Raw genomic sequence first — 119,249 nt, forward strand, 5'->3', positions numbered from 1 at the left:
CAAAATCAGGTCAATTTCTGGTGCAAGAACAATTATATTATTGCTAAAGTAAAGAATGTAAGTGCTTTATCAGAAATAGAAGTATCATTGAAGCTATGTTTCAGATACCTTTCTGAAGAGTAGCTTTTCTACAGTCTTGGTATCTGCTTATTACTCCATTGCAGCTACTCCATTGAGTACACAGAGAAAATGACTATTCATATTGCTGGTCTCCTTTGTAAAGTGTACATTTTGATGGAAGCATATGTAAGTCAAACAATTTTTTTTGTCTGATTGCAGCATTTCCCAGTTCTTTGTGATTTTCAGCCAGACACACCCTCAGCCCTATCAACTTTAAGAGCCAAGTGCACCAACAGCAGTTTGGGGTGTTATCAAGCAAAATGGAAGTCAAGAGCAGAACACCACTGTGGCATACTGATTAGTTTCAGCCCAAGGCAATGAAGAAGAAAGAGACAAAAGAAAAGCTCTCTGTCTTTCTTCTATTTCATTACAAGTAGGACATAAATTGGGAAAGGTGTCCTATTATCCTCTCCACTAGAAGAAATAGTGTTAATTGCTGGTTACGATGAATCTTTATTAGTTTGACATAGCACCAGAGGGATCTACACAGCTTTACTAACTTCGCTCTTACCTTCATCTTCACTTTAGCCTTCAGCATCTTCACCTTCCTACAATTTGCTGCCCTTGACAGGTGTAGTTTCCCTTTGTTTCCTCATGTCTCAAAAATTTACTGCCTTAAACTTTATTATTATTCCAGTGCTATATAAGCTCACCTGACAACCAGCCTTTGAACCAACCAGTCTGAGTGCTCCTTTCTGTAGCTCTGCTACTTATGTAATCAATTCTGTTTTTTTCCTTATTAATCTGTATTTAGTGAGTGTAATTAATGAGGTCCTATCCAATGAACCCAATGGTGTTGGGGGTAGGGGTCTCCTCTCAAACACTGCCCTATTATAACCTAGAACATCTACCTCACCATCATTTTAAATCTTTTTAGCATCCTGAGCCCCAGTACGTCCTGCTCAGCAGTGAGTATTTTCCAGATAAATCCAGATTGACACCAAACATTACTTTCTGATATCTTCCTTTACCAGTAGTGTGTATTGGTTAAATAAATTCCCAAATTACACAAAGCCTTCATGTAAATTAGGAAGTAAAAACTCTAAGAAAATTCTGAGAGCATATTAACACGTTATGCTGAATGACAGACGGCTCAGCTAAATTCTGGGGAAATACAGTTGAAGAAATATGAAACAAACCCCAATTTAATCAGGGGGCATGAAGTTTCTTTTACAAAGGTAATTAAAGACTTCAATAGTCTTATCTGTTTGAAACATGATTAAGAAAAGTACTAAAGAAGAACATAGATACAGTTAACTAACATTGAGTCAAAGCAATGAGTTTTTGACTTTTTTCCCCTTTATATTTGGCGCCTGTCTCTCAAATTTTGTAAAATGAGTTAAATGTTTAATTAAAAATAAGAGGAACCCAGAAAGATTACAAAGTCTTTAAGATCTTCAAACAGTAGTGTTAGGTTTTTAAAAAGAGGTTGCCGAGTAAGAACTGCACCAGCATGCACATGATATTCAGGTAAGGGATAGGTTTATTCAGTAGACCTGCTGAGACCAGGCAAGGTTGGCACTCCACGCGGCTGGGAAAGGCCTGGGAATGAGAGAGAGCTGGGAAGAGAGGAAAGAGAGAGAAAAGAGCCAGAAAAGAGCAGAGAGAGGGGTAAGAACAATAGCACTCACGTGGTATTCAGGTAAGGGGTAGACCTGCTGGGACCAGGCAAGGTTGGCACTCCACGTGGCTGGGAAAGAGAGAGAGCAAGAAAAGAACAGAGAGAGAGCAAGAAAAGAACAGAGAGAGAGCAAGAAAAGAGCAGCAAGAGCAAGAGCAAGAGAGAGAGAGCAGAAAAGAAGAGCAAGAGAGCAGAGAGAGAGAGCAGAAAAGAAGAGCAAGAGCAAGAGAGAGAGTGAGAGCAGAAAAGAAGAGCAAGAGAGAGAGTGAGAGCAGAAAAGAAGAGCAAGAGCAAGAGAGCGTCTGGGCCTGGGCTAGGCCTTATGTAGGGTATGGGCGGGGAAAGGTGTGGCCACATCAAATTCAGATGTGACCTCAGCGGATGCAGATGTGACCTCTTCCAGGTGTCCCAGTTGCCTAGGTAATGCAGGTACTGAGTGGAGACTGCTTGCCATCCAGGGGCAGACCTTACAAGTAGAGAAGGAAAAGATGCTGACATATAAAGTAAAATAAATTATACTTTAGTTTAAGTTTTTCACTAGCTATGGCAAATAACAAACATGTTCCCATACCATTAATTTAAAAAAATATTGCTCCCATATTGGGAATATATGCGAAGGGTTATGGAGAACCTGGTAAGCAAAAATACCCAATTTTACAAGAGAAGGCCTATATTCCTCTGAGGAAAAACGAATACTGTTATTCTAGCTTTGGCAATAGTGAGTAAGCCCTTCTGTTAGAATCACCAAGCAACTTACTCCCAAGTTTCCATGGTAGCCACTTATTTTTTTTTGGGGGGGGTTATCTGTATAAAGGAATCATAAAGTTAAGAATGGGGTTTCTTCCAGAAATAAGTTTCATAGCCCAAGGATGAAAGGTGAATAGTGGTCTATGTTTGAACCAATCTTAAAATGGATTTATGCTTGTAGTCTCTTTGCAATAATCATAATGAACTATTTCTCCACTGAACTAATGGAAGATGTAGAAGTGAGAAGAAAGTCAATAAAGGGTTTAACTCCACAAAAGGGAGGGAACTGAGCATGTTAATGGACTGAAGTTAAAGAGCTGTGAAAGTAATTCACTCACAATGTCTCTTTTGTCCCTACCCTAGAAAGGAATGCATAGGTTACACATATAGACTTTTCTATGGTAACAGCTACTTTCCCTAGGGCACAACAAGAAATAGGGAGAGAAAATATTTTTGCAGGCCTGATGTGGAGTTAAATACATGAAATTTGGGGTAGGTAACTAGGCTTCACAGCTCTGGGTCTTCTTTTTTTATTGTAAAAATACTGTACATAAGGATTATAGTTACATGAGCAAGGTAATAAGTACATTTCCTATCAAGCATTGTTGCCTCCTTTGTTTTTCCCCTACCATGGCTTCTCTCCCACCTCCACAACTACCCTCCCCACACTTAAATTGTAAAGTTAGTTTTTCAACATAGCGTCTTGTACATCTCATTGTTACAATGGGTCAACCCTATTTAAGCATTTTGTTTTTTCCCTTTCCCTCCCCAAAGTAGAGAAGTATATTTATAAGATGCAGGGCACCAACATCAAATACAGTAAAAACAGGGGTTATACTGTGGGGGAGTAACATACAAAGAAACAAAAAAATCATATGGTACATTATAAATATGTTAGGAACAATAGCAAGCAAGAAAAAACCATTTGTGTCCCTATCTTGGGGTTCATTTCACTTAATATCATATACATGTGTGTGTGTGTGTGTGTGTGTGTGTGAAGTATCGGTGGGCCGGGGCTCCTCGGGGCATACCTGGTTGGAAGCGTGGCCAGTCATCTGGCCCATAGCCTTGCCAGGCCTGGGAGGCCCAGGACATGAGAAGGCTGGGACAGGGGAGAGAGAACTATAAAGTTCCCTGTGTTCAGCAGTAGCATCCAATAAACAAAGTAGCAAAGCTGGTATAAGGGAAAGTGGTCCAGAAGCAGTTGACTAAATCACTACAGGAGACTTCACCTAATTTACTTTTATTTGTGAAGTGCTAGGGATCTGAAACTTCAGTTTCAGAAGCATGTGAGCAAATGCTTGGCTACTGAGCCATAGTCCTAGTTTATTGGTAAGAAATAACACTTCAAATCACTACAAATGACATGGCCTCAGATGGCAATGCAGAAATAAAAGAAATATGAAAAACAGAACAACATGATTCCACCAAACTTCAAATTCTCTAGATCAAAGGACACTAATGTTGAGGAATTGTTTGAAAACCCAGATAAGCTCTGAAAAGAATAAAGTGAGCATGAATAAATGCCTGAAAGAATTCTAGGAAAATACAAATGAACAGCTAAATGGACTAAAAAAGACAACAGAATATGTTATATAGAAATCCAATAAAGCTATAGAAAATCTGAAAAAGTCAAATTAAAATTCAGAAAATGAAAGTCTAAAAAATGTCTAATGAAAAATGAAAAAAAAATCTCAGTTGAAAGTAGATTGGATCAAACTGAAAACAGAAAATCAGTACCCGAAGACAAGTCAAATGTATGAGAATATTCAAATGAAGATAAAGGAAAAAAGTAAAGAACAAACAGAAGACATGGGAAAGACCAAACATATGATGGGAGAAAAAGACCAAACTTACGAATCATGTTCATAGAAGAGAGAGAAGTGCAAGATAACACCATGGAAAACATAATAAAATAATTGCAGAAAATCCCCTAATGTTGAGAAAGAGATGACTATTTAGGTACAAGAGACTTTTAAGACTCCAAAAGAAAAAAAAGTACAAAAAAGGAAATGGTCCAAGGCATAGCATAATTAAAACATTAAATACACAGAAGCAAAGAAAGAATAAGGAAAGATGCAAAAGAGAAGCTTTTCTATTGTTGGGTTCCTCCTTATTTTGCACATTTGATATAACTTGCTCAAAAAGCAACTTAGAGCTCCAATCAATAAGGGACCTTTAACAAGATTAACTAGTGAATGCACATTTGTGGGTTTTAGAGTAGGTGGTTCTTTTTTTAAAAATCATTTTGATTATTGATTATTGGTAGCCATTAAATTCTATGAGCGATTTCTTTCATTGAATGATTTCTAAAAGTAGTACCATTGCTGTGTAAAATTTTAATGTTTGGAATTTTAATCTTCTGGATTTTAATGTTTTAGAATTTTATGTTTTAATGTTCTGAAGTAGCGTTGTGATTCAGTTGCAAACCATTCATTTAATTCAATCTTGAGACTCAGAAGCTCAATTTTGTTTAATCTTTTGGTTTATGAAGAGTAATCGTATTCTGGATAGGAAGCAATCTAGGTATAACAAAACATCCTTTTCAAGTGATTTGTTAATCACCTTGATACCATATAATTTAACACATAATTGAACTAAGCAATACCTCCTATTCCACTACTTTTCTGAATACTGTGAAGGTCTGATGCTGGGCTAGATAGGTAAGCAACTATCCATGGTAGCCTGTTTCTTAGGGGAGATAGCTTTTAGTTGTATGTTTTGCCATTAATCTCAGAGTTTTACATTTAATTGTCATCTTCCTGATAAAACTCCATGTTCATGGGATTACCACATCATATGAGTCCAGCAAGTCTTTGAAATTGGCAAACTAAGAGTCCCTCTTTAGATTTTCCACATGAAATATCACTCAACAGCTCTGACTGATGTCACTATTTTAAAATATGGTATAGGTCTCATAACCCCATTTGTCCCTTTTCAATGAATATCACTGTCCCAATGATAGTATTTTAGTGTGAATTGGCACTAAAAATAAACCTCGGTGTTAATTTTCTGTATGCCTCATTTATTGCATTTGGTATGTCTTCCTTGATGTCTTCACTATTGTTTTATAACTATATTGTTAACTCAATTGTTAACTCAATATTGAAAAATCAAGTTTATTACACCTCTGCAGTCATTAGTTATTGGTGGTTATTCTATATGTTAACTTTTGGCCAGCTGTAATGACTAGTTGATATTCTGGTATATTCAAGGTATGTTATTGATACTGTATTGTGTGCCTTACCTTCCCCAAACCTGTCCAGAGTCATCCTACACACAACTTATAATATCTCCCATGTCTCCCACTCTCTCCCTCATCTGCCCCTACTGCAATGTCCCACTCTCCTTATTCTTATTAATAAATCTCAAGTATTCTAAATGTTCTATTTACTGAAACTATTAATTGGTGGTTTACTTTAAATGATAAAGTTTTGCACCTGGAATAAATGAGATCTCCTCTGGGACATACTGGGTATACACTGACAACGGATTGTGATTGATGTGTCCTTTATGTGCCACCCACGTCCTGGCCTTTCATCTTCTCTGTTCATGTTCTCATCTTCCTCAGAGTCCCCTGCTTCTTACCCCTATTGTCACTGTCCCCACTGTTTCAATCTCAATTTTTTAAATACATCTCAAATATTTCAAGCAGATTTGGTAACATCAATGTAATTTGTTTTTAGTATGTCACTAGTGTCACTATTGACAAGTAGCTTTTTTGCCTTATATGTTCATGTTTTACACCTGAGATCAACTGAAGTTGATTACTTAGAGTTCTGGAAATGTAATTGACACGTAGCTATGTGGTTGATATGTGCTATATGCACCACCCCCATCCCAAACTCACCCCACTCACACTCTTCCCATCTTCCATCCCCCATTCCCTCCTGATTCTCATTTCCTCTCACTCTTCCCCCCAACTCATCCTTCCCCACCAACTCATCTTCCCCTTACTCTAGTGTATAAATATCCACAATTGCAAGTAGTATTGATATTAAATATGCATTTCCTTGACATTGGATGATGCCAGGCAGCTGGAATATATGAACTGATTTCCTGGGGTAAACTGAGTTTATAATTGACAGTGGATTATGTGATATGTTCTTTATGCATTACTCTTTATTTCAAACCTACTTCTACCTTCTACTCTTCCCTTCGACTCCCTAATTTCTCTTTCCCACTGCAACTTTTCAGTTTTTCAAGTAATATTGTTATTAAAGATAAAGCTGGTTATGCCCCATTACAGTTACTCTTAGTTGATGGCTTTTATATATTAGTGTTTTGCATTCGAAATATTTGAGCTGATTTCCTGGAGTGTCTTCAGCCTTGCACTGATTAATATTAGCCATGTAACTGTTGCCTTCTTTAAATATCATCCCCATCTTAAACTCACCCTATCCTTCCCACTAACTACTCCCATAATTTCCCTCAGTATTGTGACACCTCGCTCTTACATCTTCCCCACTCCAATAAAAAGAGCCTTTTAAGAACTCTTCAGCAATATTTATATTAAAACTAAAGTTTATTTTACTGGAGTTACTAGTGATTGATGGTTTTATTATTAATTGGTGGTTTATATATTCATATTATTAATATTTTCATTTTTTTACCAGTCCTGGGGCTTGAACTCAGAGGCCTGGGCACTGTCCCTGAGCTTCTTTTGCTCAAGGCTAACACTCTATCACTTGAACCACAGTACCACTTCTGGCTTTTTCTGTTTATGTGGTACTGAGGAATCGAACCCAGGGCTTCATGCATATTAGGTAAGCACTCTACCACTAAGCTACATTCCCAGTCCATACATTATATATTAATATATATTAAATATTAACATTTTACCAGCTGGAATGAATTGATTTATTGAAGTATTCTGGGTATATAATTGGCACTGGATTGTATGACTGATGTGTTTGTTATATACTACCCCTTTCTATCTCAAACCCCCATTCCTATTTCTCTCACTCTCCTTTTTCCTAACTGCTCACCTTCCTCCTCATTTTTCCCACTGTATTACTCTCCCTACTCCTGTTAATAAATCTCAAGTTGCAAAGTTGATATGAAAAATAAACTGCAGTATATCAGTGGAGTTGTTCATTAATAGGTACTTTTATTATTATATGTTAAGATGTTGCACATAGAACTGATTTCTAGGGATATTCTGGCTCTAGCATTATAAGGTTGTGTAACTTATGTATTTTTGGAGGGGGGGTCCGGTCATGGGGCTTGAACTCTGGGCCTTGGCGCTGTCCCTCAGCTCTTCAGCTCAAGGCAAGCACTCTACCACTAAGCCACCTTCCCAGCCCCTTATGTATTCTTTATGTTCCACTCCCATCTACCTTCTCACCACCCCCACCCTCCATGCTCCTCTCATTTTTTCAACAACAACCTAGTATTGGTGGTTTGTGTGTCACTAGAGTCACTATTGATTTATTATTTATTATTGTTAAATGTAACTGGAACGTATGAGTTGAGTCACTAGAGTATTCTGTGTACACAATAATCACATTTACTACCTCCCCTGACCCTCCCACTCCATTCCAATTAATATGTCTCAACTATTCCAAGTAATATTGATATTAAAGTTTATGTCACTGAAGTCATTATTAATAGGTCTATTATTATTCATGTTAATATTTTACAGATAGAATGAATTCATTGACTTTCTAAGGTATTCTGGGTTGTCCAGTTGATGTGTTCTTTATATATTACCCTTTTATCTCAAACTATCCCCCATTCCTATTCTTCTCACCCCCTTCTCACTCTTTCTTTCCTTCTACCCTCCACTCACTTTGTATACTCTTCTTCATCCTTCTCCATCCGATTAGTAAATGTTAAGTGTTTCAAGTAATATTAGAAGTACACTAAAGATTGTTGTTACTGGAGCCATTGTTAATTAATGGTTTTATGTTATGTTTGCAGTTGGAATATGTTAGTTGATCTTCTGGAGTGTTCTTAGTAATCACTGATACTAGGTTTGATGATTAATGTGTTCTAAACATCACCTTCATCCTAAACTTACCCCACTTACACCCTTCTCTTCACTCTCTACCAATTCCCTATCTTTTCCCCCACTCTGCCCATCTTTCCATTGTCCCATCCTCCCCATTCCAACAAATAAATTTCAATTATTCCCAAAATATTGACATTAAAGATGTTTGTGATGTCATGAGTTGTTATTGATTTTATGTTAATATTTTGCAAAAAAAAGTTGATTCCCTGGGTACTCTGGGCATATAATTGATAGAGTTGAGTGATTGAAGCATTCTTTTTAATGCCATCCTTATCTTCCCTTCTTCACCTCCCTGTCTTCTCTTCTTTATTCCTCTCTACATTGTCCACCCTTTTATTAATAAATCTCAAGTATTACAAGTCCTGCTGAGCTTAAAAAAACTATGTCCCTAGAGTCACTTTTAACTGGTCACTTTATGGTATCCTTTTGTAGCTGGAAGATATTATTTCCTGGATATGATTTCCTGGAGTGTTCTCAATATAATTAATCATGGACACTGGGCTTATGATTAGTGTGTTCTTTAAACACAACCCTCATCCCAAACTCACCCTATTCCCATCTTCATACCCTTTCTTCTCATCACTCTTCCTTCCCTACCATCCTATACCTACCTTTTATTACTATTCTCACCCATTCTTCATTCTTCTCTCTCTCCCCTATCCCTTTCCAGCTTTCTACCCTTTCTTCATAGTCTCCCACCAACTCTTCTTCCCACACTCTCCCCTCTTACCTCCGTTCCCTACTACCCCTACCTCACTCCTTCCTAGTCACCAACCAAGTCTTCATCCACTACTCTCCTCATCCTCCTCCCTTCCCTATTACTCCTTTACCTTTTCTTCCTAGTCCCCATCCCAGTCCCCATCTCTGTTCTCATCCCCTTTCTGTTCTTTCTCTCCTCACTCCCCCTTCCTATTCCCCAATCCCCTACATTCTACCTTCTCATTCCCCTCCTTTCTCTACTGCTTTCTCCTCACCCTTTCTTCCTAGAGCCCCTCAAGGACACTTCGCTCCCCCCCTCTCTTCTCTTGCCCCACCCTTCTCTACTACCCCCTCTTCACCTTCTTCCAAGTCCCCCACTGGGACTTGGAAGAACTCTCATGCCTCTCCTTTCCCTACGGCCCCTCCTTTCTAGTCTCCTACCCTCTCCTCTCAGCCCCCTCCTTTCTCTTCACCCTTTCTTCCTAACCCCCCAGCACTCTTTATCCCCTCACCCTCTCTTCTCTTGCCCCACCCTTCACTACTGACCCCTCTTCATGTGTGCCCTCCATCCACTCTTCATGCCCCCTCTCTTCTCATGCCTCTCCCTTCCCTGCTGCCCCTCCTTTCTAGTCTCTCACCCTCTCCTCTCTCCTCTTTCCTTTCACTGCCCCTCATCTTCCATGTCCCCCACCCACTCTCCATCACTCACCCCTTGTTCCCCTTCCTTCTCTACTACCCCTTCCCACCCCTTCTTCCTAGTCTTCCATCCACACTTCACCCCTCATCCTCTCTTCTCACCCCCTCCTTCCTACTACCCTTCCTCACCTATCCTTCCTAGTCCCCTACCCAGTCACCCCCCCTCTATTCTCATCCTTCTTCTTTATTCTCCCTCCTCATCCCTGCTTAGTCCCCAATCCACTCATCCCCCCTCTCCACTCTTCTTCCTTTCCCTACTACCCCTTCCTCACTTTCTTCCTATTCCTTTCCTTCTTAGCTCCCCACCTCCTTCATCCTTACCCTCTCTTATCATCCCCCTCCCTTCCTACTACTTTTCTTTATACCATCTTCTAGTCTCCCACCCTCTCTTCATCCCCCACCATCTTATTCCCCTTCCTTCCCTAATACCCTCTCTTCCCCCTTTTCACTCCTTCCTAGTCCAGTATCCACTTATCCCTCACATTCTTCCTCTTCATCCCCCTCTCCTCACCCCTTCTTCCTAGTGCCCCAGGGACTCTTCATTCCCTGCCCTTTCTTCTCACTCCCTCCTTTCCCTACTACCCTTGCTCACCTATTTTTCCTAGTTCCCTACGCAGTCAACCCCACCCTCTATTCTCCTCCTCCTTCTGTACTCCTCCTACTCACCCCTGCTTAGTCACCAATCCACTCATCCTTTCCCATCCCTACTACCCCCTCCTCATTTCTTCATAGCCCCCATCCACGCTTCATCCTCCACTCTTTTCATCCCTCTCTACTACCCCCACCTCATTCTCTTAGTTCCCCCATTACTCTTCATCCCTCATCCTCCTCTCATCTCCTTCCCTTCCTTACTACCCTGTTTATCCCTTCTGCCTAGTCTCCACCCACTCCTCCTAGTTTACCACCATTCCTCCCTACTACCTCTCCCTTCCTCTTCTTTCTAGTTCCCTACTTATTCGTCACCCCTATACTCTCATCTCTCCTTCCTCTATTATTCCCTCTTCACCTCTTCTTAGCGCCCCTCCTTCATCCCTACCCTCTGTTATGATCCCTCTCCCTTCCTATTACTTTTCCAAATACCATCTTCCTAGTCCCTCACCCACTCTTCACGTCTCCTCATCTCCCTGCCTTCCCTACTACCCTATATTCCTAATGCCCCAGCAAGGACACTTCATTCCCCACCCTCTCTTCTCTTGCTCTACCCTTCTCTACTATCCCCTCTCCACCTTCTTCCAAGTTCCCCACTCACTCTTTATCTCTTTTCATCCCTACCACCCTTCCTTTCCAGCCTCCCCCTCTTCTCGTAGCCCCCTCCTTTCTCTACTTTCTCTTCACCCTTTCTTCCTGGCTCCCCTCCTCACTCTCTCTTTTCTTGCCCCACCCTTCACTACTGACCCCTCTTCACCTTCTTCTGTGTCCCCACCCATTCATCAAGCCCCACACCTCTCCCTTCCCTACTGCCCCTCCTTTCTAGTCTCCCACTCTCTACTCTCCTTTCCTTCCCTTTGCTATTACCCCTCACCTTCCAAGTTCCCCACCCCCTCTCTATCCCTCACCCTTCTCTCTTCCCCCTCCCTTCTCTACTACCCCTCCTTTACTCCTCCTCCTTTCTTCCTAGTCACTTCTTCACTGATCCCTACATTCTCCCCTCTCATCCCCCTCTCCTCACTCAGGGACTCTTCATCCCCTCACCCTCTCTTCTCGCCCCACCCTTCACTACTGACCCCTCTTCACCTTCTTCTGAGTCTTCCACCTACTCTTCATGCCCCACTCTCTGTTCTTGCCTCTCCCTGCCCTACTGCCCGTCCTTTCTAGCCTCCCAGCCTCGCCTCTCCTTCCCTTCACTACTACCCATCTTCCAAGTTCCCCATCCATTCTCCTCTTAAACTCCTCCTTTTCTACTACCCCTTCCCCACATCTTCTTCCTAGTCCTCCATCCACTCTTTATCCACACCCTCTCTTCTCACACCCTCCCTTCCCTACAACCCCTCCTCACCTATTCTCCCTAGTCCCCTACCCAGTCATCCCCACCCTCTATTCTCTTTCTTCTCCTCTACTCCTCCTCCTCCTTAGTCCCCAATTTGCTCATACCCCCACACTCTCTTCCCTCATCCCTCTCCCTTCCTTAGTCCTCCTCCTCCTGAGAGGATTGGGGATTTAGCAGGGGTGAGGAGGTCATCCCCCAAGCTCTCCCATTCTCCACTCATCCCTTCCCTACTACCCCCTTCTCGCTTTCTTTGTAGCCCCTACTTGTTCTTCATCCCTCCCCCTCCTTTCAATCCTCTCCTTTCCCTACTGCCCTATCCCCACCCCCTCTTCTTACTCCCCCCTCACTCATCCCCCACCCTTTTCATCCATCTCCTCTCCTGCTACTCTCCTCTTACTTCCCTAACTACTCTTCATCCCTCGTCTTTCTCATCCCCCTCCCTTACTAACCCCTCCTTACCTCTTCTTCCTAGTCCTCCATTCACTCCTTACTCCTAATCCTCCCTACTACCTCTCCCCTCCCCTTCTACAAGTCTTCTACTTAACTCTTCAGCCCCTCACTCTCATCTCTCATCCCTTCTTACTCCTCACCCCTTTCATCCCTACCCTCTGATCATCTCCCTCCTCTCCTATTAGCCGGCTCACACTATCATCCCCCTCCCTTCCTTAATACCCTATTCATCCCTTCTTCCTAGTCTCCACCCACTCTTCACCCCCACTCTCCCCTCCTCTTCTTTCTAGTCCCCTATTTATTTTTCACCTCCATTCTCCCTACTTCACTAACTCATCCCTTTTCCCTAGTCTCCCACCCCTTTCATCCTTAATCTCCTCTAATCCCATCCCCTGCCCTCCTCTCACCCCCCTCCCTTCCTACCCCTCCTCCTCCCACCTTTTTACTAGTCCCCCATCCATTTTTCATCTCCCACCCTTCTATTCTCATCCTTCTCCCGAACATACTACCCCTCTCCACTACTTCCTAGCCCCCTACCCATTCATCACGCATCTTCTTATCCCTCTCCTTTCCCAACTCTCTTAGCCTCTGCTTTTCTCCTTCCTTACTACCCACTCTCTTTATTCCTTCCAAATCCCCAAGCCCTTCCATGCTCCACCCTCTGCCCCTGATCCTGAGGACGCTGAAATGATAGGGACACAGTATGCACTTAACCACTAAATCTTTATTGAATTTTTTGTAATACATCAATGCAGTATTAGTAGATACAGAGAAATATAGTAAAGAGTAATACAATTTGCAGGAGGGGGAGGGGAGGGAGGTAGGGATAGGGAGGAGGGAGGGGGTGAGGTAGGGTTAGAGATGGGTTCTGACAGGGCTTTTATTCATCACTTTCTTTTAATGACCACAATTTTTTTTCACAATCTAATCCTAGGAGTTAATACCTAGGGCCTTTATTAAATTCTCAATCCAATCACCTTTGAACTTTCACTAGAGTTTTAGATCTCCCTGCAGTTCCCTCTGCGTTTGAGGTGTGTAAAGGGAAGGGAAGGGAAGGGGTAGAGGATACAGTAAGTAAACGCGTCCACTTATAGAGATATCTAATACATAATATTGTCCTAACTTCCTAAGTAATCCCACCCACTTAAGATTGATTAATAGTCCCTCCCAGCCTAAATGCTTATGATTACATATATCCCCAATTACTTAAAACTTAAGAGAGAAAGAAAGAAAAACAATGCAATGTTCCACAGACCAATTCAATACTGTTCTGCAATCTCAAACAACAAAGAACTTTCAGTCCCATTAGGTGTGTGTTCTCACTCTAGATGAAAACACGGAATGGTTCGAGTCTCTTCTTCCACAGGTGGTCCTTCATTACCGCTCAGGCCTTTCCAGTAGGGTCTTCTCTGTTGCCAATCCTCGAACTGTACTGAAGTAAGATGTCTGTGGTGGATGACAGCCAGGTCAACTCAGGAGTCCAAGCGATACCTGCAAAACTTAAAACAAACTTCCAGACTGCACTAGAAAGAGGAGCCCCTCTTATTTTTGTGCACTTCCAAGTTCACTGTACTGCTTTACAAGATTTCATCAAATTAGTAAGACAGATACCTCTGTGCTCAAACTAAACTGACCCTTCATAAATGTATGTCAACTTTCTTCATTTCAATGTCCTAGCATGATGACCTCCACTAATTTCTTTTCAGGCTTGACTAGCAATGGGAGCTCTTAGACAATTTTCCTGATTGATTTAATTATTTTTTTCCAACAGTCAATTAATTAATTTTGTCATTTTGTGTTTTGCTCCACTTCTAACTTCTTCCTTTATTATGAAGGCATTTTTGTTAGAAATGCCAAAAAAGATTTAATAGAAACAAATCAGATGAGAGAAAGGAAACTTAATCAAATTTCAGTACTATAGAGTAAGTTTACTTATCTTAACAGCTAACTTATCTTACCTAATAGCTAACAACTAAAGATAGAATACAGAGTAATAGAACATGGTACACACTGCCGAAAAGTTAAATGACAAGCTTTAATAAACAGTCCAAAGAGTGTCAGGGATGTTGTCCTGACTTCCATCGATGGCCAAATTCTCCAGACTTTTGCTTGTAGTGGTGGCAAATGTCCGTGTGTACATGCCAGGGCTGCAGATAATGTCCCATTTCTGAGCATTCTGCAGCTTGAAGATCAATTAAAATTTGAGTTCAAATGTATGAAGAATGGAATTGAGGTTGAGGTAAACTGGAGTGACACTTCACAATAGTCCAGAAGCACAAATGCACCATTTAAAAAGTAACTAACACACACGAGTGATTGACAAGCTTTCTGATTCCATTGAGGAAAACAAGATAAAGTTGTTCTCAACTGAACAGCCAATTAGGTTTGTTCTCTTCGTGTGAGTTTTAAAGGCCCAATTGATAGAACTGAGAGTAATATTAAAGTTGAAGTCTGTACTTCAGAGACTTTCATTCACAGTATAGTAAGTTCACAGAAATATGCTATGTTACTTAATTTTACTAGAAGAATTAGATAGTTCTTTATTCATCAGTGGAAACTTGAAAGCATAGTCATCACTTAAAAATACCTAAAAGATACTACTATAGCTAAAACTTAAGTAAACATGCAAGGGTAAAGGGGTTGGGGGGCTGATAATGAAGGTATTAAAGGTGATGTTGATGGAAAAGGAAACTTCACCATTAAGACTCCATGACATGTATTCTGAAATATAAACCATGTTGCTTCCTACTGCTCAAACTGTATGTTGGCAACTGGAGACCATGTGGGCTGAAACACATGCTCCTTCAAGCCTGCTCTTCCAATCTCCATGCATGGCAGCAAAATGGAGTCTCAGCAACCAGGCAGGAAGGTGGCAAATCCTGCAGCAGGGTTAAGTGGCAGTAGTAAAACAGAAAGAGAGAGGTTAGACAAATGGTTCAAGGTAGTAGCAAGGGACCAGGCTAAAAGAAGTCAGGCAGCCCCAGGTTAGCACAAAGGTGAGGCCTGTCATCCATTGGCAGCTTCAGGTCGGACTCTGATCTTTTACAAGTCCATAGCCTCAAGACAGTGTCCAGTACTACTCTAATTCCTCCTCTTCTGAGAGTGTGGTCTGGGTGCTAAATCATTTCCCCTCTCAAGCATCCTCCTGGTACAGACCAATGAGGGGATGATGGGATGCCCAGGTGCATATGGAGGCAGACACATGGCCGCTCATGAAAACACCCTCTGAAGTACCAGCAGGAGTTGGTACCAGTGACCTCAGAGCCTCTCAAGTGTTGGGTACACAATTCGGGTGTCCTTTTGCTACTCTTTAGCCCTCACAGATGATGAGAGGTGTTGCCATTACTGGCATGGTGATGGTAAGATGTTGTCAAAGCCAGAGTTCTTGGGTACATGTGATTTGCACCGGGATGTGAAGGCACACTCTTAACATGCAAGAGTCAGTCTGAGAGAGCACTTCCTTTGTCAGGCTTGAGGTGTTACAATTGGCAGGGGGTTTTGCCTGCTCCTGGGAGAACCGGTCGAGTTGCTGCTCCTTGTATATTAACGGAACCATGAAAGTGGAGTTTGACGATGGTGAAGTTTCCAAGGGGTGCAGCAAGAGGATCACGGAAGCCGTCCCACACTGCACCAATAACTGTGGCTTCCTCATAAGGCGTCGGTCCTCCCCTGATGTAAAGAGAGTGCCCGAAACTCCAAGAAAGATCATGTCCTCCCCATTTTACTTCCCCCTCCATAAAGAAATCAACATTTCCTGCCTTAGCATCAGCTCCTTCCACAGGCTGAGGTGACAGTCCAGCGGTGTGATTGAGAAGCTGCACAGGAATAAACTTCTGAGGGCGGAGTTCCTGGAGGACATGACAGATGTTTACATGGTGTAGGACGATGAAGGTGGTGGCGGGGGTGGCGGCGGCGGCGGCGGCGGCGGCTGCGGCGGCGGATACTGGGGTACCGGAGGCTGGCGGTACCAGTGTGGATTCCAGGTGACCATCACAGGTACGTAGAGAGATCTTCCATGCCCATCTCGCCCCACGGGGTACCACGCGAATCCTACGGGGTAGGTCGGGTACGCGTAGGTGGGGTACGAGTGGTATCCATGTACTTGAGGAACGTATTCAGTGTAAGTGGCCAGGTGCGCTTGGTCTTCTAGGTTTGGAATAGACAGGCGAGGGTACTGATGTTGGATGGTGACGTGGTTCGGAGCCCGGCAATTGTAAGTGACTTGCAGCTTCCAGCCCCTCTTCACCTGGAGAACTTGTGCGCCGTTGGGTGCGATGGTGGGGGTGATTAGCCCATCCTTCACATTTCTCGCCACGAAATCTCGGAGAGCAGCCATTTCCGGTTCAGACAGGGAGTACACATGTCCACTGGGGATGCTGTGTGCTCCAGGGATCATTTCTATGTGAGGATCGACCAGCCGGTGATCCGGGTAGTGGTGGTGATCCACTGGGGTGTACACATTCTGGACATAGTAATACCTCACTGGGTGGTAAACTCTGTACCCGCCTTCTACTGGGAAGTAAAGGGTCGGGTGCGGCCCCGGTGGTGGTGGGAGCGGTGGAGGTATGGCCGAGTACATCCGGCAGTGGTAGCGGCAGTAATCGGAGTCGAAGACGATTGATCGGGTGCTCCAGGTGATGTTGGGGTCATGGATGGTCAGCCAGCGAACCCCCAGGACGACGGGAAAGAACGGAGACTGAGTCACATCGAATGACAGCACCTCTCGGTGATCACCCAGGTCGACGAACAGGTGGTGGGTTTCGTGGACAATGGGGCCGGATGCCACGGGGCGCCCGTCGATTGCTTCCACGAGAATTGGCCAGTCCTTGACTCTTACAGGAATTGCATTCTGTATGACGTATTCTTGATCAATGAAGTTGCCAGAGGCACCAGAATCGATCATGGCTCGGACGAACAGGGCGTGTCTGCCCGGGAGATGGATCTGGAGCATCACTTGCAGGTGTGGCGCAGAGACAGCATCATCTTGTGGGGACCTTATTAATTCTGGCCCGGTCGCTGAAGGTCCCTCTACAGCGGGGCCGGGGAGTTTCCCGCCGGCGAATTCTTGGAGGCCTTGGCAGGACAGTTGTCGGCGTAGTGCCCTCCGTTGCCGCAGTAGAGGCAGAGGTTCAGCTTTCGGCGTCTCTCCTTCTCTTCCTGGGTCAGGCGCATGCGGGCACCTCCCACCGGCTCGGTCGGATCCACCTGGTGACCTGCGTTGGGCAACACCAGCGCCCGGGGTGGGGAGCGCGGCTTGCGAGCAGCAGCAGCACGGGCCAGCCTTCTCTCGATGTGGATGCACTGGCCGATCAGCGCAGACAGGGTCTTGGGGGCTTCGATGTGGGACAGCTCCTCCTGAATCTGGTCACTGAGGCCTTCGTGGTACTGGTCAATCAGGGCAGGCTCGTTCCAATCCAGGTCCTGGGCGATCATCTGGAAGGCGTTGGAATAATCGACGACGGACCCCAGGCCCTGGCGCAGGCGTCTGATCTTGCGTTTGGCAGCCTCTCGCCTCTGAGGGTCTTCGAAGACGTGCTTCATTTCCATCATGAAGGCCGGGTAGTTGTGCATCAGGTAATTGGATCGCTCCAGCTTGGCAGAGGCCCAGCGGGCAGCACGGCCGGTCATCATGCTTGTCACGAAGCAGACACGGACGCGGTCAAGTGAGAAGTCGCGGGTGCTCTTCTCCATGAAGACCTGGCACTGGGACATGAAGGGAGCCAGCATGTCAGGGTTGCCATCGAACTTCTCTGGCAGGTCTTCGGGGCACTCTTCCTCGATGGGGGTGGTGGGCACGGCAGCCGCCGCGGCACCCTGCAGCTCAATGTCGTCTTCATCATCCTCGGGGACAGGCTCCACCTCCACCTGCTCACGGAGGGTGCTGTTCTCCTCGGTCAGCTTCTGCACCTGGCTCTGCAGGTTGTTGTTCTCCTCAGACTGCCTGATGACCTTCTCTCTCAGGTTGTTGATCTCTTCAGACAGCTCGTCCCGCCTGCGCTCCGTCATGTTGGGGACGCAGGGGCTCTGGTTGCCTTTGTTGTTGTTGTTGTTGTTGGGGGGAGGGGGCGGGGGAGGGGGAGGGCAGTCGGCTGACCCTCCAGCAGCTCCAGCAGCTCCTCCGGGACCCATGGCAACTATGGGGGTGGGAGGGGACCTCCCGGGTGTGGCTTCACACCTGTGGGGATGGAGGCCTGGATCCTGGCCTCTTGCTCCCCTTCTTCGAGGCTGCTTTGTTTTCAAAACCCGCTTGTTTCTGTAAATGAAGATAAAATTATATATTCAACATACACATTCATAGCAGCACCACATACACAAAGATTTAGCAATTTAAAACTACCCTCTTACTCGAGAGGCTCATATTAATTAGTGGCCAAACAAAACACACCCTCAAAACTGAAAAAGAACCGAGCTGTCAATCAATTCCAACAGCAGTGAAAAGCATATCACTCTGATTGTCCAAACGACCCTGCCCCCCTCAAAAGCCACCTGCTCATTATGATTCAACAATACAGAAACTTTATCATCAGCGTCCTTACATTTTTAAACAATAACTTTGTATGGCAGGAAGAGAGCAAGAAACTTTCAAAGCAAAGATGAATACCAAATAATTATGCAAAACAATAACCTTAATTATAAGAGAAGCTAGGCAAAAAAAAAACAACCAACAACAACAACAACCCAGCTAATATTCTAACCAATGAGAAAACCACAAAAAAAGGAGGGGGCATTAAAATCACTTGTATTGAAGTCTGAAAAAGTGGGGTTAACTGTCCCACACTCAAGTCCATCTCTACGGAGAAAGTCACTAATTATCTAACCAAACACAACTACCACCATCACAAAAACCACAAGACTGTCTAATTACATTTCTGATCATAATTCAACTTCCACAAGAGAATTCTCTGTGCAACAGAAATGACACTGAACAACGGCAGGTGTCTATTTCTCTCTTCATTATATAATCATTCAACGAATGCTAATTAATGCCTCCTTGGAAGAAATGAACTATTAAATGGGGCATTCAAGATGCCCAGTAATAGTATACCCTCAAACACATTGTGATTTAATTAATGTAGACAAAGCAGGGAATATCCAATGGTTGTTAACTGATACTAATAAAAGCTATTAATTAGATAAGAGAAATGTAACTTTTTATATAAATGGGAGGGTGCAACTATAGCAACCTGGGCATCTAAATATATTCAATGTTTTTGTTTTTTAATATTGTATTAGTTAAAAAAAGTCCAGGGCTTTATTTGTTCTGCAGGTAAGCAGTCTGTAATAAACTCTGTCAACAGAGCCCCACCCAAAGGTGTATAATGCTAAAATGGGATAGGATGCATTCCTGAGGGGGGGGCATAGTGAGTGGACGTGTGTGCATGTGAAGGTGGAGTGAGGGGAGGGATTAAATGTGTATGATGACAACACATCATACACACAAATGATAACACAGGATCTGTGTCATTTCTGAAAGTAGCATTAAATGAATTTATTTAATTTAATTTAATTATTTTATATTTTCAGTTATCTCAAATCTCAAATCTGGAAAACATAAACACATAAAGTGTTTACATGTTTAATATATTAAGTTAAATGAGTTTTGAAAACTTTTTATTAAAAGTCTATCTTTGTAAAAGTTTGACAAATGTGTTTCAGAAGTTTTAAACTTAAGTTTTAAAAGTTCTAAGTATATTAAAGTTCTAAAACTCTGGAAAGTTTTGAACTCAATCTAAACAAAAGTTTTGTTAAACCATGTTGTATAAACTTTAAAAAGTTTAAAACTTTGTAGTTTGTAAATCTGAAAACTTTTAAAGTTTTAAAACAACTTTCTTCTCTGTGATCTATCAAGGCAAAATGCGCCATAATTACATTATGTAATGTTCAAATGGTAAACATTTGTTAATTAGAGAAGCTAGGTGGAAAATAACTAATATTTAGGACCCCCCCCCCCGGCCCAACTCTCCACCAGTAGCCATATTCCCTTTGTCCAGTGTAGTTGGTGAGGCCTCTCAAAGGAGTGGCTATTTGTCCTTAAAGGACAGGAATTAGTGTGCTACTTTAATAGTTTTAACCATGCTTCTTAATTACCTATATTCCAGGCTATATTAAAAAAAAAGAAACATCAATTTATTGACATTCCGGCTTAGAAAAAAAACAAACAAGACACAACAAACAAATCCTAACCCATCACATTTATCTTCCTTTATAAAGTCATTAGCATAATGTGATTATTGCATATTAAATTAAGAGATTCAAATGTCCCATTTAAAAAGTCTAGTAACCACAGGTAACTAAGGTACCACTGTGTCTTCTACAAAGTAGCCCTGGGAAAAAGACTTGAGACTTCCCAAAGAGCATTGCCAGTAAGGCCTAGTGTGCAGTGTGACCCAGGTCAGGGAGGTCAACAACCTATGTGCCAATCACAGACACAGGATGGACATTATTGAAGCTTAGATAAGGTGGTTTTCACACCTATAAGAAACAATAGAGAGATAGAAATTACATTAGCAAACCAGTAAGCAATCAAATGTTATTTAGGAAAACAAAACTAAAAAGTGAAAAGGGCCTAGATTAAGTTAGTAAGGAGGGGCTATAACTTGTGTAACTTGAGGATACATGCCCCTCCCCTCACTTTTAAAAAAAAAAACTTTTTAATACAGTGCTAATTAAACAAATTCAAAGACCTCAGTTTAAGGGCTCAATCTCCCACGTGGAGGTTTGCAATTTATGGGTGGGACTGTACCTCAAAGCAAAGTTAATTTGAGGTAAGGAGCATTTTGACTTTATTTGACTTATAAAACATTGGCTCCTTAAATTCACCCTTAGTGGGGACTAGATAGGAGAGGTGAGAGGTGGAGGGGGTCAAGGTCCCATTCCTGAAACTGAGAGGTCACACTGCATAAAGCCTAACTGCCTGGGACAAATGTCATTATGACATCTAAAAAGTTTTAAAATTTCAAACATAGAAAAAAAAAAAAAGAGGCCCAAAACACCATGTATAAATGTCCCAAAAGGAAATGGGACATAAATGCTAGTGTTGTAAACTTTCAAATATTGTCCAAAGATTTTGAGAACTGCATTATTTGTGAAATGCAAATTAGTATGTGCATGCTTTATCAATGTTTTAGGCCTCTTAAATATGCATATATAAAATTCCCAAAATAGGAAACAGACTTAAAGCTGTAATTACAATCACAGAATTTCCAAAGGAAAAATAATTTGAGGGAGGGGAATTAGTAGAGTGACTGATTTGTGGGAGGCAAAACCTCCTCCCCCCCCACCCCCTTAATAAAATCCTGGCTCATAGTTTGTAAATATGGAACCAGGTTTTTAAATTTCTTCAGTTAGAAGCCTTTTTACATAGTTCATCTGTATATTATACAGATGTTTAATTATGACAGCTGAAAATTCAATCTTTATTTTGTAATGTAACTCGTTTATGTTACATCACACAAATTTTAAATGCCAATATGTAGCATTAATAACCCATTTGCCTAAAACTTAAATAATTAGCTTTTTATGAAAAAAGCTAATTACATGGGATAACAAATAATTAGCTTTTTATGAAAAAAGCTAATTACTTGGGATAGCAAATAATTAGCTTTTTATGAAAAAAGCTAATTACTTGGGATAGCAAATAATTAGCTTTTTATGAAAAAAGCTAATTACTTGGGATAATTTAATTTAATTTAATTTTATATTATAATTACAGCTCACATAATTGCAGTTCAAAAACATATACATTTTTTTTTCTTTTTTAGAACAAGCCAAAAACTTTAGAAGACACTGTTGGGTGTGAGAAAGTTAAGACAACAGTACAACCTAGGACAGCAAAGTGCCAAAGGACCCAGGACTCAGAAATCAGAAACTTCAGACCTGGGCAACACAATAATAAACCAATTTATTCTGGTCACTTAACAAGTAATTAATGAATGCCTACATGTGCCAAGTGCACATTATTATATGTAGGCGGGACTAATCCTCTAGAGTCCAATAGAAAAACAACACCCTGATTCCTATACACAGAAACGCCTCAATCTCCTTCGAGTCCAAGCCAGCAGTACCAACCAGTCACTTAAACTCTCTCAAAGTTCAACTTGCTCTTGTTTTGTATTCACCAAAGCATCCAATTCCAATAGGTCCACGAGTGTCTCCAAGGAAAAAAAGTGTAAATGTGAAAATATTCCTTTAATTCTGTTTTGTTATTTGAAATAAAAGCGCTGGCTGAATTGCCTTGAGGCACCAGCCAGGTAAACTTAGATGTTCCCATCATAATCCACCATCAGTAGTATTAAATTGTAGGATTATGTTGTATAATATTAAAGGCACTTGTTGAAAGTGATTATGAATGCAAGATATAATTGTTGTTAATTGATCTCACTCTTAGATTTATTAGACACCAGTGGACAAAAACCAAAAACCGCGCAGCACAGAAACCGCAGGGGGGCGGGGCTGTACAGCCAGGCTCAGACAAGTAAGGTACGCAGGCGCAAAGGCAAGAGACCAGGAGGGAGGGATGGGGGGGGGCTGGAGTAATGGGAGCTCACACTGCGCAGGCGCAGGAGCTTTGAGGAGGGCGGGGCTGTAGGCCGCCTCAAAGGAGGCTGGCTGAGGGAGGCGGGGTACGAGGGGAGGGCCACTTCAGAGGAAGCAGGCCGAGGGGGGCGGGATCTGGACAGGCTACGTCACAGAAGGCGGGCTGAGGGAGGCGGGGTGCAGGCCGGCCACCTCAAGAAGAGGGGGGCCAGGGGAGGCGGGACCTGGGGGAGCTACGTCAGAGAAGGCGGGCTCGGGGAGGCAGGGTCTGGGCAGGACACCCCAAAGGGGGCAGGCGTGGAGGCGGGGCTCGGCTAAGCGGGCTCTGAGAGCCAGCCTGGGGAGGCGGGGCTGCGGGAGGCGCGCTCTGGGAAGGCGCGCGGCAACGGAGGCGCGCTCCGGGGGAGGCGCGCTGCGAGGAGGCGCGGAGGGGAGGGGGCGACTGCAGAGAAGGCGCGCTAGGATGGGCGGGGCAGGTCTGAGACTGGCTGTGACGCGGCCGCGGCCGCAGAGGGTCTGCCCGCCTTTCCCGAGATCCTCCCCCCTCCCAGACCCCCCTCTTCGTCCCCCTCCCGCCTCCCACCCCGCTTCATTTCCAGCGGCTAGAGCGAACGCCCCCCGCCCCAGCGCGCCCGCCCCCCTCCCCGCAACTCAGCAGACCGACCGATTTCCACAAACTGTTGCTGAACGCCAAGTCGCGCCACCGCGGCAACTCTACGGCCGCGGGCATCAATCACGGCTCAGGCAGCCCGCGCTGCCAAAAGTCCGCGCCCTCCACCCCACCGCCCAGCGCGGCCGATGCGGGCAGAATGCGAAAACGCTTCCTTGCTGCCCCGGGGCTCCATTTTGTCTACCAGCACAGGGCATGCAAGAGAAATCCCAAGAAACCTTAAGTGGGAACCATCCCAAAAGGTGAGGGAGTGGGTCCCCCCCGCCCCGCTCTCAGAGACCAAGCGCTGGGGACTCCGCGGCCCGGTGGGGCGCACCGGGCTGTGGCTTCCGCGCCTCTGCGGTAGGGATGAGTTAGAAGCGCATTTTAGGTGTAAATTGCTCTGCAGCTCGCACCTCTGCAGTCCGTCTGCCTCTCCCAGCGCCATGAAGCGCCCTGGGCAGGTCTTCTCCTTTTCTCCTAGCGCTCTCCCAGTGCGACTCTTGGGCAGTTCAGACTTCATAGCGCATCTAAAGCGCAAATGAGTCGGAGAGCTCCTGTCGCGCAGTGTTGGTAGCGCCTGAAGCGCCCATCAGTTGGCAGCGCACGAAGCGCCTCCGCTCGCAGCGCTTGAAGCGCCCATGCGTTGGTTGGCGCATGAAGCGCCTCCGTTTGTAAGCGCACTGAAGCTTCAGTGAGTTGTAGCGCATCCGAAGAGCACCCTCGGGAGCGGGGTCTGTAGCTCATGTGCGTCTGCAGCTCATGACTGTCCGCAGCTCATGTCCGTCCACAGACCATCTCTGGACTTGGTCTTGAAGACCAGAAGCCGCGAAGGCTTAGTTTCCCCCCTCTGTCCTGGGGGTCGTCCGGCCAGTGAAGGCGTGACAGGGTGTGCGTGGAGACCCCCGGGAGGGCACGTTACTCCAGCTCCCGCAGCTCCCCCGGAAAAACGGGATCTTAATGAATGTGATCTTATAAAGAAAAAATCCTCACCGCATACTCACCACACGAGGACCCCTCTGCGAGGACGGGAAGGATGGGTCCCACACCTGGCCGGGCGTGGGCTCCACTGGGCGGCCGAAGCCCGGAGTGGCTCCGGACTCAAGCCCGCTCAGCGGACCTTTCGCGGGGCTCGGTGGACCCTCTCGGCTCTGCTCTCGGGTGGCAGTCAGGTTCCTTCGACACACACCAACCGAAGTTGAAGCGCGTGTACCCCGAGCCCGGACCGCTAGCCTTATATAGCCTGAACACGGAGGGGGGGCGCCAAATCCCAGCGTGCTCCGCGGGCGGGGGGGTGGAGGGGAGTGCGGGGGCGGGCCAGGAGGGGGGGGAAGGGGGGAAGGGGGGGATGGGAGAGTGGGGGGGGCCGGCCACGCTTCCGCAGCCCGCCGCTAGGGGGAGCACGGGGTTCGGGAGGGGGGTGCAGGATGCTGAAGCTGAACTGGCCAAGCTGGGAGGAAAGAAAGGGAGGGGAGGGGAGAATCGAGGACGGCCGGCCTAACCAGGCCAAGAATGCAATTGCCCCGGTGGTGGGAGCTGGGAGACCCCTGTGCGTGGACAGGACAGGGTCGGGGGACACGCAAGATGAGCCCCGCGACCACGGGCACATTCTTACTGACAGGTTAGTGGCCTGCGCGCGATTTGGAAGTCCTGGGGCCAACAGGCCGCCGCCTCCCCTCCCCCACTCGGGTTCCGGGTACCCGGGCGCGCCCTTCGGGCGCTGGCCTCTTTGATGCCCCGAGGCCCCACTGAACCCCTTCCTCCAGGATACCCCGCACCCCACCTCCCGAGTCCAGTGGGTCCCTTCCCAGGCTTGACCCCTGGCCTTCTTTTTTCACCCCCCCGTTGGGCCCCTCCCTGTCTAGCGGGCACAGATTTTCTACCCCCAGTTTCCTTTACCCCCACCCCCACCCCGAGTACTGGACCGCTCCCGATCCCCGCAGCAAAGATTTGGGGGTCATTGCTCCATTTGGGGGGGGTGGGGGTTGCCCCGCGATTTTGATTCCTTGGCCAAAGGAAATGGGTGTCAAGCGTCATCCCGATCTACACAATGCGTCTTTTTTCTCCTTTTCTTGCATTTGGTGGAAGGGAAACCTTAAAATGTCACATTTAAAAGACCAGTTCCCCCCTAACCCCGCCCTCACTTCTTTCTAAGCGCATTTTCTCGGGTGTCCGAAATCCCGTTTTTCTTAGGTTTTACCGAGCAGGAAAACGGGGTCTTGAAATGCCAAGAGCCAACACGGGGCGCTCAGGTCAGGGTCAGCGCGGGTTGGGGGCCAGAGATGCTGTAAAGGCCTGGCTGGCTCCCACCAGGGCACTACGTGGAGAACGCTAAAACAATTGGAAACAGCTGTGGGTGCTTCCCGGGTTCTTTGGCGGGCTTTAGAGGCTCCCTTCGCCGGTGGTTGCCGGATTTAAGCAGAGACCTGGGCTCGCTCCGGTCCACAATACGTTCTCCTAAATGTTGTGGGGTCAGAGAATGCGTTTAGTCACGGCAGCCGCAAATGCATCCTTTGAAGCGGTGGCCGAAATACGACCCCAGACATTTGCGTGAATGCCAAAGAATAGTTTTGTTATCTGTGTATATGTGATTTACGGTAGGGAAAATTACACGACGCTAAGGTATTGATGAGGAAGAATGCCAAATAAAACCTTCATGAGTATTTCCATATAATCTTTTCAGAGTCTTAGGCGCTAAGACAACGGAGACAATCTGTTGCAAATCTTAGTGAAAAGAAATGGAAGTTACAATGGGAAATCAAATTGTCTACAACTGAATTTGATTTCCAAAGCACAGATGAAACACATTTCTCTCTGAAGACTAAATCTGAGCATTAGTTTTAGTAGCGTTGCTGTAGATTATCTTACCCTTGAGAGTAGATGAGAATTTTACTTTTTGTGCATGACAAGTTGGGGAGATTCAAGTTTAACAATCCACCACCTAAGACTTTCAAACTTTGAACCGATTTAATAATTTCAACAATTTTTTTGTAAAAACAAAAATACAATAAGCAAGACTTCATTACTATTTTAACACAATAAAAGCCATTGTCTAAAACTCCAGAGAACCGCAGCAAACTGTAAAGAAAATCAAGATCACCTGTAATCTTTTCACGCTGCAAAGATGCCGGTCAAATTATAGTCTGGTATGTCAGACTGGGTCTATGTTTATGTAGATAGCTAAAAAATATATTTTATTGGGATATACCTTTAAAAACTAAAAATGTAGCCCACTTGTTTTCTTTCCAATTAGACTTTACATTTCAAAATTTCAGTTTTCTTTGGAAATAAATTAATTTTTTGCTTAAAAATTTAAATGAACAACCTCAGCACATAAATATTTAGAAGAAAACTGTAGAATTTCCTCTCACAATTATAACATATATACTTAGTTATCACTTTGGTGTATAGTTCCTTGGTATTTTAAGATTATTCCTCTACATATTAAAAAAAACTTTACTTAGAAAATGATGTTTAAAGGGGAAAAAACAATATCAATAGAGAACTAGTGTAGATAACCCTTTTTGCTCTCTGAAACAACAAAAAATATAAAAAATTAACAGATATTAAGAGACACTTCAGATTTTTTTGTGTGTTCATTAAAACAACAAAACAACTTGAAAACCAAACAACTATTAGTAGATAGGAACCCTAACTACTGATTTGACATATAGTGTCTAAGTGAATTCTAGGTTTTTCTCAAATGTTTGTTCCTGATGTTGGCTGTTTTCTTCCCCGTTTATAGAAGGTTAAATATAAAGCAAAATAAGTGCTAGTATGCGTTATTTAATTTACCAAATGATAGCCGGGCTTTGTGCTCAGACAATGTATTCTGGCTCTAACAAGCTCTTGCTTTATCACCTGTGTTTAACTTCCAATATAGTGGGAAAATTGTATTTGAATACAAAGTGGAATTTTCATTTTCAAATATTAATAGTCCATCTGTTTGGACATTTAACCTTTTGCTATGACAATTTGCCATATATTTATGAAGATATTGATTTATTTCATGCATTTAGTTTATATTTTAGAGAGGTAGGAAAATTGTATTTCCAAACAGAATAGGATTTTCTCATGTCAAATCACAACTGGACATTTTATTCATTTTTAAAGGATAGTTTGCTGTAGTGCTGATATACCACCTGTATTTGACTTAATTTCTAATGTGGCAGGGGAAAATAATTTCTAAACAAAGTAGAGTTTTCAATTGTCAGATAGTAACTGGAATTTTTATTGTTCATTTTATCCATATTTATAACTCTGCCATAAATCTAACAGTTGTTGATTTACCTTACTTATTGAACATGACTTTTGGCATGGTGAGGAAATTGTGTATCTAAGCCAAGTGGAATTTTCACTTGTCTCACAGACTTTGAAAATCATCGGGAAAACACCATAAAAAATAGTTAGAGATAACCTCAAAGAGATAACTGTGCCCTGTTTCTAACGTCGGTTTTCCATTGATGACAATCATCCTGTAAACAAAATACTGAAGTGGTGAAGAAATACTATCTTTTTAAAAAAAAAATCTCAAGTTAAATATTCTGGCTGTGACCTTGATGGATTCAGCATTTCAGATTGCATTTTCTCCAAAAATAATTGAACACTTTGTTTCTTTTAAAAAAAAATTAGTTGTCCACACTTACTCTATGTGATCCTTTTTCTTAAAATTCACCCTGCCTTATTCTCTATTCTAAATGTCCACGTGCACACTTTTATCATTTGTCTTGTTGCCTTCTCGCAGTGTAAAAATGATTCTAGGTAAATAGATGATATGGTTTATGTGTCCTTTTGCGATTTCTAGACTAAGAAGGAACCTTTACACTTTACTGTCTTTAGGTCCACAGCTTGACAGAAAGATTTTTTTTTCCTTCCATGCTTTCCTGACCTTTCCAACAGAGACAGACAGGCAGACAGATAGACACAAGTACCGGCTAGACTTTTGCTAAACTTTAGAATCCAGTTCTCTAGTTTGCTAGCTACCTAATGTCAAGAAATATTAAATCTAAAATAGCAATGCAAACTTACAAAAGGGAGCGAGAGAGGTAGAGAAGGAAGAAGCAGCCAGTGCTTCTGGAGATCAACAAGTCATTTCGACAGACTTTTTCTGCTTAGAGTTTTCAGGTTGGTGGAGCAGATGGGCTTTCAGTCCTCTTGAAGCTATTTCATAAGGATTTCTTCCAAACCCAAAACTCTCTTCATAATTTCTCATTAAAAAAATTTTTAAACAAGGTAAACTATATTAAAGACCATATTGAATTTAGACAACAAACACCTGTAGTCTGTACAACTGGACATTAGAACACATATTTTCAGGGATGCACCTTCCCTTCCATATTTCACCCTGCCCTGTGCGTGTGCATCTTTGGATAGAATCATAATTTTAATAGTGTAGGTCTTTTGCACTTCGTTTTGAAGGATAAGCCAATGTTGCTTTTAAGGGAGACATTATCTGGGCTTCAAGCTGCTCTTACATGAGAAATGGTATATGAACTAGCAGAATGGTTAGGAGGAAGGCAGGCTGGAACCAGCACTGGCCAGGTGTGTAAGCTACTGGGTTTGAGTCAGGGGGTAACTCTGGTAGGGTCACAAACCTTTGCCAAGGATCTTTTCTCGTTTAACATTTGTGGGGATGATTTGGACAAAGATCTTAAAAGCTTGCTTTTAAAAATTCATGGATGACTGAGAAAAGGATAGCTGTTATAAACAGATAACAGAATTTACAGTTAAACACCATTTTAAGTAGAGTGCAATGCTATGATGAGAGTGAAAAGCAAATGCATAATAATACAGGTGGTGCAGGAAAAGAGATGCCTTTGTATACTGACAGTTCTTTAGGAAAAAGATAGTTAATAATGAACCCACAGCATGATGTGCCTGGAAAAAAATTCAAATCAGAGTTAGACTCAGATAATAGTATAATGTCTTTATGTCACAACAATTAATTGTCCCTTGCTCTAATCAACCACATCTGTAGAATTGTGTGTCCATTTCTGGCTGTCACATTTAAAGAAAGACATTGACAAATTAGACAACTTCCAGAACAGTCTGTGGGGACAGTGAGGGGTCTGGCAATTCTGTCATAGGAGGAATCCTCCAAGGGTCTGGATGTGTTCAACTTGAGCAGAGAAGGAGACATAAACTCCCTTCTTTTGCTTTGAAAAGCAGAACCTGCATCAGTGGGTAGAAGGTACTGAGAGACTGCCACTTGAGACCTTCCTAACAGTTAGTGCAAGTCAACAAGAAAATCTACTTGTTCTGTTGTTTTAAAATTATAGAATTATTCATGATTTTAATTTGAACTCCACAAACAACATTTCATGTGGCCAACATAGATATTTATGGTAGAAACATTTCTCTTCTTTTCCTGATAAACTGAAAACGCCGATCCTATGTGTTGTAAGTTGATCTCTTACAAATAGAAAATAGCCATAATAGGATAAATTAACACATGCTCTTTTTTCCCCTATTCCATTTCAAATACGGAAATCTGAGAAGAAAATGATACATTCTGAGACCCCAGACCATCCTCCTTCTCCCTGTAAAGCGTCCTGATCTTAACTTGCTTCCCAGGGTCACTATTTCTGGTGTTTCTTGCTCTCTGTGGGATCTGGCTTCTTAGACAAAGTGGCTGGCGGGATTCTGGGGTGCATAGAATTACTGGGCAGGCTAGATGCTTGCCGCTGGACAGGGACAGCTCAGTATGCTTGACTGCCTCTTCCCAAGAGGAAAATGATTGAAGGGGGAGTGGGGGGTATTAGTTCTCCTTTCATTAATCTGCTTCTCTGTGATTGATAGAAGGTCTCCTTGTAATAGAATTACAATTTCTTTTTAATAGCAAAAAACAACCTTCTTATTAAAAGTAGCTTCTACCCCAGTGCTCCCTTAACTTACAGAGGAGCCTGGTTTCTGACTGCCTCAGGGACATTTTCTTAATGTCTCAAACATGACTTAAAGCAGCATTTTTTCTTCTTGTCTCTCCATCTGACTCCTGATTGTTATTTTGATTGTCATAGCTAACTTTGAAAACATGTTTGCGCAAAGGGGTGACATAGATCAAATGCACTGCATTCATAAACTGATTTGTTGAATGATAACTCCTTTGCACATCTACTTAAAGATATTTTTTTAAAGTAATTAAAAATGAATCTGCAGAGGATGGACCCCCTTTCTGTGCAGCACATCTGACTGCGTTTTATGCCCCAGAGCCTTGCACACTAGGGAGACTTAGATGAGAAGTATAAGGAAGGGAGAAACAATTCACAATTCTGTCATCTTTTCAAACCAACTATTTTCCTGCTGCGTTTACTCCTGCCGTACATCCAGAACTTTCTCATTCATTCCAATTGTTGAGTCAGAATTTGAGTTATTCTGTCTCTGACTCTGTGAAGTGACCTTCTCATTCATTCCAGTTGTGGGGTCAGAATTTGAGTTATTCTTCCTCTGACTCTGTGAAGTGAATTTTTAATTAGAAGAACTTTCTCATGTTTTTATTTGACCTTTCTGTAAAAGTGCCAGGCACTTATGTGAGGTTGTAATAAATACACACGGCAACTAGCATGGCTGGCTTCCCAGTTGTTCAGTTGTTGGAGATGCCACAGGCATTCTTGGGCTGAGTTCATATTTCCCAGGGAGAAATACTCAAAAGTGAGGTTCTGGCTTGTCAACACGTACCTGATGGGCATGTGGCTACTTATCATTGCTTGAATGTTCTCCTGTGTAATAATCCCCTATCTTTTAAGTTTTAAAATATAAGGAAGTTATTGAGAGATATATAGTCGCTTCAAAATATTTGTTGCTGGCATGATTATTGTTATAGTCACAAATACATTAATGCGTTAGTAAAAGCCGAAGTGTGTGTGTGTTTTCTCCCTCTTGGGTCATTCTGATAACATTCTAATTTTTTTTGTATCCTCCTTTAAGAATTGTAACATTGTTTATGCAATAGTGATTCACATGCATTTTATTATTTAAAAATCACTCGTCTTTAGCACATCTCACTTTCTATCTAATTACCTTAGACTAATCAGATCTTTAGAACAGATCCTTGGCCAGCCTGTGCCACGGGAATCGCCACAGCATCTGCTATGACATAGAGAGACAGAAAGACAGACTTTCTTTTCTGACAAATGGAACCCGCTCATTAAAAAAAAAAATGTTTAGGAGTTAGGCAGCAACGTTGGTGTAAATTCCTGCCCATTCTTTAGCTTTTCACTCATTCATTTGGTCACCACTTTGATTATTATAGAGACTTGGGGATTCACTGGCACACTGAAAGAAGAGATCTTAGTCACTTTTCCTATAGTAGTGAAAATTAAAATTTTCAGTTCTCTATTTCTTTAGGATAAGTCAAAGAAACATATAGTTGATCCTTTAGCTCTGGATGTAAAAGAAAAGAAAAAAATATCCCCAAAGATGTATGTTTTTCCTCCTTAACAAATTAGTGAATGTTTCTCACTATGTGGTAAAATGATACCAGATTTTCTTCCCTATGCAACAGTTAATCAACATAGTACCTTTGACATCTTTTATTTTCTGTAGCTGCAGAGCTGATTCTAATCAGAGACGGGGACTGCAGAGAAAAGGTTGCTACGTGTCTTATCAAATTTGAAAAGCATATTATTTTGTGCCTAGTCATTTTCCTTCTGGAAATTTAGTTTATAGATAAACTAATGACAGTGTTCAAAGATATAGTTAAGGATGTTTATTGTAGTATTGATAGCAATAATGAAAAACTGGAAAAATATCAGTCATCTTTATGAATCATTTCATTTTATTTATGTCTTTTTGGAGATATTGTTTTTGAGATCCTGTGTTAGATGCTAGGGAATATATGGTTCCCGTCTTCACAGAACTTTTTACAGGAGTGATATTGACAATATCAAATAATATTTTCCAGACTAATCTTTGTGAAGATTAATCAAACTATTACAGATGTAAATGTACTCTTAGAACTATTCTGAGTGCTACAAACATAATTAGAACTTGTGGTTTGATTTTACCAGAGTGGAATTGGGAGTTTAGGAAGGATTTTCTGTGGAAGCACTCAGATGTGAAGGATGTGTAAATATTAGTGAGGTAAAGGGGGAAGATATATTGGGGCAAAAAGAACTGCTCTGCAGGGGCTTTGGGGGCAGGTAGAGCATGTCAAATAAAAAGTGCTGGAAGAAATCCAGTGAGGATGAAATCCAGTGAGGAGAAAAAGAAAGAGGAAGACAATGTGAAATGGGGTTAGAGAGGTCAAGGAGCAAATCGTGCAGTACCTCGTAGACCACCTTACCAGTTCCATCTTTATGCTAAGACCACTGGGAAGTCTTCAAGATTGGATTTGCATTTCAAAAAGAGTACTTTTGCTGCTTTGAGTAGAAAAGGTTGGAGTCTGAAGAGATTGCAGCTGACCAGTTTGAAGGCTACTCTGAGCTAAGATAGAGTTGGTGACATTGTGGGTTATGAGGGTAACAGAGAAATAAAGTCAGGAGGAACATTTTAAGGAGTAAAATTAACAGAAGAAATTGGATTTTATTTGTCACTGAGTTTACTAGGGGGAGATGTCAAGGGTGATTTTTAGATATCTCTAATCTACATGAAAATAAGTTTAATGCTATTCACAGGCTGAAAAAGGATCCAATTTTATAAGAAAACAATCTCCAATCTTAATCTGGTCAGGCTGAGTTGAAGGTGATAGTAAATAAATTATGATTGAGATGGACAACAGAAAGCGATACAATCTTAAAATCTAATAATCTCTTAAACGGGTTTAAGATATATTTTAAGTGCAAACAGTGTGAATCATGTTATGTAAAGTAAAGCATGGTGTGTGTATGCCTGTGAACAAATATGTGTTGCATATGCCTAGAATACTAACCACGGGCAGTGGTTTTGGTGTCATGACAATGCAGATGTGAGAGAGCACTTTCATAGTTTATACCTCCCAGATTATATTGTGGAAATTACAACTAGAATGCATGGTTTCTATGGTAAAGAAAGTTAATGATAGCTTAAACATCTAATAAGAGAATATTTCATTTTTAGCTCTTTTTTACAATTGGAAAGGTCATATAGGTATTATTTTATATTTTAGTTTGAACAGAAATGTTTCCTTTACCAACAGTTCTACTTCCTTAATTCAGTAGCTCATCTGAACACTGCTTTTTATTTTTTTTCCACTAGATTGCACTATTACGCTAGGTTTCAAAGAATACATACTGTTTTCTATTCTGCTTTTCACTAATTTTATTAACAGTAAAACGACCCCACATTTTGTGAGTATGCAATCACATTTTAATGATATAGGTGGTTGCCGCATATATTATATGTCCTTTTTATTAAAGATCCCACTGGTACTTCTTTTTTATTTCTGTGATAGACAGTTACGTTTCTGGGAGGAAAAAAATCTCAAACTTCTTCCCCAGCTATGTGAGCAAAGGACTGAAGACTAACTAGAGAAATAAGTTCCCATCCCTTCTCCATTAACTGTTCTGTTAAATAAATATGTCCTATATGGGACATATACTTTTTCATTCAGTTTTTTTATTATAATGTAGTGCAAAATTGAGTGTTGTGCACATTGCATTTTTATTACATTGGTGGCATTATTTCTTTTTCAGAATGAATACCTAAGAGTGTAAGAACAGTTAACAGAGTGGGAATATCAAAGTTCTAGTAGTAACTGGCTTTCTTCAAAAAGGTTGAATTGTAGCTCCTAACTAGTGTGTGTTGTCTCAGTGCAGGAAGATGTGGTCTTCTCAGTCCTTCTGCAGGCTGTGGATATGATCGAGTTTGGTATGGTTGGAACCTCGTGCTGCTACCAGGGAGCTTCCAATGTTTGTTTCATTTTGCCATAGAAATATTACCATTTTTCATGTGTAATGATTACAAAGAGTGACACGTAATGCCAGCTTCAAATTTTTATTTGAAGATTTATTCTTTTAAGTCATATTTAAAGAAATTCCAATTTTTCCTCAAATTAGTAATTCTTCAAATTGTTAAATATAATAGATCCATCCTTTAGGGATGTCACTATATCTTAAGCAGTTTTCTAGAAGTTTTCAAGATATTATCTCATTTAATGCCTCTCGGATGTAAATACTACTGTCTCCCTACAGATGAGAAAATCGAGGCAGAAGTGTATACTAACTTGCCCAAAGGATAAAAATTGGAATTTAAACTCAGACACTTTGCCTTCAGATAGTAATCTCTGCTTTCTCTACAATTTTACTTTACTTGGAAGTCTTATGCACCTTAACTCTATTTTGCTAGAAAAATTGTAAAGTCCTCAGAATTTTTATTGTATTGAATAAACTTATATTCTTCCCTGCTAGACTTTCCTGTTTTAACTCTTTGGAAGCTGTTTCTTCTTACATTCTTGAAGTCTTCTTGTTACTTCTTTTTGAAATACATTTTTCATGGTATCTGTCAGTAGTTGTAGTCGACAGTACTCAGGAAAGTTTTATTTCCCCATAGATTTTACTAATGTTTTACCGTTTTTTTCTCTGTGAATTGTCTTGTGTTTTGTTTTTGCATGCATTTGGTTAATTTCTACTGCACTGCAGTAGGATGCTGTGTTGGTTGCTTTTTCTAAGTCAGCTGTTGGACAGTATATTTTTACCACAGACTGAAATAGATGAAGATGACACTCTAATAATAATAGTAATAATAATAATAGTAATAATAATAATATAATAATGGTATCTCAAATTACAAAAAAAATACATGGTTTACAAGTTGCATTTTTTATTTAACTATTTACCAGTAGAGATAGAGAAGATGATATAGTCAGCCACAAAATGGCTTCAGAATCCACCTCTGCTACTAACTAAACACATTGTCCATGGCATGGTATATAATTTCCTAAGACTTCTTTTACTCATTGCAAAATGGAACTAACAATATCTACTTCAGATGGTTAATAAAAGGATGAAATTTGTTAATACGTATAAAACCAATAATATGCAACACTTAGGACTCAAAACATGGTGACTAATGATAAGAAGTAATGGTCAATTACTTTTGTAACAATATGAATACATTGTTAACATGAGAATTTTTTTTAAATAAGGAAAGTTGCATAAAGGAAGGGAAGGAAAGAATCTAGAAGGCATGGAACAATCCAGCCATTTGTAGGGGATGACAGAAAATGGAAGAGAATTTGGGAAATGCTAACTGCGCAGCCAACTTCTAAAAACAAAGTCAGTTGTTGGTTTCTCTTAAAGTAGAATATAAACAGAAATAAATGAAGGCAGTGGACAGAGAAAGATGTGACAGTCTGGTTCTCAGGTGAGTGTGTTAATCAGATTAAATTCCATTCGGCATACCCTGCTGTTTACTTGGACAGTGATGTCTGAGCAAGTTATTTATTATTTCTATCCCTTGACATTCTGATTAGCTCATCAGCAATCAGTCACTATTCATAGCTCTTCAATTGCTTTTATTAAAAAGCACCCTTCTCCTCCCCCGGTCTGCAAATTATTCAGGTTTATGAAAGAGTAATATCTCTTCCAAGAGTGCTTGCCCCAAGCCACATGAAATGTAGTCATGCTGCCACAAGACTTGAAATGAATCACAGAAGCTTAAGACAAATTTTAGCTATGGTATGGTTTCTAGGGAACTTGAGGCCATGCCAGCCACCTCAGCATTCTTTTGTAAGCTTTGCTTATTTTGGAGAGGAAGCATTGAAAAGTTGGTTAAATTGTGTACTGTGATACCCCAGTAAATCATGTGAATGTTTTCTTAGTAAGACCAGTGTAAATGCAGGACACATGGTGGTTTGTTTATTTGTTTTTGCTTTTGCATTTATGAATTAGAGCAAAACTCACTCAGGTATAAATGCAGCATGCATAATTACAAACTGGTGAATTCAGTAAGGTTCTTTCTCTTCCTTTTAAGATTCTGAAGATGCTCCATTTTCTTTGGATTTAATCCAAGAACCAGGTCAGGTTGACATTTCCTTATGCATAAGGTGTAATCTGATAAGATATACACAGGACAAATATTTTAAAAATTGAGTCATATTCTTTCACTGTAAGGAAATTTGTTCTTATAGGAAAAAGTGCATTAGTCCTTCCCTAATTGAAAAAAAGACAACTACTATTTTTTCTTAGTAACGTCTATTTGTCACTGTACCAATTACAATAATTTCTATACAGAAAGTTAGTGAAGAATATCCATGATCCTAGGCACAATTAAAAACAAATAATTATTTTCATATTATTGAAATTTTTCTCACACAGTATAAGATTTGAATGGTTAAGTTGACACATTATCCATTACACTGTGCCGTGCCTTTAGTAACATTGCCTGGTGAGTAGAGCCATAAAAACTTACCCTTTTATTTAGATTTATTGGATTTCAGTCTTCCTGTGGGCAGTCAGGCTTTATATGAATCAATGTGAACTTCAAAAAAAATGAATGTGCTTGAAGCAAGTTATTTATTATTACTTGAGATGTTTTAAAACTATTTTACCCTGCCTTATTTTCTAAAAAAATATTGAGACATCTGTCAGATGTGTGTTTTAAATCCTGCACAAGCCAACTAGACTGTCCTTATACAGAACTAGGATAGTACAACAATGATGTATTCAACCTTTATGATGATTTTCTATCGAGTCCACAGAACTGGAGAGCCCAGGATGGATGTCTGCTTGCCTGCAGGACTTCCTTCTTTTAACTTTAGGATTAGGCTTCTATAATCATCGATTATGTCAATAGATTTGTTTGGTCTTGTAAGGATTGAATTAGACAATAGCATAAAAGCACCTTGCTCAGGATGTGATGATATGAAACTATTAAATCTAAATGTAACTTGTGTGATCCCTGTAAATCTTGATTTTTGGAAAATTGTCAGGAAGAATTTGGCCACTCCCTCCTGGCTCTCCTAGGTTGGGCTTTCCTGCTGTCTGGTAGCAATTTGCTCATCGTCACATGTTGGCTGTTTGTGCAGAGCAGTTGAAGGTGGGAGGATAGGAATGTCAGTCCTAAGGTCAGCCTTACCTTTGCTACATGTAAGTGAACCAGAAAAATATTTGGTGGCTTTGTGTTGTGTAGATATTTTAGAATTCATAGTTGTGAGTGAGAATCACCTGATGAAATTGTGTAACTCACCTATCTAGACTCCATGAATATGTGTCAACATTTATCATCTACCTTTGGAGGGTACATGTGAAAATGTGTCATTATGAAGTACACAGGTGATTTTTATATCACCAACTTGTTACTTTTGGATTCCAAAACTCAAGAGAAGCCTAGAAGATAACATTTCTGATCTTGTGTTAGCTGAAAGTACTAGCAAATGGCTACTCCAATTTTTCATTAGATTTCAGTCATTGAATACTTTCAGCTATTAAATGAGTCAACCATTTATTAATCAACTTATTCATATGATTGGTCATTTAATAGATAAAGCTACTATACTTAAGGTTACACAGTTTAAAAACTGAGTATCAATTAAACAGGTCTTTTGTTGGGGTGCTAGGACCATTGATTTCTACATCTCATTATCAGTGAAATAAATCACCTGATGCTTTGTTTGTGTTTGTTTTTAATAACCTGGGATTTGATTTTTTTCACTTTAGAAGAGAACTTGACATTTCTCATTTAGTATAAGTTCATAGTTCTACTGAAAATTCAATTTGAAAATAAATCTGATTTATTAAAGTAGGCAGCGCTTTTAACATTAACTTTGCTGTGTTCCACTAAATAATGTTTCCACCTTCACTTGTCTCTACTTTCTAATACATGAAACCTTTTTTGTCGTGTTTATGTTTGGTATGACCCATTTTCTTTTTGCGGGGAGTGGTGTTCCATTAGTTAGGCTCCTTTTCTTTATCTTTTATCTTTTTCTCTCTATACACAGCTTTTCTAGAATTTATGTACAAAAATCTAAGTTTTCCTATGATGTACAAACTCTTATTTCTGCCTTGCTCCTCCTCAGTCTATCATTTGATCCCTGTGCTCCGAGTATTAGCATCCACATAGTGACTTTTTATAATTTGCTTCTGTCAGCACTTCATTGAAACTCCATATTCAACAAGCTACCAGTACCTTTTTTTCCTTCCCAAATCCAGCACGTTTTTCCCCCAAGCTCCCTTCACCTTTTATCATTTTGCAGTAAGTGAAGAGGTTGATTTCATTCTCTTTGCCATCTCTCTTCCACTGGCATTTGTGACTATAGAGTCGGTGGTCCTCTTCTCTGACCACCTCTTGCTTCTTTGCTGAATAATTTTTGGCTTTTTCTGTGCAAGTACGTTTATTAATGCATTTCTGCATTTACTTGTCCCTTCTGCTGTTTATGCACTCTTTATTACTACATTTTAGGTCTAGAAATTAGAACAAATCTATGAGATAAGACCTAGGAGATTTTGAGGCTATACTGAGCCAGGAGAAATTTAACTGGGACAGTTGGAGGGATGAAGAATAGGATGGAAAGCCAATGTTGTAAGAAAAATGTTACACAGAAATATGCAATCTGAAAGGTAAGGAAAGAAACTCAGAGAGTAAGAAGTATGATTAACAGTTTGGATAAAGAGGAGCAGATGAATGGATCTGCAAGATAAATGTGTATATGCTTGAGATTACTTTGTACATGAAGGGCACAACTGTACTAGCTGGGTACGTAGTGTCTCTAGGGAATTGCACTGAGAGTTCAGCTTTTGAAGTCATTTCTTTGGCACAACAATTTCAATGAGGGCTCTGTTGTATTCTCTTTTGAAGCATAGCTCTATTCCCATCTTCTTAGATGGTTTCACCTGGATGCCTAGCTAGTGTCCTAAATTTAACATAACCCTAATTAAATTCATATCTTTCTCTTGAAGCTGACCCCTCTTCTGGGATAATATATTGTATTTTGTTTGTTCTATGTCAAAAATTCAAAGCCATCTTTGATTCTCCTTTAACCTGTCAGTGTATATTGTGAAAAAAGTATTGTCAGTGTATTTCCTTGATGCTTTGTAACTGGTGCCACCTTTTTTCCTCTTTAGTCCCCACAAATTTTCTGCTTCTCTACACAAATGGCCCAATGTAGTATTTCTGAAACCTAGTCGTTGCTTCTAGTGTAATGCTTCCAAAGTCAACTGTGAATTTACTTAACGTAACATTCTTAGCTAGAGACTTCTCCTCCTTCTTGTCTTCCTCCAAGATCTGTTCTTGTTGCACTTAGACAATTCACCACTGTGTGTATTCACAGTATTTGGTAATATGAATCTCTGTACCTAAATTACTAGTTCTTCTAGATTGTAAGCTCCTTGGGGCCAGGAACAATGTCTTGTCTATGTGACATGCAACAAACATTTGTTGACTAGAATTAAACAGTTTGGCTGGAAGTGATCTGATCCCAGTTAATAGTACATGATCTATGATAGTCATTTGAATTTGACATTAATTTTATTTTTTGTGCATTTGTTTTATTCTAAAAAGCATTTTTCTTAAGCTGTGCTGAAGGCATAAATGGAACAGTTAACTGGAAGACCAAACAGGCCAACAGTTTTATTATCAGCAGAAAAATGGCTGCTGGGAAGAAAGATGGTGAGTTTAGGTTGTATATGTAAATCCCCTTTGGGGAGTCAAATGTCTGCTTCAAATACTCCGTTCATTCTTTAGGCATGTGTTGTGTATGTGTGTGTGTTTAATAAATCTGAAAAACAAAATTTTGGTTTTCTAATCTTCTAAAACTTATGATCCTGTGTTTTAAATCTATTATTTTCTTTTGATACTGTTTTGTACTTTTTTAAAAACTAAAAATCATTCCTGATTTAACCAATGTTGCCCCTTATCCAATTACCTACTTACCACTTATCAAAATTGTCCCATATGGCCATTACAGTTTATGTACAGTATTAAAAACATTAAGAAGTGCAACTAACAATATTGTAAAGTAGAATTTATGTAAACTTAGAAGAAAAATCATACAATATTTTATGTGATTTGAGATGACTTTTTTTGATTGATGTTTTGCTAGTAAGAAATTACTTGAAAAATGACTTGATACTGACTTTCTAAAATTTTATTTCCTATCTATAATTTGCCCTTGACCCTTGAAATAATTCATTTTATTAAGGTAAGAAAGCCTTACTTTATAATCAATTATTAGTTATTTTCAAAATGTCAGTTATCATTATGAACTATTTCTTGATTAGTCAGTTTCATTCTTCCTCCTTTCCCCCTAAAATTTTGGCTACATGTGGTCATGAATATCAGCCAAATAGTATCCTGGTTTCATTAACAGTGGGGCAACCAAAGTGTCTTTCAAAAGTAATAATGTTAAAATAATTTTATAAGAAGAACATTAATGAAAAAATGGCCTTACTCTCTGATAAAATCTACTGAGTACTTGTAGGAGTGATTCCTGGCTTACTTAATTTTCTCCATACATCCCTTAAGTTGAGGTCACTAACTTTTTATAGCTGGTACCAAATTACCCTTCAGCTGAAATCTTTTACCTCCAGATCAGTATTACAGTGCAACAAAGTTTCCCAGTATATCTCCTTCCCTGATGTCTTGAAACAAACTCAATCATTGTTAATATCTTCAGTAAGAAATAGTTTCATAACAGCAGTTTCCCATGAAAAGATCACAAACATTTGTTTTAAAATCCCTAGATGAACTTGTCCCAAAACCTAAACCTATAGCCTCATAGTTCTCTACACTTTGCTTAGATATTTCCAGTGGATTCTCCTTAGTCCCTTCAAAGGAATCACATCTATTTCATTTTTTGACTGGTGGTTTGATCAAGCTAAAAGCCTTCAGCAACCTTGGCACATCCATTCTTACTGTTTTGCTATAGTTCGCTTTTCAAGTTATGGGACTCACGTGTTCTTCAGTATTATGATCTGCATACTTATACTCTGTCATCTCCACAGAAATTGACCTTACAGAGAGAGTCCTCAGAAACTTCCTCCCAGCTTTACACATTTTACACTAAATTCTTACCCTTTGAAAAATGTATAAATCTTGTCTTTACCTTTATACTTGGAACTGTTTTCCCCTATGAAAATACTCCTCCTGTTCCTGTTCATTTTGTTAAGAGTATTGTCATAATTAGCTGAATTGTCCTCATTTGGTGCTATTCTTAGTGGTCATCCTTTAGAATCTCTGAGTCCCCATCTCTTCCTATGTCCCCAAATTTATGGTTTTCACACTGATTTTTTTCCTTGAGATCTGAGAAATGATTGCATTTCTTAGAGTAGAGATGAACAATCGTCCTCAAATCAATTGGAATAACCAGTTTAAATTGTCATGCTTTAAAACAAATTTCCTGTTTCTCTTCATTTGGTCTTTTAAATTCTTCACTTTTCCTGGTCTCTTCATCCTATATAAATTCCACATTTATATTTCTGAATTATCAAGATGACTTGTACAGAAGGCACTAAGCTTACCAATTATGTAAAGAAAATTGTCTGATAGCTTTAAAAATGGTAACAAGCACTAGTGTCTTTGTATTGCAAGGCTATATAGCACATGATAGCTCAGGCATCAAATGTTCTTTGCTCTGTTCTTGACTATGAATTTCAGTCATCATTTTGTAGCAATTTCAAGGGAACATTAGAGATTACAAGAACATTTATATAGTAAAAGAAATTTAGCAGTTATATTTTTAACGTAATTTTTCTTTTACAATAATATTCTCAGTCTCAACTAAAAGAGTAAGATAGTATCTCTTCTGTAAATAAGATTCTGAAGAGTTTGATAGCTTTGGACCAACATTTTGACATCATTCTACTTTGACATACATTCAGTGTTATAAAAATCATTAGGGGCTGGGAAGGTGGCTCAGTGATAGAGCGCTTGCCTTGCATGCATGAGGCCCTGGGTTCAATTCCTCAGCACCACATAAGCAAAAAAGAAAAAAGCTGGAAGTGGCGCTGTGGCTCAAGTGGTAGAGTGCTAGCCTTGAGCTGAAGAGCTGAGGGACAGCGCCCAGGCCCAGAGTTCAGGCCCCACGACCGGAACCCCCCCAAAAAAATCATTAATAGCACTCTATGAATTTCCTGCTTTTTTCTGGGATAGAAAGTTTCTGGGAAGAAATTTTCAATTTGCCCTTGAAATAAGTACGTGTGTATTCACATACAGAGAGTTCATTTAAATATCTTTGAATTCTCCTTTCCTAAACATCTTTATATTCTCCTTTCTTACTTGGAAAAACCCTCTTTCTAAAATTGCTCAGCCTTAGATTAATCAACTTTCATTAGTTTAAAAATTTTTTTTAGAAACTAAAGCAAAGTCAATGATTGTGTTAAATATTTTAAATAATGTTCAATATAAATGTTAAACCTTAACTGAATATTTGTGAGGATAAAGTAGCATGTAGTTTAGATAGGTTGATCTGCCTCTTTGAAGGAGCTTCTTCTTGGCTTACTGACAATCAAAGGAATGTGTTAGGAACATAGGAATATCTAACTTGATAATTTCTTCCCACCCCCTACCCACTATTCCCTGAGTTAGAGAGAACAGAACATGTCCCCAGGGTTGAAAGTACTTCTTTGCTTCTGAAGGGTGATGAAGTCAGGAGAAGGATCACAGAGTTCTAGGACTTCAGTGGACTATGTACAAGTAAAACTGCCTGTGTGGGCCGAAATGTTTCTTTTAAACTTCAGATGTACTTATTCCTGTAGACATGTTTCTTTGCAATTGTGATTGCCAGTTCACATGCTTTTTAGGTATACTGTGTATAGTTAAACAGTGCAAAGTTATACTATGATAACTATATGCAGTAATACAATTGGATTATCTGCTGAAATTCTAGCTTTTCATGTAAAAAAAGGAGAGATAATTGAAAAAGAGTTATGTAACATGAGATTACTGTACTGGTATGCAATAGTGGAATGTATAACCATCAAATATACTTTCTTTTATTTTCAAATCAATGAATGACTTGACTAACTGGTTCAAGAACTGGTTTTTGCTAGGCTTGAGGTATTGCTTAGGACTGAATTGGGTTGAATTGTCAACTTCAATAAAATGGAGGAATGAATTCTCTGGAGAGAAAACACATGCCAAGTCTGTCTGGTAGTGATGATTAGGAATTCTAGGTTGATCAAGAGACTTGGACCTTTTCTGGGTAGGAAGTAATAATCTTTTTTTTGGGGGGGGGTCCGGTCGTGGGGCCTGAACTCTGGGCCTGGGCGCTGTCCCTCAGCTCTTCAGCTCAAGGCTAGCGCTCTACCACTTGAGCCACAGCGTCACTTCTAGCTTTTTTCTTTTTGCTTATGTGGTGCTGAGGAATCGAACCCATGGCCTCGAGCATGCAAGGCAAGCGCTGTATCACTGAGCCACCTTCCCAACCCGGAAGTAATAATCTTATCTGCATATTTGCATGTCCAGTCAGGATGACCTCAGAAACGCTTTTCAACTTTTCAGCATTCAGTGAGACCAGTGTTTTATTGATCATTTATTGAATGGTATACAACTTTTTTTCCGTTGACATTTATGAAAGGAAGAGAAAAGTACATTCAATAATAGAAAAGATATTCAATTCCTGTTTAAAAAAATTAAGTGTCTTTGGTTGGGGAAAAATAATGAAGAAGCTCTTCTTTTTTTTTTTTTGAGGAAAAAAGATCCAAACAATAGTTCTCCTATAAAGAGATAGAAATAACCATATCTCTTAGAGATAAAAAACCAATCTGATGCTGTCCTTGGGCTCCAATGCACAGCCTTGGCATGGACTGTCTGTGACTAAAACAAAAACAATAGCTGCCCACCTCCAAATGGATGGCCTGGCAGTACTTTGATGTTGTGTAAACCCAAAGGTGAAGGGCGGACTGCTGAGAAAAGCTGTTGATTTAAAGCCAATATTTATAAAATTTGGTTGATAAAACTCAAAATAAAAATAGGTTGCATGTCTGGCTGGATATGAAGATATCTTAACATATTTCTACATAATCATCTGTTGTAGTAATTTAATTTTAATTTGATAGTATGTTCAAAAAATAAGGAAGGAAGGAAGGAAACCATAAGTATATAAGGCTCTGCAAACCCAAAATTATTTCTCTTGAGGCAGAGACAGCAAAAGGGATTCATCTCTTGTAATCAGTTTGTATGAACTTGACACTGTTTCTCGGAGTGCTTATGTATTTCTGGGCGCTGAGTCTCAGAAAGAGATTTTTTAAGACAGTAAAATAAAGACACAAATTCTTATTTTTCCTGTCAGTACTTCAAAGGTTTAATTATAAGAATGATCATGCTTATTTTCTTAGGCCAGAAAAATATTTTAAAAGCTATGCTAGATAGATGACTGTTTAATACTCTTTATAATCGAAGCACAATTAAAAATGTCTTCATTCATTTCCAAATTTTGTCCAGGTAATTCTTGCCTTTAAAGCAATGCTTATGGACAGTTGGGATATTTAAATTAAGTAATTTTGTCTTACAGCACCTTTGTGATGTTTCCTAATTGATCCTTTAATGTCTTAAGACTCTTAACTATGGGAAGCAAATTGATAAAAGTGACATGCTTTCAGAAATAGACTAATATTTCCTTAGAAAATTACTGGTGGTAGTGTGTTACAATACTCTTAAACTGATTTAATTAGTGCTAAGTGTAATATATTGTTTAGTCCATACATTTCTTTGTTTAAGTAAGGCAGCCTATTTTCCACATATCCATGTAATAAATTATTTTATGCAACACATCACGTCCATTTTATTTTGACAACTCATTTTTATATAACATGCAAGTTGAATTAATACTTTTAATTGTACACATATTTATTTCTGAATGTATTTAATACACAGAGTCTGTACAGCTCTTGCTTCAAGTAATAGCTTTATCCAAGTTGCAGTTAAATCATATATTCAAAAGTATACTACCTCAACCAAGAATCAGAAAATACACCACAAATTCTTTTTGGTCTGCCAAAATAGATGCAGCAAAGGCAGACTGTTTTGTGCATCTAGCAGAGCACTGTGTGTGTCAAAACAGCACGTATTTGCTCTTAACATGCAATCTCACCTCATTTAGTAGTCTGGTTTCTAAACCTACAGCCGATTAATAACAGCAAATTAGAGGAGATAGAGAAAGTGCTATAGGAAACTACTGATAGCAATGAGAAATGACAGCTGACAACTTGTCTACAGAGGAGAAAACAGAAAATCTATAAAACATACAACCTTAAAAAGCATTAGCAGCCTGGGACCTGCTAGTGTGATCGGTAAATGACAAGGCAACCAAACAGCCCATAAGGGCGTCGCTGTATAATGGAGCAGAGAGCAGTAATTGATGTGCAGAATGATGATCTTATACTATCATGAAAAAGGATCGACCACTGAGTGCTTTAGAAAATCAGCTCTTTGGAATAATTCATTCCATGGGGTTCCTGATAAACTGAGATTTTTGTCCTAGCCTTGGAAACCTTAAAAATTAGACAATGATGATATAAATGGGCTTGTTAAAGTGACTAACTTGTTAATAAAGTGTCTATAAGACGCACCTACAGAGTATTGATATCTTTTAAAGGCCACCAGCGTTGCATATTGATAACAATTTATGACTTTCTTCTCAAAGATTTCAAAAGAGAGACAAGTAAGATTTAAGTCTAATGGGAAACTTCCAAGCCTCCACACTTAAAAAGAGTGTTTTGTTTTTCTAGCCATGTATTTGTTCTTGGTGATGCAGAAAAGGATCTGGTAAGTAGGTCTGGACATTTTGTAAAGAAGGAACTGAATTGTGGCTATACACATACACATGCCATTAAAAATAATCATTGCAGTTATTGTGAAGTTCTGTGTCATAGATTCAGTAACAACCCACCACTACTTATCACTTATCAATGTTTACTAAATACACTCAAATTTGCTTTTGTTTTTAAGGTAATTGTAAGTAAGCACACAGATGCACACCATTATATTTCATCATGAAGAAAGAAATTTTCCAATGGATTCTTAGTAAAGGAAGATAGGATGCAATTTTCCTAGCACGAGGTCCTACTTTGTTGCCACTACTCTCACCATCTGTTATTTGATTTGGGGTTCTGTGCTGTCACATAATATGCAGTTGTTGAAATGGTCTGTAGTTTTTCTACCCCATGACTAAAACATACAGAGAATAGATCTGTGAACAAGAGTTTGGGAGCATAAGAATAAGAGACATCAGAATGAAAGGAGGGTGAGTTCATGAATCTGGCTACTTGCTGAAATAACCTTTTAACTCTCTTCTCTACTCAAATATGTGATTTTTTTCTTTAGAAATTCTATTGCTTATGATAGCATGTTTTCAGAAGTTTTAATGTTTGCACATCTAGCTATTGTTGCTGTTTGAAGATGATATTTTTGATCCTGTGGGCTCAAATTTGCTTTAATTGTTTTGCCCATTAATGTTGATAGATTTGCACGGGATTTAGCCACACACTGGTTTCCAGTTTCAATTGTATCCAGTGGCACGTGTTTACAGAGGTAATGGATTTACAGCCATAGAAGATTGAAAAACCATGCAGTACACAGAGAGGCTAGACCCTGTGACCTTGGCTTGATTAGCAAGACACTGTATACTTGTATATTTCAGAGATTATTAGCTCTTTGTATTGTAGCTTCTTACAGTGTTTAAATTTGATTTTTAAGAATTACTCCTAGGGAAAACAATATGTATTGAGCTTATGGTTTGTGAGTACTACCTAGGCATGTGTGACTGCAACTTGTGTTAACTCTTACACTAGCCTCCTTGGGTATTGGCACAGACCCTGTCAGCATTATTGAAATAGTTCATGTTTAGGACAAGAGCCTAGAGCTTCAGATTCTCTGTCATTGTTGGTTTTGCAAGGAAGCATAGGTGTAAATACTGCCCAAATAGCTTCCGTTGAAGAGCTGTTTGTTTTGCAAGTAACAAATAGGAAAGTGAAATAGAAAAGCTCTTCTCTAAAATGTTGTGTGGGTGCCCATAATTTAAACTGATGCCACAGAAAGGAAGTATTATTTTCACAAACAAAACAGTGGCTTAGTCATTTTCCATTTCTGGATGATGAATATGTCATACATCTGTATCATGTTTTTCTCAATGTGAATGGCATACTATACTTAAAGTGAAGCAGGCTTTACTGTGGAGTTGCCAAGGTAACTGACCAGCAAATATGCAGTTCAGCAAGCAGATTTCAGAAAGGCAATTGAGTACACATGAATAAAGATATATTCATGTCATCTTAAAACCCAGGAGGGCTATGGTGGATTGTAGCTTGATCATAGATTGTGGTATATTTTATCATGAAGGCAGAATCCAAGATGTTCTATGATAGTCCTTGAAAGAAAGTGATATGGAGTGCCAGATATCCTGTAATGATAGAGAAAGTAGAATCATCTCAATATTATTTAATGTGAACAACCTGTTTTTATTTTTGCTTTATAAGCTAACTTTTACTACTTCATAGTAACAAAAACTAGTTTAGTTTATGATGTAAATGGAGAATAGTAATCTATAAATTATTATGCCTTAGTTAAGTATATTTAGTTCACTGGCCTGAGACTTGTGTCTGACTTTACAGTGCTTTGTATTAGAATGTATGCATCCATTCTATGACCACTGATGAATTTTCTCAAAAATGCCTGACACTCTTTTAGATGCTGAAAAAAATGACAACATCAACAGAACTCAATATTCCACTTTAAGATGTTTTTAACTTTTAGAATAAATTCAGAAGCAATTCAATAACAGTATTCAAAATATTCTTATGGTTTATATGTATGGTTTGTGTTCTGGAATTTGAATGCCTTTAATATAGAGTAAAATAACTTCTCCGCAGGAGTTTAATTAGATTCTTGTTCCTAGTTTTGTTTTCCCTAAAAACAAAAACAAAAACAAAACCACCATAAGAACCTCAAAACACCCAGGATCCAGTACAACTGGCCTTCCTTGAAGGTTTGCACAGCACCTCTCTATTGTATCTTGTACCTGTTCATTGCTGAATGCCTGAATTCCCCGAGTTCTAGAAATATACTGATACTTTAATAACTATATTGAGTTTTCCTTCTGTAAATGTTTTCCAGATTTTTTCAACCACATTTGCTTCTCTTCCCCTTCCACACATTGCTAGAGCATTTCATGCCTCCAGGATAACCTTTACTTAGGATGGTGTTGGTCTCCCAAACTGGATAATGAACTCATGAAAGGCACAAATGGGATCTCCATAGCACCTAACATTTAGGACACAAATTCTAAGCCTATTTCTATTTTTTCTATTATTCAGTCATTTGTCTTGTTTGAAAGCTGATCATTTTCACAGGTGAGTAAATAGTCCTTAGGTGGAAGTTGAGCACTATAAAGACTATTCCTGAATTCTAGTTTCAGACAAGTGAACAAAGGGTCTCCTTCTGTACCTAAGTTTAAACTAGTTTGCAGCTTCCTTTTTTCCAATTGCATAGCCTTTGAAGTTGTGTTTTTAGTAGTCAAATTATAGATATGTGAAGCTACAGGCCAAATATTTTCATTCTGTTTGCCTTTTTTGGCAGCCATCCATAGAACTGCAGGGACAAGTTTTTACAGAAAAGAAACATTTCTGTAGTTTTTATTTTTATACTAAAAATTTTACTGTCAGTGATCTTGCTGTGCAGGGTTTTTAGTAAGTTATAAGCTTGGTATGAGCAGCATTGGGGTTTAAGGTTAATTACCACATTTACCAATCCATCAGTGACTTAAGAGAAAGATCTGGCCAGATGGGGATTCTCAGTCTAAAACATGCAGTTTCCGACCAATCAGGAAACCAGAAAAGACTGTAGAGGTGACAAATGTGATAGCAATAATGTGCTAGTGGAGACAATGGTATCAGAAGAAAACCAATAGGTGTAAAATAATCAAACCAATTTGGCCATTTTAACATACTCACATCTTACATCTTAAGCAACAGTTAATCATGAAATTGGCCCCATTTCACTTAAATTATTTGCAGTTAATTGTGTAATATAATATGCTGTTGATTGCCCAGGATATAATACAATATAATGGAATATACTCTTTGAATTATTAAATGCCAAGATTTGGGGAAGAGTAATATTAGTTATTTTTAAGAGAGAGATAACTGAGTACTCAGAAACAGTACCCAGTACATTTTTCTATGTATATATTATTAGTTTTAATTAGTATTAATATTAGTAAATTATATAATATTCTGACTTGCTTTTTCTGGAAAATAGTATACTGTAGATTGTTACTACTTAAAAATTATTTTTAAAAAGAATGAGAAACTGGGTGCCAGTGGCTCAAGCTACTCAGGAGGCTGAGATCTGAGGATCATAGTTCAAAGCCAGCCCAGGCAGGAAAATCTGTGAAACTCATCTCCAAAAAACCGCCAACAAAACTGAAATGGAGTTGTGGCTCAAGGGGTAGAATGCTAGCCTTGAGAGAAAAAAAAAAGCTCAGGGACATCTCCCAGGTGCTGAGTTCAAACCCCAGGAAGGTCATTAAAAAAGGAAGGAAGGAAGGGAGGAAGAGAGGAAGGGAGGAAGGGAGGGAGGGAAGACAACAAAACCAAGTTGTAATAATTGTTGGCCAACTCTCATGATGTATTTTATTAGTAATAATTTCCAGTAAAATTATACGGATATTCCATTGCTCAATAATTTTATGTGTGTGTGCTGCTGGTCTTGGGGCTTGAACTCAGGGTTTGGGAGCTGTCTTTGAGCATTAAAAAATTATTTCATTATAAAAATGCTGTACAGAGGGGTTACAGTTACCTGAGTAAGGTATTGAGTATATTTCTTGTTGAACATTGTTACCCTGTCCTTTATTTTCCTCCTGCTATCCCTTCTCCTCCATTTCTTCCCCCCACAAGGATAGCGCTCTACCCATTGAACCACAGCTCCACTTCTGGCTTTTTGGTGGTTAATTGAAGATAGGCATCTCACAGATTTTTCTGCCCAGGCTGGTTTCAAACCACAATCTCAGAAGTCAGCCTCCTCATTAGCTAGGATTATATGCATGAGCTACTGTTGCCTGGATACTGAATAACTTCTAAGAATGTTCCGTGTGTATAATTTTATTTACATAGTCTTTGAAATTGTTCTAAACACATCAATAGCATTTTCTATGTTTTGTCCTAAAAATCGTTTTTACACAAATTGTTATTAACAGTTCTCTTGAGTGTTGCTTTACTTTGATCAGAGATTTCTATATTGTAAATCCTTTGTTTACAATTGAAGTTGAATTATCCAGGAGACATCTGTCATTATTTATCTATGCCCTGTCTTTCCCTTTTTTTCAGTGTATACTATTTTCTCGAAGGTGCACTCTGATCGGAATGTATACCCATCTGCAGGTGTCCTCTTTGTTCACGTTCTGGAAAGAGAATATTTTAAGGGAGAGTTTCCCCCGTACCCCAAACCTGGTAGGGTTTTTTGTTTTCTTTTTTATTTTTTGCAGGGAGGGGAAAAGTGGTTAGTTTGCTAAATGTTTATATACAACATTTCTTCAGTGTGTACAATCTGGGTGGTACATGACAGTTAAAAATCATTAATGTCATTTAAAATGGTCTGGATATATAACAAATGGGTTGTACAATATTTCTCACTTGAAGATTTGAAATTTAATTGCAGAAAATAATTCATATTTGAATTTTAAAGAAAAGTATTTCTGGATTCTGAGTCATTTTATGCTTCTGACAGATGATCTATCTTTATTCCCATTGATGTAATTAAGACATATAATTAAGGTTTTATACTAAAGCTTGTACATCGTAAAAAATTATACATGCATTGTAGAAGACAATATTAAGTAAGTTCTTAAAAAAGCTTTTCCAAAATAATAAAATTTGATAAAACTTCTTAATAAAATAATGGAGATTAATTTTTCTTCATAGTAGTATCAGTTGTAGATTCTTATTTAATTCACTATTGGTTTGAATATGTTATTTTGAGTGATCACAAATGCCATCACATTAATGAAGATTCAGAAAGAATAGCAAGAGAAAACATATTAAATTGTAAATGTCTCAAGCAGGAAATAAAAATGACTTTTCTAAACAATAACATCATTTATAAGAACACATTTTTAATATTGGGATGAATGTAGATTTTTTGTAGATTATATGATAAATAACAATCTGAATTCTAGAATTGAATAAAGGTAGACATGTCCTTACTAGTTTTTAGGCAAAAAAGTCCTCTTTTCCTCAGTGATTTCTTAAAATGTTTTCTTATGAGCTATATACCATGTTTGCAGAATTATATAGCTCCACACAGTGAGCAGCAGCTCTGTGAAGAAGAACATGGAGGTGAGAGTGTACTTTCTAGCCAAACCATGGAAAATTACATATTCCATCAATAAAATTAGGGCTAAGAATAGCAATACTTATATACATAATATAAAATACATGTATGAAGTGTGTTTGAGCACAGTAATCCAAGGCCAAGCATAAGCTAAAAGCCATGTTATTCATTCTTGTTATCCATACATAATGTCATCACAGTTGTCTTGGATTTGACATAATCGTTTTTATTCTATACTCCAAAGTTTTAAAATTATATTATTTTGATTTTGGTGATACTGTTGTAGTTATTTTTTTATCTCCCTCAATATTAGTTTGATAGTATCTGGAGTGTCATGAAAGGAATAATCTCCAAAGCATGAAATCATTAGTGAAAATGAGAAGATTTTTACTGAAATCTGTTTATTTGAGTCATTGGTAGAACTGACCTGCTCTAACGTGCTCCCACCAAAAAGATTCCAAGAAAATTGAATGAATCTGCTTTATTTGTGGCATCGCTAAATTCTTTTATTCCATGAAGCCTTAATCTAAGTTCCCAAAGGGATTTTTTGTTTGTATATTTAGTTTGCTTGAATTTTTTAAAAAGAATGTTTTGATTGAAAGTACCAAAGCAAATTGTATGAAAATAACTTTTTTGTGTCTTAATTCTATGTCTTATCTAGGCGAGATTAGTAATGATCCCATAACATTTAACACAAACTTAATGGGTTACCCAGACCGACCTGGATGGCTTCGATATATCCAAAGAACACCATATAGTGATGGAGTCCTGTATGGGTCTCCAACAGCTGAAAATGTGGGGAAGCCAACTGTCATTGAGGTAATTTCCTTTTTCGTAAATTGTCAAGGTGATGTACAGAGGGGTTACAGTTAAATAAGTAAGGTAATAAGTACATTTCTTGTTGAATGTGTTGCCCCCTCCCTTGTTCTGCTACTTCCCTTTCCCTTCTAATCCCCCTCCCCCAAGTTGTACAGATAAATTAAACAGAGCTCCCCTATGACCCAGCAATCCCACTTCTGGGCATGTACCCAAACAATCACAAATAAGGCTATACTAAAGCTACCAGTACAACTATATTAATCTCAGCATTATTCACCATAACCAAGATATGGAGCCAACCCCAATCCCCCTCAGTAGATGAATGGATGGAGAAAATGTGATGGAATTCTATACTTCCATCAGAAAGAATGGCATCACCCTATTTATAAGGAAATGAAAAGAATTGGAAAAAATCATATTAAGTGATGTAAGCCAGACCCAAAGAAACATAGGTCCCATGGTTTCCCTTATTTGCAATAATTGGTCTGTATCTAGGATAATCTTAGGAGATAAGCAGAATAGCTCAATACTATGTACATATGACCATATAAGTCGGTGCTAAGTGAAATGAACCCCAACACATGGACACAAGAGGTTTTTCTTTTTTCTTTTTTTTTTGTTGGTCATGGGGGCTGAACTCTGGGCCTGGCACTGTCCCTCAGCTCTTCAGCTCGAGGCTAGCACCCTACCACTTGAGCTACAGCGCCACTTCCCAACTTTTTTCTGCTTATGTGGTGCCAAGGAATCGAACCTAGGGCCTCATGCATGTGAGTCAAGCACTCTACCACTGAGCCAACTTCCCAGCTCCCTGTTGTTGTTATTTTTAATGTACTATGTGATTTCTTTTTCTTTTTATATGTTCTTCCCCCTATGGTTTATCCCCTGTTGTCACTAGTCGATTTTGTTACCCTTTCATTGTACATATGTTTATCTGATTTAGGGAAGAGAACGGGAACAACAGAATGGTGAGACAAAGGACAAGGGGGAACCAATGCAACAGCAATATACACAAGACAATATGTTGGAAATGATCAGTTATTTCCTTTTAAAAGATTAAAGTGTGTGTGTGTGTGTGTGTGTGTGTGTAATCATTTGAATTTTAAATTTTGAAATTAAAGTCATAGGCCATTGTTTTAACATTTTGTGAACAGAAACACACTAAACATCTAGAAATGTGACATTCCTTTCTGTTCCATGAAGTTTGTTGTTTCAGCTTTTGAAGATGATGGTCTGAATTTGAAAAAAAGAAATAAATGATATTTGAAAGAGAGATTTTGGTAATATGAGTTATCTTTCGGAAAATGGTTATAAGAAGAAGCATTTGCTTGTTTTACATTTTGAATTCAAATTATTCATTGCAATACAGTCATTTTGAGTTATTAGAATATTAATTTTAAAAATAGTAAAAATTGTGGAAGAGACTTGAAAATCTAATCTACTACATAGAGTAAAGGAACTGGGTACTGGTAGTTCATACCTATAATCCTAACTTCTAAGGAGGCTGAAAGCTGAGGATCTCTGTTCAAAGCCAGCCTGGGCAGGAAATCCTGTGAGACTCTTACCCACAATTAACCATCAAAAAAATTGGAAGTGGAGCTGTGGCTCAAGCAGTAGAGAACTAGCGTTGAGCAAAAACACTCAGAGACAGTGCCCAGGCCTTGAGCTCAAGCCCACAACCTAGCACACAAACAAAGAAAAAAATTAAAGGAGAAAAACTTCAATTGTTTTGATGGTTGCAGTGACATAGTATCATATAGATTATTAAAAATTTTAGGAATGAAAGCCAGGTGCCGGTGGCTCATGCCTGTAATCCTAGCTACTCAGGAGGCTGAGATCTGAGGATCGCAGTTCAAAGCCAGTCTGGGCAGGAAAGTCTGTGAGACTCTTAGCTCCAATAAACCACTAGAAAACTGGAAGTGGTGCTGTGGTTCAAGCCGTAGAGCGCTCACCTTGAGCTGAAGAGCTGAGGAACAGTGCCCAGGCCCAGAGTTCAAGCCCCACGACTGACCAAAAAAAAAAAAAATTAGGAATAAAGCCAGACACTGGTGGCTCATGCCTATAATCCTAGCTATTCAAATAGGAGGCAGAGTTGTGAGAATCACAGTTTGAAGTCAGCCTGAACAGCTAAGTCTGTGAGACTCTTATTTCCAATTAACCACCAAAAGGCCAGAAGTAGTACTGTGGTTCAAGTGGTACAGCACTATCCTTTAGCAGAAAAGCTCAGGGACAAACTTACCCTGACTTCAAGCCCCAGGACCAACACACACGTTCTCTCCCCTCTCCCGTCGCAAATCTCAGGAAAGGCTAGCAATGAGTTATAGGATTGATATAAAAACTTGTTACAGCTCTATACATGAATAACAAAACTGAGAAAAATATATCCCAAAAGAGCATGTGTTACAGTAGCAACAAAGATTATAAAGTACTAGGAGAAAATATAACAAAGATATAGGTCTTTATGGGAAAATAGTCAAACTGTGATATTAAAGAAATATCTCCAAGAATAGGAAGAAAAAAAGCATCACCTTCTTTGATTAATCTAAAGACTCAAGACAATTCCAATAAAAATTGTAATGGACTATTATTTTCTTTTAATGAAACTTGGCAAGCTGGTTCTAAAATTTGTAGGGAAGAAAACAGGCCAAGAATAACCAAGACAATCTTAAGGAAGAAAAATGGGAAATTAGTTTATTCCCCTTGAACATTTATATGAGTGCATGTTAATTATCATGACATTGCCTTAATGAAAGAATGAACATATTAACTGAAGAATTGAGAAGAGCCCAGAGTCAGATATATATATGTATATATATATACTTATATATATACATATATATATGAATATAGATCAATAATACATGTCCAAAGAGTTAGCACCACTGATCATTGGGGAAAACAATGTAGGTGTATTAAGTGGTGTTTAGGCAATTGACTAGCCATATGTGAAACATAAAACTAAGTTCTTTATACCAAAGAACTTGAACCTGGGTAGACTAAGGATTAGTTGTGAAAGGCAAAAATGTCAACAGTTACATTAAAATGTAGAAGCCCTTTCTGACTTTGGGGTCAGAATGTTCTTTATTTGTTTTGTTTTGGGGGGTGGGGATATTAGGGTTTGAACTCAGCATCTTCCACTTGGTAAGCAGGCACTCTACCACTAGATCCATGCTCCCAATCCTGTTTTATGTTAGTTATTTTGAGTGGTGTCTCACATTTTTGCCCATAGCGGCCTCAGACTGATATTTCTAGCTATGGCCTCTAGGTTTTCTCCCAAAGGACACATTTATAGCTGGTGACCTGGGAATATGGACAGTCAAGCTTTATAACAATGTTTGTTTCAGCTGTTAAATTTAAGCATTCGCTATTAAAATTTGTAGCTGTCTAAACATCAAATATAAATTCAGATAATAAAATTCTTCCCCTTCATTTGAAATATTCTTTATTCCTTTCAGTAACCTGTTATTTTTTTAAAAGAAGCTTATTAGAGTTTATGAAACTGTCAGTAATGGAATCAGTGATGGATAAGGAAAAGTTAGCGTTAAACTAGTGTTATTAATTCAAAAATACCAAATATCTTTTCTGAACAAAAGTTTCAATATCTAACATATAGGAGAAAACTGATATTTCTTTTCCATTGAAAATACTTTTTCAGGATAAATTCTTTTTGTTATTTTATATTCATTGTACAGAATAATGAGCATGCAGTAAATGTGTGAAATCTTGAAGTTTCATAAGTAAAACTTCATATTTTTATTCTTTCTTCATTAGAAAATGTTTCTGCTTTGTTTTAATGTTTAATTTTTAATGTAGCTTGACTGACCACATGTCTAGCAGCAAGGAAGTGATATAAATCCAATGGGAGTTGACAAATTGTGAAGAGTTCTTGTCCCTTAGTGAAATAATGTGCCTTTTAGAGTATATACCTTATCAATGTTGTTAAAGGCTTTGCTTAGCCCAAAATTCTGATTCTTATTGTTGTAATGCTCAGTATTTTTAAAGAGTGCAGTTGACTTTTTTTGGATCTTCTGTGTGAACTATAAAAGTACTTAGGATTATTTTTAAATGCAGAAGACATTTCTTGCTAGTTGGAAGCAGTTTTACTCTGCTCTTTTGTCTTAGTGTCACCTACAGCTCAATCGCTACTAGAAGGCTAGTACTGGATTCTAGGACTTGGACACATTTGGGGTTTTTTGAGGTACTACAGATGTGTCTTAATGATTTAACATCTGTTATAAAATTAATTATTCCTTGAGTTTTGAAGCCATATCCTGCTATTGGCCTTTGCTTTGTTTGTGGTTTGCATTGACTTTTTCTGAGTTGACTTTGATGTTCATTGGTCCTGCAAGTGCTTACTAACATATGACTATAGGAAGGTTTGCATCTGTGTTTTTGAGCATGTGCCATGGCGTTTTAGACTGATCCTTACTGCTCTCTCCTGCTGTACGATGTGCTCTCCACAGGATTAGTTATAACAGTTTTTGGACTAATTGGTGTGCAGTTTCATGCTAAATGCAAACAACACAGAGATGTGCTTGTTTTAAAGTGTGGTTTCCATTACAATTCTTAAACCCCATCTAAAAGCTCAATATATTGTTTAGGCTTTGTTGTTTTTTTTAGAATGTCACGGTAAGTAATTCATAATAGGGCCTTCATTTACTAATGATGCACCTGCACTGCTACCTGTATACTTAATGGCCTTCTATGAAAAGGTCTTTCTCCATTTAACTTTTTATTTTAGCATGTTAAATAGACATAATTGTTTGTTTTCCTATAATATTGCTAAAAGCCCTGATTTCTTATTTGCTAGAGAAGGAATATTGGGTTACGTATATCAACAAATAGTGAAAGTGGAAAGAACAAGCATTTGTTTTCATTTTTTTTCTTAATGCATTTTTTTTACAAATAACATTTCACTTCTTTAATATGATTTTCCTTTTCTAATAGATAACTGCCTACAATAGGCGCACCTTTGAGACTGCAAGGCATAATTTGATAATTAATATTATGTCCGCAGAAGGTGAGCATAGAAAATATATCAATCATTTATTTATTTATAAGAAATATTTCATTATGTTTTATAACTGTACAAAATATAATTGTGAATTATAAATGTTTCATACCTAATATAACTGGTAAAAATAGTAAAATGTGAAAACGAAACAATATCTAATTTGCTATAAAATCTTGTATTGTGTTCTGTGAAGAACTAAGGATGAAGGGCTAACTTAACAGATGGGCCATATATTCTCGAAGCTTTGGTATTATGATCTGTGAAACGGTCCTAAGAATAATATTTTTGTCATAAGTCTAGAGGAAAGACTCGTAAGTCTCAAAATGTGCTTAGCATACATCATAGGGTGTACAATCCATAGTTACGAACTAGTTTTGTTATTTTGCTTTGACGTTTACAATGGGAGGTGGTTCAACTGTAATTTGGGGGACAGTTTTCTTCCTAAGTTAGTTATATATCAGTAATTACTGATATATAGTTACTGATATATAGTTACTGATATTACTGATATAGTCCATCAACAATTGAGAGTAATACATGCTTCAATTATACATGATTGCCTAAGGATTTTGAAGGTTAGGGTCAAACTGTTATAAGAATTATACTACTAGAGAGATCCATGTTATTTTGTAACTGACTAGGAAAAATGTATGCTCCTAAAAACTTTGTCATTAAGATTAATAAATCATATGTTCTAGATGCCATTTATGAAAGTGCCAGGAGAGAAACAGACAGATGATTTTTCCCCTGAAAACAGTAATACACATTTGTATTCTTTTTTTTTTTTTTTTTGGTCAGTGGTGGGGCTTGAACTCTGGGCCTGAGTGCTGTCCCTCAGCTCTTCAGCTCAAGGCTAGTGCTCTACCACTTGAGCTACAGCACCACTTCCGGTTTTCTGGTGGTTTATTGGAGATAAGAGTTTCAACGGACTTTCTTGCCTGGGCTGGGTTTGAACCCGAGATCCTCAGATCTCAGCCTCCTGAGTAGCTAGGATTATAAACGTGAGCCACCGGTGCCGGGCTACACGTTAGTATTCTTAATGCAGGAATTCTTGCTTTGGTTCACTAGTACAACTAAAACCAACCAAACAAATATTTTACCACAACCTACTATTTTTCAATTCATGATAACTCAATAAAGGCTGACTTTAAAAAATTGTCTTTTGAACATTCAAAAGAAAACAGTTTCTCTAAAATGCTAATACATATGTGGAAAGATTCTTGAAGACTTGAACCTTTTTAAGTGATTTTTTTCCTCGTAGATATTTTAAGCAATATTAATTGAAGATAATAAATGTACAAATTTACAATTTAAAAATATCTTCCAATATGAAAAGCAGCTCCAAGGGCAGTTCTTTGGGCCCAGACAGAACATTGTCTGCTCTCATACTCACCAGAGCTTTTAGCAGATATTCATGTTTGTATCAGGGAGACTTTTAGTCTGGACTACAAGTGAGACTGGATGCCTGATTCCAGTCTACGCTGCCCCTGTAGAATTGGAATGCCCTTGATGAGCACAGTAATCACAACGTTTCCTTTTTCCTTGGCAGTTCATCACTGGAGTTATACAGATATATTCCACTGGCCTTGGGTCATTGGATCTTACTGTTTTTCTTTCAGAGGGATTCAAGGCTCTTTCAGATGTGGGAGTTCCTAAAAGCTGGGGGCAAAAAGCCTGATCTATAGCCTGACCTCTTCTTTCTCCAGCCTTGTCTTAAAGCTGAGTCTGCTAGAGAGGCAGCTCACATAGGGCCTTTGAATAGGTTTTGTTATTGATGTAGGGAGCACATGATCAAGCAGATACTAATGGAAGATTGCTAAACAACTGAACGGTCAAAAGTTGGCTTTAAAGGCTATTTATCTAAATCAGGAGTTTTGAGGTTGTGTTGGTGAGGGAGGAAGTGAGGATAGATTTTGAATGCCTGTAACTTTGACTTCAGGCAGAGCTGCTCCATGCCTTTTATGTAGGGTTCAGTGACCTAAGCTATTTGAAAACCAGTGAAATAAAAAGGTCACACATTTGTCCTTCTAGTCTAGACAGAATACACACACACACACACACACACACACACACACACATACACACACACACACACACTAGAATGAACATCTCTGAGTATGGCCTTTACTCATGCTGTTTGTCCCAGATAGGGAAAGAAATAACAGAGTTGTAAATCAGGGTAATCATGGTCAGACCAACTCCCTGCCCAGCTGTCTCCTTCTCTGAGCAACCTAATGGGAAATTAGTCATGTAGACTCACACAGCATGGTGCTCAAGGAGAGCACATAAAGTGACTCTCTAAATTGAGTTTAACGCCTCTGAGGCCTGCTACCAATCTGTTGGCCTACTGTTCTCTTGGCCTCTGTGATTTCCAAATATAGCAGGCATGGGATTTCCCCAGAGTTAGAAAGCTGCTGTGATTCATTCCAGGGAGACCTGGCAGCAGCTCTTGGCCCAGTAGACAGCAGGCAGCTGCACTACCCAGCGCCTCCAAGGGGTGTGGTGGCAGGCAGCTCCCTGCTTGCCTTCATCAGTCCCAGAATGGAAGCCACAAAGCAAAGCCACATAGAGCAGAAAGTGCTGCCTAACCATTGCCCAAAAAGTGGTACTCATGATAAGAGGGACAAGCTTTACAGGTTTTGGAAAATTGGATGTGAAAACATAGAAGAAAATGAATGATTATAGACTTCTGACACATGCAAAATTATATTCAATGTTATTTATAAATATATTAGCATCAAAAAACTCTTCTTCATAATTTGCTTCTGCATGACTATTTCAAGGTCTAGGGGAAATGTCACATAATTAAGCTACTATTTATCTGTATAAGACAGGAAATGTATTTGTATAAACAGGAAATTTATCTTCATGAACAAGAATAAATACATCATATTTTGGAAGATTCCAGACGGGCTATATATTAAATAAGTCCACAATATCATAAGCAAAATGCATGACAGTATAGGAGATAAGTAAAGAACTGGATTGTTAAGAATAGATAACCACACTCTAAACAACACATTGAAAACTTAGTCTAAAACCAGAATTTCTTCTTAGATTTCACCTCTTGCATCTGGTTTCAGTTACTATCAAAGAGGCTTCACAAAAAATGAGGCCTTTTTTTTTTGATGACAGCTATCAGGTGCTCATTGTATAATTTTTACTTTTGCTTTAGCAAATAGGAGTGGAAGACTTTACGGATTCATGAATTCTATTGAAATACATTGGAGGCTATGCATAGTGTAATTACCACTCAAGATTTTGAATCTATACTATTCAGATTTTCTTGTCCTTTTAAAGTAATGATTCAGAAAACCAAACTTTTCATATTATTATAACCACTAAAGTTGTAATATTTTTCAAATTTTTACTATATATTTGGAATCTGCTGAGGACTTTCTAGCCACATCCTGTGGCTTAGAGAAAAGTTATGTGAGGTAAATTCAAATTTTTGTACATTCCTTAACCTCTATAAAGATAAGCTTTCCTAAGCCCAGTACCAAGGCTCATACCTATAATACCAGCTTCTCAGGAGGCTAAGATCCAGAGCATGGGCAGAAAAGTTATAAGACTCCATCTCCAGTTAGACAGCAAAAAGCTAGGCTCGAGGCCCAAATGGTACATCAACGATGGAGAAAGCAAACCAAGCAAGCATTAGGCCCTGAGTTCAAATCACAGTACAACTCCCTTAACCCCCCAAAAATTAAGCTTCACATCTGAAAGTGTAAAGCAAAACACAAGAAGAGACTACCCACTTCCTTGTGAGAATTCACTGTTATAATTTAGCCAATTCTCTTTGCTTGGACTGCTTTGTAGTAATTTTTAAATTAATATTTGTTATAAAAATTGTATTACATAAAAATAAAGCTAACTCTTAATCATAATGGAAAAATCAGAATATAAGAAATATGAGTCAGACATTGGTGGCTCACACCTGTAATCCTAACTACTCAGGAGGCTGAGATCTGAGGATTGTGGTTCAAAGCCAGCCTGGGCAGGAATGTCCTTGAGACTTTTATGTCCAATAAACCACCAGCAAACTGGAAGTGGACTGTGGTTCAAGTGGTAGAGTACTCGCCTTGAGCTGAAGCACTGAGGGACAGTGCCCAGGCGCAAAGTTCAAGCCCCATGATGGACCAAAAAAAAAAGATAAAAAAGATTTAAAAAAGAAATATGATTGTTGACTCAAGACCAATTGAAATATTTTTATATTTATTTGGAGCATTTTTTGTTGAGTGAATATGACACTAAATTGATTTTAAATACTAATTTTAAAATGTTTGCAGAATTTTAGTGAAATTTCAGGAGGAAAAAATTCTAAGTAAGCCTTTCTATTTTTTTTTTTTTGGTCATGAGGCTTGAATTCCCGGCCTGGGTGCTGTCCCTGTGCTCTTCAGCTCAAGGCAAGCACTCTACCACTTGAGCCACAGCGCCACTTCCAGTTTTCTAGTGGTTTATTGGAGATAAGAGTCTTATGGACTTTTCTGCCTGGGCTGGCTTTGAACCGTGATCCTCAGATCTCAGCCTCCTGAGTAGGTAGGATTACAGGCGTGAGTCACTGGTGCCCAGCTGTAAGTAAGTCTTTAACAAGCTAAGATGTAGAATTTCATGAGACTTCATAATTTTTCCTAGAGTATTTGATAATAGAAAAGTGAAAATAATAGAATTGCTCTGATTTTTAGAATTCGTTTAAGATATATAATTAGTATAATTGTAGAAAAATAAATTTTTTGTCATGTTATAAATGATATCAGTAATTATAAATTTAAAATATTTCATTTTTTTCTTTTATGGACCAAATCCCACAATGATCAATTACCCTGGTGAGCTTTGCATTTTATTTATATTATAGGTAAAGTTCTGTGTCTATATTATGTTTTTGGATACAGCCTCTTTTTACAGAGAAAGTCTCTGAAGCTAGTACAATGATCCCTTGGTATCTTCCAGGGATTATTCCTAGACCCCTGTGAATAATGAACTCTGAGGTTGCTCAAGTCCCTTAGACAAAATGATACAGTATTTGCATAGAACCTACACATCCTTTCATTCTTTATATCTCTCTACACTTATAATACCTAGTTCAATGTGAATACTATATAAATAGTTCTTAGGTCAAATTGTTTAGTGAATGATGACAAGAAAAATGCTGTACAGTTTTTCTAAATATATTTCAACCTCTCTCTCTCTCTCTCTCTCTCTCTCTCTCTCTCTCTACCTACCTACCTACCTACCTACCTACCTAACTATCCATCTACAGTTTTTTTGTATCCAAGGACATAGAACCATGGATATGAGGACTGACAGTTTTAATATTACTTCCAATTATTAGAACAAAACTCATAAATCTCAAATTGTTCTTTCGTTTCCCTTTTAAAAGACTACTAAAGATATGTACCCTTTTCTCCAAAATTAGACTTCCCATTGCCATATCAAGCAGAATTTTTTATTAAAAATATGAATGTTGAAGAAATGCTGGCCAGTGAGGTTCTGGGAGACTTTCTAGGGGCCGTGAAAAATGTGTGGCAGCCAGAACGCCTGAACGCTATAAACATCACGTCAGCCTTGGACAGGGGTGGCAGGGTGCCGCTTCCTATAAATGACATGAAGGAGGGGTAAGTACACTTTTTATTTCTTTGGCATAAATAGGGATTCTTAAGTATAGTGATCTTATCAAACTTATTACAGATAGCTTGACCTTCTGCATTTTTCTTTTATTAAGAAATAGATATTGTAACAATAGGAACATTAGCAATTCTCCATATTGATAAAAAGATAGTGTTAATGGATCTCTAAGTTCTGAGTCCCAGCACTTGGGAAAATCTAACTGCGGGTCAGGATCCGTATTATGTATTATAGTAGTAAGCCTTTTGTGTCTTCTGTAGAGAAGCTGATTATTTAGAACCATGAATTTCAAAGGAAATTGATGCCTTGTTATCAGCTGTAGAAGGATGTACCGACTGCTGTAACTTTATTCTAGGAAACTATTTCTTTGCCTTTGACATTCTTTCCACCATGTGTTAGTGACTGATGGCTGAAGTGCTTCTGAAACCCATTCCTGTGACATGAGAGCCTAAAGCCTGGCCTTGTCACTCACAAGTTGGGCGGCACTTAGAAAACACCAACCCTCTCTGTGTCTCAACTTCCTTTTCTGCTCCAGTGAGGATGATACACTTTCAGGGTTGTTATAATGATTAATGAGACGTGTATTGGAGAGGGATTTGTCAGGTTTCAAATCATACAGAGTATGAGCTGTATCCTCATAGAAGTCAAGAAACACTCCTAACCTGAGCAAATTGAAAACAGCAATGCCAATGTCAAGCCAGACTTTCATCTTTAATTTCTAATCTGTAGGCTGATGCAGAATTGCTTTGCCTTCAATCCTATAAAAGGACAATATGTGGAGTAAATCACATTTTTCACAGCATGTATCCTCTCTAACTTTTCCTTCATCCTTAATCCTGGTATCACTTTCATACAGGTGATGCCTAGAATTAACTAGGATACCTGGATTAGTAAGAATTAGATTTCAGAACAGCTTTAAAAGAGAAGTTTGTTAGAAATAACAGAAAAGATCACAAATAACACAGATGAGGTCTGGGGAGTAGACAGAGGGAGCAGAGGGGAAAGCAGTGATCTGTAAAGTCCAACTTAAACATTTCAGCATTAACTTTTATCTCCTATGTTATAGCAATGGATTTTGAAGTCAGTCAGGCCCACGCGTAAGTGCTTTGAGGGAAATAGTTTATCTCTTGTCTGACTGCTGATTGGCTTTCTATCCGAAAACCTAACTCTAGCGTTAAAATTTTCACTACTAGAGTTGCAATATGAATCTCTTTCCTTGTGAAGAATTTTAAAAAGCAGAACCATGCAACAAAGGAAATGGTAGCCTCCCCCTGGAAAAAATTTTTCCAACTATGGAGCCTTTCAACAAGTTTCTTAATGTACAGTATTCTATGAAGACTGTTAAAACACAGAAGTCAAGGAAGTAGAATTATAACCATAATGAAAACTGGTAGAATTTTCTCAAGTTATACTTTCTTCAGTCTTCATTTTTCTTCAGTCAGTAGTGTAGGCCACAGTATTAGAACTTGAACTAAATTAAATTGGTCAAATCAACTTCAAACTAAACTCTGACCAAAGAAGTATTTCCCAAGTATGTCCAGCCTGAGAATCACCAGTATAGCATTATTAAAAGTATGGATAGGTTGCTGGCCTCTGATGCCCCATAGAGATTCTAACTCTGAGCCTAGGGCTCGGCCTGAGCATGGGATGCTAAATTAAGAACAGACTTTTTTGTCCTCCAAGTACTTGTAGAGAGTTCAGTCATTAGCTGACTGACTGCCCCCAACACCTGCTTGAGGGCAGCACATGCTATTTGAATCAGTCTTGTGGCATTTATTTAGACTCTTGTCTCAGATCCCTTCCCAACTTGAAATGCTTTCCATGAGTTTTAATTTAATGTTAAGCCTTAACCTTTACAAAGTATTCATATGAGAAGTCTTTTAAAATAGTGTTTCTATAAATTGTGGCTAGTGCCAACTCTATTACCCCTATACAAGTGAAATAGGATCCTGCTTGAATTATAATTCCAGGAGAAAAGTTTGCCCCAGAGAATGGTTTTGCATGTTTTCTTTAGTTGCTGTATGAAGTCATGGTAACAAAAACTTTTTTAGCCTATTTCTTTATATTTGGTCATACACCCCATGTTTACCTCATCTTTGGTGCCTTTCTTTTCAATGATGTATCTTATGGTTTTAATTTACTCAGTATACTTTTTACTGTATTTTATCTTGAAAATGATCATAATATATCAATCTTTTTAAAAAATGAAATATTGAAAGCATTAAGAGGTAAGGTCAGAGATATCCAAGGAATGTAATTCCTTGATTTTCTGGTATTTTATTTAAAATACATGAATATAATTCAGACATATTAAGCATGTGAAGAATTCGTACACGAATTAAACATTTATTCTGCTTAATACTTAGCATAGGTCTTACTCCTAGATTTCCAGGGGGAGAGAAAGATGTACATGAAATTATTCACTTTTACTCATGGTAGCCACAATAAACTAATTGCAGATTCCCCCATGCTTGGAATATGTAGTCTTAATACATCGTGGATGTGTAAGAGTAGTAGATTCCTATAGTAAACTTACTGTGTATTCTTCCACAGCCTAAAGAGCTAATGTCAATCACCAATAACCTATTCTTCAGCATCCCAGCTCCTCATTACATCTCTAGAACTCACCAGCAGCTTTAAAACGTTTAAATCACACAGAAAACAATTATGAAGATCTACTTCGAAGTGAAGTAGATTCTCAAAAGAAGGCTGAACCCTCTGAAAAGATTCATTTTCACTTGCCAGAATCATAACTCCAAGGCAACTGTGCTCTGAGCACACACTTGATGTTGCTTTTGCTCCTGACACTGAGCCAGAAGCTAAGGACTCGTGGATGTATTTAGCCTGGGATAAAGCTGGTAGAAAGAAGAGCAGGTTCATATTTCACTTTAGGCATGTCGTAGCTGCCAACCATGGGTGAATGATGTGGTGTAAATGGTGGCTATGAGGGAATGATGGAGTGTGAGGATTAAAGAATATACTCACTTTTCATAAGAGATTGTCAAAGTAACCACCATATGCTCTTGTCTCCCGAAGGATACTGATCCATCCTCAATCAGCAACAGAATCCTAGTTTATTCTCTAGATCACTTCACAAAATATCCCGTCTAATTAACTGTCTCATTTTTGCCCTGGATCGTAATCCTCAGGAAGAAATTCTACTGGAGGAAGGAACTGTTAGTAAATGGTTGTCAAATATTGATATGAAGGAAAGGAATAGTCCTAGACCAACCTGGGTTCTGAAATTGTCCTCATGGTTAGATGACTTACAGGATTACGTTTTTTTCTTAAATATTATTCCTCCTGTCTTTTGTGCAAGTATTTTTCTTTTTATAGAATAATGGCAATCTGAAATAGATCTTTTTTGAAAAAAATCTTTAAAACAAAAATTGGAAACCATTATCAGGCAATTTTTTCATGCATTTAAGTCAGTGCAACTAGATATTTTATCCTTTTTTTTTAGTTTTTGGCAGAATTGGAGTTGATCTCAAAGTCTCTCACTTTCTTGGCTCGCTTGTTCCATCAACGCTTTGTTATTTGAGCCATGCCTCCAGTCTAGTTTTTTTCTATACTTTTTCTGCCTGGGCTGTCCTCCACCTGTGATTTTCCAGATGTCAGCCTTTGAGTAGCTATGATTATAGGTATCAACTATTGGTGCCCAGCTGCATTAAGTATTTTTATGGAAAAATGTTAGTCTTTGGAAAAATATAACGTAGCTAGGCAAGAAAATAAATGATCAAAATGAGTATTCTGAGTTTCAAATTTGAGGTATTCAGAGTACTTCTCCTTGACTTCACACATATGGCTAGAGAAGATTCATAGAGGGAAAGAAACTTGATATATGTTATGAGTTGAAAGTGTGAGTATAAATTATCCTGCTGAGACAATGGGAAGGGAAAACCCTGTGGGGCAAAAAAAAATCTCTGGGTATAAGAGAGCATGGTGGATGGGCTAGATATGTTGGCACATGCCTATAATCCCAGCTACTCAAGAGGTAGACCAAGGGATAGCAGGATGGAGGGTGGAGGCCAGCTCGGGAAAAAGTTAGTGAGATCTTTTCTGAAAAGCAAACGAAGAGCAAAAGAGCTAGAAGCATTGCTCAAGTTATAGAGCCAAGCATGAGACCCTATGTTCAAACCCCAATACTGATTTTTTTAAAGCATCATAGATTTGAAAACCTACTATAAAGAGTTGAGCAGGGGTTATACCATGGGGAAGAACATACAAAAGAAATTTAAAAATCACATAGTACATTAAAAACAACAGTGACAAAGAAAAAACCTCTTGTGTCCCTATCTTGGGGTTCATTTTGCTTAACATCATCTTATATGGTCATATGTACATAGCTTTTGACCTTTTCTGCTTGTCTGGTAAGATTAGCCTAGACGTATACTAGTTATTATAAATAAGGTAAACCATGGGACCTATGTTTCTTTGGGTCTGGCTTACTTCACTTAATATATTTTTTTCCAAATCTTTCCATTTCCTAACAAATGGGGAGGTATCATTCTTTCTGATGGAGGAATAGAATTCCAATGTATGTAGGTGCCCTGCATCTTGTATATGTATTTTTCTATTTGGGGAGGAGACAGGAAATAACAAAATGCTGAAACAAGGATACAGGTTGACCATTGTAACAATGAGATGTACAAGACACAAGACTTTACAACTTCTGGTGGAGGGGGGAGGAGTTGGGGAGGTGTGAAGGGAAGGGATAGTAGGGGAAAAACAAAGGAGTAAAAATGCTGCTAGGATATGTACTCATTACCTTACTTCCATGTAACTGTAACCCCTCTACACAGTATCTTTACAAAAAAAAACTAAAAAAAAAGAAGTGGACAAAGGGTTCCAAGAAGTACGAAAGCTACGAAGTGGCAAAGACCAAACCATAGGCATCCTTTTATACCAGAAAAAATCATGTGGATTTTATCCTGAGATACTGGGGATCTTTACAAAAAGAGGTTGATACCAAAGTTTTCAGTTAAATAGATCACACTTATTGTAGACTAAAGGGAAGCCTGCATAGAGGAAGGGCTTCATGCATAGGTTCTGAGATTTGAGGTGACCCAATGAATTCCATGTTCCTTGACAAGGAGACATAAATTAGAGGGGAAGAAACATGAGCAAATTCTTACTGAATTTACAGTCTTTAAATCTCTTAAATCTTTGAGGAATAGCCACATTTCTTTTTTCAATAAGGACATGTGGATCACATTTCTTACTGTTCTTGTTTAGTTTTTATTTTTCTTGTTTTTGTTTGTTTGGTGCCTGATACTGAAGCTTGAACTCAGGGCCACTTGCTCTTGCTTAGCTTTTTCACTTAAGGCTAGCACTCTACCACTTGAGCCACATACCTCTATTTCTGCATTTTTGCTTCTCAACTAGAAATCTCTCAGATTTGTCTGCCTAGGTTGGCTTTGCACTGTGATCTTCAGATTTTAGCCTCCTAAGTAACTAGGATTAAAGGTGTGAGCCACTAGCACCAGCTGTTTTGATTTAGGATTGAGGAAGTTCAATGTAAAACTCAGTGCTCTGGATTTAGAATTACTAATTCCATACATTGTTGTTTTTTCCTTTGGTAATTTAGTCATTTGATTATGCACGTTTATTATAATCTAAAAAATATTTAGTTCTTTATTTTTATCCTATTATTTAATTGATGAATTACAGATATATACAAAATAGAAGGATGAGGAGAAAAACAGAAAGGTACTATTGCTTTTGAGACCTTGAGAGCCTGTAACATACATGAACATAGCTCTTTAAAGCTGTCTGAAATCTCTTATAGGCATCCATAAAGAACAAAATAGATTAATGAGTTGGACAACTAAGGAAAAAAGATCATCGCATTGTATCAGGTTACTGCTAACACCCTGAAGCACCATGTTTTGTCTATCAATAGCCTTGTTCTTACTTAATAATATACCACATCTCATTAATTTGTCCACTTTTGAAAATTTGAAAACATGATAAGATAAAAAAGTAAAGAACATTCTCATTTCACTTCCCTAATTATTTAAACTTCTGCATATTGAAAAGCTAACTAAAACTAAACCATGAGAATCAGAGCATTAGCGTGTACAGCATAACATTTTATTAAAAAGATATAATATGTTCAAAGTTACTGATTCTACAAAAAGAAACTTTTTTTAAAAAAACCTATACAATAATCTAATAACCTGCTGTTCTTTTTAAAATTTTTATTTTATTGTAAAGATGCCCTACAGAGGGGTTACAGTTACATCAGTAAGGCAATGAGTACATTTCTTGTCGAGCATTGTTATCCCTTCCCTTCTTGTTCCCCTACTATCCCTTCCCTTCCCTACCAGCCTCACCCACCCTCCCCTGCCTGAAGTTGTAAAGTTCATTTCCAATATACTGTCTTGTAGGTATCATTGTTGCTATGGGTCATCCTGTGTCCTTGTTTCAGCATTTTGTTATTCTCCTTCCTCTCCCCAAATTAGGCAGATGTATATACAAAGATGCAGGGTACCAAAATCAAGTACAGTGACAACAGGGGGGAAGAACATACAAAGGAAACAAAAATCACACCTCTTATGTCCATATCTTGGAGTTCATTTCACTTAGCAACATCTTTTTTTAATTGTTTTTTATTGTGAAAATACTGTACAAAGGGGTTACAGTTACATGAGCAAGGTAATGAATACACTTCTTATCCAGCATTGTTGCCTCCTCCTTTGTTTTTCCCCTACCATCCCTTCCCTCCCATCTTCTCAGCTATACTCCCCCACCCCTGCCTAAATTGTAAAGTTCAGTTTTCAACATAGCGTCTTGTACATCTCATTGTTGCAATGGATCAACTTGTATCCCTATTTCAAAAATTTGTTTTTTTCCCTGCCCCTCCCCAATTACACCAACATCAAATATAGTGAAAACAGGAGTTATACCATAGGGGAGGGACATACAAAGCAACAAAAAAAAATCACATGGTACCTTATAAATACGTAGAAACAATAGCAAGGAAGAAAAAAACCACTTGTGTCTCTATCTTGGGGTTCATTTCACTTAACATCATCTTATCTGACCTTTTCTGCTTGTCTCAGACATACACTTATTGCAAATAAGGGCAACCATGGGACCTATGTTTCTTTGGGCCTGGCTAACTTCACTTAATTCTTTCCAAGTCTTTCCATTTCCTAACAAATGGGGCAATGTCATTCTTTCTGATGGATCATCTTGTATGGTCATATGTACATAGCTTTTGAGCTTTTTTGCTCATCTGATAAAATTATCCTATATGTATACTAATTATTGTAAATGAGGGAAACTATGGGACATATATTTCTTTGGGTCTGGCTTACTTCACTTAATATAATTTTTTTCTGAGTTTTAACCTGCTATAATGCTGTTCATTCATTCATTTGTTCATCCAGAAGTTAGGTTCCCTGAGGACAAAGGTAAAGACTAGGTTGAAGAATGATTAAAGAAATGCTTTACCCCCATGGAAGATACTTTCCTTAGTGACTAGAACTAGAGTTGTAGCAATGTGATGGAACTCTGACATGTGTTCGTAAGTTATTTCAGAGTAGATGTTAGAGATTAATGATGGATTGAACTGCAGCGAGAAGGAGAGAAGTCAAAGGTGATGGTGCTTGGGTTCATGACTTGAGCATCTGGGGTTGCCAATCACTTGGGGGAAGGAGATAGAGGAAACAGGTGGAGGTAGTGTGGGGTGATGATGAGTTCAGTTTGGAACACATTAAGTTTGAGAAGTTTATGGATGGTCCAAGTAGAGATGAAAATAATTTGGCAGTGTGTGTCAACTATCATAAAAATGTTTCCACTTCCAGCCATCTCTTTTAAGACAGTAACATTAAAGAATCTGTACATAGTCTTTGCAATATTATTTATAACATCAAAAAATTGGAAGCAACTACCAGTCCAACTCTAAAATAATTGCTGAATAAATCATGTGCACTTAAAAATTATATTGCCATAAAACTATAATTACAAAGACTACAATATGGAAAATGCTTATGAGCATTAAATGGAGAAGCAAGATACAAAATTATATTTTAGAGATGATTGCAATTAGGCTAAAATATATGCATTTGAAAAATATTCTGAAAGGTACGTTGGAAAATGAAAATAGTTATCTTGGTAATATAAATGAAATTTTTATATCCCAACTTTTCTGTAATGTTTTCATATTGCTTTTATAATTTAAAGGGAAAATTTCAAAGCACCAAAAATCTTATGCCAATTTATATTATTTTTAAATGAATTAATTTAAAATCTTAGTAATTATAAATGCAAATTGCTGTCATATTTAGACAAGAGGGCTGTTAACAGTCTGCGAAACATCCATTTGTCTTTATATTTACAAACATTCACAATAATCAAGAAAAAGTAATAGTGTTGGTCAGGTATTTGACATGGGTATAGAAATTGATTTTACTTGAAGCTTAAAAGTTACTTGTTTTAACTAGAGTATATCTTAATTCACAAACATCTAACTACTTTCCAGTGGATTCTCATATCTTGTTTTATTCTGAATTTTTTATTTTATTTTCAATTTCAGTCCAATTTATTATTTGTTTCCTGGATACAGTGGCTCATGCCTGTAATCCCAGCTATTTGTTAGGTAGAAACAGGAAGATCATGTCCAACACAGCAAAGACTTAGTGAGACTTTATCTCAACAAATAAGCTAAGTATAATGGCATATAACTATGTTCCCAGGTACCATGATAGAAGAAGCAAGAGGATCCTCTTTTCAAGTTCAGCCCAAGCAAAGTTAGTGAGGTTCTGAGCTGGAAGGCAAACTAAAAGAAAAATCATTTGAGGCATGGCACATGTAGTAGAATACTTGCTGAGCAAACATGAGGCTCTGAGCTTAAACCCCAGGACTGTGAGTGTGCATGCACATACACACACATTCCTCCACACACACACACACACATGAATTTTTTTAATTTAATTTACTTCTGTTGTAAAGGTGATGTACAGAGGGGTTACAATTACATAAGTAAGGTAATTAATACATTTATGGTCAAACATTGTTACCCTACCCTCATTTTTCTCCCACTTTTCCTCTTCTCTCCCTACCGCCCTAATTGTAAAGTTCATACTCACAGTGCCTTGTGAGTATTGCTGTTGCATTGGTTCATCCTTTGTCCTTTGTTTCACCATTTTGTTATTCCCTTTCCCTTCCTCAAATCAGATGAACACACAGCGTACCAGAATCAGAAACACTGATGACAGGTGATAAACCAAAGAGGAGAAGAAAAAGGAAGGAAGGAAGGAAGGAAGGAAGGAAGGAAGGAAGGAAGGAAGGAAGGAAGGAAGGAAGGAAAGAAGGAAGGAAAGAAAGAAAGAAAGAAAAAAGAAAAGAATTTTAGAGCACAGTTCTTAGGCTTGGCCTTGACCTAATACTTACATTGACATAGCTTTTAACTTTAGTGCTATACTTATTTCATCTCACTTTTTAAAATGATAGCTTTATTAAAAGATAATTTACATTTCATACAGTTCATGTATTTAAAATGTAGTTTAATATTTTTAGGAAATTCACAATTTATCAATAATTTTAGAGCATTTTGATCATCTCAGATATCTCCATCCCCATTTCTGTACCTATTAGCAGTCATCTACATCACTCTTGACTCCTGGAAACTAATTTACTGGCTGTCTCTATATATTTTGTTATTAACATATCAATGAATAATTTTATTATGACAGTTTTAGTTTCACTCATGTTATGGGATGCATCAATATTTCATTTATTTCTCTATTATATATAATATATGTTTATATATTTAAATATACATATATAAATTACATGTAATAAGTTGCCTGTTGTATGGTATACTACCTTTTGTTTATCCATTTGTACCTTTCTACACTTGGATGCTTATGGATAATATTGCTATCAACATTCGTATCTGTTACAGACATGTGTTTTCATTTCTCTTAGGTATATCCCTATGAATAGAATTCCCAAGTCACATGATAACTCAGTATTTAACTTTTTGATGACCTGCTAGACTGTTTGAGACAGTTGTACCACCTTATATTCCCATCAGCAGAATAGGAAGGTTTCAATTCTGAGGGTGGGAACCTTTTTCCTGCCCAGAGCCATTTAGATATTAATAACCTATCACATGCCATATAAAGTATCAATACAGGAAGATAGGCTGAGGACAGCCTCCCAAGAAGCACTGGGTGTCCACCCTGTCCTGTATCAAGTGATTTCACTGCCCTTGTATGGCCTCATGTTCAGACATTCCCCATTCCTGCCAGGATTCTCACCATCACTAGGCATGATCTCTGCCTTTTTGATGTTAGTTATCCTAGTAAGAATGAAGTAAATGGGTTTGATTTCAATTTCAGTCATAGTTAATGATGTTAAGCACTTATTTGTATTTCTTCTTTGGAGGTATGTATATTCATATCCTGTTAAGTGATGAGACTCCTTTACATTTTCTCCCAGATGTCTTAGACTTTCTCAACAAGTATCTTAGCACATACAGATTTACAAATGTTTTCTCATTCTGCCATAATATTGGCTCGCTTGATGTTGGTCTTTGAAGCATAAAATATTTTCATTTTTATAAAGTTCAGCTCATTTAGTTTTTCCTTTATTGCTTGAGCTTTTGATGTTATAGTTAAGAAAACATTGCCTAATCCATGCCCCAGAAATTTAGGGCTTTTTCCTTTAGAGTTTATTAGTTTGAGTTCTTATATTTAAGCCACAGTCATATACTTTAAAGTATATTGTCTTCAGAGAATTTTTAGGCTTACAGAGAAAAACATACAGAGAATACATACGTTTTGCATCTACTTAGTGTCTCCACATGTACATAGAATGACCATTATCAATTTCTTCCACCGAATAAATAGTAAGAAGAGTGATAGGAATCATAAGAGTATGTCTAGTTTTCTAAGAAACTACCTAGCTTTCTTCCAATATCATATTGCTTGGTTTCAGACCAGTTCTAAAAGAAAGCTTCGATTTTTCCACATCCTTGCCACTGTTGGTAGTGATCTGAATTTTGGCCATTCATGGTATCGCATTGTCTTACTATATATTTTCCTTGTGATACGTGATGTTGAACTTTTTTTCATGCTTATTTGCCATCAGTATATCTACTTCAGTAAGGTAGCTGTTAAGACCTTTGACCTGTGTGTGTGTGTGTGTGTGTGTGTGTGTATGTGCGCGCGCGCGCGCACGCGCGAATGTGCATACATCCACACGCGTACTCCTGTGTGCCATTCTAAGGCTTGAATTCTAGGTCTCTGCACTGTCCCCAAGCTCTTTTGCTAGGATTTTACCACGTGAGGCACAGATCCACTTCTAGCTTTTGAGTCTCACCAACTTTTCCTTCCCTGGATGGCTTTGGACAGTGATACTCACATCTCAGCCTCCTGAGTAGGTAGGATTACAGGTATGAGCCACTGGCATCAAGCTCTTTGACTCAGTTTTAAATCACATTTTTTGTTCATTTCTGGCCTAAGAGTTTATTATATATTTTGGGTAACAGTTTCTTATGAGATACATGTTTTCTCTCAGCACTTTTCACAGAGAGCATTAATTTTCTTGCCAATTTCTGTTTCACAAATTATACATCTATTGTATCTAAAACTCCATGTAGTTTTTTAGTATTGTCTTCTAGGAGTTTTACAGTCTTACACTATTTAATTTCTGACCCATTTTTGAATAAATATTTGTAAATTATGTAAGACTTGTATACATATTTTACTTTTGAATGCATATATCCAATTACTCAAGCACTATTTGTTGAAAAAGATTATTTTTCCAGAGTGTATTATCTTTGCTCCTTCTGCAACTAACTGATCTTTATTAGTTAACTATATTTTGGTCTATTTCTGGGGTCTCTCTCTTGTCCGTTAATCTATTAGACTGTTCTTTCACTGGTATCACATTGTCTTGATTGCTATATCTTGAAGTGTGACAGTATTGATCTTCCAAGTTTGTTCTGCTTCAATATTGTTTGGATATACTTGGTCTTTTGCCTTTCCACATAAACTTTAATCTCAGTTGGTCAGTGTTCACAAAACAGTTTTCTGAGATTGTGATCGAAATTAACCTTATAAATTAGTTTGGAAAGAACGTACATCTTAATAATATAATGAGTCTCCCTATCTGTGAAGGTGAAATTTCTTAACTTTGATTTTGTTCTCCAATTTCTCTCATCAGAGTTTTAAGTTTTTGTTATGTCAGTTCTGAGTTTGTTTTGCACATTTTTGGGTAGTATCTATGGATATAGTTTTATTTCTTCCTTCTACATATGCATACACTTCGTTTTTTCTTCTTATTGCACTAGCTGGGATTTCCAGAATAGAGTTGCAAAATAGTGAGAGGTGACATCCTTGTTCTTGAGGTAGTATCAAAGTTCTGAGTTTCTCACCATTTTGTTAAATTAGCTGTAAGGTTTGGAGGATTTATTTATTTTGGTAGACAATCTGTATTAAGTTGAGAAAGTTTTCCTCTATTTCTTGCTTACTAAGAATTCTTCATGCACATGTTAAACTTTGTCAAATGCTTTTCTTCATCTGTTAATTAGGTCATATGATTTTTTCTATAGCCCATGGATGTGATATATTAATTTATTTTCAAATAGTAAACTAGCTTTGCTTGATTAGGACAAATCTACCTTGTCATCATTTATAATTTAAATATATTATTGGATCGAATTTGCTAGTATTTTGTTGAGAACTTTTGACCTCTGTTTTTAATTATTCGTCTTTTATTTTCTTGCAATATCTTTGTCTCATTTTTATATTAAAGTGCAGAACGCATAAAATGCTTTATTTCTTAGCTTCTGTTCTCTGAGAGAGATTGTAGAAAAGCTGGTATAATTTCTTCCTCAAATGGGTGGTTGAATTGAAGTGTATGGGCCTGGTGCTTTCTATTTCCAAGTTCATTAATTATTGCTTGAGTTTCTTTGCTAGATGAAGGCCTGCTCTGATTATCTGTTTCTTATATGAATTTCATGAGATTGTGTCTTTCAAAGAATTGTTCTATTCATCAGTGTTATCTAATCTGTGGGTGTAGCTACATTTCTTGATTATCCTTTAATGTCCACAAGATCTCTAATGATGTCCTTTTCATGATATTAACAATATTAATACTTCTCTCTGTGTTTCTTTCTTTTTCAGTTTGTCTCTGTCTGTCTCTCTGTTTTATTCTCTGTCTTTTTTCCTTGGTTTATGAATTTTATTTTTTTCCAAAGACAAATTTGCATTTTCATGACTTCTTTCTTTTCAAATTTTTTTGTTTCCAATTTAACTTCTTTAATTTTTATTGTTTCCTTTCATATGCATACTTAATTTACTGTTCTTTTTCAATTTTCCTAAATTGGAAACAGGTGACTGAGTTTTAAATATTTCTTCTTTTTTAAAAAATATGTTCACTCATTGCCATTCAAAGTACTACCTTCGCTATATGCTACAAATTGATAAGATAGGACTTTACTTTCATTTAGTTACAAATATTCTTAAATTTCTCTTGAGATTTCTTCTTTGACCTTTGTATTTTTAAGATGGTGATTAATTTCCAAACACTTTGGGATCTTACTGGTTATCCTTTGATACTGATTTTTAATTGATTTAATCGGGCATAGGTCACGTGATTTGTATTCTTTCAAATTTAATAAGGTGTGTTTTGGCCCAGAATGTTGATTAATGTGCTTTGTTATGCAAGAAGAATGTTTATTCTGTTATTATTATTTAGTAATATGGTCTATTGAGTCTGTTAATCTAATTAATGATATAGTTGAATTCAACTATACTCTTACTTATTATCTATCTGCTGGATATATCTCTTTCTGATAGAATAATATTGAGCTCTCCAACTAAAATAGTAGATTCATCCATTTCTTCCAGTTTTACTCATGTTTTTTGATATTTTATTAATAAGTATATAATGCTTTTTAGATTTTTTTCCATATCAGTATACCCTTCTTTTCACTTGAAAAATTTCCTTGGTCTGCTCTGAGATTCTTTATTATTTTTCCCCCACACCACCACTACTCCTCCTCCTCCTTCGTGTGTGTATGTGTGTGTGTGTGTGTGTGTACTGAAAATTGAACCCAGTGCCCCATGAATACTAACACTGGCTCTGTTATACAGCTTTATCCCTAGACTTGTTCTACTTTTTTTTATAAATGTTAGCGTGGCATATATTTTTCTATCCATTTATTTTTACATAAATGTATTTTATTTTTTTAAATACATTTATGGTAAACAGCGTGTAGTTAGCTCTTGTTTTCTTAAGTCTTATAGTTGGTATTTTTTATTAGTGCATTAGACCATTATTGTTTAAAGTGATTATTGATATGGTTGAATTATTACTTACCAATAATTTTGTTGCTAATTTTTATTTGTGGGCCTTACCCTTAGCCCTATTTTTATTTATTATTAATTAATTAATCATTCAGTTAATTAATTTTGTCAGTTGTGGGTCTTGAACTTGTGCCTGGGCTCTGTCCCTCAGCTTTTGAGCTTAAGTCTAGCTCTCTACTGCTTGAGGCACAGCACCACTTCTGGTTTTCTGGTGGTTAATTAGTGATAAAGAGTCTCATGGACTTTCTTGCTTGGGCTGGCTTTGAACTGCGATCCTCAGATCTCAGCCTCCTGAGTAGCTAGGATTATAGACGTGAGCCACTGGCACCCAGCTCCTTAGCCCTATTTTTTGTACATTTTTTATTATAAAAATGCTGTACAGAGATATTACAGTTACATGAGAAAAGTAATGAGTGCATTTCCTATTGAGCATTGTTGCCTCCTCCTTTGTTTTCTCCCTACCATCCCTTCCCTCCCACCTCCACACCTATACCCCTCACCCCCACTGAAGCTGTAAAGTTCATTTTCAACATAGTGTTTTGTACATCTCATTGTTACAATGGGTCAACCTGTATCCTTATTTAAGCATTTTGTTTTTTCCATTTCCCTCTCTGAATTAGAGAAGTGTATATACAAGATGCAGGGCCCCTACATCAAGTACAGTGAAAACAGGGGTTATACTGTGGGGGAAGAGCATACAAAGAAACACAAAATAATCACATGGTACATTATAAATACATTAGAAACAATAGCAAGGAAGAAAAAAACCACTTGTGTCCCTATCTTGGGGTTCATTTTGCTTAACCTCATCTTATATGGTATATGTACATAGTTTTTTGCCTTTTCTGCTTGTCCTACACATGTACCAGTTACTGCAAATAAGGGAAACCATGGGACCTATTTTTCTTTGGGCCTGGCTTACTACATTTAAATATAATTTTTTCCAAGTCTTTCCATTTCCTAACAAATAGGGTGATGTCATTCTTTCTGATGGAAGCATAGAATTCCATTGTGTGTATGTGTGTGTGTGTGTATGTATATATACATATGTATATATATATATATATATCACATTTTCTTTATCCACTCATCTACTGAGGGGCATCTGGGTTGGTTCCATATCTTAGGTATAATGCTGCAATAAACATAGTTGTGCTGGTAGCCTTAGTGTGGCCTTGTTTGTGATCATTTGGGTAAATGCCCAAAAGTGGGATTGCTGGTTCATATGGGAGCTCTATTTGAAGTCTTTTGAGGAACCTCCATACTGCTGTCCAAAGTGGTTGAACAAGTTTACACTCCCACCAATAATGCAGTAGGGTTCCCTTCTGGTCACATCCCTTCCAGCATCTGTTTTTATTAGATTTCTTTTTTTTTCTTTTTTTAAAATTTTATTTTATTTTTTTTTTGTGAACATACTGTACAGAGGGGTTACAATTACATGGGCAGGATAATGCATACATTTCTTATCAAGCATTGCAGCCTCCTCCTTTGTTTCCCTACCTCCCCCTACCTCCCACCACCCAATCCTCCCCCCTCTCCCCCTCCCCCGCACCAGTATAACCCCTGGTTTTACTATATTTGATGTCAGTATAACTTGTGGAGGAGATGGGGAAAAACAAGTCGTTTAAGAATACAGGTGGACCTGTTGCAACAATGAGAAGTACAAGTTGTCATGTCAAAAACGAGCTTTACAATGTAGATTTCTTGATTATAGCCATTCTAACTGGGGTGAGGTAGAATCTGAATGTTGTTTTGATTTGCATTTCTTTTATGGCTAGAGAGGTTGAGCATTTCTTCATGTGTCTATTGGCCATTCTTATTTCCTCTTCAGAGAAGTTTCTCGTTAAGTCTTTAGCCCACTTATTTATTGGGCAGTTGTTTCTTTGAGGATTTGTTGTTGGGGGATTTAGTTTTTTGAGTTCCAGGTATATTTTAGATATGAGACCCTTGTCCATTGTATGGCTAGTGAAAATCTTGTCTCAATCTGTGGGCTTTCTATTGATCTTGCTAGCTATGTCCTTTGCCATGCAGAAGCTCTACAGTTTCATGCAGTCCCATTTGTCCAACCTTTCTTTGATTTGTTGTGTTTCTGGGTCACTATTAAGAAAATTTCTTAGCCCTATCTTTGTTGTCACCTAGTTTTGTGTTTTTTTACCTTGTTTGTTTTTAATTAGGTATTTTATATGATTTATAACTTATTTCTGGATTCTCTGTTTTATTCCAGTGATCTGTTTCTATGTGAGCATCAAAGTTTTCAGTGAGTTTTGAAATCATGAGTTATGAGTCTTCAAAATGTGTTCTCTTAGTTGTAATTTTCCTTGTCTAATTTGGGTTTTTTAATTATCCTATGAATTTTAGGGTCAGTTTGTTAATTTCTACAAAGAAGGCAGCTGGAACATAGATGGTTTCATTTCCTTTTATAAGTAACTATAGTATTATCATTAAGATAAGTAGTATTTAATTATAGTAATGTTTTTTTTCTATTTTTTTGAAAACCCAGTGAGATTCTGTCTTCTCAGGCTGCTTCAAGACTGCTTACATGCTACTGTCACGAGTCTCTTTTGTATGGTGTAATCTTGTTAGCTAATTAAATAAGGTTCTTTCCTCATATTTGCTAGGATACTTGCCAAGAAAATGCATAATACACATATACAGGTACCTATATATCTGCCATGTTTGTAGTTTCCATATCATAGTTTTTCTCCTTTAACTTCTGAGGTAATATTATTGAGAGGCCTTCTGCTGAGAGGCTAAGTGCCGTGGACTTGTATACTAGGAAAACTCATAGACACACTGTTGGGTGAAATAGCAATCTCTGTCTAGATCTCTGTATTTCCAGGTATAATATTACAATCTTAGTATAAGGAAATCAAATGAAGATTTTTTTTCTTTACTTATAATTACTTACTTCTTCAGAGCTAATATTGTTTCTCTAGCAGTTTTACCTTTAAAATTCAAGGTAAAATTTAATGTGGATAGTTTACCAAATGTAATAAACAGACTATGGGACATCAATTTTGAATGAAATAAAAGAAGATGAAATGAAATTTCTATAAATTAACATAGAATGGAGACAGCCTCTGGTACACCAAGGCAACTCAGTAAATATTGGCTGAATAAAGGAATGAATGAAAGAAAAGCCTCCATGAATCATTGCTTTTAAAGCATAGGCCTCTACCTTAGGGAAGATTCTAGTTAATCCCTCAATTCAAAAGGATAAATCCTGCTTTCAGGGTAGATTGTTTTTCAGTGTTTTCAATTTTCTTAAAGGATAACTTGAGAGTTTCACATTTTTACAGTGTTTATGTCATGGTTGGTGCCGATGTCCCATTTTCTTCTTGTTTACGAGAAGTTGAAAATCCACAGAATCAGTTGAGATGCAGTCAAGAAATGGAGCCTGTCATAACATGTGATAAAAAATTTCGTACACAATTTTACATTGACTGGTGCAAAATTTCATTGGTGAGTATTTTATTTTGTTTTTGCAAATGTTGTTAGGGGCTGATGTGGCTGGACATACATAACATTTGACTAAAACCTGAGTTGCTTTTACAAACAAATCCTGGGTTTACTTTGTTAACTACAATGGACTTCCTTGACTTTAGGATTTGGCCAATTCATTGACAGTGTATCCACTTAGGAAATAGTATCTCCACTTTTGTACTTATTCTACCCTTGATTAGTTGCTGAGACTGGATTAGCTTGGCAGGTGGTCCAAATGAACTCCTTGGGCATGCAGGTGGCTGTTAAATCAGCACAGATTATGGAGTCGGTGTGGTATGTGAAAAAATGTCTTAAATGTGCCGCCACTCCCCCACTTTGGAAGGAAAGAACAGAGAATAATAAATCTGAAAGCAAATCCATATTTATGCTACAATTCAACATTTTGGAAACGTATAATCATAAGAAATGTTTAAGGGACAATTCCTAGTGAGAAAACTTACAATGTCTTGCCCATAGCCTTAAAGACAAATGCATAAACATTCAATGTGTCTTTCCTAATCACTATTTAGTTTGCATGATGATAGCATTAGGAAAAGCAGAGTGGTTAATATATATATATATATATATATATATATATATATATAGTATTTGCAATACTTTATATAAATGTCTACCGTATTGTGCTTTCTCTTATGTATCTTTATAAATATTTTGATCCAGTTATTTGGAAGACAGGGAAGTTGTTTTAGTTCTTTAATAACCATTAGATTTAGCTTATATCAGTTCTTTGTGATAGATGATGAGTGAGCTAAATCTAAGTTTAAAGTTGACATTTGAACAGAGTTACTGATACTTAAATATAACTGTCACTTCACATTTTAGAGAGCCAATTACAGGCAGCTTTCCAGGATCCAGTAGTGGAGAACATATTACTCATAATATGACATTTAGTACCCCCTGTGGCTTTTTGCCTTGGACCCCTCCCTTCATGTCCTTTGCATCTTAGAAAAATAATGTCATTTCTATGCCTTCTTAAGTCAAATTATTTCCTTGTTGTGGTTCATGTATATTATAAGTAAATGTTAAATTTTAAAACTCACTGTTGTTCAGTCATGGTGCTAATTGTACTAGAGTATGAAAGACTGAACAGCTGTGATCATAACTTAAATAGATTGGTCTCACTAGAGTCAGGAGACTGTATACCCTACCATGACCATTTTAATTGTGTTTGAACCATAGCATGGGTTTATGTTTAGGAACAGTGTTCTAATTTTTAAAAGTCTTAAAATTAACTTAAATGTGCTTTCAGATTTTAATTTTTGCAGTAACATTTTATAAGTAGGATTTTATAAATTTTATAAATAGAAAGACTTCATACATGCACACACATATGCCACACACATATGTTTATATGCCACTTTTCATCACAAAGACCTTAGGAGGTTTCAGCAAAAGAATCATACAATAAACAATAAGATATTAAAAATGGAAAAATTTGGGCTTAAACTTAAAAAATACATAAGTTCATATTTGATAAACAAACTTCCTAATATCCAGGATTTTAAAAGCTAAAAATGAGACCTTTCCCCTATCAGTTATTTAAGTTCATATTCTTTAAAAGAAGACAATATAACAATTCCTTCACTGCAAATAAAGGCTTTACTAGCACCATATTACTAACAAAATACTTCAAGTAGTGTTTCAGGAGAGGATGAGGATGTTAAATAATGACACAAATAGTAATTCTCCCAACAATTTTTTTTTTTTTTTGGTCCGGTCGTGGGGCCTGAACTCTGGGCCTGGGCGCTGTCCCTCAGCTCTTCAGCTCAAGGCTAGCGCCCTACCACTTGAGCCACAGCGCCACTTCTGACTTTTTTCTTTTTTCTTATGTGGTGCTAAGGAATTGAACCCAGGGCCTCAGGCATGCAAGGCAAGCACTCTACCACTGAGCCACCTTCCCAGCCCCCTCTCCCCAACAATTTTTTGTAATAACAACTATAAGTTGAAAATTGTACTTGGCTACTTTTTTTAATGGCTACTTTTTTTAATGTCCTTAAATAAAAACCTTAGTATAATTATATGTGATTCGGTGAATGCAATTCAATTAACATGGACATAAATTAACATAGTGTAAGTGTACATTTTTTTGATTCTGGGATAGAATTTCATAAAACTCCAGCATTGGATAGGTTCCATCTTCCATCCATTATTTTTCCTAAAAATTAGTTGTTAGTTAGATGGCAGAAAGATTGGAAATTTTCCTTTGTTTCTTTTCTCTTTCTTCTTCTATCAACCTTACAATCCATACCTGCAAATCTGTTTACTAGCCAGTTTGTGGTCCTTTCACATCTGTACTAGAGTTGGTTACGAGGAAAAAAGAAATTTATGTAGTAGTATGAAAAGAACTTTTATGAAGTAAACAAAAACTCTACACATGCATGCACAGATGTATGTCTACATACTCATGTGTATATAAGTAGATGTTTATATTCAAGAATCATGAACACATATATTCTGTTTGTTTACAAGAATGTGGGGGGTATATATTATAGAAAGTACAGAGTAAACAGGCCAAGATAAAGCCTCATTACTTTGATTCATTACCTCTCCCTAGCTCTAATAAATAACGACATATTCAGAGAAATAAAGTAGTTGGAAGTAATTGGCTTTTTCAAGTAGTTTGTCAAAGAATGTTCTGCTGTGTCTAGATCTTAAAATCTTATAATGTTCGCAGTTAATAATTCAATATGTAATTGTCTTCTTTTATGTCAGGTTGATAAAACAAAGCAAGTATCCACGTATCAGGAAGTGATCCGTGGAGAGGGGATTTTACCTGATGGTGGAGAGTACAAACCCCCTTCTGACTCTTTGAAAAGCAGAGACTATTACACGGATTTCCTCATTACCCTGGCTGTGCCCTCAGCAGTAGCACTGGTCCTTTTTCTAATACTTGCGTATATCATGTGCTGCCGACGGGAAGGAGTGTGAGTACTTTAAAACACTACTAACGAATTGGAGAGCCTGCCAAGATAACATAGATGATTCCATTTAATGCAGAGTTTCACTTAGTTTGTTAAACACTTGATAAATGATTGAAATTGTGTTTAAACTGCAGTACTTTAAAATGAATTAAAATAGTTCTGAGTGTAGCAAATCAAATTAGGGGCTATAATTACTTTATTCAAAAATTATTAAGGCTAGATGTAAATTCACACTGGCAAACCACTCCCAAGAATAACTGAGGCTAGATACAGTGATTATGCAAGGCATCGTGGGGGAGCAGAGATTGGGCTCTATTGACATTGTAATTGCACTCTAAATACCTAAATTATCTTAGACAGCTTGATCAAAAATGATGGCCAAAATTCTTCTTGCAGTCATGCAACTGTGAAACAGGGCAACACAATCTAAATCCTTAAAATACATTTTTTAAAAATCCTTAGGAGCAAATTAATGAAAATGAGGTATTATTTAAGCAATGAGTCTTCATTTCGTGAGTAGTTAGTACTTTCAGAACATGATGTCAGTTAAGATAACCTCCCAAGATTACCTGGAAGTCAGGGTGATAAAGCCAGGGATTAAAAATAATAACAAAGCAGCAAGTAACAAACTCTTTCATTTTTACATGTAGTCTGATTTCATTATGTCATAGAATTGATTTCATTCAGAAGCTTGATTCTCAATCTCCATTTTTTCCCATTTTCTGTGTGTTTCTCATCAATATTCCATTGCTGTATGTGTCCTCATGCAAGTAATATCATAAACCTGGTGGCAAATGCTGCCTGGTTGCGTAGAAAAGTCACGACATCAGCATTTCCACATCATGCAAGATCCCATGAGCATATAGTCTTAATGTTCCAAATATCAATGCTATTATTTAATTCATAAATTTTGTTTTGTTTCTAGGGAAAAGAGAAACATGCAAACACCAGAGTAAGTGTCTTCTTTCCTGTTAATTTCTGTGTCATTGTTTTTGCCACTCTTCAGTTGCCATGGTGCTCCACACTTGTGTCATGCTTTCTTTTCATCCATCATCTTTCATAGTAGTTTATTTCATAAACGTGAAAGCTGCTTTCTAAATAGAGTTATTTAGGAGGGAGAGGAACTACACATAAAAAGGGGTTGAAAACTAAGATTACCTAGATTAAAAAATAAAACCTAAAATATTTCACACTCAGAATATTAACTTGCCAATTACATCATGTGACTTCCAAATCTGCATTTCTATAAACCAGAGAACAGATGAAAAGACCTTTCATACAAGTTTTCCTGAACCTACAGTAATAACCTTCCATAAAATGAAAGTTCTGTGAGTATTTATAAATGCCCCACCAGTAGCAATAATATAAAAGCTGTGGTAGTTTGATCTTAATCATAGAAAATAAATAGAACACTAGTTTGTGACTTAGGGTTTAATATTAACACAATACTTCATAACTTAGTTTAATTTGAGCTTTATGTACTTTGCAATCCGTTTATAATTTTCAGTTCTGCTATGTTAAAAGTCTACGAGACATGATCACCTTCTGAGATAATTTGTAGAATGTTCAAAGTGCAACAATGTCTGGTTATTTTAAAAGAAAAAAAACTTTTAGAAAATGTTTTCAAATTGACAACCCATCAGGTTAGTATACAATTTTAAATATATGTTGTTGAATTCTCTTTCATATAGTATTCAACTGGTTCATCATAGTGCTATTCAGAAATCTACCAAAGAACTTCGAGATATGTCCAAGAATAGAGAGATAGCCTGGCCCCTGTCAACACTTCCCGTGTTTCACCCTGTAACCGGGGAAATCATCCCTCCTCTGCACACAGACAGCTATGACAGCACCAATATGCCATTGATGCAAACACAGCAGTGAGTATCCACTTGAATATCCCCAGTCATTAATATGCATGAATATGTTTACAGAAACCAGTGCTTCTCATTGTTGCTTTTGTTGGTTTATAAACAGAGGAGAAAAGAGCAAAAGGTCGTTGATAATGTAGTTCCCAACCCCACTGGCCTGATACAAATGAGATAGAATTATTTTCAGGGAATTTTTTGTTTTCTTCACTAACCCAAATAAGGCAACATTTAGCTTATATGTAAGAAATTGGCATTGATAATATACAATCATATCTGTTTTCTCAAGAAAAAGGAAGCATATGTTACAACATAACAAGATGATTATATTATAGAAATGTTTATTGTGTTAGACTTTTTATTATCTATGTATTCTACAAGTTTTTTTTATGATAAAAAAGTTTTAGGGATTTCTTTTTTGTATGATTTACTTGTATATCTAAATGAACAATTACAGTTTGGGTTGTGAACATGAACATGTATTTTCTTCATGCAAACCTTCTAGTGTTGGGAGGGCATTGGTCAGAAAGCCTGGAGGAAGCCTTGTAAAGGTTTGGGGAAGGAAGTTGAAGGATTTTATATACCTAGAAGCTAGATTTTGATACATGAATTGGTGGGTAAAACTATTGTTTAATTTTAAGAATGTGACCCCATTTTTCATATTAACCTTGTGTTAAAAATGTATTTAATTACAAGTAAAAAACTTTGATTCCACTAGCAATCTAAGTTTACTTTTGAAGTACTTTTGTTTTCAAAGTAAATGGAATGGATATGCATAATATCTCTCACACTCTCCTTTTCACACAAGCCTGTGTGTATGCACGCGCGTGCGCGCGCACACACACACACACACACACACACACACACCTTAGAATGTTATATGAGTAAACACACATTAAAAATTTATGTGGAAAGCATGATGAACACAAACATTTTTGATTGAGAGTATTTTATTTATTGTGTAACAATGTAAAAAAAATAATGAAGATGAATAATATACACAGTAGGCTAAATATGCTTGCCCCAAACACTTGGGAAATCCAAAAGAATTATAAATAGATTCTGAAAGTTTTTTAACATCATTTACTCAGGGTTATACAGGCTGAGGGCATGTTCATGTGTGCGTGTATGTATGCCTGAGTAATTTTCATTCAAGTTCTTTCAGTAGTTGGGGAAATTGCATACATATAAAATTTGGGGGTTTGAGACATAAAAATAAGTATTTCAATGTTTCATAATATAGTTGTAGTAAATGGAAAGGATGGATTTCTGTGTTCAATAAAAGTCATTGGTCCTTTTGTTATGTGCTGTACCAAGACTCTGTGTATTAAAATTAGATAGTAATGAGAAAAAAGTTGTACAACTTCAAGAATACCATAATAATATAATTTAGCATCTCTTCTGCTTTTCTGAGATAATAGTTGTAGATAACCTTATCATTCATTTTCAAACGAAAGATTTGTACTTACTATTTGAGTTTTTACATTACCTAGTATTCCAGTGAAATATCCATTGGTATGAAATGGTTAAATATACTTGAAACCCAAGGGTTTTTTTCAAGCTACAAGAGTTATCGGTCCATTCAGTGTGTTGATAGACTTTGTAGATCATGGGGAAAAATCAAAATATCTAAATCTTCCAAGAACATAGTTTGAGAATTCTACTTCAAAGTCATAGTGCTATATAACTGTTTATTATATAATGAATAGGGAAACTTGAATGTGTTTGAAAATCAGTAAAACTTCATTCTGATGAAATATAAAGGAGAAAGAAAAGACAGGTCTTGGAGTAACTTTTTAAATCATATATGTTGAGAATAAGATCCTTAAAATTATTTTGCTTCCTTTTGGTTAGGACTTTGGAATGTTACTACTAATGTATGCTATATACAAGCAAAAAAAATCTCCTGTATAGTTTACAAGGTAGTACATCTGCCTGGTTTGTGAATAATACCATCTAGACCACTATTATGTTGATAAGATCTCTCTATTTGCAAATGCAATAGGTTATTATATTCAAATTTCAACATATATACGTTTTAAAGTCCAGAAAACCTTCATATTATTCAGATTTCTACTAATGGCAAAGCTCCATTAACTAGCACTTCTATATAAATAGGGTGCAAATATAATTGATGATGTTCTCAATGATTATTCTGAGGCACTGCAGGATCATCAAGTGCGTCTGACTCATCAGAGAAAAATTAAATTACATTCGGTGTCATTTCGGTGTTGAGTGTATATTATCTTTCTTTTATTCTTGGAAATGGATAATATGTGCACAGTCTCTATGGTAACTCCCTATAAGCCAGAATATGTGATTAACCTCATTTTCCAACCATGCCAGATAATAGGGAATGTATTGTCTTGGGTTCATCAGAGCTGTTCTTTACAAAAATTCAACTTTTCACTTTAACTGAAAAAGACAGCTCTTTTTAAAGTTTCATTTCAACACCAAATAGATACATATAAATATTTTGCTTATTTGGCTAGAACTGAATTCTGAAGTTTAAAATAAGATATTAGGTTTGATGAGGCTTTACAATACTTTCTAACTATGCTTGGATAATGCTGCCTTGTACTTATTAATTAACTCTTCCAGAAAAGGCATGTATTTTATTTTCAGATAGTTATACCAATGTAGTGTATTGATACCATTTGGAAACAATTTGGCCACCTATAACATTTCATATGTTTATTATTCAAACTTAACACCAGAAATATTCAGGCATGAAGATATGGTCAAACATGTATATGGACTTCTAAGCAAGATTTAAGAACATTCAGAGCTTTCTTTTAAAGCTGAATGGGCTTTAAAACCTCAGGGGAAGGAAGAACTTGAAAGGCTGTGTAATTTGGTAATAAGGCAATTATCAGTTACTTAGAAATATTTTCCTCTCCTCCTCCTCCTCCTTTTCTTCTTCTTCCTCCTCCTCTTCCTTCTTTTCCTTCTTCCTTTTCTTCTTTTTTCATAGAATTCTTCACAGGACCTCTTACTGGCACTATAAATTATCCAGTTTAAAATATATAATAAGTTATTTATAGGTGATAAATTAAAGCACTGACCTAAATTAGATCAACACTGAGATTAGATTATTTACTCTTTCTGAAATCTATACTGATATCTTCTCTGGGATAGATAGTGTGGTCTTTGGCCTCAGATGGATCTATAATCCTGTTTATAAGCAAAGTGAATGAAGACTTAGCAGAAAGGGAATCTGGGGTAGAACTGGGAGCCAAAGCATATGCTCAGAAAGGCGGGGTTTCATTTTGTACAAGGTTCCTTTTGACTTCAAAATGGCAGAGATGGTATAAACATGAAGTCTAGAAATGTAAGAGCACTTTAATTTGGTCTTTGCTAATGTTCTTAAACACAAACGCATAATTTTGGAATGATTTTAGAGGGACAGATACTGCAGATACTTTTTGATTATGATTTACAGTTTCTTCCATTAACACCTTACAGTACTATAGTATGTACATGGTAACAATTAGGGACCAAGAATTGGTATTTTAGATTTTTCCAAATTTTACCAGTTTTAACATTCACGTTCTTGTTGAGTTCTAATATTATGCGTAGGACAGGATAATCCTCATGTCTTCGTATTGTCCCCCATTCTGAGCCATTTCTCAGAACATCCTTGTGTCTCTTGTCCTTGAGAAGCACTAGGCAAGTGTTCTGTAGAGTGTACCCCATTCCTTCACCTAGTCAGGCTTTCTGCATCTGTACTCAGTAAATAAATGTTATCACTGATATTAGATTTTAAAAAGATTTTAAAAAATACAGACAGTGCCCTTATTACAATTCATTTCTGGTAACCACATTTTAAAGTAACTATTACATTTGAATTGCCTGGGTATAACACATTGTTGTCGTTGGGCATTAGACTTGTGAACAAAGGCTTAACCAAATCTATCACAGATATTGTTGATATTCCCCAAAGATAAGCATTTGTAACTATTGCAATGGGAAAAAATAAATTCCAAGTTACAGAATTTTAGGTCCTGAATTTGAGAGAGTATAATGCAGTTTTCCCAAACTATGTTATTTTTCCTAATCACTGTGAGCTTTTAGAATGCGAATTCCAGCCCTAGATTTAGGGATTTGGAAGCTAATGGAAATGTATGTTATAGGCTGAGCAGCTAAAAGGTTCTGAATCCCTGATTTAGTGATTTGCAGGACTTAAGTGTTAGGATTGGGAAATCAGTGGGAAGGGATTGGGGATGAGGGAAATGTGTATACTTCCACATTTCCACCTAAAGTTGTAAACAGAGAACGGTTTTTCCTAAATTCCCCAGAGGAATATGTGTGGAAAGTATGAAAGAGGAGTGGGCCCAGTGGGTTTTATCTAAAAATTTCGGGCTGTTTGTGAGTTTCTATGCATACCTGTAAACTTTACACAGCTCCTTAAAACTGACTGAGGAAAATGTTGTGTAAAACAGAGATTAGTGCTGATTAGAAAGCAGTGTCTGAATGGGACAGAAAAATGTTAAACCCTGAAAGGCTAAAACCCACTTAGAAAGCGCAGTTTGCAATCTTATCCTTTGGGAAACAGGCATTGAGTAGAGGATCCCAAATACTCCATTTTCTAAAAAGGATTGTATTCTGAGATTGGTGAGGAGTGATGTTGTCTTTTAGGCAGAAGATCTGCCTCCTTATTCTTCTTTTCTTATAACCACATCAATACTAATTGATTTTCCTAAGTGGGAAACATCTTCATGGAGGACCCTTACATAATGGATAATATGGGAAAGCACCCTACATATTTTCCAGGAAGATTTTAATTGGCTCTACAAATTTTTTTTATTCATTATACTAAATATATAATGCCTAATCCAGGATAATTGGGTGTCTGTCAAAACAGGAGGTAGGTTGTACTTAATCTTTGGTAAATTAACAAGTATAAAAGTTCAATCAAGTCTAATAATTAAAGACAGTAACTAACCATTTTTGGCTTTTATTGAAGTATTTTTCCACATTTCTTTCCTTTGGTGATAATGAAATCCAACTTCATGGTAAAATTCCATACAGAAAAAATAAAGTTTTAATAAGTTACTAACAGCAGAAGAGACCAAGGTGATGGTCTCCAATTGAAAAGAGGTGTCAGCCGCCAAGGATATTTCAGAGCCACTGGCTTTTAATTTGGCAAGTAAACCCTAAATGTGATATATTGCTTGATAGATTCTCGGTTCTGTAGTTTTGTTCTGCTTCAATTTAAAGCTATGATAGATTTACTTTGGGCTTTACATAGCAAACAGAAAAAAATAAAGAAATAAGTGAATGCTTCCTTCCATCTTAATACATCATGTAAAATGTTAAATTGACTTTGGTTAAAATTAGGGTTTGTGGGGCTGGGAAGGTGGCTCAATGGTAGAGTGCCTGCCTTGCATGCATGAAGCCCTGGGTTTGATTTCGTAGCACTACATAAGCAGAAAAAGCCAGAAGTGGCACTGTGGCTCAAGTGGTAGAGCGCTAGCCTTGAGCTGAAGAGCTGAGGGACAGTGCCCAGCCCCAGAGTTCAGGCCCCGTGACTGACAAAAAATTTAAAAAAATTAAAAATATTAGGATTTAGGAATATTTAAAATTATAATGACATTTCCAATTTCTTTCTGACCTTCCTTCCCTTTCTTTTTCATTTCTCCAGATCATGGCCTGATTCCTAGCACAAGTAGTTACAGGTCAAAGTCATTTTGGCAGAAAACCATTTGTAGAAAAATCAAACTTTGGGCAATATCACTTTTGCCTGCCACTTTTTCCTGAACAGTTCTCAAAATGTGTTACAATTTCTTGTTGTTCTACTCATAGGGTTTCAAGAGAACTATTTTATATTCCACATAACTAATGTCATTTTCTTTCACCTTTGGCATGGATTCTTGGCTTTATGCAGATCACTTTGCTTTTGAATCTTCAAGCAAGTAGCAGCATAATCAGTTGATTAATCATCCACCTTACTTATAGAATTTCTGTACAGGCATCCAAGAATGTTAAATTATCTTGAAGGAGTTGCACAAATAACAAATAATATGTTTCCCCCCCCAAAATCACTTATTTACTAATTTGCAAGTTATTACCTTGGCTCTCTTAAAGAATGAACTTTTTGGAATGGCTAATTTATACAATTTTCTACTTAAATGCATATAATTAATGGAAACAAAATTGGAAAATAATTAATGCTAATAATTCAGAGAATGATAGTTTTTCTTAATTTTCTCTATAATGCCACAGTTTATACATTATGACCTTTCAGTTAGTCCATTAATAACTTAATTACTTTAAGTGGTTTTATGCCTTTATAAATGTTCTTTCTTTGGAGGATTATGGGACCGCTGTTTGAAGTCCGTCCCATTCTAATTGCCTTTAGTGGACTTTAGTTGTTCCCACTCTCTTTCTGAATTCTCTGCATCTTAACTCTAACACAGTTCATTGTGGGCATTTTTTTTTTCAGTATGTTTGAAGCAGTACCCTGAGGAAGTACCTCTCTTCAGCTCTTCAGTGGAATATATTACTTCAAATATGCCCATCATTAACTTTCTGATGCTTATATATAGTCAAAAAACTGTAACAGCCACAAAAAAAACCAGAGCTTTGTGTATACATACACTTTGGAGATTGGGGGAAGTCGAATCTCAACATTTTTTTTCTGGTTAAGCACGACTTTAATTTCCATAAATAAGCACTTTTCCTGTAACTCATCTAAATTTTCACTGGAAATTTCAAGAAGAGCACATGCTTAGTTTAAAGTTAGATAACTGCAACATACACTGCAGATACTTTTAAAGTCCCTAAACATTATAATACACAATCAGTTCCTTGTGTCTTTTCCTAATTTCTTGCTAGTGTGTGCATGACACTTTCACAACCAACCATTTCTCATCACCTAGCTAATCCCATTGTGATTTTAAAAGGTTGATAATGGAAGAAAAAAATGAAGGCTTAAGAGAAATGACAGGCTTTGAATTGTCTTCAACCAGTAGTTTTCCACATAACATGTGGGGAGGATCAAAAAAGGAGGTTCCAATCACATCATCCAGATATTGGTTTTGGATTTGGGGGAATATCCTTGATCTAATGTTTTTGAGAATCCAGTGTCTTTGCATACCAATCATTGGCAATATCAGAATAACCTACATTCTATGCTTTCTTTGCCCTGTTTATCTTGTCTTGGGGAAATATGTTGATTTAATCTGTTAAAAGACATGTTAGAGCTAAAGATGGTAGAAAATGAGGAAGTATTTGTATGTGGTATGTATGGATGTGTAGAAACACTGCTGTATTCATTTGGAATGTGGAATAGACCAGCCAGTTATGTTTGAGTAGTAAAAATGAAACACACCCCATACTCCACTCCAAATGCCCATGCAGTTTGATTTCTGTAGCAAAGGCCTTTGCTTTTCTATCTTTATTTAATTCTAGAACTTAATTTCTCCTATTTGTGGCTTTAAAATTAATCTTTTTACTTTTGTGACAAGCCAATATAAACACATGGTCAGAGCCAGGCCCAAAGAAACATAGGTCCCATGGTTTCCCTTTTTTGCAATAACTAGTGTATGTCTGAGACAAGCAGAAAAGGTCAGATAAGATGATGTTAAGTGAAATGAACCCCAAGATAAGGATACAGTGGTTTTTTTCTTTCTTGCTATTGTTTCTAACATATTTATAAGGTGATTTTTTTGTTGTTGTTGCTTTGGATGTTCCTCCCCCATGTTATAACCCCTTTTTTCACGGTATTTGACGTTGGTATATTTTAAGGAGGGGAAGGGAAAAAACAAATTGTTTAAATAGAACACAGGTGGACCCACTGCAGCAATGAGATGTACAAGACACTATGTGGAAAAACAAACTTTACATTGTCAGGGGGTGGGGTGTAGTGGTGGAGATGGGAGGGCGGGGATGGTAGGGGAAAAACAAAGGAGGAGGCAACAATGCTTGATAAGAAATGTACTCATTACCTTGCTCATGTAATTGTAACCCCTCTGTATGGTATTTTCACAATAAAAAAAACTTATTTAAAAAACAAAAAAGAAAATATAACCTTATACCACATGAAGGTAAATCTTCCTAATACATAATAGCAAAGAAATATAATCATTGGGACAAATGATTAAATAATTTATTTAAATTGAATTAGAATTGGTTTCTTATCTTTTTTAATTAATAAGTTTTTTTATTGTGAAAATACTATACAGAGGGGTTACAATTACATGAGCAAGGTAATGAGTACATTTTTTATCAAGTATTGTTGCCTCCTCCTTTGTTTCCCCTTCCATTCCTGCCCTGCCATCTCCCCCCCCCAGTACATTTTCTTAACAGTATATTTTAAACATTTTTTAATCATTCAAATTCATAACTGGAGATAAAGATTTTGAACACTATTACCTAACAAGCACTGTTTTTCACATTAGAGCTTTGTATTTGAAACATAATACTTGCCTAGATGAAATGATTCAGATCAATGATTTTCAAACTCTGTCTTGGAAATTTCTTAGTCCAGCAAGTGGGGCAAAGGAAACAAAGCAAGAATTCCTTGCTCCTTTGTCTCAATCAGGAAACCTCACTTTTATCTCTTTTGTACATTAGAGTTCCGTTGAGGCTTTCAATGAAAAGGAATTCCACTGCCAAGGACAAACAAAAGACTGAAAATCTCTGACTTGGATCAAGTTTTACTTTGTAGCTAGGGTCTTACTCCTAGAGTTTCTTGCACATAGAATAAAGTATAAATAGTCACAAACTAATACTAATACCAAATGCATGCTTCAAGTTAATGAATACATGTGTATTAGTGATAGGAGTCTTTGAAGAAAACATTGAATGTTTCTCTGTTTGAGATACTAAGAAAAATAGGATGCTTCTTACCCGTCAAAAGGCATTGGGGATGGAGCACTAAATGTTACATACAGAGAAAAACAATGACATTCATCCTGCATGCTAAGAGCTACCTAATTGGGAGAGAAAGGATGTTCAGAGAGTGGTAAAATGTAGAAGGAGGTGTTGGATGAGATATTATTTTCTTAATTAAAAATCATACTTAAAATTTTAACAGCATTCCCTGAGGGAATGTTGTACTCAATCTATTAAAAGTTGGTTGTGACGAACTTTGAGCTAAGTTTGAAAGGACAAGCACAAAACTCATTGAACACAGAATATGGTAGTTGCTGTGGAGGTTGGTTATTTTGTTCCAAGCAGGTAGGGTACTCCACTTAGGGACCAGAGAGATTGATGGCTGCCTAAGCCACACTAAGAAACCTGAAACTTAATTTGCAGATAGATGTCAAGAAATATTGAAACATGTTATTTGCATGACATAATCAGATTTATGTCTCAGGAGATCATTCTGACAGCAATATACAGAGTGGATTATAAAGAAACAAGAATGTGAATGAGGAAATAAATCAGATGAGTTATAAGGATCCAGTGAGAAATGATGATAGCTTAACCAAGTTAACAATGGAGATAGAGGAGGCAGATTTTATTGAGATTGAGGAGAAATGTCTTGAGACTGTGAAGACTGAAAGAGAAGAATCAAGGATGACTTCTGCATTCTGCTTAAGTATGGTTGGATGAGTGGCCATTCCCTACCATGGGCATAAAAAAGTTCAGTTTTGGAGTAGTGAATAAAGATAGTGATATATTTCTAAAAGCTGTTATGATGATCAAGATGCATTGTACTCATAACCTATTGGAATTAAAACTTCTTTGTACAACTCTCTAATGATAAAGCCCCACCCCCACACCCCCAAAAAGCTGTTACAACATGAGCAGTGACAATGTATGCATGCATACAGATGTTCTAGACCTAGATCTAAAAGAGTTGTCACCATGATCATGTCTTTATTCACTTTATTCTAGCTGTGTGGACTTAATCTTTAAGGCAATTTTATCATCTGTCAATTGGGAAAAATATTAATACCTGCCTCTCAGGGCTGTAGTTAGGGAGTTTAGAGCATAGCAAGTGTGCTGTGTTTTAGTAATGGGGGAACTTCCCTACAAGGAAAATTTATGCCTGAGCAGGCATAAGAGCCGAAGACTTTCCCTGGAGGGATTTTAGGCTGTTCAATTTATTTTCCTGAATTATTTTTCTAAAACAGGTTTTGGGAAGTAGAAATTTTGCTTGAGGCAAGATTAACTTTGATCTCTCTTTCTCTTAGTACTGTGGCTTGTTAGCTTCTTGCTTTCTTGTGTGTGTGTGTGTGTGTGTGTGTGTGTGTGTGTGTGTGTGTGTGTGTGTGTGTTGGGATTTTTTTTCTTTGTTTGTTTGCAGTTTGGATTGTGTTATTGACAAAAGTGAACCATCTCCCCATAGCTGCTTTGTTGTTATTGTTGTTTATCAATGAGTCTCAAAGAACCCCATGACTCTTATCAAACATGGTTATTATTTATCCTCCTCAGATATTAGTTTTCTTATTCATAAACTTGTAAAGGGGGAAAAGGGGTTGTGTGTATTTTTTAATGCCAGTATGTCTGTTCTTTATTTATGTGCATATAAACACAGCTTTACTCAATAATTTTAATCATTTCTAGGAACTTGCCACACCAGACTCAGATTCCCCAACAGCAGAGTACAGGTGAGTACTAAAAATAGTAAATGGATGTTTATGGATGAAGCTAATAGGTTAAAAGGTAATTATAGCATTGTATATGTTACAAAGCTTTAGCTTTACTAAAGAAGACAAAACAGTTGTATCATTCCTTAATCAGACTTAGAATCTCAGAATAGTAGCTTAGATTATTGCATAGATTATTGGCATCAGAATGTTAAACATGGGGTAAATGATCTTAGTGCAAAAACATCCATGGAGGTCCTGTCTAATTAAGGAAGACTGAATAAAATCCCCTTCCTTGGGTGGAACTCCCTATTCTTTCCCTTAAAATGAAAGATTTTTAGCTTGGATGCATCCAGGATTTGTCTCAGTAAGTGAGCAGCTTGAAACTGACTCTTACAAAAGGAAACTATTGTGACTAATCACTGAGGCCTCAGGAGGATAAATGAGAAATGGTTAGTCTGGTTTTAAATCGGCTTTAAAAAGCTGTTATAACATGACCAGTGACAACAAGATGGCGGAAAAATTTCCCTGGACTGTTCTATTTTCCTAAGACTTGCTTTCTTTAAGTGTATTTCTTTCAAGTGTCCCTAAAAATTTTCCACCGCCAATTATTTCATTCATCTCCATAATGAATAGATAACTTATTCATGATTGTCTTCTAATTAGTGGTTGATTCCTAGTTCTAATTGCCAGGCAACCGGTAATGCCTTTGTAGCTCTTTTGGAAAAAGCAAGAGAAGTTTTAAAACGTAAGTTGGGTACGGAATTCTAAGTATGAATAGGGGCATTGTGGTAGGGAATCTCTTAAATAAGTATCCTGTTAAAAACTTCAGGCACATATAGAAATGTATTGGATGTTTTCATTTGGAAATTATCTTCTCTATTATTGCTTTCGGGAATTTAAGGAGATTTTCGTTTGACAACTTTTCAAAGATTTGAGGCAAGTATAAATGAAGCTTTTCATCAGATTTTAATAATGAGATAATGTTTATCACATTTTCCCCACAATTTTGATGACTTGTTTTAATTAAATGCTGACATGATTCAACAAGACTATTCAATTTATTGATATATTAAGGCTTGTCACTTGAAGAAAAAGAAAAAGAATCCTTACTATCACTAATTTTATGGCTGGTTTTTAAAGAGGTTAAAACAATTAAAGGAATATTTCTGCCATAGAAATGGACAAACCTCTTTCTCATTAATTTCATGGACTTTATACCTCCTCTAAGATGTTTGTCTTCTAATTTTTTATTGTTTCAGGTATAGAGTTAAGAGAAGGGAGTTTCTAGAAAAATTGTAAATATCATTTTGAGCATTTTTAAAATCCAAATTTTACTTATTTCCACATGAAAAGAAGTAGAAAACTTGAGTAGATGATATTAGGAATGATAATTTTAAATGATGCTACCTGTTTGATAGTCAAATAGGTTTTTAGCAAGTAGACTTATTAGTTTGCTTCATTTTAGTAATGGAGAAACTTCCATAAAAGGAGAATTTATGCCTGAGCAGATGTGGTAAGAGCCACATACTTTCCCTAGGGGGATTCTAGGCTGTTCAATTTATTTTTCTGAATTGTTTTTCTAAAACAGGTTTTGGGGAGCAGAGATTTTGCTTGAGGCAATATAGCTTTGTACTGTAGTTAATACTGTAGCTTGTTAGCTTCTTGTTTACTTGTGTTTTTTTGCAGTTTGGATTGTGTTGTCAACAAAAGTGCACTGTCTCTTCTTAGTTGCTTTGTTGTTATCGTTGTGTCATCAGTAAATCTCCAAAATGTCTTAAGAGCCAAAGAAAGAGGGACTTCGCTAGCATTTGATATAGTTATGAGTGATTATCATTCTTCTGCCTCTGTTTTTAACACTAAGTGCAAGTCTGCCTCTTAGAGAGGGAGCTAAGGGGCAGTTTTATTTTTTATTCCCTTTAATTCATTTACATGCAAAATGATGTTTCCTAGTTTCTAAATTATTCTGTTTTGTCTGCACATGCATGGATTCAGTTTGTGCTCTGGGTATTTTCATGAGTGAGTACACTTGAGCTTTTTTCTTCTCTCACCCTGGTTATCCAGTACTATAAAGACTCAACTACATCTGTGCATGATTATTAAGAAAAGGAAACAGGCTTTTTCTAAGCACCAGCACTGCTGGTGTCACAGTTTGCCAAATGAAGGTAATTGAGGCACTGAGTTTGTCTCTTGGATAGCAAGTCATTTTATTGTAGTTACCTATGTAAACTTTTATCAGGGGAGGGTAGAATTTGAAGCTTGTCTGATGTGGTTGGCTGTTTTCTTTTAAATTCTTATCAAAAATTTAAGAAGTGAACTGGCTGCTCATGTTGTATTCCTGGGCGTGAGTGCTAGCTGGGATAATAGGGCAGTTAGAAGTGGACAATAACACTACCTTTTGGATTAGACCCAAACCATTAAGTTTGATGCCCCTTCCGGTTTTCTCATTTTCTCTGCCCTTGCAATCTACCTGGTATTTCTTTTTTTTTTTTTTTAAGACAGGATTAAAAGGTACAGTCATATATCCCGCAGTTAACCTCATTCTGTTTGTTTATTGTGGGAGGGATTTTTCAGGCCATACTTTTTGAGAAATAGAAAACAAATTCAAGAAGGGAGGACTAATTTGGTTTTTTTCTTTCTTTCTTTCTTTTATTTTTTAAGCAAATGCAGAGAAATAATACATGCAGTATTTTAAATTACATTTAAAAGAAAATTCCTCCTTGCCATAATTTCTTGTACACAAAATCTAATGGTGTTCAAACCTTGCCAAAGTCATACTCACTCATATTCACTCCTCCGTGTTGCAGGTAAATGGTATCCCTGAAGAAAGAAAATTGACTGAAGCAATGAATTTATAAGCAGGCAACACAGCAGTCATGTCCAACTTCCTTTCTCTTCCAATAATGCATGAGCTTTCTGGCATACAGTATGCATGTTGACAGTATTAAGTACATACCAAATAATACAACGTAACTTTCATTTTACTAATGTATTTCTTTTGTACTTAAAGCATTTTTTGACAATTTGTAAGACACTGATGACTTTATATTTGTTACAATAAAAAGTGATCTTTAAAATAAATATTAATGAAGCCTAATGCCTGGTAAAATTTACTTCAGACAAGCACTTGTTTCTTATTTGGTAGAAATCTTTTAGTTGCTACGAAAAGGTTCATATGTTCATCTTCATTCGACAAAATTTTATTAAGCACTTCCTATGAGTAATAAAGTGTTTAAGCTTCTATGCTCCAAGTGATATATCTATTTAAATAATACTCTAAGTCTTGTGCACCATACTGCCTCTGGTTTTATATTAGGCTTCCTGCGATGTTTCAGACTACATTTAGTGTTCACGCAGGACAGCCCAGGTTGTATACTCAACTGACTCCAAAATCAGATATTTGGTCTTTAAACCAAGCCAGAAACTATTAACTCTGAAAGAGAATAGTTATTAATAGTGATATGAATTAGCTCCACAGGATCCAATTGCTAAAGTTAATGTTCAGGGATTAAGAGAGTTTCCTCTGTTGGTCTGTTGCTTGCATCTTGGGCATTATTGGATCCAAGTGCCCATCAGATCAATTGGCATGGCAGCTAAATGAATAGAAACAAAAACACAGTTGATAACAAACTTTGGATCAGGAGTCAGGAAATTCTCTCCTTTTTTTTCTGGTAAGTAACTATGATGGGTACTGGAAAATACATTCTGAGTTTGCTCTGGTTTTTGTGCTGACCACACCGAGGAATTTAATGGAAATGACATCATTGACTAGCATCAAGGAAATCAAGGAAAATGTGTTAGTCTCAATAGATAGATCCCCCTGAACAAGTGATTCTGCCTTTTACTTAACATTTTGACTGGAAGAAAGAACCCAAATAAATTTCCCTCGATTGGTGCTTCAACCTTAGTCCTTGTTTCATTGGTTTAATTCTGTGTTGTTGGTTTTTTGTTTTGTTTGTTTATTTTTTAAAGTGGGATTTTGCCATAGGCTGAGGATTTCTATTCCAGCCATTCAATCTTATAGCAAATTCTGGGTTTTCAACAGAACTTCCAAATACCTTTTTGAAAGCTGACTACAGTCAGCCTTTGACCTAACAAACTATGGTGTTTTTGTGCATTTGCAGGGATTTCGTAAACTTGAGTACAGAATCCAGATATTCCTGATGAGAAGTAGACAAGTTAAGACATGAATTTTGAGATTCAGAATAGAGGTCTCAACTGATTCTCTGCTTGGGTCATTGGGTAATTGTAGTCTTTGAAGCCACGGGAATTGATGAGAAAACTGATACTCAGTAAGTTATCTGCACATTCCTTGGTTGTTGCTCAGCCAAAGCATGCTATAATTGTTTCTCCAGTAGGATAGGGTACGTGCAGTTGGATACGTTTCAGAATCTTTTGATCAGGGATGGTATTTTATTAATATTTCACAAAATTAAAATATAATATTGCTTATTTTTATAGAAAATCCATTACATTTTTAAAGACTGTATATGAGCTACATCATTTCTATGATCAGATCATTCCTTCACATTCACTGAATTGGGTACAGTGCATCTTTGTTTTTTATGTACTTTTTGTTTAATTTTTGGGTGCTTAGATGTCCTCATTACTTTAATTTGAGGGTACAGGAATGTTCTTAAAACAAGTTTAAAAGGGTTAAGATGATGAGGAATGATTAAAACAAAGTTGTCTAGCTGAATAATAGACCCGTGTTTTTTTTTAAACATCTCAAAATATTTTTCTTGAATTGAGTTTTAGAGCCATTACATTCATTCACTGATCAAATATTTAGGACCTTCTGTGTTCTTCTAGGTATTGAATTATACAGTGTTAAATGAAACAGGTATAGTGCAAGACTTTTTTTTTTAATCACTTTTACTGTTTCTGTTTATTTCTTTTTTTTTTTTTTCGGTCGTGGGGCTTGAACTCTGGGCCTGAGCGCTGTCCCTCAGCTCTTCAGCTCAAGGCAAGCACTCTACCACTTGAGCGACTTTTTTTTTTTTTAAGAAAAGGTCTAGTATACTGTCTGGCCTTAGTTGGTGCTAAATAAATATTTGCCAACAGAATTAACCTCTTGTCTAATTTAAAGGTTATGAATGTTAAAAACTGTTGTAGTAAAGAATGAAGAATGTGAGCTACTTAAATTGCAGGGTAAGAATCGCTCTATCTGAAGAGAAAACATTTAAGATAAGATTTGAAGGATGAGCACGCACCAGGCATGCTTAAGTCTTGTCAGGGCAAACAGTGTGAGCACATACCCAAAGCTATGTAAGGGAAGTAGATGGTGCTAGTCTGTCCAATCAATATCAACTCCCTCCTCTTTGGGCAACCATTCCCTGCCATAGTTACCTAATAATACTTAAAACTTCCTTTTATGATTGTTCAAACAAGAATTTTGTGGATTATGGAAGGGGGTTACCAATATGGAAGAAGAAACACTAAAATGATCTATATTATTGGACTGTATTTGGAAATATCAGTTTGAACCCATATTTGTGTTGTTGTTGTTGTTAGGAAACTGATGGATGTGTGTGGACATTCATTGGTATATTTGCTAGTACTTACCTATAAATTATAATACATTATTTTTCAAATCTTACTAATCAGATGATCACATATTTGGCCAGACTGTACCCATTCTAGCTGACTTCTGAGTTCTTTTAATAAATGTCCATTCTTGGAGCATTTTCTTTTCTAAAGTAGATGTCAGGCTCATCTAATATTTTCTCTACCTCAGCCTTGAAATTAGCCTATTCCCTAAGTTTTGGTTTCATAGGACCAAGATTGGGCACAAGGCATTAAGGGGTATTTTGTTTCTAACTGTTTCTAATGGATAAAACTAGGAAATGTATGGATATATAAATAACTACACACATGTTTTACTATTGTAGTAACATTATACATGTGCAAAATAGGTTAGTCATGTACTCTCAAAATATCACTCATTAATTTCCCATAGTATACCAACAGCAGGTATGTGTTGTATCACGGCTATGGAGGCTGGAAGTCTTAAAGAAGTCAGCAGGGGTTAATTGGAGATGAATCTCACAGCCTTGGGCTGGGAAGGTGGCTCAGTGGTAGAGCGCTTGCCTTGCATGCCTGAGGCCCTTGGATTCGATTCCTCAGCACCACATAAGCAAAAAGAAAAAACCCGGAAGTGGCGCTGTGGCTCAAGTGGTAGAGCGCTAGCCTTGAGCTGAAGAGCTGAGGGACAGTGCGCAGGCCCAGAGTTCAGGCCCCACGACCGGACCCCCCCAAAAAAAAAATAAAAAAATAAAAATAATTTTAAAAAAGAGTCTCACAGCCTTTCCAGATTAGGCTGGCATCAAACCAGGAGCCTCAGATCCCAGGTTCGTCAGATCTCAGATTACAGGTATGAGCAACTATCACTTGTCTAGAAGGCAGTTTTAAAAGAGGTAGAGAAGATGAGACTTGTATTTAAAATTGAATAGCACAATAAAGTCAGCATTGCAATGAATAAAGAACAGATATAAAGTTGGAAAAAAAAAGTCAGCAGGGCTGTGTTTCTTCTTGAAGTCTTCCTTGCCTTTTTCTGGATTGTGGTGATTCACAGCAACCCTTGACTTTTGTTGCCTTGCATCTAAGGCAATTCACTCTTTGTCTGACACCACATTACGTCTTTCCTCTGTTCATCCCTTGTACATCTCTTGTACATTTTCACCTCTTCTTATCATGACTAAGAGCATACCCTAGTCCAATATGACTTCATCTTAGTTAATGGTATTAACAACAATCCTGTTTCCAAATAAGTTGACACTGTAGGTACATTTACCATTAAGACTTCACATGTATTTTTTCACCTTTAAATTATTGCTGAATATTTTGTGATGGTTAGTATTCTTGATTACAAATTTCATTAGATTGAGATACCTAGGAGAATCGAAAACATACAACTAGGTGGATCTATGATGGTGTTTGCAGAGATGTTAGGCCAAAAGAGCTCTTAACTAGTGATTAAATTCATTGATGGATTCAACATTTCAGCAGACTGTTGGGAGGGGGTGGAACTGAGTTAGGTAAGGTGTGATTGGAGGAATTGGGCCTCTAGGGATGGTTCCTTTTGGTGAGTATGTGTTGGTTCTGGCTCCTTCCTGTTGTTCTTATTTCCCAGCTGCCATTAGGTGAACAACTTTGCTCTGTAACATCATCTGCATGATGTTCTGCCTCTCCAAAGCCCAGAAACAATGAAGCCAGCCAACCATGGACTCAAGCCTCTAAAGCCATGATAACAATAAGTGCTTCCCTCTTCTAAATTGTTTCTCTATAGAATTTGTCACAGTGGCAAAAAAAAATCCCTTAGTAGCACAGCTTTCAAAAAGGTGATACTACTTTACATTCTAAATTATGTGAAGATAGGTTGTTAAGATGGCAAAAATGATATCATTCACTGAAAGTGCTGGTTCCAGTCACTATTTCTTTGATTTCCACTTAGTGTGAGTAACTTCTCATAGCATTCTATTCATTTTTTAAAAAAATTATTGTTATTATTGTAAGAAATGTTAAATTTACTGTCTTTACTATTCTAAAAGAGCCAGCCTTGTCATCATAATTACTGTTATATTTCAATAATGTTAAATAAATTCACATGGTTTTCTAGAACTTTTTCATTTTGAAAACTGAAGCTGGATTACTGAAACCCAGTAAGCATTAAATCGCCCCTCTTCACAACTTTGTTAACTACTTTTATATTTTACCATTTTAAACTCTTATGAGCAGAGTCTTTGTACTTTCAGGATTATTTCTTTTAGCATAATGTCTACAAGGTTCATTCATGTTTTAGCATGCCGCAGAATTTCAGCCTGTATAATACCTCATTGTATGCATTCTTCACATTTTCAATAACTTATTTGTCCATAGATATTTCAGATGCCTTTGCCTGGCCATTGCAATGAACCCAGAGGTTCATTAAAGCATTATTTGTGACTCTGCTTCTGTTTTCTGGCAACATATACTTTGGGTAAACAAAATTCAACTCATACCAAATACAAAGGGAAAAAATAACTTTATTGTGAAGAAACCTGGAAAACATGTGAAGAAAACATTGTTCAAGATTCCATGGCTCATGAGACAAAGTGATACCATGTACTTCCTGAGAAGATGCTCTGAAAGGACCACCATTTTTGTGGCTGTTCTGCCCCAAATGCCTATCTAAATCTAAACAAGAAAATACCTGGTAGTATCAAATTTAAGGGCAGTCTATGAAATAGCCCAAATCTTCAAAGCTATAAAGCTGTGAAACTCAGAATTAAAGAACACTTAGACATAAGATGTGAATGTGTGACTCAGAACTGAATTTCAAATCAGGAAAAGTACTTCATTAGAACAAGTGGTAAAATTTGGGTAAGATCTGAAAATTAGATAATAGGATTGTATAGATGATGAATTCTTGGGTTTAATCATTCAACTGAGATTATATAATAAAATTGTTTACTTTTAAACAATATACCCAAAAGGGTTTGATGGCAAAGAGAAATCATGCTTGTGACTTATTCTCAGTTGTTTTAGAATAAATTTTCAAGATGGACAAATTTTTATAAATGCCAATGCTAGATCAGTACAATACTCAGATTTGTAAATCTGTATGGGGATGGTAGTACTATATGTAAAACTTCTGCAAATGTTAAAATATCTCAAGATGAAAAAAGTACAAATCCAATACAAATACAAAGAATAGATGAAAATGCAAGAAGTTAATACAGAGAGGGCAGAAGAACCATTGTTCTTGTTCTCTTTGTGGTAAAGAAGAAAGAAAGAGAAATGTTTATCTTTCAGAAATATTTTGGATGTAGACTTGATAGAATTTACAAATGGAGTAGATATGAACAGAAAAGGAGAAATCAAGATGTCCCCCAGAATTATGACCTTAGTTCCTGGGTATATGTATTTTGAAATTCATTTACTGAATTCATGAAGTTTGAGGCAAGAACAATTTTCAAGGATAAAATCAAGAGTTTAGTTTTGAGCATTTTTTTTCTAGTTACAAAGGCCAAGTCTTTCTAGGACAAAGAAAGGGTAGACGTGCCATCTCAGGAGTTTTCAACACCATATGCCAAATTTTTGTGTATATAAGTTTATGGTAATCCTCTGAAACAATTTTGTAGGCTACAACAGATGGTCACACATTAACTAGCCATGTATACTAATACTTAGTAATGTCCCTATCAGAACACAGTGTCCAAAGGTTCTTCTGTAGATAAAGATAATGAAGTCCAGGGGTCTTGTGTCAGGTGAATGTATAACATGGGACTATCTTAGACAAACCTCAAGAGGAGCAAACACACTTCAAAAGTAAATAATTAGGAGCTAATTCATCTCCATTGATCTCTCATATCTGAAAATTATTGGAAAATTCAAACAAGTCAAACTTGATTCTTTTTTGTGTTCAGATATGTGAATGCTGAGCCCATGAGCTCTCCGTCCAAGTTAAATACAGTCATCCATGCAACTCCTGGTGATTCAAGAACAGTGCATGGTATATTGTTGATAAATGGTAACCATGATTTAAAATTTTGATTTAAAGAAATCAAATCACCATGCCCAATGACTGCATTGCAGTGGCTCACAAGTCTGGAAGTGTTTCATGAGAAATTCTAAGTAGTTTAAAAAAATTAAGAAATAGGGAATGTATTTCTGAAATAGCTTATGATATATACCATATTTATTGATTATGTTGCTTGTCAAGTGCTACAAGTATGATGTGCAAAAATCTCCTAGAACTCAGCTTCAAATAACCATTTGAGCCCTTTGTAACTCAGCTATTTAGGCTGGCTTTACTTAAAAGTTCCTTTTGGTTTTAGTTGCATTTCCTCATATGTCTTGAGGTTGGATGACTACTGTATTTGTTGGCTGATATAGGATGGCTTCAGCTGAGATGGTAGGAAAACCTGATTTCTTCCAAATTTAACTGATTTTAGGTTTACTCAGTCATTCATCCTGTATTGAATAAGCAAAAAAATGTATGCATTCTTTTAAGTTTTTATTTGCTAATATCTCATGGGCTCAAGATAGTAAACTGACTGAGCTTTAAATCTGAGTGCAGTGTAATGGATATAGGGTTACACAGTTACACACTGTGAATATGGGGATGTTATTAATGGAGCCATTAATGTAATCACAACTGTATACTGGCTTTAGTTATTCATTTCTTTTCACATACATAGGACACCAAACCCTCATCAAGCTCCCCAAATTATCATGAATCACACCAGAGTTACACCAGCTTCAAATGGGTCTTTCTGTTGGGCTCCTCTTGATTTAGAGACATATACTAAGATGATGAATATATTCACCCCTCTCTCATAATGCACTATAGAACAGAGAAATAGGGACATTAATTTGCTAAAGTTATTTCTGTTTAGAAGTGAAGAAGGAGACATATAGGCAAACCATTACAAGAACTTGCCATCATTTCAAATAATCAGTTTTACTTTTAGCATCCATCACTAGTAGAAATTAGAAATCAGTTCAAAGCAATTTATGTTTTTCTCCACCAAATTCCTTAGAATTACAGCAATCTAAAACAAACAAACCTGCCAACTGGGAATTCTATGACTAGTAAAACTACCCTTCCAAACTTGGAAAGAATGGAGGAAAAACCAAATACAAAAGCAGGGGGAGTTTATGATCATTATACCTTCTCATTAGACCACAAGAAACTAGTGTCATTCAGGTTAAAATAAATTGACACAAAACAGTAACTTGAAGCCATATGAAAAATAAACACCATCAGTAGCAGTAAATATGTAGGGAAATATAAAGACAGAACTGTTGTACCTTTGGTACTTTTTAATTCCTACATGGTTTAAAGGATGATTTGTAATCCATGCTATTGATTACATATTATACAAACATTTAATTTGTAGTATCAATAACATATCACAGCTACATAGAAGGAAAACTTTGGAAACTAAGGTGTATGTGTGTGAGAGAGAGTGTGCAGCACACATGATCCACTTGATCCAGTGCTTGACCACTGGAAAAAGATGTGTTCTCAAAATAAAGTTTTTAAAGGGAGAGAAATGGAGTTCAGTGGCAGAGCACTTGCCTAGTATTCATGAAGCCTTGGGTTTAATATTCAGTACTTAAAAAAAAGATGTTTGACTCTTACTGTGCACCATACTTTCTAAAAATTCAAAATGAATCACACCTGAACTTTAAAAATAAACTATAAGCTCTTAAAGAATTAGAAAAATTGTACTTCATCAAGATTAAAAATCTTTATGTATCAAAAGACACCATTAAGAGACTAAAAAGAAAACTTATGGAACTGGAGAAAATATTTGCAAATCATGTGTCTATACCTCATTAAAAGAACTCAACAACAAAACAACAACAACAAAAGTATGAAAAACCCAATGCAAGAATTGGTGCAGGGGCTTGATAGATTATTCTCGAAAGAAAGTACACAAAAATGTGGGTTGCTTTTTTATGACTTTTAAATTATTGAAAAGAAATAGAGAAATCCTCTTTATATAAAACTATTCAAAATCCAGAAGGTCATGAAAGAAAAGCTTGATTATATATTTAAAAGTATCTCTTTTTTTTACAGAATAAAAACATAAGCATATTTTATGCAAATGGATAACTTCACAAATATGTGCTAACCCCCCTCCCAATTCCTATGTTGAAATCCAACATCAAATATGACCATGATCGTATTAGGAGGGGAGATCTTTGGAAGGTAACTAGGTCATGAAGGCAGAGCCCTTATTAATGGGCTTAGTGGACATATAAAAAGAGACCCCAGAGAAACTCATTGCCCCTTCCACCATGTGAGAACACAGTGGGAAGACAGCTGTCTCTGAACCAGGAAACAAGACACCGAACACTGAATCTGCCAATGCTTTGATCTTGGTCTTCCCCAGTGTTTGGAAATATGAGAAATAAATTTGTGTGGTTTGGGAAGCAACTAGTCTATATTTTGTTGTAGCTGCTCAAATGTACTACAACAGAGGGCGAGCAGAATGGGCTCTCTGTTCACAGAGAGGAAACAATTGATAGTTCTTAAATATATGACAAAATACAAATCGATAGCACACGGTGTCGGGGGGAAGCTGTTATATTAGGGAGGTAACACTGATGCATAACTTTTGGAAGTACAAATTCCTAGGGTCTCAATGGAGAGCGTTTTAGCTGTGGATATTAAAATGATACATGGTAACTTATCTTACACATGCACTTACATTAGTGGAACATGGTGTATAAATAAAGGTACTCAGTGTAGTATTACTTTTAATATTATTTAGTTGGAATTGACATCATTAATAAGGGAATGGTGATGATGTAATACCCAGGATAAGGGTGATCTCATGTAGCAGCCATCCCTCATACCACTACAATAGTAATGGTGACCAAGAATGGGTGATGATCCACTAAGACAGAAAGATCCCGAAGAATATCCATAGGTTAAAAAAAGTGCAGAAATCTGGCACAGTTTGTGCTAGGAGAGGACAGAGAGTGAGAATATTTTGTTTCCTTTTAGTGTATAACACACTTTTATAATACAAAAATCTAGTCTGTGAGGGTGCGTGTACCTAGGGAGCAGCAGTTATGAGAACCAGGCAGATGAGGGACTGTGAAGTAAAAATAAAAATCTTTCACTATTTGCCTTAATAGTTTTGTGTTTTGAACCATCTAAATATATCCTTTGTTCAAAAATATTTCAAAAAGAAATGTCAGGATTTTGCACTTGAAAGAAGAAAGAAAGAAGAAGAAAAAAATCCACAAGAGGGCAAGGGCTGGCGCCTGTAAGCATTCCTATTTCTGCTATCTTTGCATAGCTTTCTTAGTATTTTAAAGATGACCAGAATGTTGAGAGAGAGAGAAGGTTACCAATCCTCTGGTGTCTTCTTTCTGATCTCCCCATATAACTCCATTGGTATTTTCAAGGCTATTGCCAAATATGAAGCAAAAACATTACTTCAGTTAGGAAAGGATGGACTTGTCGCCATTTTGTTCCCTAATGTCTGTTCTTTGTCCATAGTCCTGCTCAGAAAATACTAGAACTGGTATGAGAGAAGCAGAAAATGGGAGGATCCAAGGAATAGAAAATAAATCACATTGCACAATTACAACATGTTAGAAAAGAGAAAAATGTGCTGGAGCATTCCACAAATGGCTTGTGCCTGTAATCCTAGCCACTCAGGAGGCTAAGATATGGAAGACTGTAGTTGGAAGCAAGCCTGGGCAGAAAAGTTTCCAAAACAAGCAGCAAAAGAGGAGGGCTGGAGGTGTGGTTCAAGTAGTAGAGCACTAGCCTTACAAGTATGAGGTCCTCCAATTAAACCCCAGTACTGCCAAAAATAAAAGAGAGAAAATAAATCACAAAATTAAAGGAGACTTTATTATTTTATTTTATTTATATTTTTGGGGGGTCCAGTCGTGGGGACTGAACTCTGGGCCTGGGCGCTGTCCCTCAGCTCTTCAGCTCAAGGCTAGCGCTCTACCACTTGAGCCACAGCGCCACTTCCGGCTTTTTTCTTTTTGTTTATGTGGTGCTGAGGAATCGAACCCAGGGTCTCAGGCATGCAAGGCAAGCATTCTACCACTGAGCCACCTTCCCAGCCCTAAAGGCTACTTTAAAAAGGAAGTAGTAAGGCTGAAAATTATAGGTATCAGAATAAACTTTAAAGTATAAATCTTTTCCAGCCAATAGTTGACATACAATTATTGTTTGGTTGACTTTCAGTGCAAATCTAGGTATTACATGCTAGGGGGTGCAGGGTTAGGAGAAAAATTTTACTCTATTAATATTTTTTTCTAATTTTTATCTATTAAAACCCCTACCAGAAAAGCCATCACACTGTCTGTCACATGATGATGAGCTAAGGGGATAGTTAACCCCCCCAACACACACACACACACACACAGAATTTGTTTCTAATAACAGAGAGATAGGTCATTGAAGATCAGCGTTCTTCTCCATATGTCATAAACTCAATAATTTTATGCCATAAAATGTTTAGGGAAGGTGTAACTAAAAGCCCACTGTAGCACATTAAAAAGAAAGAAAACTGAATCAAGTTTCCATAAATGACTGGCTGTGAGCACTGTTACTTCCTGATGTATCCTCTAAGTTAAACTATGAAATAGAGACCAAGCAGTGGACTAGAGTAAGGACCTACATGGAACAATATAAACCATAAATCAGCCATGAGTTGGAAAACACCTTGTTTTATTTTTTTTTTAGCTTAAATGAAGTCTTTTAAACAATAATCTCTAGGGGCTGGGAAGGTGGCTCAATGGTAGAGTGCTTGCCTTGCATGCATGAGGCCCTGGGTTTGACTCCTCAGCACCACACAAGCAGAAAAAAGCCAGAAGTGATGCTACAGCTCAAGTGGTAGGGCACTAGCTTTGAGCTGAAGAGCTGAGGGACAGCGCCCAGGCCCAGAGATCAGCCCCCATGACCAACAAAAATAAATAAATAAATAATCTCTAAGTAGTTATACAAAGAAGTTGTTACTCAACAGTTTCTGAGTCTTGATCAATGTCATCTCTTTCACCTTTCTTACCCATCCTTCCTAACATATATCTTCCCTCATTTTCTTAATTTGTTAAGAAGTGTGTGTGTGTGTGTGTGTGTGTGTGTGTATGATTTTTGACTGCATTCTCCTCACTTCTCTTCAATCATCTATTCCCCTTCCCCTTTACTCTACTTACCCTTTTAACGTACAGGTTTTCTGAGCATATCTTATTGAAAAAAAGTTAGAGTTCCTCCTGCAAAGATAATAAAAGTAGGTCTGCACATCTTTTAAATATTTTTTTTTCATTTTGCCTTTTAATTTGTTCATGGCATTTCTTTTGACTAAGAAAAACATTTCACCTTTATAAGCGAATATTATAATCATATACCTTGTGCTTTCTTTTGTTTATATACTTAAGCTATTCTTTCACTAGCAGAAATTAAATAAAATTAAATTATATTATCTCTCTCCTTCCCTTACTTATTAAAATTCTATGTTCACTAGATTATAAATTTTCATGTATGTATGATTTATTATGAATTTTCATATTATGTATGATTTATGAATAAGTATAGATATCATATTCCCAGTTTTCCCTTTGGTTCTTTGCTGAAACACATGAATTTAATTGTAATTTTCTGGGTTTTACCTCATTTTCCTTGTGATTATCATGGAAGTGCCCTCCACAGATCTCACTTCACAATCTTCACTGTGAACAAGGAAATCAACAATCTCCACCTCATGTGGAATGTTCAGAGAAGTTCTGCCTCTCCTTGGGCTTTGATCCCAGACAATAACAGCATAGCAGCAGTAATAGCCCCAGCTTACTTTTGCTCAATGCTTGACTTCTCTGATGGCTATTATTCATTCCCTAATACCACACTGCAATCTGAAGGAATCCTTACCCAACCATCCTTTCTGCAGATGTCAGACCCACATGGGCATCTGAGAGCAAATGTCAGACCTGCATTGTGGCCCAATGATTTTACCTGCTGACCTTGGCATCTGTTTTTTTCTTTATTCCTCATAAGTACTTCCTCTAGCACATTTATTTCATACTTAATTCTGTCTACTTCTGGGGGCCCCAAACTGATATAGTTGTCACATGGAGGTTAGCTGACAATGTACCTGATTAAATGAGGTTAAATGCTGGCTCTCTATTTAGCTAGCAATGAGGAGCCAATATTAAGTACAATGTAGATAATGAAGTCTTTGGCCTAATATGATGGCTTAATTGCAGAAGTTTTCATTCATGGTGATTTGGACAAATAACCTGGTTAAGGGAAGGACCCTTACAAGTATAATAATTGATGATAAACAGTAGTAGAGACATAGAGGAAAAATAAGTGGGGTGGAATGTACAGTGCCACTTCATATCAATAATGAGGAAAGAATAGAGTCCTATGGAAATTTACCACTATGTAAAAGGGTTGAACGGGAGATTTTCAGGATCATAGGATAGGGATACTCAGAGACATGAAGTATTATTATGGTTCTAGAGGTAGCATAGCCGGGGGTTAAGTAGTAAATGGGTCCTGCCTAAAATGAGTTCTTTGCATCCATGGATCCACATGACATGCATTTCACTGAGTGAACTGTTGGAATGTACACATCTGGAAGCTGGAGTTAACCCCAGTTGAGAAATTTGCATATGAGAAAAGAGCACAGAAGACGACAGGTGGAAGACAATTAGCAACTGACCCTCCACTGGATAGGATAGTAAGTTAGGAATGGACCATTTCTTATCTCAGGGTTGATGGCAGATATTAGTGCAACTACTTAAGTTCCATGCGGTGCAGAGACTATATTGTCTTTCAGTCACTTGTTATCACTGTGACAAAACACGTGAGCAACTCAATTTTAAAGAGGATGATTTATGTGGCTCATCATCTTAGAGGTTTCTGGATCAAGATTTCAAGGTTAAGGTCAGCTGCAACTGTTACTTGGGTATGAACTGTTTGGTAACTAGGATTCCCTCTGCTGTGCTAGACACTTTCATTGATAGATCAATATCGATAGTAAAGCCACTAGTAAGGCTTTGACCTTTCCATTTAATGAATGTGTGCTTTATAATCCTACTAGAAACAGTCTGGGTTCACCTAAGAGTGACAATACTCATTTTACCTGGACTATGGTTATTGTTTCACCCTGTGTCATTAAGTAGTCTGAACTTCTAGACTATCTAAACATCCAAAGGAATACCACATTCACTTATTACATTGAAGATACCATGCTGATAAAGTGCTACCACACTCAAGATCTCAGTAAGAGAGATGTACTCTAGAGTGGAGGAAATACACCATGGAAAAATTGATAGATTTCTTAAGTAAGTGTTTTAAAAGTCCAGAAGTTAGTGGTGTTCCCAGACATGGCCATCAAAATGAAAAGACACTGGTGCATGTTATATTCTCTACTGCAAAGAAGGAAGTAAGGATACCAGAGGGCACACATTCCACATCTAAGAATACTGTTCTGGCCACCCATCAAGTGACAAAAAAGTCACCTGGCTTTTGAAGGGCCCTTATAGAAAGGGTTGTGCCATTCTAGAATATAAATAAATAAAAATATATATGTATATATATATGGGTTTGATTTTATAAAGATAAAATTTGAAAGACACTGGAGGCTCACACCTGTCATCCTAGCTACATACTAAAGCTACCAGCACAACTATGTTTATTGCAGCATTATTTACCATAGCTAAGATATGGAACCAACCCAAATGCCCCTCAGTAGATGAATGGATCAAGAAAATGTGGTATATATACACAATGGAATTCTAGGCCTCCATCAGAAAGAATGACATCACCCATTTGTTAGGAAATGGAAAGACTTGGGAAAAAATCGTATTAAGTGAAGTAAGCCAGACCCAAAGAAACATGGTTTCCCTTATTTGCAATAACTAGTATATGTCTGGGACAAGCAGAAAAGGTCAGATAAGATGATGTTAAGCGAAATGAACCCCAAGATAGGGACACAAGTGGGTTTTTCTTTCTTGCTACTGTTTCTAACGTATATAAAAGGCACCAGGTGATTTTTTTGTTGTTTGTATGTCTCTCCCCCATGGTATAACCCGTTTTCACTGTATTTGATATTGGTATAATTTGGGGAGGGGAAGGGAAAAAACAAATTGTTTAAATAGGGATAGAGGTGGACCATTGCAACAATGAGATGTACAAGACACCATGTTGAAAAATGAACTTTACAATTTAGGTGGGGAGGGGGGAGTGTAGTTGTGGAGGTGGGAGGGAAGGGATGGTAGGGGAAAAACAAAGGAGGAGGCAACAATGCTTGATAAGAAATGTACTCATTACCTTGCTCATGTAACTGTAACCTCAGTACAGTATTTTCACAATAAAAAAAACTTATTGAGAAAAAAAGAGATTGAGACCTGTAGGATCAAGCCTAGGCAGAAAAGTCCATGAGACTCTATCTCCAATTAGTCAGCAGAAACTAGGCTAGAGTGGCTTATGTGGTAGAAGGCTAGTCATGAACAAGGAAGCTTAGCAAGGGCTTGAGCTCTGAGTTCAAGTCTTGGCATGAAAATAACAAACCAAAACATTAGCAACAAAATTATGTAAGAAATTAAAATAAGTCAAACTAGAAGGCAAGAACAAATTGGGAAAGTCTTTGTGTGATCCATTGAAATCCTCCTCCACACTCTATGTTCTTTCTTATTCCTCTTTTCTGCCATTGGCCACTGTCATAGATTGCATAGACTTGAACCACTCTAAAGGTAATACTGTTGGTTCTTCAAATTTCCCTTTGTGTAGAGTAGGATCAAACAGGGTACCAGCATACCAGTTTCTTAGACTATGTCATGTGACTCTGAAGGGTGAGGGAAACCAAGCCACAAGAGTAGGAATTTTTCTGAATCCTTCAGCATTCTCTGGTATGAAGTTATAAATGAGGGAGCTGGGATTGCATTCCACTGGAGGAGAATATCTGACTTGGTCTAACAGACAACAGTATGAAGAGGTGGCAGAGATAGGTTTCTACTTCGCCTTGGGGCAAGTACGCATCACCATCTTACGATAGGGACCTGGCATCAGTCCTCAGAACCACCACCTTCAAAAAGAAATAGAATTGGCAATTTGGAGATACAACTAGAAGTTATTATGAACTAAAAAGAAAAAAAATGAAAGGGTGAGCTGAGAAGAAATACATGAGATGAACTGGACAAAGAGAACTTCTAGGTTTGTTTTTATAAAGAGAATTTCAGAGAACTATTAATATTTGGTTTTGGCACATTTTATGAGCCAAGCATAATAATAATGGGGGAGGTGAATGAATTAAGTGTCCGTATATAGTGAAAATACTACTGACTGTATACTATGACCTCTTGCCCCATTGTGACTGGTATAGTGTGAAGAAGTACTTAAGACCACCACACTGCTTCAGTTTAAGAAAGGATGTAAGGCAGCTTCCAGGGCAAGGCAAGATATAGCCAGACAATATCATCTGAAATAGATGAAAAAGAAAGAGTATCCAGGAATAAGGCTAATATAATAAATATCAAAGTGTCTTGTACTTGGGGATGGAACACACTTTATTTCTAGCTTTTAAACAAAAATTAAAAATCCAAGCCACAGTGTTCATCAGACAAAAGCAAAGTGACTGTTTAGAAGCAGTGTGAATACTTCAATGTTACCAAAATGAAAGAACTGAAAACCCACAAAAAGAGCTTATTTTGTAAGTAACACACAATCAACATTTTCAGTTAAAACAATCATGAGTTCCATAGAACTATTTTGTGGGTTGTCTTGCTACACAGCTCCATGGCTGTAAACACGAGAAATTCCAGGAATGAGTTAAGAGATTATTGTCCCGGTGATCTTTGCTAGATGCCTGACTCAATTCTGGGATGTACTCTAAAAAGAATCTTGAGATAGTGATGAACAACAAATGGTTAATATTCCATTTGCCACAGCCAAACCCAAGATAATAAGTATTATTAGCTAGCTGATTTCAACATTGTACATCTAATACCTGGAGTATGTAAATCCTCGGCATAAAACTTTAAAGAAAACATGGTCTGAAATGGAACTTTGGGCTTGTACAGGAGCGACATCTTTTGGGGAAAATTAAGAGTCTAAAAGTAAGAGGAAGGCCAATATTCTCTTTAGGAAAAAAAAAATCTGTGCACTCACACAGACAGATGGCCCATTTAGGTTCCAAATTTCTGCTCAATATAATTCTGTCTTAATTAATTTTAGTTTGGAAAATGTTTAAGGAAGGCATAACTAAACATAGTGGTCATTAAAAATATTGCCTCCTCTCCCCGATTCCCCAAAAGCATCTATAGAAATCTTAGCTTTGGTACTCTGGTCTCCTGATGTTCTTCCAAGTTAAGTTATTTATGTAATGTACATCAAGGTGTCTGAATGAAGTGACCTCCTGTACAGAATTAGGAACCAACAGAAATTTGGAAAACACCTTGGCACTTCTAGACTATAAAAGCGCTCTATACACTCAGGTTATTAAATTTCTGTCAAATATTCATGCTCTAAATCTTTCCAGATTATTCTTTTTTTTCTATTTGCCTTTTGGCATACTTAAGTTTTAAATTTTTGTGTAATGGAATGTAGCAATTCTGGCTTTACCATTTGATTTATACTTAATGGGTCATTTCTCTTCTAGAGATGAGATTATTCACTGAATTTCCAACTTCTGTTTTACATATCTTCAAATCTGTTGACATTATTTTACATTTCTTTGGATATAAAGAGTAGGAATAGGAACTTACTGCTTCATCTCCATAATTAATTGTCTCAGGACAATTAAAGAATATTTATACCTTTCAAAAAGCATGACATTGATTGAGGTACTGTATTCATAAACTGCTTGGCAACTCTTGTACAACTACTTAAAGAAAATACATTTTTAATATATATTTTTATTGTAAAGATACTGTACAAAGGGGTTACAGTTGCATAAGGTAATGAGTACACTTCCTATCGAGCATTGTTACCCCCCTCCTATGTTTTCCCCCTACCATCCCTTCTCTCCCCACCTCCACAACATCTCCCTTCCCCCACCCCTGAACCTGTAAAGTTCATTTTCAACATAGTGTTTTGTACATCTCATTGTTACAATGGGTCAACCTGTATCCTTATTTCAGCATTTTGTTATTTCCCTTCCCCTCCCCAAATTAAAAAATGCATATGCAAGATGCAAGGCATCAGAATCAAATACAGTGAAATAAAAAAATTTACACTTAAAAATATTTTTAAAATATATTAAAATTTCTAATCTTTCCCAAGGATTCTAAATAACCATATTCTAATATATTTTCTACTAAGTCTGTTTCTATGTTTTTCTATTCAGTATATTTATAGACAAATATATATTAATATAATTTATATATTCTTGCATCCATTCATGCTGATTTAACTGAAGCTATCACATTTCTAAGAGATATGGTTATTGTAGCACTATTCACAATAAGCAAGATATGAAATCACTCTAGGTACCCATGAGTGGATGAATGGATAAATGAAAGCATTGAACATATACATGATGGTGTATTTATTCAACTACACAAAGAACAAAATCTTATCATTTTCAGCAAAATGGATGCATAGGGGAAATTTAAGTTGGAAAGTAGCTAGATTGTGGGCATATTTTAAAAAGGAAGTAAGATTTAGTAAGCTCTGTGACATATTTGATCAAAGAGGTCAAAGATAACCCCCCACCCCGCCTGCCACCCCCTCCCTTACACATAACTTGCTAAGAGGGAAGCTTAGGGGTTTTTAGACTTTCAAAATATGAGGTGTTTGAGTATCTTTGTAGAATGAAGTGAGCAGATAGGTATGTTTGTCTGAATGTTAGGGAAGTTTCAAAATAAATATCAATTTTGTAGTCCTCAGTCATGTGATTAGGTAATATCATTTAATGAGTTGGTATAGTTTATACTGAGCTTTAGAATCAAATGAGACTGAAGGGACAACTACCAAATTAGGGGAAAAAAAACAAAAATACTGATGGCACGGAGGCAGAGAGAAACATCAGCTGAAAAGGGAGGCAGTAAAGCAACCTTGTTAACTGCTGCTCACAGGTCAAATCCGATGGTGACTTAGAAATGATTAGTGGATATAGCAACACGGAAGTTTTGTTGGTCTTGACAAGAACAGTATGGGATATAGAAGGGAAATGAGGCAGCAGTTTGGGGAGCACAAGGGGCAAATAGGAATTGTCTTCAAGATGGTAGAAATAAAGTTAGAACTTCTTACTGATGGCCTAAGCTTTTTTTTCTTCTTATGTTCTTTTTTTAAATAAGTTTTTTTTTATTGTGAAAATACTGTAGAGCGGGGTTACAAGTACATGAGCAAGGTAATGAGTACATTTCTTATCAAGTATTGCCTTCTCCTTTGTTTTTCCCCTACTTTCCCTTCCCTCCCACTTCCTCATCTACACTCCCTCCTCCCCCCCACCTAAATAGTAGAGTTCATTTTTCAACATAGAGTCCTGTACATATCATTGTTACAATGGGTCTACCTGTATCCCAATTTAAACAATTTGTTTTTCCCTTCCCCTCCCCAAATTATACCAATATCAAATACAGTGAAAACAGGGGTTATACCGTGGGGGAGAGACAGACAAAGCAAAACAAAAACCCCACATGGTGCCTTATAAATATGTTAGAAACAATAGAAAGAAAGAAAAACCCACTTGTGTCCCTATCTTGGGGTTCATTTTGCTTAACATCATCTTATCTGACCTTTTCTGCTTGTCCCAGACATATACTAGTTATTGCAAATAAGGGAAACCATGGGAAACCATGTTTCTTAGGGCTTGGCTTAGGGCTTGGCTTACTTAATTTAATGATTTTTTTCAAAGTCTTTACCTTTCCTAACAAATGGGTGATGTCATTCTTTCTGATGGAGGCCTAGAATTCCATTGTGTATATATACCACATTTTCTTGATCCATTCATCTACTGAGGGGCATTTGGGTTGGTTCCATATCTTAGCTATGGTAAATAAGGCTGCAATAAACCATTGTGCTGGTAGCTTTAGTATGGTCTTGTTTGTGATCATTTCGGTAAATGCCCAAAAGTGGGATTGCTGGGTCATAGGGGAGCTCTATGTGGAGTCTTTTGAGGAACCTCCACACTATTTTCCAAAGTGGTTGAACAAGTTTACACTCCCACCAACAATGTAGTGGGGTTCCCTTCTGGCCACATCCCTTTCAGCATCTGTTTTTATTAGATTATAGCCATTGTAACTGGGGTGAGGTAGAATCTGAATGTTGTTTTAACTTGCATTTCTTTTATGGCTAGAGGGATTGAGCATTTCTTCATGTGTCTATTGGCCATCCTTCTTTTCTCTTCAGAGAAGTTTCTCTTTAAGTTTTTAGCCCACTTATTTATTGGGCAGTTGTTTCTTTGAAGATTTGTTGTTGGGGGATTTAATTTTTTGAGTTCCAATTATATTTTAGAAATAAGACCCTTGTCCATTGTAT

The 119,249-nt window shown here is 37.3% G+C and overlaps 2 protein-coding genes across 5 annotated transcripts; one reads left to right on the forward strand and one right to left on the reverse strand.

Annotated features, from left to right (window-relative positions):
* Positions 1 to 16,201: 16,201 nt before the first annotated feature.
* Peg10 (paternally expressed 10) lies at positions 16,202 to 18,582 on the reverse strand. Its single transcript, XM_013035853.1, is given in 2 exon segments — positions 16,202 to 17,388; positions 17,391 to 18,582. Coding segments are annotated over 2 exon segments (2,259 nt in total). The 5' UTR covers positions 18,463 to 18,582.
* A 6,331-nt stretch (positions 18,583 to 24,913) lies between these two features.
* Positions 24,914 to 99,401, forward strand: Sgce (sarcoglycan, epsilon). 4 transcript variants are annotated; one of them, XM_013035870.1, is made up of 12 exons: positions 24,914 to 25,139; positions 39,929 to 40,036; positions 50,689 to 50,811; positions 52,353 to 52,510; positions 57,455 to 57,527; positions 62,935 to 63,133; positions 80,770 to 80,932; positions 83,687 to 83,898; positions 84,821 to 84,847; positions 85,587 to 85,775; positions 96,282 to 96,325; positions 99,112 to 99,401. In XM_013035870.1, the coding sequence occupies exons 1-12, from the start codon at positions 25,031 to 25,033 to the stop codon at positions 99,126 to 99,128; spliced, it is 1,422 nt and encodes a 473-aa protein (XP_012891324.1). In that variant the 5' UTR covers positions 24,914 to 25,030; the 3' UTR covers positions 99,129 to 99,401. The 4 variants fall into 4 exon arrangements, with proteins under 4 accessions (XP_012891324.1, XP_012891326.1, XP_012891325.1 ...); XM_013035872.1 differs by lacking the exon at positions 39,929 to 40,036; XM_013035871.1 differs by lacking the exon at positions 84,821 to 84,847 and having other exon boundaries at positions 24,995 to 25,139.
* Positions 99,402 to 119,249: the final 19,848 nt, after the last annotated feature.

This window comes from Dipodomys ordii, unplaced genomic scaffold (assembly GCF_000151885.1).
Source record: "Dipodomys ordii isolate 6190 unplaced genomic scaffold, Dord_2.0 Scaffold227, whole genome shotgun sequence".
NCBI classification, from domain to species: domain Eukaryota; kingdom Metazoa; phylum Chordata; class Mammalia; order Rodentia; family Heteromyidae; genus Dipodomys; species Dipodomys ordii.

Excerpts from the sequence above, each read along its gene's own strand:
- Sgce (XM_013035870.1), top strand. The coding sequence starts at position 25,031 with ATGCAATTGCCCCGGTGGTGGGAGCTGGGAGACCCCTGTGCGTGGACA. Across the intron at positions 50,812-52,352 it reads TCCCCCGTACCCCAAACCTG|GCGAGATTAGTAATGATCCC; the intron begins GTAGGGTTTTTT and ends TGTCTTATCTAG. Across the intron at positions 57,528-62,934 it reads TAATATTATGTCCGCAGAAG|ACTTCCCATTGCCATATCAA; the intron begins GTGAGCATAGAA and ends CTCCAAAATTAG.